This window comes from Phytophthora infestans, genomic scaffold (genome assembly GCF_000142945.1).
Source record: "Phytophthora infestans T30-4 supercont1.38 genomic scaffold, whole genome shotgun sequence".
Taxonomy (NCBI): Eukaryota; Oomycota; class Peronosporomycetes; order Peronosporales; family Peronosporaceae; genus Phytophthora; species Phytophthora infestans.
In genome coordinates, this window is record NW_003303721.1 from 501,575 (window position 1) to 638,694 (window position 137,120).

Here is a 137,120-nt window from a genome sequence, read left to right on the forward strand (position 1 = left end):
ACATTTCATTAAATATTTGTATGAGAAGCATAGGATTAAATAGGGTAGCCGAAAGGGCTCCCAGAAGATAACAGAGCAGAATTTTCCTAGTCCAAGACACGTGTACACTTTTTCGGTAAGTCCCTGCATAGGGCTGGATTATGCCTGCCGTCAATACTCGAGAGGCATAGCTTGTAGGGTATTGACTGGTAGCGCCAAGAGATTAGGTCGGTCCGGGTAGGACAAAGTCTCGCTACGCGCGAAAGAAAGTCCCGCATACTCAGCGGGCCGGTACGTCGGATAGCCCGGGTGCCGTAACACTTCTAGCTGAGCAGCCTCTGCGCTCGGTGACCTGTAAAAGCGCTCGCGCGCCGTCGTCCATCCTTTGGTGGAGGGCACAGGGTTGTGAGCGAGCTCAGCCGAACCAAACTCGGCGGAGCCTCGGAAGTGATCTGACTTGGTTAGTCGGAACCGAGTGGAAGCGAGCCACTCGTCTGTCCCGGAAGGGCCGGACCGCGAGGGGACCACCCTCTGCGCAGGCCATACAACCGCCGACCTAACTCGGCGATTCGCTGTGGTTTGTGTAAGGAATCCACATCTGACGGTATTTGTGTGTTCTACTACACCAGACGTCCATGAACACAGTCATCTTGATGTGCTCGTTGAGTGATTTTCCCACTAGGGACGCCGTGAGCTCTCGTATCTCTTGCACGTACTCGTGCAGCTCACGCCTCCCTTGTTTGCACGAGAGGAAGCGCGAGCGCTGGCGGTACTCGTAGTTCGCCGGGAGGAGCGCGGCTCGGAGCTGTTCGCAAAGCTGAGTCCAGGATGTGAAACATCCAGGGGATGTTGTCTCCCGTGTGTACACCCAACGCTTAGCACGGCCACTAAGGTTGGAGAGTGCAAAAGCAACACGAAGCTGCTCGGTCGAGATCAGAGCCGCGTCCATCGCGAGCTCTACTTCTCGGACCCAGAAGTGAAGGTTCTCGCTTTCCTTCCTTTCATACAGCTTAACCTTCAGTCGTATTGGCTTCGGGTGAGGCAGATTTGCTTCCGCCGCCGGATCCTGCAGCTTCTCCCGCGCATGCGCGATGAGCCCCTGCTCGTACGCGTCAAATGCATTGACGCGCTCGAGCTGCTCGGCCGGTGTTGACACCACCAGGCTCTGCAGGGCCTCCATCCCGAAGATGCCTGCCATCTTCCGAACCGACTCGAATTGAGAGTCGTTCACATGGGGAAGTCGTTCCTATCCATGGCAACGAACTTCGGAGAGGTTCAGGTAATCTACCCGCGGTGGCGTGGATTGACTACGAGTGCTACCAAATGTGACGGGTTCACACAGCACCTTGTGCTAGAGAAAGTTAGCTTCCGAGAGTTTACAAACTCTCAGTGAACGGCAGCTCACAGGCTCCCTCTTTATTAAAAGAGAGCGAAGTGACCTATTTAAGGTAGAATGTAAACTGAGTATATTTTTAGGTAGATAAAGCTTGGGTTTCATACAAGCTATAAGTCACCTATAGCAATGCAATGTCATCAACCAATGGTTGGCTTTGGACGACCTTGGTACCTTGTACCAAATATCCCGAAGTATGACGTATCATACTTTTGAAGTGTGACGTGTCACACTTCATGTAACCAGGAGTACACTTAGGGCTACGTACCCCGTTACAGTAGTTATGTGATCTTCTTCTATTACTATCCGGAGGTCTGATGATCACTCACCAAACGAACATTATTTCAAGTTAAGGACCTCTCGATAGTAATTTGACCTGTAGGTAAAGCTGCCACTCCAACCTCCTATACTACCACTGTTGTTCCGGTATTAATCGGCAATCACTGCCTCTCGTTTGGTATACCATTCCAAAGGGGAACGTCTATAGCTTTAATACTACTGTAGTATCACTTTGGGATGCAAGCAATGGGCGTCTTCTACACGCGCATTCCGTATTGCCATTCGTGACAACAAACCAAAGGAAAATGACATTCAGAGCGAGTTGGTGTACTTAAAAAAAAAGAAACAAGTTAAAATGAGTCAGCTTTGCATTTGCACTAAAACTCGACAAAGGGGTCGCTCTTGACGTTTTCCTCTTGCTGCGTCTTCGGCTGTCGCTTTTGCGGCTTTACGCCTTGTTCGCCTTCCCCTGTACGAACCCTCTGTACAGATTTTCTAGCGCGTCGAACTCCTTTTGTCTCTTTGCATTCCCTATCTTTGCGATCGCAGCACTAAATTCAGCCGGAGTTTTTCCGTTCTGGTACCATTCCGTGAATTGGGTCCTCATTGGTTTTGTATTGAAAGCTCGCAGCTCTACTTTTATGTCGTCCAGGGTCTTCGTGTCAAGCCAGTCAGTCAGTTGTTGATTGTACTTTTGGGCAGTTCTGGCATCGTTGAATGCTGCCAGAATTGGCATGTTCTTGATAATTTTGTCCTTTTCCGAGAGCTTAGCAACGATGGCTATCGCCGTAATGTCATCTTTCACCAGCTGTGCGAACAAGGCATTTTGGTTGCCGTGACTCTGCAGAGCTGCCACGGTGTCGTCTGCCTCTAATATGTTCTTGATCGTTGTCGGGCTAAGATTCCCAGCCCGCTCTTCGTCGACTGTTGTTCCCTTCATCGTTGTATCACCCATGTTGAATCTTCTTAGGTAGCGCTTCTCGATATTCTTCACCTGAGTACCACTAAATGTCGTCGCCTTGTATTCACTCACCAAGGCGCTCCTAGAATCACGAATTTTACACGCATGACCTATATCGGACACTGTGAAGGTAGAAATTGCTGGAGTGAGCTCCTTACTGCCAACTCGTGGCCTGTACGCATGCCAACAGCTCAAGTATTAGTTATGAGCGCAACCGATTACGGGAACATGTATGCCGTGTGTACAGCTTAACTATTATAAGGCGAATAATGCTGTCTAAACGTTAATTCGTCAGTTAAACCCTTCGATATCCTTTAAACAGCGCTGAAATCCTGGAGAAAATCTAACATGTCCGCAGAAAAGAGAGAATTTGAAAAGGGGTGGTGATTTTACTGCTTTTTTGTATGTGCATCAAAATTGGGCACGATACCGCCTATTGGTGGTGATTATACTGATTTTTTGTATGTGCATCAAAATTGGGCACGATACCGCCTACTCATTTGAAGAAACCCACCGCGTTTCATGGTGTATTACTTAGGCGAAGTTTTTCTTCTTTTGGACAATCGTTTGAAGTCGCTAAGGTAATCCTCATAAAGCAACCTCCTAATATCATCTTCTGCTGTGTTTTCCACGCGCAGCAGAGAGAAGACACTCTTTGGGTCCGTTTGGGCTTTTAGCCAACGCTCGAGCTGAGCATTCAATAGCTGCTCTGCCATGATTTTCGTGTGCGGGACTTCCCATGCCTTTAAAAGAGTCGTTAAGAGGTCATCCTCGTTGTAGCGCTGTCTCAACACTGCAATCGGGGTCATGTCTTCCTTCGGCCTCATGCTCTTGTAATAACTGGCGAAATTATGCCAAATATAGTAGAGTGGGTTCTCAAGCAGCGGAGTCTTTGCCTCACCAATCTTTAGCAGGGTAAAAACCTCCGCAGGGTCCAAACGAGCGAAATACCAGCTCCGCACCTGCTCTCCAAGCAATTGTTTCGAGACAGCCGACGTAGTTGGAGACCTTACGGCCATAAGAAGCATATTTGTCAGGACGAAGTCCGAATAGTATTGTCTTAGCACAGAGATCGTCGTGAGCTTCGTTCCGTAATGAATCTCGCGGAAATCGTCCGTGTATTTTACCCAAGCGGCGAATAGTGGATTCCCCAAAATCGAGTAGCCAATCTCGTCAAGTTTCAGCATCGTAAAAACGTCGGCCGGTTCTACAGTTTCTTTCAACCAAAGGGCTGTCATCTCGGCTTGGATTCGGATTGCAAGCTTCTCTGTTTGTGGGACATTCTTCGCCGCTATAAGCATGCTCACTAAATCTGAATCGTCGTAGCGAGAGTTCAGGAACAAGAGCAAAGTCGTCTCACTAGTCGGGTTCGCCTTTTTGAAGTCGTCCAAGTACTTCGCCCACGTGACAATTTGAGGTTGTTCAAAAAGTCTTAATTCTACATCGTCGAGCTTGAGAAGCGAAAAAACGTCCTCTGGGGTCTTCTTGTCAACCAGCCAACGTTGGATCTGTTCAGTCTGCATCCTCTTGGCAAGAGCTGCTGTAGTTGGAGCCTGTTTCGCTGCTTCGATGATTCTCGCTAAGCCTTCGTCCCCGAAGTGCCTCGTGAGTGTAGCAATCACTGTAGTTCTCTTTGCTGGATTCGCCTCGTTAAAAAGGTTCATATAGCTGATCCAATCATTCAATTGCGGATTGGCCAGAAGACCATCGGCAGCTTTGTCCAAGGTGAGGAGTTTGAAAACGTCGTCTGCAGATTTCCCATTTGTGAGCCAGGCATCAAGCTGCTGGCTAGCGGGCACTTTCAAAGAATTCGTGAGTGTTTCGACGGCGGAAGTGCCTACACCCCTCTCCTCCGCATTTTGGCCGTTGCTCTTGAGCTGGTGAGCCCTCAGAAGCCGGTTCGTTGGGACATTGTGTCTGAGCAGGGAGTTCAGCGGGAGTACAGTCGCCTTCAACACAGCGTCGGTATTCGCCAGGAGCGCGGTGGATACCAGTAAAATCAGCCATTGGTAGTGCATGGGGGAGGGCACCGCGCCGGGCTTCGACGGTGTTGTGGAGTGAAACGATCAAGCTTTGCGCCAAACGACCAGTTGCATTAGATGGGAAAAATAATCCGTATGCTGATCTAAAACGAGGCTTTGGCGCGTGAATATGATTACACTGAGCGTGTTCATCTTGAAACAGGTAGTGCACGGTTAATAGCCCCTGCAAGGATCACACTTGGTGTGCACAGAAGCTTATACAAAATGTCAAGGCACGTCACGCTCATGAAAAATGGAATGGGCTCTTATTATTCTAGCGCACCTATATCTTTGCCGAAAGTGACCAGTGTGGCATAAGTTTACCGAACTGTCGTTTTCGGCCCCGGTATGGCTTAATAACCTGCACAATCTAATGATTGGGCCACATGCATTGCGCAAATGAGTTGCCCATCTCCTTTGGACCAAATAACCTCAAGGAGGGATGAAACGCCGCACTTCCGCCACGATGTATCAGCTCAATCACTTCACCATACAACAGCTCATTTTAAATTTTGTCGCAAAAGGCCATGGCACGTCGCCCGTCCGCCTATTCTACGTTGAATCTCGCCAATAAGCAAACATTGTGCAGGAAGGCAGCCACAGAGCCATCATGGACACTGTCTCTGTTTTACAAAGGCGAGACGTATACCCCCGTCAATATTTATTCAGCGATGAAGTGGTGCTCAGAAGGTTGGCAAGACGTATCGACAATGACCATACGAAACTGTTGGAATCACTCTGGTATTGTGTCGAAGATGGAATTGAGATTTGTACTTAATTAAGGTAATACAAAGTAGTACATTTGGATTCCATCTGCTCCTCTATAAATATTCGCAGCTCGTAGACTCTATATGGTCCACCCCGCCGAATACGAGGTGCACAACTGTAATCCAATCTTCTCTCCTTCTGTTACGCAAATCCAAAGTCTGTTTCAGGCATTCCAGTATTAACCCTTAATAATAGAAATAAGTTAGAAATACTATGGTGCATACTTCAAGTAATCAAAAGACGAATTCACATATTCTTGCCGATTGCTTTAATTCATAAAAAGGAAGCTCGGCTGCGCCAATTTGGCTCAAAAGTCTCCTTCACCTTTAATTTTTAAAAAATAGAGACGCAAATTGGTGCGCACAAAGCACGGGTTTAGGGTCATGGAACATTCTCAGATACGGCTGACGATGAAACTGCGGGAAGGCTCAGATCGTGAAAATAAAACTCACCGGGAGGTTATAATCTCTAATCAAGCCATAGTGATGACGGCTGAGGCCTGTAGGGGCTCGTCGTCCCTGCCCGGGGGTCTGGGGTCTGAGGAAACAAACATTTACCTAGTCCTGATACTGCGTCGAGTGTGTGTCTTGAGCTTTTACTGTTTATTCTGTTTACTGTACATCCTGCTTGCCCTTTTTAACTACACCGACGCGCATGATGTCGCAAAAGTGACTGCCTCTATTCCACTACCAATCTCAGTAGGCTATCTTATTTTATTTTCCCTTGGGCCAAGGGTGAGATTATTAAAGTCACAGAGGGTACCATATTTTCTATAAAAGGGTATAAGGATATAAGGAGGGCGTTACATATTAATAGCATCAGCTTTCCTCATATCTTTCACGTGAGGAAATTCATACCAACTGACTAAAGTTTGTCCTGGTTTTGATTTCTGAAGCTTTTAAATGGCGAGCACGCTTCTTGAGGTTTTATCAAAAAGCGAGTACCTCCAGAAACATGGGGTTTCATATTATCTTCAATTGACCGGCTATCTACATGTAAGAAACACAGAATCATGTTCCGCGCTATAAGTGCTAGTGAATCAGTAATATTATATAAAAATTGAGAAATTTAATATTTCGCAGTATATTCTTAATCAGATTCTCACAGTTCGAATGTTTTTCATGGACAGGCAAACCTGTTCATTCGGCTTAGTAGTATTTGATGCACATGGCAAAATGCTCGTTTGGATAAACTGTACTTAACGTTAAATGAATCACACTTTGAGGCAACCAAAGCAAAACAAACCTGAATCACGATTGACCCAAACCCACTCACCTTAGAAAGGACCATTGTCCTCCCCTCCCATTTCCGATTTCAGTGTTTAAGAGAGCTCAAGGTTCTTCCGGTGATTAACCAAAAACGAGAAAGCTCCCCACCACCAACACAACAAGTGACGGCTTAAGACCATCGGACGATGGAGACCCATCGACCAGTGGGTAGAGTATTCAACCTTCCTGAACAGCAGCCATATACCAAGCTTAGGTTCTATGAACTTCATATACGTAGGATCATCCACACATACGTGGCTTTGTCTTCTCCTGTATTCTTTTAAATGCTGTCGTTTTCATTGAGGTTTTTTACACACTCCTACAAGAGAACCACTACTAACAGATGCGCCCGAATAAAAGCCCCCTACCGAATAGTGTCATGCGGGGTGCTATTAAATACATGCCTGCACTATTAAATACAAGCCCCTCCTGAATAGAGTCCTTATAAAAACTACCAAAGGTTCGTGTGGCTCCTGCTGGGCTTTTGCCACCGTATCAGCTGTCGAGTCGGCGCAGTGCATTGCAAGCGGGAAGGAGCTGTTTGATAGGTACTCGGAGCAGCAATTGGTGAGTTGCAACACGAAGAACTGGGGCTGCTATGGCGGCTCTCCGTTCTTCGCGTTTGACTAACTTGCTGACCATCCATTCTACAGAGAGAAACACCTTTCCGTCATTTCCAATAATGTCTCATCAAAGGCAGTCGGTTAGCATTGGGCGTATGCAAGAGGTGATTAAGATGTCGTTTCAAGGGCCTACTGTACATGGAAATTAACGCGTGGAAAGAGTCAGACCGAGTCGAATACACTCGCTTTGGTAACCCATGTATGCCAAGTGTTGACACCGTTTGCGATTGGGGCTCCGCGCGTTGCGAGACACGGATAAAGCAACAATCATGCGGAGCGTTGAAATAGCGGGCTTCTCGAGAGACCCCTCGTCGTGGTTTATATCCAAGCACGATGTGTACGGCGCAACATTTCGTGAAAAGTGGTCGAAGGAACCGCATATAAACGATGACGTCGATCTGTTAAATCTTTCAGAGTTAGATGATGCGTTAGACGATATTAACCTGGTACACGAATCATTTCAGCAAAGAATAAAGTCCTCACCCGTTTAAAGTCCTCTCTGTCACTTTCGGGCGGCACTATTAAATATAGTCCGGACTCTAATCGGGCGCGTCCGTTGTAGTAAAGTTCCAGCTCTAGCGGTAATGACTTTTAGTTCCAAAATCGAGGTCAACGGACAAATGCCCGCTTCGACGTTTAAAAGTGCTTCGCCAGAAATAAAAAAAGCCTGAAGCATAAAGACGTTGAGCAAATTGATAATCATTCAGTAGAGTTTTATAGTTCTCTGCTTTAGTAATTGACAATTCAGAGCCAATTCCTAGCCCGACTTCTTTTCTTTAAGCAGTTTAGCAAGAGCGTTGCGGTATTTGTTATAAAGCAGCTTCCGAACGTCATCTTTCCCTGCTCCGCTAACACTCAAAAGGTAGAAAACTCTCACTGAATCTGTCTCGGTCGCCACCCAACGATTTATCTGTGCATACAGTAGTTGCTCCGCATGATATCTGGTTTTTGGAACGTGCCATGCTCGGACGAATGCCGTTGTAAGACTTCGCTCGTCTTCGTAAATTTTCGTCAACGACGATAGCAGATCTCCACCGTCTTTCGGCTTCTTCCCTCTGTAGTAGTCGTTGAATCTCGCCCAAGAGACGAACAGTGGGTTTTCGAGCAGCGGAGTGTTGACGTCGTCAAGCTTTAGCAGCTCGAAAACCTTTTTGGGGGTAAGCTTGCTTTCGTACCAGTTCCTAATTTGCTGAATAAACAAATGTTGCGCGATCAATGACGATCTCGGGTTCTTGTCGGCCGCAACAATCATCTTTGCCAGGACATCGTCGGCATAGAATTTTTTCAGCACCGAGATCGGAGTCATCTTCGTTTTATGGTGAATCAGGCTGAAATCGTCCGTGTACCTTACCCAAGCAGTGAACAGCGGGCTCTCAAGGAGCGGGACCTTGGTCTCCTGAAGCTTCAGCAGATTGAACACATCGATCGGTTGTTTCTTGGTTTTTAGCCACAGAGCTGTCTGCTCGGCTTGAATTCGAATGGCAATCTTCTCCGTGCTCGGAACATTCTTCGCAGCAATAAGCATATGCACAAAAGCCTCTTCGTCCTTATAGAGAGGTTTCAGGAACGAGAATAAAGTTGTCTCACTGGTCGGGTTCACCTTGTTGTACTCGTCCACGAACTTGGCCCATGACACTATTTGAGGCTGGGTAAAGAGACTTTCCGCTGTGTCCTCCAGTTTTAACAACTTAAAAACACTATCCGGGGTCTCTTTGGCAAGCAACCAACGGTAGATCTGCTCCGTCTGCACCCGCTTCGCAAGACCCGCAGTAGCTCGAACTTGCTTCGCTGCTTCGATGATTTTCGCCAGCCCATCGTCTTTGTAATGACTTGTGAGCGTAGCGATCACAGTTGTTCTCTTTGTCGGGTTCGCCTTGTTATAGAGTTTCATGTAGCCGATCCAGTCGTTTAAGCGCGGGTTTGCTAGTAGATCATCGGCAGCTTTGTCAAGCATGAGTAGCTTAAAAACGTCGTCAGCGGACTCTCCTTTCTTGAGCGCGTCGTCGAGTTGCTGACTAACGGACGACTTCAGAGAGTTTGTCAGTGTTTCGATGGCTGAGGTACCTGGACTCGGACCCCTCTCTTCAGCATCCTCACCTTCCCCGTTGCTGACCGAGTCAGAGTCGCTCTTGCGCACTAAGATCCGGTTCGTTGTGATTGATTGAGCAAGAGGGAGTACTGCAGATTCCGTCGACCTCAAGGCACCATCGGTGCTTGCTAGCAGTGTCGAGGAAGCAAGCACTATTAATACATGTATTAACCATTGATAGTGCATCGACGCACACGCTGCGATTTTTGGACCGAGAGTTGCGAAGTGAGACTTGATTCAAGTGCGGGTAGCAGGCACCAGCGGTACTAATAAAAGTACTGTACGACCTATCAATTGGATGGGGAAAATCCATATGCTGCCTAAACCGAGCTTTGAACATCCAATACATATAGGCACTCGTTATTCAGCCAGACTGGGTAACAAGAGACAGTACAATTACACCAGAATACACCCGATTAGCATGCCCGAATATGCCAGACTCAGGAAGAGCCGGACACGGCATCAGCTGATGTGTCTTCAAGAGTATACGTATAACCGGAAGCTCGATGTCTGTCGGTTTCGAAACTTATATCTGCAAGACATTCACTGCGCTGGGGATATCTAACTCTCAAGACAAAGTGCAGGGTGAATAACCCGGAGGTAGTCATGCCATCGACACACACAAACAAAAGACCAAATCACTGAAAACTTGTTCAGCTAAACGCACATGCAGAGATACCGATAGCGTAGATACTGTAACTCCTTCCTACTTAGCGCACGCATAGTAGTAGCACCGGCAAATATCTCGAATGCCAACAGCATGTACATGCCACAATTGTAGCTATCGACCTGCACTCCAAGATCACTTTCGTACATTCGGACTCGGTACTTTCTTGGGCGAAGTCTGGTAGCATCGTCACCAATTTGTCAGCAAGGGGGCGAATCTTCACTCCGTAGCTGGAATTCATCGGGGCGTAGACTAATACGTCTTTACATGTCAGGTCAATCATGACAGAGCACCAGTGATTCTTGCCACCGATGATCGGAATCAAAATCTTCTCACCCGTAACACCTACAAACACGCCCTTCATCGTATAGATCGATAAATAGCCATTCATAACGTTCCCCGCGATGGACGTGTCGACTCCAATCGTGTCTACTCTTTCTGCAAACAGCTTCAGCACTAAAGTGTTAGCGGTACAATCACCCAAGGGCGACTTGCCAACGAGCTCCAGCGCTTCCGCCTATATTGAAGAAGATGGTATCAACGCTAGTAAACCCATTGTATCAGTAAATGTACGTTAACTGTACCTGCACGGACAGAAGTGGGATGGCCTTCAGCTTAGCAAGTATATCTGAATCTGGATCAACTTGGAAATGCTCGGGCATCTGTAGAGTGAAATCAATGGTCTCGATCCAGTTTATAGCTTTGTCTACGTGTTGTATGCTTTTCATCGCCCTGTGCCACTTTTTCATTACACCCAACGTCTCGGTAGTGTATGTTCCAACACCGATTACATCCACCGCAATTTCTTGTTCGCCTAGATTTACACCCTATGAATCTTTATGCTTCTTCTGCAGGGCTGAGACTTTGGTGCTGCACTTCTCAATGAAGTCTTTGCGAAATACACGGGTTATGGATTCCACAGGATAAATTTTCTTCGCCGGTGGTAAGCTCGCTCTCTCGTGGGCTACAGGAGCCCTGGGAGTTTTACTGAACTCATACAGCTTGAATCGCGATAGGGTAGCGGCAGATGTATCGTATGTAGGCACGCCTTCAACAGCATCTCGCACTGTAGCCAGGCTCATATTCGCCGCGTACAAGTCTGAGTCCTCCTGGACGATCGTGGCATTCTTTCTACGAGCAGCTTTCTTCGACTTTGCTGTTTGCTTTGGGCGCCCGCGGGATCTAGGAGGGCTCGCTACGTGAAATTCTTCATTCCCTACTTCTTGGAGAGTTGATGTCAACTCTCGGGTTTTCGATTCATAATGTTTGCCAAACTGAGTGCCAGACTCGCCAGACTGAGTGCCAGACTCTCCAGACTGGATGCCAGACTCGCCAGACTGGATGTCAGACTCCTCGACTTGGCTGTTCTCAATGGCTGAACTCGCTTCAGCTGGCTGGGTAGAAGGAGAAGAGTCTGATAGCTGAACGTTTTGGTTTTGACTGGATAAGGTGCCGAAGTCACAATGCTTGAACCGACGAGCAACATCCTTCAGATACTCCATCGCTTCTCGGTAGTGTGCCATTCCCAATCCAGACATCGAACCACAAATTTCACTAGCGATAGGCAGCGCTTCACGATACTTGCGGTTTGAGTCCCAAGGTCGATCATCCGTCGCCACAACCCGACGAATAGCGAAAGATTCCATAGACGTACAGTTGTCACTTGAGCTCTCGAACTCTATCGAGGACCTAACAGAAGACAATATCCACCGGCGATTGAGAAGTTGTGTCGGGATAACAGTTTCTTTGCCGAGTGCTCTTCTCAGAAAGAAAACATGACGACACGGCAGCAAACGCGTGCTCATAAAGAGGCACGAACAAGTCCAGTTCCGAAAAATTGTATGATGCACGGCCAAGTGCGTATACGTATTGGTCTTGTATCAGCTCGCACGCGTGTTCGCTGACAAGGTTAGCCACGAGAGTCATTTCTTGGTCGTATTCAACATGCTGAATGTTAACCTTCTTGTAGACTTCATCCATGAAACGTCGTTCTTGAAGCGTTTGATAGTACATGATAGACGCAATGCATTCGTCCACAGCCATGAACGAATTTACCCACTCTTTCAACTGCTTCCAGGATGCCCCCAATCTATTATTGGTGTTATTGCCGAGAGTGACGGTGTTTTGCCGCTTGTGTGCACACCATAACTTACGACAATTATCCCAGTTTCTGATGAAATAGGCAGCAAACGGGTGGGTGGTGGGTTCATTTGTCGCAGCAGCCACATCCGCGGGTTCAACGGAGTTTGGAGCCAGATTCTGCCCGACTGGAGCCGGATTCACCCCGACCGAAGAGGGGGTCGATCTGTCCTGCCCGATTGAATCTGAAGACTCCGACCTTGAATGACCAACCTCGCACACATGCAGCATGTACCGGAAATGCCCCATGTATTCCTTCTCCGTCTTCGCGTATACCAGGAGGTCCATGAGCCCTCGCAGCTGATTTCTCTCCCACGTGTTGCAGCCGTAATCCGATGATGAACTTTCCTTCCTCAAGTACTTTAATACGTGAAACTGGCAGAGTAGAATAGTCACGCCGGGGAATGCTGTCTTCAAAACAGAAAGCTCTTGTCGATGAGCACGCACTGTAGACGCGTTTAAGCCGGGTTATTCGTCTTAAATTCTTCCAGTGCAGTCAACAATGTTCTCCACTGCTCGTTGTGGAGTAGGGCATGCTGCACAAACTGGCCTTTTCCAAAAGTGTCGTGTGCCATGAAAGAGAAGACCTTGTACTTGGATCGATTGGTTCCATGCGTTGCGTCAATTAGAAGTACCTCCGGAAATTGAGTGAAGATCGATCGCATGTGTTTGGTTTGAAGCGTAATACAGGTTGCCAATTTCTAACATAATGAAACGGTTAAATAGGCAATAACGAAATTAAATTTGAAACATAAACGTCGTATATCATACCTTTTCTCCCACATCGTCGACAAAGATGCGCCCCACGTTGCCAGAAACATCACCAAATTCGGACATCCACTTCTTTAACCGCTTTGAATTAGAGGTTGGGGTCAATCCTTGCTCGCGAGCCTTCAATTTGCGAACCAAATTATGAACATCCTGTGGCTTCGGATTGCTATCGGAATTGTCCTTGATAAACTTGAGAATGCTTGTCTTTTTCGCGCCAGCCTTGCAGAGCTCGTCCACTGTCTCTAAAGCACTCTCATCGAGGGACACACGGTTGGACGAGTGGCTTTTGAAAGCGTACTCGTTCAATGTGTGGTTGTGCTCAAGGTGGCACTTCGTAATCATTAGAGCAAATGTATGGGTAGCTTTGTTGATCTCTTGAACGCACACATTGATCTGAAAACAACGAAATATTGCCAGCAGATATTAGCAAATTTGTCCGATCAAACCAGTCAATACCCAATCATACCAGACCATGCCAGATTGAATCTGGCTTCGCCTAATTGATCATGTATCTTGCACAGCACACCCGACATTATAATTTGCAGCAGCAACATACCTGGGCAGAGCATCCAGAAGCTCGACTCTCCTGACGAGGCCTCTTACTTGTGGCTTGCGATCGGAATTTGCCGTAATGCGTACACGCGTATGTTTTTGCGTACTGGTCCCACTCGTCGGGATTCTTACACGCCTTGGATCCCTGGGCATATATCCGAGCATTCCGTACTGGAACTGAGGTGTTCGTTCTGGTACGGTAGATCTAATATTGTATCGATAACATGCCAACCAATTAGCTTAGATAACACTGAATATAATTAAAAAAAACTTCTCAGCTGTACCTGGAACGACCGAGCTTGGTACTGCGCGAAGTATGCCTCGAATTCTTCCCACGACCTGAACTGCGTCTCCCCCGGAGGCGGAGCGATGACACAGACTGGTCCGGCTTCCTCGCTAGCGCTGCTCGTCCCTGTCGTTTCCACACGAGGTGGGCTTGGTGACGGCTCCCACTCACTCAAAGAGCCGCCGGATGCGGCGTCGTCACTGGTATCGTCGCTGGCGTCTGCCAGCAGGGGGAGCTTTGGAGCGCTGCGTGGGCGCGGCGGCATTTGGGTCCGTTGGCGCCACGAATTTGCTGGAGGGGGAGGATTTTTTGTGTGGGAGGGGTATACGCAGAGTATACGCTGTACCGAGTTCGGATATGGAAGATATTAGCAAATCCTAGCAAATCCGAAGATAACACAAGATTTGCTACGAGTGGGATGCTCCCAGTCTGGCAAAATACTCACTCTCATACATATATTGTGGTTTTCATCCATTTTGCCGCCCGATTTGCTGTGTTATCTCGGGGCCCGATTTAAATGAATTGGGCAGGGTAGTAGGGTAATAAGGCTTGAATTAGCTATATGTGACCCACTTAAGGTCTTAATGATGAGGGCGACGTCATCTCCAGACGACCTTACCACCCACAACTCAGCTTTACTTATTGAGGAAAAGATAAACACTAAACGTATGCATACCGTAGCGCGATTGCCGAGTGAAAGGGTGCTATAATTCTCCTATGGCGGTTAGACTGGAAGTGTTCTAGCAAATGAGACTGGGCAGATCACTTATGCCGTCCAAAGACGGCAATTCTTACTTCCCCTTTAATTCGAAGTGCCCATCGACATATCCGGCCCGAGATAGCAATCTTACCTTACCCCTACTTTCTATATCGACGGCGTTTAGCGAATCGGATCCGATATAGTGGATCTCGGATCATCCGCTTTGCCAAAATGGATGAAAACCACAATAATAGTGACTACAATACCGCCGGTATTGTAGTCACTATTTAGTACTGTACTTCGAAGTTTTTAATAATAATAAATGAGCTGTGAATATCCACGTGGATTAGCTCTCTTTTCTACACCAGATTTTACGAGGGGATGTTATTAAATTTAGACATTCCCATCTGTTTTAATAGTCATAGCGTTGTGGGCACACTCAGAAGCCAAAAAAATGGGACGTGAAGATTTAGTTTGATTAGAGTTATTAATTATACCAGTGAAGGTTATCTATGATTGGTGGAAAGCCGTGCCAGAAGGTTTGATGTTGTTCATTAAAATAAAACAAAAAAATCATAATATAAATACGCAATAAGTATCGGTGTAAGGCTCTTGCTGTGAAGTGATCATCACAGCGTCACCATCGAGCAGCTCCGTCTAGCTAGGAGCTATAGGCGCTGCAGATGCACCGCGCACAGGCTTCCTGTCATTCTACCTGTGCGTGCTGCTCGCCGATGAGGTCGAATACAGTGCATTTTCCACACGGCTTTTGTGAAGGTTTAATTTATTTGGTTGGCCAAACATGCTTACTTTCCAACCGTGATAATCCCTATTATCGGGTAGCGAAAGATAAAATCCGACACCGAGCCTGTGCTCGCGAGCATCACTGCTGTCTCGCAGAAAAGCTACCGGTGCAAGACAAAGATGGCATGAGCCTCAATGAGGTGATCCCGCTGTGTGAGCAAGTAAAGACAAAGCGGTAGCCTCTCGTCGGTCGTATCCGCCACGAAGTCAAGCGCCAAGCCGTCGTGGGGGGTCGAGCTGAACGGTGGTTGATCAGGTGCGCAATTTAGTAGAGATCATTATGTCAGAGAACAAGTGGAGAAAGGTGTGATCGAGATGCATAAGGTGAAGGGAGAAGACAATCCGGCTGATACCTTTACGAAACCTTTGGATAAAGTGCGTCTCGGGCGTCTACTAGCGAGCTGGCATTGGTGAAGCGTAGTGATCGAAGTTCTGACTTCGAGGGAGGCGTGTTGGAATTTCAATTCTTTCTGGAGATTGTGTTGCAGCCATGGACATGTTAGGAGACGACGACAACGAGACCCGGCTATCTGAGTTAAGCTTAACGGCGCTACGGAGTATAGTGAAACTGCAAGAAGCAACAAGATGCGGGTCCCATACATGTTGAGCGGTGAAGCCCGCTTAAGTAAGTGTTGGAGCTCAGAGCAGTAGGCAGAGCTAACAACAAATATTCACTTTCCATTTTTACTCAACTAGTGTTGATCTTCGGTCTACGGATCAAGTGCAGATTCTAACAGGGTTCTGAGCCCAAGCACAGGACTTCCAGCTGCAAGTGATTCAGGACGGCGGAACCTCTAAAGTACACTAGTGAGGGCGTTCCAAAGAACTGGAATGGGAATTTGTGACAAGACCACCGGGACCGACATGTGGAAAGCGTTGTATGTCATCTATGAGAGCAGGTCAAACAAGACGACAATGGCTCATAGAGCGGAAAGTATTAGACACGAGCTTGAGATGTTGAAGTTGCACCAAGGTGGAGATGTTAATGTACATCTGAGTAAGATGTTCAATCTGCGAACGGAGTTGTTGTCTCTGAACTATCAGTTTGATGATATTGCTAAGGTGGAGTTAATGCTGAATAGCTTACCTCATCACTTTGAGTTCGAGAGTCTGAAAAGTGGAGTTCGTTACAACTCGGCAGATGACATGGTAACCCCAGAGCGTGTTCGTGAATTGATACGCGTTGCTGACTCACGCCAGAAGATTTATCAGACCAAGAATGGAGACCGACACCGAAACCAGAAAAACGGTGGTAGCAGCAATGGTGATTATGCTAATAGTGGAAACAAGCCAAAATTCGGTGACCAGTCGTTTAACACTTCCAAGGACACAAAGATGAAGAAGCTGAGAAAGTGCTTCGTATGTGGCAGCACTGAGCATCTTAGAGCTGAGTGTCCGGAGTGGGTAAAGAGCAAGGGTGGTGATGGAGCTAAGGCGAGCGAGCTGAAGCGGAAACCACGTGCGAATATGGCTGTTCGTGTACGGCAAGATGTTTCAGTGGACACAGATAGTGATAGTAAATCGCTAAGAGTGATGACTAAAGATCTTGGTGCCTTATCTTTGGACGCAAGAATATCTTCTGAGAGTGGTGAAAATGTTCACAGCAGCTCTGAGGAGGATGAAGGATTCGATCCAGACCGGAGACGTACACCTGTTGCTTGGTGGACTAACGGTCTAGATCATGAGGAAGGAGAGATCGACACAAGCAGTGGTTGGTGGTATTTTGACACGGCGTCGAATGTTCACATCACTGAAAATCCGTGGTATTGCGTGAATTTTACCGAGGATTCGAGTCAATCTCAGCATGTACATGGTGTGACACCAGATCTGGCGTCGAGAATAGCTGGAGTAGGCACTGTGGAAATTATTACTGTGGTGGATGGAGAACCAGTAGGAGTCACTGTAAACGATGTCTTCTATGTGCCTGGAGCTACGCAAGGTATCCTATCTGTTGGATTAGCTGAGGAACAAGGTTTTGAGGTCGATTATATTCGCCAAGACCGAACTTATCGTGTACAACAGGAGGATAGGACCATTATCGCTGCTCAGCCACGTGAAGGAACATGGGGATTTGAGGTGATTCATCCTGCAACTGGTGATTATACTCGAAGTCCAACAGGATTGCTGTGTAATTTTACGGCAATGGACGGTGTTGGATCGTTAAAGGTCTGGCATGAGAGGTTGGGACATACGTGTCCACAGTACCTGAAGACTATGGTAGATAAGGGTCTTGTGCGAGGAATGATGCTGAAACAGAGATAATTGGGTGTCTGTGATGCATGCCATGTGGGTAAGCAGAAGAAAATGAAGCATCGGAAGAAGCTTGACCGGAAGCTGAAGGCACCGAACCAAGTTGTATATGCGGATCTGCTAATTCCTAGCAAGAAGAATGGAACTCGATATGAAGCAGTACTTGTCATTATAGACGAATACTCGAGATTCGTGACAATCCACTTGTTGACTAGCAAGTCGAGTGAAGTTGTAAACCGACATATTAAAGAGTATGTGTTTTGGTCTGAACGTCAAGCTGGTCGACAATTATCTGGAGCAGAACGAGTCAAGTACAGAGTTCGTCAAGTGTGGACTGATAAAGGAGGTGAATTCGTAAATGATGCGATGACGAATTGGTACAGTGCAAATGGAGTTGAACACGTAAAAGTTGGCCCGAAGAGCTCACAACTGAATCTGTGTGAACGAACTCATTAGTCTCTCGTGGAGATGATGAAGGCGTCTATGCATGAGGCTGGATTTCCGATTAGTCTGTGGCCAGAAGCGTTGAAGAACGCGGTGTATGCTAAGAACCGCGTGTACAACAAAGGCACAGAAGGTATCCCGTACCAAATGATGTTCGGCGTACAGCCTGACTTGCATCATATTCGGAAATTCGGGGCACTCGCACACGTTCACGTCCCAGTGACACCTGGAAGGAAGAAATATCACGATAATGCTCGACTGGGTTTTGTTCTTGGTTATGCTGAAGATGTCGTTGGGTGTAAAGTCTATTTTCCAGATAACCGGACAGCCAAGTTTGTAGCAGATCTAGGAGTCACTGAAGACGTAATGTATCGTGACAGACATGAAGCATCAGTAGATGAAGCAGACTTGGAATTATTACACTTTGAGCAGTTGAGTACAGCTGAAGAAAAGTGTGAGAGGGACTCTACTCTCTATGAGTCTACAGTTCAGCTCGAGAGTGATGTTACCGTCGCTTCAGTAAGTGTCGAGACCGTAGTCATGGAGACCGTCGATCTCGAGGGAGGCGAGGAATATGAAGCTCCTGCTGACACAGAACGTGGTGGAGTTACTATCGCTCCTGACGTCGGAAGTGTTGCGAGTGGAGGAACTACAGCAGCTCCTGAAGTTGCAGCTCCTGAGGTCGGAAGTGTTGCGACTGTTGAAGGCGTCACGGTTGCCTTGCCGAGTGAACCAACTGTAGCGAGTGGACAAACGGTGACTGGTATTAAGCCTGCAGATCGTGCGACTGATGAAGTTCCGATACAATGTGAAGAAACAACTCCTGGTAATAGTGATCTGCGCAGTGAGATTATTGTGAGCGTACTACCTGAAGAAAAGACCACACCAGAGTACGAATCTGAGGAACGAGAAGAAGCATCCGATGATGGGAGTGATTCAACTGCTGGAGTGTGTGGTTCTATGGTAGATAATGAAGACATTGCAGAAGAAGAAGCACTGGAATACATTGCAGAAATCGATGATGATGAGGATATTGTTACGGTTGCAAGTGTATGTGGAGAGTTGATTGGCAAACATCATCGCGATGAAACACCGTCAGAAGAAAGACGGGTGGAGGAGTGTGCTGAGAAACCACTGCCAAAACGAACTCGCACAGGATTACGCGAATACCACGAGCGTCGACGGCCCAACTATCTGGACGACTACGTGGTGAATGCATTGCAGAGTACGGCTCGAGTATTGGGCCAGAATGGAGCACCGATTCGTGCTAATAACATCCAGATCCCCAGAAATCACAGGGAAGCCATGAGGTCAAAGTATAAAGACTTTTGGCGTGAAGCTGATTTGAAGGAGATGGCTTCAATGAGAGCGAAAGAAGTTCTGATGGAGATTTCTGCTGAAGATGTTCCAGAGGAGGCCAAACCAATCAGGACAAGATGGGTTTATGATATCAAGTCGGACTATCAAGGCTACGTGATTCGCTTTAAGGCGAGACTGGTAGGAATGGGCAACTATCAACGACCTGGAATCGACTTCAGAGATACATTCTCACCGGTGGCACGAATGTCTTCGTTTCGATTGATGCTTGGATTGGCAGCAGCATTGAATCTGAAGCTGCATGGTGGAGATATCAATACGGCGTACCTGAATGCACAACTTGATATACGACAGTATGTGAAGTCAATCGATGGATTTTCGTGTGAAGTTGAGGGGCATATGTACGTGGTTATGAAGGCACTGTATGGACTTAGACAGTCCGGTCGTGAGTGGAATACCGAGCTGAATCAGTGGCTAATGAAGCGAGGTTTTCAGCGTTCATTGATCGAGCCGTGTTTGTATTACAAGCACGATGATGAGAAGATTATGCTTGTGTTGGTCTACGTAGATGGCATCTTGGTGGCGACCAAGGACGAGCAGAGAAAGGTGAAGTTGTTCATGGATTTGGACAAGGAATACGGAATCAAGGACCAGGGACTTTCGACTCAGTATCTTGGTGTTGAAGTGAACCAGACTAGTGATCATGTGACGATTAAGCAAAGCAAGTATACGCGTGAGACTCTGGAGAAATTTGGTTATGGAGAAGCACATGCAGTAGAAAATCCGATGGAAGTAAACGCTCGCTTCGCACCGTGTGGTGAAGGAGATGAGGAAGAGACTAGTTTTCCCTATCGCGAGGCGATTGGCATGCTGATGTATCTTGCAACGAGCACTAGACCGGACCTAGCGTTCGTGTTGAGTCAACTCAGTCGGTTCGTGGCTAAACCAACTGGCAAGCATGTAGGTGCATTGAAGCGTGTGTTTCGCTATCTCAGTGGCACTGTGGATTATGGTATCATGTATAAGCGACAGTCAAATGAATCCAAGACCATTATCCTGGAAGGATATTGTGACAGTGACTGGGCCAATGACCTAGAGACTCGAAAGAGCACTACAGGATTCGTGTTTACCTTGGCAGGTGGTGCTGTGTCGTGGAAGTCGAGACGCCAGTGTATTGTTGCATTGTCCACTGCTGAAGCAGAGTATGTGGCCGCTTGTGAAGCAGCCATGGAAGCAGCTGCAGAGAGCAACATACTTCAAGAAATACTTCCTCAACAAATGGTGGAACTGCGCATTGGAATTGACAATCAACCAGCATATATTATGGCTACAAATCCCACCTATAGCCGGCGCACTCGCCACATTGAGTTGAGATGGCATTATGTCAGAGAACAAGTGAAGAAAGGTGTGATCGAGATGCATAAGGTGAAGGGAGAAGACAATCCGGCTGATACCTTTACGAAACCTTTGGATAAAGTGCGTCTCAAATGTCTACTAGCCGGAGCTGGCATTGGTGAAGCGTAGTGATCGAAGTTCTGACTTCGAGGGAGGCGTGTTGGAATTTCAATTCCTTCTGAAGATTGTGTTGCAGCCATGGAAATGTTGGGAGACGACGACAACGAGACCTGGCTATCTGAGTTAAGCTTAACGGCGCTACGGAGTATAGTGAAACTGCAAGAAGCAACAAGATGCGGGTCCCATACATGTTGAGCGGTGAAGCCCGCTTAAGTAAGTGTTGGAGCTCAGAGCAGTAGGCAGAGCTAACAGCAAATATTCACTTTCCATTTTTACTCAACTAGTGTGAATCTTCGGCCTATGGATCAAGTGCAGATTCTAACAGAGATGAGAAATTAGAATGAAGATCAGGTGGTAGCACTAGAGTGAGCAGGGAACCCGATAAATATACTTATTGCCAATTATTGCTTATTGTTTCTCTCAATAATTTATTTACGAAAATGCTTCAGCAAAATATGTATTTACGAAGTTGGTGTACCACGATACAAATTGATTTTCCTGGACAACAACGACCAATAGTTAATGGCCGGTTTTGAGCCCCTCGACTTCTCCGAAATGCATATTCTAGCTCATTCTGCAACTTTCCAGGACACCCCAACAAAACCTACTCTCTTCTTTCACCACCGTGGATGCTTGCATTTAGGCGGCTTCGACCAGGCTTTGTAGTTTATTTCACTAATAATCTACGTTTGCAATGTCCCTGCCCCAATTATTTATTTGATGAGCTCTTAGGTTGCCGCGCGTAATGTATTTCTCGATGTCCTTTGAAATTGATATAAATTATATTTTCGGGTTCCCTGAGAGTGACTGCAGATCCGCTATCTACCCGCCCGACGCAGGATGGTAGCGATACGGAGCTAGGCATGTTTGTCGTGTATGTGCTTACGACAGTGGCCTTCATTGTAGAGGGGCTGCTCTGTCGATCGTGGCTTCCACTGCTCTGTATGTGATCGCGCTCTGCGTGACGCCGGATCGGATCCAGCGTCACGCCGAACGGTCCAGCCTGGATCATCTGGTATGGGTGATCCGACTTGAAGACGTGGCTACTATTCTCCTAACGTCGTGAGTGTGGACTGGGATCGCGGTTGGGGCGAACGGCCAGCTATAATACGATAGGTGGAGTACCGGTACTGTATATGCTGGAGTTACCTGCTTGTTCTTGCGCTTGGTTCAGAGTTGGGGGCTTATCTTCCTACTTGGTTGCATGTGTCATTACGTGAGGTTTGAGCAATAATGGTTAGCTGATAGCCCGTGCTGTAAATAAATTAGAATCGAAGCTATCATGTCTTACGTGGCCTGAGAAGTTCATGCTCTAAGCTTACAGTACAAGCAATGCAGGATAGGAACAGTTCGCGTATGATACATCAAAAGGTTTTAGATTTTTTTATTGCTAGCTACAGAACTGTAGTTGTTTCTCTAACGTTAAAAAAAATATGCATGCCACCGCAAATACTCACAAAAAGGTTCCACTAGTACTACTTGTACATGTACATAATAGCTATTAATAGTAGCGCTATATTTACAAACGAAACGCTCTTGTCATTAGCTCACAAAACTATTTAGCTGGGGTGACATCAGTGCTGTCTCTATGCTGGTGTATTTTTCAACTTAAGAGGCATTCAATGAGGCCCTCGTGGGGCAGTGTAAGTTAATGAAGCATATAGGAGTGAAAAAAGCCGAGAAAACAAACAGGTGGGAAATGACATGAATTACAGTACTGCACCCCGTTTTCGCGGGGGTGGACCATATATAATTTGCAAATAAATGAGATTTTAGCTTACAAACTAAAGTTCATTAGGATTTAGGCTCATTACATCCGGAAGTATATCAAAGTTCCAAGGGCGCGAAAACGGGGTGCAGTACTGTATGTTGCTAATGAAATTTAATCTGGCAATACAGAAAAGGTATTTAATAGCAAAAACATTTAGGCCGTGTTCGATTTAAGCTAAAACCAGCTGTAATTGGTATTAAAGAGCTGGAATGTCTCAACCAGCTTTATTCCGCTAAGAAACACAAAAAATGACATCCAGCAGGATAGCTCCAAACGACTGGTTTCAAAATTTAGCTCTGGGTTGAATTTTGAATCGTCCTGCTTTGTGCCTTCAAATCCAGCCTTTTTCTGATGGAACACGATCACTTATTTTATCTTTATTTTACTTAACAAAACGACTGTTCCACAGCTCTAGCTTATTTTCGAACAAGCTGGATTTGCCCCTGCAAACCGAACACGGCCTTAGCATTATTGAATAAATTGCTTAGGACCAAGCGTTATGTATTACATTACGCTTGGTCCCAAACAATTTATTCTAAAAGTTTAACGTTATCCTAGGATAATATAGATATAAATTTACTTCATTAAATGTACCACAAAATGTAAACTGAAGAGTTTATTATGTAGTGGAATCAACACTTTTGTTTAATTTATTGTTGTGAACATAGATTTCAATTTATCGAATGCAGTGAACTACTTCCATGACCACTTTGACTGCCAGCTCGCCACCCCTTTTCAACCGGCCATACTAATACCTTCAATCAGAGCCGTGAGTTGATATCATCAGATCTGTGCTGAATCAAGTATAGCTTCCTTTCCGTTGCGCTTTTAGCGCAATTCCACTGCGGGTCCGTTAGTCGTGCTCCTTTCATCAGCTACTACGTGTGTGAGTGAGTGGACTGTATGACTGGACTCCGCCACACAACTGCCGCCGTGTCACCACGGTGGAAAATCAGATTCCAGTATAAGATCTATTGGTTACGACGGGGTCCGATTGTCGACACCGTCTTGCGGTTCTTACTAAAAGTTCAATTTGCCTACTGCTTACCAGTTTGCTAGTGTATGCTTGTAAAGGTCTTAGCCCGCTACACTTGGTAGCACTTTGAAATCCGCTCAACGATAAAGACGAGTGACACGTCCCTGAGGGACACGTCAGGCCTGCCTAGTGTTTCCCGTGAGCCCGCCAAACTCCCTCGCATGGCGTCGATTGAGTTATCGAGACATTGTTAACCGTCGGATCGGAAGACCAGCAACATATGGTTGACCACGAGTCCACGGCACGTGATCTCCTTGGTCTTCATCAGCGAGTGCGGACTCTAACGCTGGTCAGAAACAAGAACGAAAAGGTCAAGTACGACTTTTAAGCCACCGTGGTGAGGTCGATGATAGTCTTCGTTTGAACCTGTGATTCGGTGCGGTGGGCAATGCCCTAAAGATCGTCAGCTGTCTACCGAGTCGCGCCCTCGCTTTCTTCTATCAAATCTGTCAGGGAAGGCAAGAATTGGGTGCTCGGCAAACTGGTTACCGACGCCGCCTGCTTCCCGATTACCGGTATGTAGAAGATGAAAGCCAGCTTGTGGCTCGCGTTCGATGGCTGCCTCAAAACGAGAGTGCCCAACGGTCCGCCTTCTTGAAGCTGGGCAGGGACGCATATCCATGACCTTGTACATTTAGCCAGCACGACATTCTTATTTTGTGCATCACGTTGCAGCCAGTGGACATGGCGACATAAGTCTACGTATTTGTTTCCAACATGAAAGCTGAGCACCAGAGTCTCTACTTGATGAGAAATACTCTGTCTACCGCGAAAGAGGTCTTCGCTACACGAAGTCTACATTGTGGAGGCGTCGCAAAAAGTCGAGGCTGCTCAGCCTCCGACGCCTGAGCCAAAACCGATGGAGATAGACTCCATTCGTCATTACGGTGGACTTCGTAGTGCGGCGTCATTCACTCGATACCCTCGCTCGGGCGACTCCCGTTCAACGGACGGTCCCGCTGCGGGCAGCCTGGACATCTCGCGACAGAGTCCGCCACTGAATCTTGGGCCTCATACGCTACTTCTTTGATATAACTAGCACACCACAGGACGATCTTGAATCTTGAAGAGTAGTAGGGAGAATAATCACGCGCCTTCTCCATCAGATTCGCGGTCATACAGGTAGCACCCAGTAGCTCCGTTCGGACGGAGGTATTCGTTCACACAAAGTAGATTCGCTTGCTGCAGGCAAGCAGGGCAGACGCAAGGTTGCGTGTGCAATCCTTACATCCTCCCACGGCGGACTTGACGCTGAGACTCGCGAAAGCTGCGCAGAAGTGCGCTCCAATGCATGACATGTTTAATGTCTCGTTCACGCTCCCAAGTGCTCTCGTCTTCGTCCAGATCCTTCCACTTGACCAGAAACTCTGATTGGCGGCTTCGAATACGTTCGTTTTAGTAGCACTTCTGGAATGTGGAGTCCCTCGTCTTCATTTCCAGCCGCAAAATGCACATGCGACACCTTGGGAAGCGGACGATCCGCAAATCGGTCCGGAGACGACACGTAGTGTCGGAGAGCGTCAACGTTGAATGAGTCGTGTAGACGACGCATGGTTTGGGGTAATTCAAGGCGAGCGACATTCTTGTTGATCATTTTGATAATGCGAAGGTGTGCCGCGCTCCAAGAATCTCAGAGAATGACGTCTACGTTAGGATCGAATCGCCCTTCTGGTTGAGAAAGGGGTTATGGTTTTTTGGCCCTACTAGCCCTTCTATGCCTCCATCACAGCTGTTTGCCACCACCTCCTGCAGTGACTCGAGATTGATATTAACAGTGCTCGGTCTCCATGTTGAAGGAGCGACGCGGCTTCTCTGTGCGCTGCTGGATTCGGGCGCGACGATCAACTTTCTTCGTGCCGACAGCTTGTCGGTTTTAGAAAGGGTTTGTTGGTGTTGCTGACAGATACACGCGCTTAACGAGAACCAGGCGGCATCGCTGTGGAGTACGGTCGCGGAGCTTGGTCGCCATCACGTCCACTATATATATATAAATATTTCATAAAATATTATAATAAGCGAAAGCTTACTTGTTCTCTGTAAACTAGCTACAGTAATATTCTATTTTAAAGCGTAATGCTCCGCATTATTATTTATTTATTTTATTTGCATAATTGTAAGTTATCATATCTGATCCGCCGATCTCACGATCGGGAAGTTCCTGCTCAGTCCTGGCGCGACCAAGGTTACAAGAGAAAGCTGTTCGCTGACATGGGTCTGCCTAAAAAAGGCGGCCGACCGCTGGTTGTGTGTCAGCACTGCCTAGCTGCTTACAGCGACACCACTTGAAATGAAAACCCACCGGAGCTTAAGGTCGTTATGGGACGTGACACCAGCTATACCAGTCATCTTAAAAGGTGCCATTTCAGCAAAGAGGCAACAGCGCGTGGCCAAGTCTCGCCCCAACCAGTTCAGCCAAGGACTCTAAATCACTTCTTGCAACTGAGCAGAGTGAATCCGTCTACAAGCTCCGTAGTATCAAGGTATATATCTAGGTCATCTATGGAGGACGTTTCCTCAACGAATTCAGCCAAACGAAGTTGATGCATTTGTCAATACTTAAGCCCAGTGTTCAGTAAGGAAGATCACGATGCGTTTGAGCGGCTGCTCATCCAGTTTCAGGCAGATAATTGCCTATTGGATCGTTTTGACGAGAAACAATTAGCCCGCAGGCTTTTTTTACAGGGCCTGTGCACGGGTACTTCCGAAGCGAAAAGCGATGGGGCGAATTCTGATAAGTATAGCAAAGTCGAGAAAGAATCTCAAGTTCAGGCACTCAACAACCGATTGGCATTCAGTGGTGGTCGATTGATTTTTTTATCGGATGTGTGGATGAATGTGGCTAAGTTGCATTTGCTTGGATGTATGTTTGCACGTTTTGGAACTGTTGTAACGGGGTCCCACGACTGTCGCAATTGCCGATCAAATGGAAAAAGTGATGCACGAGATCGAGACAAAGATTGAGTAAATATCGAAGCAATTGTGACCGATAATGCCGGTCAATGCGCGCGCGGCGTATTCTAGCTCTTCGTCATCCATGGATAGTGTACGTCCATTGCTTTGCCCATCTTATAAAACGACCTTGATAAGGTGGTGCTAAACGGGAGATAATTGAGTCCATTAGCATAAAGGAGCACGCACAATCGTTTTTTGGCTGACAATGCTTTCTGTATGCACATATATTTCGACGATCAATGGTCAAGATACATGAATAACATCGAAGCGTTGTGGTCATAGGTGAACGCTCACCTTTTCGCCTGCTGCTTCAGCAATTGCACGCCAAGGGGCTAATCCGTACTAACTAATTGTGAGCCATACATTGGCAAAGGTCTGTTTGTTACAAAACTATTCCCTCGTGGGGCGTACCATCGTCAGTGCTACCATTGACATCGGCGTAGTAGACCTTCTCCAGCATGAAATGCACTTGTGTTGGCTTAGTCGTCATTTTTCGTTTTGCTTTGACTCGACCCTGCATCGATTTTTGAATCTGTCGGTTGCGCCTGTAGTATCAGGGAGTTCAAGGTTAGATTTCACTTTTACTGGTTTCAGTAGCAACCGGTCCCTGTACACCAGATTTGTCAATTTGAAATTGTGCATGTACTAGCCTTACCAAAACATCTTCGATTAAAAATTAAAAAATGATGATATAGCTACCCATTTTGCGCCTGCACTACTGACATCCCACGAATAATGATTGTAAGCAAGGAACGGCTACACTTCGAGTGCAATCACGCTATGCTGTTGCGCATAACGGTGTACATATTCGCGTAATAGAAATACGTTTATCACTCATATGATGTAGAAAGCACCCATATTACTGGTATATTCTTCGTGTGTGCCAGGGTCGCCTTTTGCTAAGCTGGTCCCTAAAAGAAACGCGTCATCCCACTTGAAGCCATCGCGAGCTTCCTGCTCGCGGGCTATGAAGCGCTCCCCAGCCATTACCTTTGTTATCCAGACCAGTGCGGGACAGCTCACACTGCTGCGTCCGGTGCCAGTATCCCCTTCATAACAGGACACTAAGTCGCTACCCCGTCAACACGAGGGTTGTACGCCTAAGAGCGTCAAAGTTGCCCTGCGGATAGCTTTTCGAAAGATGAAGAGCATCTTGAGCAACTCTTGCGCTCGACTTGATTCCTACTCTTACAGCAAACGCGCCCAATGTCATGCTAGGGAGTAATGATATGGACCATGCCCCGTAAGGCACGCCGCCCCTTGTCGTAGCGCTCATTACACTAATCGCTTGACCAACGAGTCACATTGCGCGAGCCTGGGAATTTATGAAGGCTGGTCAGCACTTGATCATCAAGCTGATGGTACTGAGATGATCCAATAGGGTATCTGCGTTGGCCAAACGTCGTGGACATCAAGCAAAAGTCGGTAACTAGCGCATTAATAGTAGGAAGAGCTCTCAATTTTTCGGCCGAACGCCTGGTTGACGGAGAAACTGTCTCCAATCAGAAAGAGTCCAGTGTCCCATGCCTATTGAAAGTGGCGAAGGTGTTCGCGATGAGGTCAAACAAGCTTTGAGCTCCCATGTCCTCCTTATCTCTCGGTGAACAGAACGCAAGAAGTACAAAACATCTTCTGAGGCCTTGACTGCTCTCGTCGTAGCTGGGGCTTCGTTCTGCCGGTTGGGCAACGAAATGACGATATTAGAGGCATTCAGAAGCACCGTTCAATGAAATCACGTAGCTAAAAACCCGTAGCGTCGATACCGCGTTTTGCTACGTGTTTTGAAAATAGTATTGCTGCTTCAGAACTACCGTTCAAGTAAAAACACGTAATAGAAACACGTATCTAGCCAGAGTGAATGTTCACGTATCTAGCCAGAGTGAATGTTCAACTCACAATAGCAACTTCAACGTTGATACCCGAACTAAGGCACTCAAGCTAATGAAGAGGCCTCGGTCTGCTGACGACGACGATGAAGTTTTGCTACTCTGGTTGATGCGACCAGCGTCCCTGCCGTACCGAGAGCGCATCCTTGTCCCTGAGTTTCGCCTGAACATCCTTGCAATGTCTGACAAGGAAGCGAAAGACCAGTTTCGCTTCACTGTGGGGGAACTACATCTACTTGCGCGCCATCTGAAGCTTCCAAATATCATTCGTACACGGGAGGGAGTACGCACTAACTCCCTCGAGGCGCTGACCGTTTGCTTACGCCGTCTGGCATATTCACAGCGCTGGCTGGATATGGCTGGAATGTTTGGCAGGGCCCCGTCAGCCTTGTGCCACATTTTCTACTTTGTTGTCGAGTTCATCGACAAGAATTTAGGAAATATGATCTACTGGGACGAAGAGCGAATTATCAGCAACTTGGATCGATACTGTGCGGCGATATCTGCCAAGGAGCCATTGGGGATCGAAGGTGTTTGGGGCTTTATTGACGGCACTATTCGCCCAATTTGTCGGCCGAGCAAAGGTCAACAAGCTATGTACAATGGTCGCAAGAGAGTTCACGCACTCAAGTTCCAGACTGTTGTCACCCCGGATGGACTTATTTTGCATCTTTTTGGTCCCGTTGATGGCCGTCGCCATGATTTGTTCATGTTGAACGAGAGCGGATTCAAGGATGTACTCGAGAAGAACTCGAATTTCCACAACAAGCTGATCTATGGTGACCCAGCGTACGGATGTACAAACGTGTTCTGCTGTCCGTTTAAAGGCTGCCGTGTTGACGTCCCCCAACACGAACTGAATAAGGCGATGAGCGCTATTAGAGTGTCGGTTGAGTGGTCATATGGAGAAGTAACCAAATACTTTTCGTTCCTCGACTTCAAGCGCCATCAGCAAATTGCCACAACACCAACCGCCACCCTCTACAAGCTCGGAGTTCTATTCACAAACTGCATCACAATTGCTCGAGGAGGAAACAACAACTCAAAGTATTTTTCGTGCAAGCCACCAACATTCGACGAGTATTTTTGCTCTTATCAAAATGCAGACCAGTAGTTACTCCACGCGTAAGGAAATCCAACTAGTAATGACCAGGATCACAGCAATAGATCCACGTAAAAAAGCTGCGGCCTTACACCAGCGTTTGCGTAATGATATCCCCGGAGGTCTTCTGGGCATCAAGTTGAAGTTTCAGAAGAGCAAGCTCTTCTTTACGTAGCTCCATGTCAGCTCGCCGTAGCGCAACCTCTTCACTCCATTTTTTATCACTCCTATCAGCTTCAGCTTTGCGGAAATCAAACTCTTTCTTCCATCGCTGCTCTTCATTCTCCGCCTTTACTCGCTTAAAAGCGAGCTCTTGTTGCAGCAACTCGTGTTCATCCTTATGGCGCTTGCGCTGTCTCTCAATGAACTTGACTGTTGCTGCGTTGACTTGAGCAGTTGTGACACCACCACCAGATTTAGTAGAGTCTGTCGAAGACCGATTAACTGATTCTTCTTCATCTAACGATGATTCATCCGCACTCTCCTCACAGTCACTGCGTTCATCTTGCATTGTCTGGGCTCGCTGGCAACGGCGGTTTATAGCTTGGTGTCGAAGCCTTTCACCTGCGGATTCAAGCCGATCCGACTTATCTTGAACTGCTTTCTTCTTTTTCGTTTTTTCATCTTGAAGATCACGCATAGCATCATTGATGTCTTGAAGTAGTTGTTTATGCTCGGTGTACTCCTCCGCCACCCCCGACTTCCTCCGATATTGATTGTCTGTCGTTTTGAAATCCTTGAGGAGAAGAAAAAAACGTTCTTTGATAGTTCTCAAGCTCAACTCCTCGCCCAAATGCTCGTTAAAATTGTCTGCCACGTCTTGGTAACGAGCCGTGACGGATCCGTGCTTTGCGGCATAAGGCTGGACGCTCAAAATCTCCCTAAGCAATGCCAAGTCATCTCCAGTCGTAAAATGAAACTTTTTCGCCTGCTTGGACTCCTTCTTGTTGCTGTTGGGAGCGCTGGTCTTCTTTTTACCCTTGCTACTCTTCCGTGGGGTCTTTCCATGCGCTCTAGCGCCGCCAGTGAGTTGATTATCACTCGTAGAAGCAGCAGAAGAAGTCCACAAAGTGCGCGACTGCGTCGGCAAGCCAAGGGCAATCACGCAGTTGTGCGAGCACACTCGCACGGAGAGATCTCCTTCGTAGATGGCGTTAGAGCATATATGATGGACCTTCTTAGAGCAGGATGAACACTTGGTGACGTCTACGTCGTCCTCTTCCGTGAAAGCGCAGTCTGAGAACGAGCACTTGCCTCGCATTGGCAGGATCTGCAGCGCGGTCGTCTGCGTTGCTTTGGAATCTGAAGGACGGTAAGAGAGCCCTCAGCTACCGCTCGACGGAAGCCAAAAACACGTACGTTGCGCTGGAAATTTCAGCGTGGACCACACTACGTGGTTTTCAATACCGAATTTTTAAAATAACGGTGCTTCTGAATGCCTCTATTAAGTGACCCCCACGGGCAGAGGTTCCGAAAATGCTATTTTTATTGAGACTGGCAAAACAGCAATAAAATTAATTTTAAGTGCTTGGAGCACCACGGGTGCAAAAATTATTGGTGTTATTGCATGCAATATACAGTGGTCTGATACTCGTCTAGTTGGTGGGAGCCTCACCACGCACAACCTTCCGGACTGTGGCAGCGTTCCAGTAGGCTCAGTTCAGCGACCAACCATCAAAATGAGAGGACAAGAGCGCGGCAGATCGATCGTAGATTGCGGTTTAGCTGGACCGCTGGTCTGTAGGGCTTCATCAGCCCGGTTAAAGGTTATTGCCTGGAGAGACCGCAGAATAAATTATTCGATTTTGAAATGGGAGCTCGAAAATAAAATATTTTACTGCAAAATAAAAAATATATTTAATAAAAATAACATTTTCGGAACCCCTGCCCACGGCTCGTCTACCAGCCATAACTTATCACATGTTCGATATACTCAGAGCTGCAGCCAAAATCGACTCCATCTTGGCGCTCGTTCTGACAAGAGGACGCTCACAGAATCTGGTCGATCACACACCACTCAATCCATCGGACTGCATTACGGTCCGACAACGCTCGATTAGAGGCGAAACCTGTCTAATAGAGAACTGTAGTTTCTGGAGTTGGAGTAAGGAATATCTAAGCAAAATCCGGATTAGCAAAAAAAAAAGATTTCCGTGTGGATATTATTGAGAAGCTCCAATACAAAACTCCAGTGGAGTTATGAGGGCACCAAGGAGTCTATTTTTAGAGCAACGTTTTGTAAACTTATAACCTCGGATAGCTTCAAAAACTACAGTCTCTAATTCCTGTTGTGGTTGCCTTTACGTCCATCCCAGCGCTGGTTGAGGGCTACGGTCAGGGATGGCATATTTCCAGGGAAGGACCTGCTGGGAATTAAGTGGGAATTGAATGGGAATTGAACTTTTTGTACCGGTACCTTGGCAGTAGTCGCATAGATGCTGCGAAGTAGAGATGGTTTGTCTTGATGAAAGAAAGCAGGTTATCGGTACCGAATCGGTGAATACCGTTGGCCCAGAAATTCCCACTTTGGTAGCCGGGAATTGGACTGGTGACAAATTCGAAAACCCGCCGTTGCCAACCCAGCTACGGTACATGTCGTTTCCTCGAGTTGGAATTCATTTTTTGTGCTGAAGACCTTTAATCAATTATACATTCCTCTCTCTTATCTACACGAACCGACGAACTTGCCGTATGTTTACTCTTATTACCACAGAACCGGGATCCAAAACCCGCATACACCTCCTATAACCAATAATTACAAACTCGTGCCATTCTAACTTGAACAGTTTTGCCTTACAAAAAATTTTAAATTCCTGCAGCAATACATACCCTTTCCGATATCATCGTGTTGCCAAAAGCGCAGCTGCAATACCCCCATCGCCAAATGCTTCCCTGCGCAATCCCTCCAGTGTCAGACTCACAGAAAACCAGCCGCTCAGTTTTCGTTCACAGGACCGCGGACGCCACGGCGAGCGAGAGTTCAAGACAAAGTTGCCAGCCTCGCTGTAGCACGTGCCTAACATAACGGCTACAGCGAGTGGACCCATCGCATTGCGTCCGTCACGCAGATTACGTGCCTCGCTTTGGAGTGGTCATCAACACCCACACACGCCCATGATGTACTCGCCGGAATTGTCAATGGCACTGGCCCATCGTCAGCGTCGTCGCGTCAGTACCAGCGCCCGTAAGCGCTCTCTGACTGAAGGAGCGATGATCGGAGCCAGTAGCCGACCCAGTGGCAGTGGCCGCAGCCTCCGTTTGAGCGGCCGCAAGAGCAACGGCATGGAGAATGAAATGGAGGACGCACAAGTTCCACCGGCCATTAAATACCTGGAACAAGTGGCCCTCGAAATGTCAGTGACAAAGAAACATACCGACGTGCGATACGTCATGACGGTGCGGCATCAGGAGCTCAACGTGGCCTGGCGTCTGGCAAGGTCCTTCGACGAATGCCGCAAGTTGCAACAGCGATTGCTCAAGAAACTCCAGCACGGCCATTTCTGCGACGCCGATTGTCCATGGTTGTATGGATTTCTAAAGAGTTATTTCCCCAAGAAGATCGTCTTCACCTTCTCTAGCTCTCGCGTGGTCGAGCAGCGCAAACAAACACTCGAGAGGTTCTTCGCGGCACTGTACGGGTTCCTAACAGACCATAAGAATTTCAGTTGCTCCGTGGTTATGACAGTGTTCGCAGACGAACTGGTCGAGTTCATTTACGGCGATGCATTGCAGCAATACGGACTAGAAAACCCCATTAAGTCGGATATACAAGACACGATGAGGAGGAGTGAAGGCTACAGCTCCCACTGGGAAGCGCCCGAGTCGCCCCACAAGTTGCAGCTGCTTCATCGAGAACCCGAGCGACAGTTCAGCAGACAGTCGTCGCTCACCAATTCGATCCGTGGGTCCATGGCGGACGACGACATTGTGAACGATCTGAATTCTGGCGACTGTGGGATTTGCGGCTCCCTGTTGTGTGGTGTCGCCAATGGCAACGGCAGTTCGTCGGGTCTTACAGGCTCGAGTTTGTCGCTTTCAGATAACGACAGTAACAGGTCCATCAACAGCACGGGATCGAACAGTGGCGTCTTCACTCCTCCATGGCTGGGGAACCAGAAGAGTGCCAATAGCTTCAGTGGCTCTCGACGAAGTGCCAGTCGACGACGAGCTGCGACGTACTACTTGACGACGCTGAGTTGCGGCCACCAATTCCACGACGAGTGCATCGTGCCGAAACTCAACGAGTCGTTAAAATGCCCCACCTGTGGACGCATACAAAACAACAATTAAGTCGCCACTGCGGCACAGTATGAGCCACGTAGATACGGGACAACGGGCGTCGGCGAGTTTGTTCATTGCCGTATATTAGACCCCTGTTAGCAAATGTTTGCAGCTTTATTTTTTGCCACTTCTGGGTTGTTGATCTAAACCGACCATTTTTAGCAGCTCCCATGTCAGCAATTTATCGCTCAATTGGTGCTGTGGCGGTTGGACATATTTGATTGAATCTAACGACAAGTTCAAATTCTTCGAGCATTTCCAAAATCAGAATTAAAAAATTGACGAATGTCGTAATTCCAGAAAGAATGATAACAACATGTTTTTGTATTGGCCAAAGCTCTGTTAAATGGAATGCTGCTTGAATGAGAATAGAGCACTGTGTCTTGGCTTTCGTCGATCCGTGATGTTTGCTTGAGCACATCAAGCCACTTCGTCAACCACGCTTCGATATAGAAGTCCGTTGGCGGTTCGGTGGCGTAATTAGAAATAGTTTTCTCCTGAATTGCGAATTTCCTCGCAAATAGACCATTTTCATTTTATTCCTGCATCTGCAGAACAACCGCGATGGCGCTTTCATAAGTACAAAGTCACAAACGGTTCTGATGGACGGAGCTATCGCTTCCAGCAGAATTTGTGCAGGGGGAGGAGCAACCCGACACAGCTACTGTACCCCGTTACTAAAGTTTGGGACCTATAAACAGTCGTATGCATTCTTTCAACTTACTTGAAGTACTTCGAAGTATATCATTTGGAGGAAGTATATCATTTCTTCCGATGCAAATACCAAGTGGCGTCACCCCAAGCTTCCTGGGTGACAGTCAGTTGCCTCAAAACTGAGAAGTTTTGCGTATCTGGCAATTTGTGTGTTGCCGTGATGACAATCGCTCCGGGCTTGCAACTTAGTGCGAGCTTCCTCGCGAACGCGTACATTAACCGTTCGCCAAAGCACGTCGAGTTGAGGAAAACCAGATCCACATTGGCCGGCCAGTCCGCAGCGAGTGCGTCTCCTTGAGTGAACGAAATTCTCGTTCGCTTCTTCTGCATAGACAGCGCGAAATTCGGCTTGATAATTTTCTCCCAGCGTTGCAAAACCTCTTGGGAAATGCAGTGAAGACCTTCCAGCACTTCAATGCCGTAGCAAGCGTCAAAATCGTGCAATAAAGCTGCAGCGAAGACTGCTTTACCACTTCCCGACCCAATATCCAGGAAACTACCTCCAGGTTTGTTCAACACGTGGTGCCATCGTTTCAGCACGTCCAGCACGACTTTGAACGGCTCGAAGGCGATCTCGCCGTACACGAGACTCATGGAGATAAACTCGCGGTCGCGACGTTCCTCTCGCGAAGCTTTCTTCGATACTTGAAGCGGGTGTTCCAGATACAAAGTCTCAAATATGTGGGATAATGAGGCCATTGTCTCCTCGGACAGCGCTGAGACGACAACAGGTTGCTTCGAAATCATTGGTACCTGTTTGTCATCGTCGTTATCTTCGCGCTCTTCCGCTTGATCTTCAGGCTCTGATTCCTTCTTCATCGGAACACTTAAGTCGAACTTGGCATTGTTATGCTGCATTAACGCCATGCCCACCGCTTGACGCTTTAGAAATGATCTTTGACGTTGAGTCAGCGAACGGCCACCATAATAAGATCAAGTGAGCGGTTGAAACGACGCTTTATTTCCACGCAAGACTCGTCGAAGAACGAGATCTGTCGTGAGTTACTAAGCGCGCTTCAGCACTTGAGATGCCTAACGCACACGTTATGGACAGCCGAAGCTCACTACGTCAACTGCATCAGCAGCTTGGGGACTTAAGTCTAGCAGGCCACGCGATGGTAGGGTCACTACGGACGAATGGCTTAACCCTGAACATACAGGATAAGCGTGCCACTCCTCCTCTGCCTTCGCTCCCGCCGTGGGCTGGCACCAACCAGTCCTTACAGAAACGTCGTGATAGTCGTGAGGAGCACATCCAGGTAGAAGCACTTCCGAGTGTTTCGCAACCTGTAGGATGGAGGAAACCTCGACCCTACTTCATGCAACTGAAGCAACTCTCTACTAACGATCCCAACGTCGAGGAAAACCAAAAAGACCACGAAAACGAAGTGCCAGAAGATCACCAACCAACTGAAAACCAACAGGCCGAGTCTGTGCCTTATGACCCTAATCCGGGTCAACATACTGATATGATGAAAGTGACCTGTCGAGCAGATGAAGAGGACGAGGCGACGAGCAGTGGGAGTGGGAGTGAACCAAACCAGCAAGAACACAGAACCCCACTACGTCGATCGCCTCTACGAGGTCAGTTCATCCGTCCCTGGAAGATAATTCCTCCAGATGAAGGTACCAATGAAGACTGGTCGCCATCGTCATCCAATAAGTGGAAGGAGCGAGCCATTTTAGACCCTTTTGCAAGGCGTCGAACACGACTCAAGAGCATCCAACCTCGATCGAGAACGCAATCACCTCCTGAGTTACCCCCTCCAGGTCGAGTTTCCGAGCTTCCGAGGGTCCAATCGCCCATAAAACGCTCAAACGAGCTTAAATCTACTCCGAGAGTGTCCTCAGTATCAATCTCACCTCGTCCGAAAGCACCACCCACTCCACTTAACCCTCTACGCCTGTCCTCAGCTGATAAAATACGAGCTGGACTGCGTCCAAGCTCACCCCCACGCACTCTCCACTCCGCCCGAGACAGGCTATCGCGAGACAGCTTAACAGAAGAACAAAAACAGGATAAGCAGGAGTCCGAGAGGTTATCTCCACTAACCTGTCAAAGACAGGCTAAGGCGATTAACCGACCTCTAAAGCCGAAAAAGTCGACTATGAACGCTCTAAACGAGATCAAACGCAAACGAGAAGCTCGTCGTGCGCAACAGGCCGAAGAGAAGCGTCGAGTGGAAAAAGAACTGAAAGAACACGGCGATGACGCAGGTTATAAATTTCGACGGTTAATTCAACAATACCGCGACGCACTTCCTCCCACTCAACAGCAACAAGAAACGCTGCAGCAATTACCTTTGCTGTCATTAACCGCATCCATACAGCCTCCACCGACGCCAGCGACGCTAGTTAAAGCAGCAGAAGCCCCCCGACTCTCGGTCTTTATTCGTAAGCGTCCTCTAGCCAAGAAAGAACGCAAGAAAAAGGGCTACGACATCATCTCGTGTTTATTCGCTTCACAGGATGAAAGCGCCAACAAAACACGTCGAGAACTCGTGTGTCATGAACCGAAACTCCGCGTGGACTTGTCCGAGACGCTGGAGAACCATCAGTTCCGTTTTGACGGGGTTTTCGACGAATGGCAAGAGAACAGCAAGATCTACGACGCCACGGTTGGACCCATGGTACCGTATCTCGTCTCGGAAGCGACTGCCTCGAACGATACCACCAGCCTCACAGTGTTTGCGTACGGCCAAACTGGCTCGGGCAAGACGTACACTATGAAGTCCATTTATCGACAAGCTGCAGTGGATTTATTTCATCATCTTGATGAGCTAAAAGCAACTTCGAGTCGACGCAACTCGCGTATCACTGCGGGGGTGAGTTTCTATGAGATTTATATGAATAATGTCAACGACTTGCTCAATGGACGAGCACGTGTGCAGCTTATGGAGGACGGTGATGGCGCAGTACAGTTGCCCGGACTGAAAGAACTACCCGCTACCAATGCGGATGAACTGCTTGAGCTTGTTCAACGTGGAGAACAAGCACGAGCCACGAGCGCCAATGCTGTCCACGATGATTCTTCTCGCTCGCACGCTTTACTGCGGGTGACGTTGTATGCCGAAGACCATAACGCGGCCCTGGCAAGACTCTCCATGGTCGATCTGGCTGGTAGTGAGCGTGCAAGTGACACTCAGAGCGACAAGAAGAACACGAGAATGGAAGGAGCGGAGATCAACAAGAGCTTGTTGGCGCTTAAGGAATGCATCCGCGCGCTGGATCGAGGTGCAACTCACATTCCCTTCCGTCAAAGCAAACTTACGCAACTCCTCCGCGACAGCTTCCTTTCGCAAAACTCCAAGACGATCATGATCGCCACTATTTCACCTTGCTCAGAAAGCTGCAACCACACTCTCAACACGTTGCGCTACGCCGATAGGCTAAAGGAGATTGGTGCGGCCAGCTAATTATGCTAGTTCTCGTCATGTAAGAAAATATCACCTTTCAACAAAAAAAAGGATATACTCAAAATAGAAATTTTGGACATTCGAGTTATGTTCGATGCCTCAGCCACTAGAACAAGCGGTAGGTAATGGCGGCGATAAGAGCAAGAGCACTGCTCGAGGTCGGTTGCGCCCCCTTCCTTCGATTCCTTTGCAATGTTTGGTCCCAATCGAAGGCAAACTGTCCACGGTAAGTTTAATGTCTACGGTTATATTTGCAATAGTAATGTAAACTTTATGCTTTTGCAGGACGCCGATTTATCAGCTCGGAATGTCACTCATCGATCTCCCGAGTTGTTCAAAGAGATTGTCGCCAAGTCTTCGCAGATTTTGAAGAAAAAAGTATCCACTCCAAGTTACAATGCACTGGGTGCATTAGGCCTGCAGATGGGAAGCGGAGGTTCTGTATCAAGTGCTCAACATTCGGTGTCGACGCAGTTCAGTCGAGGCTACGCGTACTACCGTTTGCAGCAATATGCTCAAGCTGCTGAAGATTTCCTGGAGTGTTCACGCAGTGATCCGGATCATGCCGCGTCCGCACTGTACAACCGCGGCTGCGCGTTGTACAAATTGAGGCGACATGCTGAAGCAGTCAAGGACTTGAGCAAAGCACTGAAACTGGATTCGAAGAATCCGCTTTTTGTCGAAAGTCGAGCTCGAGTTCTCAAGGAAATGGGGAGATTCAAAGAAGCCATCTTCGACTACTCTTGGCTCGAAACACTTCGTCATCCGACGGCTTCACCGAATGATTCACACCAGAATCTCCTACTTGAGACTCCAGTAGAACCTCCCAATTCTTCAGCCGCGTTGGCGTATGAAGCCCAAGAAAGCAGTGCGAAAGCTTGGCTCGAACAGTTCTTAAACCAGAATCCAGGAAGAACACGTAGTCGAAGTGATGTGGCTGAAGCAGCACGGCTAGCTCGTTGTTGGGGATTTTTCCGCGGCATGCGACTGGCTATGGTCGAGCGATGTATGAGGGAGGCCACGTACTACCGCTTCGAGAATGACCAAATTGTCGTCGAACAAGGAAGGTTTTCGTCAAGTTTCCACGTTGTGCTGGATGATGTAGCGTCACTAGTGAAGACTATTACGTTCCAGGGTCCAAGTCTGCGCGAGCTTAACACACTGTACCAAGGTGATACAATTAGCCTTGAGCCGTCAAGCGCGACAAACGCTGACGGTCGACTTGTCATGCTTCGAAATCGAGCGCAACGACAGCAAATGCTGCGTCCTCGTATGGGCTCAATCAGCTCCCCACTACTGCCATCAATGCGTTCATTGAGTGGCTTTCAACTAAACGGGTTGGGCGCTGCAGCTCGGACAGCTCCGAACACGCTACGTCCGAAAGAACTGGCCACTTTTTCCTGTATGGGCGAGGTGAGCTGCATGCTGTTGGATGTGGATATTTACTTGAATATCCTACGGGAACACGAGGAACGAGTGCTGGAAGAGCGGCTGCAATTCCTGCATCGCTGTCACGCTTTCGGGACGTGTTCCGAAGAAATGCTGACAGCTCTTGCTGCAGTTTCCGGATCAACACTTGTCGATCCGAATAAAGACGCATTGAAAGCTGGCGAGGTGGTGAAGCAGCTCTATGTTATCAAGAAAGGGGTATGTCACGTGGTGAAGACGATCGCGTTTCCGAACTCTACGCATCGGACTTTGGTACCGTCCAGACTCGGAGGTAGCAAGTCCGAAGACGCGCTTACGTCTCGCTCGAGTGATGGTTCTTGGGTGCTGGACAACGGCTGGATGCTTACGAACCCTCGGCTTGTTAGCAATGCACAAGCGCTCGTTGCTGCAAAGCAGCAACGCTCGGAGGAAGTGACGGTCGCTGTGCTTGCGACTGGTCAACTTTTTGGAGAGCTGAGCGTCTTGCAGCCAGGGCAACACTCGCCCGTCACTGTTCGCACTCAGACGCTCGTCGAGTTGCTTGTCTTTGAAGAGGAAGACTTGAGTCAATTACGAGTGCAGTATATGAGTGGCACGATGAATTCGTTGCAGGAATCGCTGCTGTTTCATAACCCTCCGCAGCAGAAACTGACACAGCTTCGCTGCGATCTGACACACTGGACGCGTGAGAAGCGCAGTGTGCTGGAAGACCTTTTCCCTCCGGACTCGCCAGTGACAAAGTCCCCGAAAAAGAGTCCGAAGAACAAGAAAGCACCAAAGGCAAAGAAGACAGAGCTACCAGCTACGAAGGCTGCTGTAACCTCTCATCCTCGTCCTTTGACGTCACCGAGCAATAAACCAGCGAGGAAGAAGGAGCAAAACCCTCGTAGGAGCATGATTTACTAGAATTTCGATTGCACAAACGCAGTGTACGCTTTCTCTCAGTAATGCAAGTTGACAACATGGTAGAATTCAGGTCTCAAAGATTATATCAGTTGATCATTGAGAAAGCGTGACGAGATATGTAGTTGTACTACTGCTACATGCTGGAGGGTTCCCATCAACAAGAAAATCGTCCACAGTATCGGCCCGAGCACCGCGCCCCGAAGAGCATCGATGACCCCCCAGGCCTAATTGACGGATCTCAAACTTTAATTAATCATCGGGAACACCGTCGAGACAACCACTTTCTTCCAACTCTGCAAAAGTCACAATGAGCTTTTGACTGTCTTGAATGAGTTTGGGTGGAGCAGCGGCGCTGGACTTTTTACGACATTTTTACGGACACCCTTCAAGTTTTTACCAAAAACATTCGCGACACCGTTGTTAAGCTTGGACGACATAGTGCAAGGCCCCACGCGCATGCAGCGTTCGCGAGCGCTCGTTCACCGCGTTCCGAGCCAAACACCCGTACGATCTGCGCGCAGAAAGACCTGTGACGACTGCAGTTAAAATAAAGACTGGAGAGCAAGAAAGGGTCGAGACTGTGCCAGCCTCAAGTGTCGCTACCGCCAAGCAGGTTTCCACGATGCAGGTTACGACTTGTGCGCAGCTTAAGCCAAGCGAGCTGTGAAGCGTCCGAGAGGAGGCAAGCCACAGGTTAAGAGACAGCAAATGAAGCGTATTCGACGTCGCAGCAGCGGGAACACACCAAGTCGTTCGCCTCACTCGTCCCAGGACGACGAACCTGAGGTAACTTTGCTCGAAGCCGTGAGTTTGCTAGAAAAGCTGCTTGGAGCGTTCGATGAAGGTGCTAGAAGTTCATGTGCTCTAGCCTAGAACACATGCTCCTGACGCCTACAAACATCGTCGGTTGCCTTTGCAAAGGCAATCTCGAGATGGCTGGTATTGTTGACGTTGCCTCGGGTGTCGGCAAGATGATCGGGTCATTTCGCCTTCGGCTTCGTCGCTCTCAATGCAATCCGTCAGCCTCGTATCCGAGCTCGTCTTGGATGAACACGCCGCGGTTCAACGCGCGTTGGCTTCGCAGTTCCAGGCGTACGCAACAGCTCTAACAAGGAACCAGCTTAACGACATCATTCTCGCTCGTTGTCCGACGATGCCTGTTGTCCCAAGCGTCAGCTCTACATAGGCGGTCCTGGATGCTCTAAGCGAAGAATACGAACGCAGCGTGCTGTCCATGCGACTTGTGGAGTGTTACGGCTCCGCTGACACGCCCGTCGGAGGAGCTGTTCGTGGGGCTCCTCGAACACTTTGACGTGCGCGGTCTTCTTCTTCAGCTCTGGCTTGGCGAACAGAGCTGCGGCTTCGGGCCATCTACCGGGAATACCAGCGGTGTGAGCGGATCGCTCATGGCCAAGAACCGAGGGCTGCTGGAGCCGACGAAGAGTCCGACCCCGAACGTCACGGCGGTGATGGTCTCCACGATTACGGTGTCCAAGTCGACGACGATGGAGTTCTGGATGACAACGGCGACGCTCGTCGAAGGCGGGATCGGTCTGTTCAATTCAGAAACAGACCACAGCTTAGATGCCGACCACCAAGACGGTCGAGCCGCTGTTGTCGGTCAAAACGCAGAAGCTGTAGCAGGTCAAGATGACGGAAGGCTGGACAATAACAACGCAACGCGCAAGAGACCCCGCGATGCTAAATGGATTGAACAATGCTTCGCTTCAACGCCAATTAGGCTTCAATGCGCTAAGTTTTCGCCAAAGTTACCGAATCTTTGCACTAAAGTTGCCGAATCGGATGCCGAAGTTGCTAAAAGTTTCAATGAGACCTCTCATAACGCCTAATAAATCTAAAATATTTCTATCCACAGTCTTGCTAAGCGCGGCGGACTGAGCCTTACAAACTTTAAGTCAAAGAATCGAGCGGCCCGCACAGCCGCACACTCAAGTCAAAGTAGTCTAGCAGCATGATCTCCACCGCCGTCAAGGGCCTCGCCAAGCAGGGCAAGCGCTCCATGAGCACTATCCGCTACGCGGAGCTCGGCCACCCTCTCTCCGTCCTCAAGTACGTCGCGGCCATCGCGAGTGTCGTCTTGGCCAGGAGTTTGTATCGCTAATTAATCGTCATTTGTTGCCAGGACGGAGGCCGACGACAAGGAGGCGGCTCCGGCGCAGGGCCAAGTGGCGCTGAAGTTCCTGGCCGCGCCTATCAATGTGGCCGATCTTTCCCAGATCCAGGGCGCTTATGCTATCAAGCCCAAGCTCCCGGCCGTGGCCGGCAATGAGGGTGTGGCCATCGTTACGGCTGTGGGCTCCGGCGTCACCAACGTCAAGGTCAATGACCGCGTCATCCCCACGGGTGCCGGCTTCGGTGCGTGCTTTCCGCTTAAGTATAGTTTTTTTCAAGACAATTTAATAGTTTTTTAATGCACAGGTACATGGCGCAGCAAGGCGGTGGCCGACAGCGCCGATGTGATGAAAGTCTCGGACAAGATCAAGGTGGAGGACGCCGCCACGCTGGCCGTGAACCCGGCGACGGCCTACCGCATGCTGGCCGACTTCACGACGCTCAGCAAGGGCGACGTGGTGATCCAGAACGGCGCCAACAGCGCCGTGGGCCAGGCCGTCATCCAACTGGCCGCTCTGCGTGGCATTAAGACCATCAACATCATTCGCGACGACGGCGAGTATGATGAGACAGTGGAACACCTCAAGTCCCTTGGCGCCGACATCGTTTGCACGGCCGACTACGCTGGCTCGGCCAAGTTCAAGGAGCTCATCTCGGACCTGCCGGCCCCCAAGCTCGCGCTCAACTGCGTGGGCGGCAAGACCAGCTTAGAGATGGCCAAGGTGCTGGCCAAGAAGGGTGTGCACGTCACGTACGGCGGCATGGGCAAGGAGGCCGTGGCCGTGGGCACGGGCTCGCTCATCTTCCACGACATCACGCTTAAGGGTTTCTGGCTCAGCCAGTGGGTCAAGGACTCGACCGTCGAGGAGCGTGCTGCTATGCTCTCGGAGCTCGCAGGCCTGGTGGAGGCCGGCAAGCTGCGCACCTGGATTCAGACATATAAGTTCGAGGACTTTGACGACGCGCTGCAGGCCGCCGTCGCCCGCACAACGAAGCGCAAGGTCGTGCTGCTCATGGAGTAAGTAGACCTTGTTTTTAGTGTCGTACGTCGAGGACAGGGACGCTAGCTAGCTGATAGCGACTGCGGACATAAAAGACCAAGAGAGGGAAGCCCACAATCAACAGAGCAATGAATGGCCGACCTGAATACGAGTGAGAAATGGATAAAATGTGCACTCCCGCTGTCGGCCGTCAACAACGCATTGTCTTCGTTTAGCTTTTAGCTCCCGTCTAATGGTAGAGCAGGGTGAGGTGGTCGTCACCTGTAGTTGAAGCGGTCTTCTCCATGGCCAATCGCCGAGGCAGGCCGCGCTGCACTTCTTGACTATCAACTGTCACTTTGTCCTTCGTAAAGAGCTGCAGTGCTTGGCCCAAAGCGGCCACAGCCTCATAGGTGCCGGACAGGTCTCGGCCGGGCTTGTATCCCTTGGCCAGCAGCAGGTGGGAACGTGGCCACTGCTCCACCTTGATCAAATGCAGGAAGGCACTGAGCCACGGGTCCTTGACCTCCCAGGACGGATCGGCCAGTGACAGTTTAGCATCCTTCTCTACGTGGCCATTCAGGCCACTGTAGAACACGTTGAGGCCGCCTTCCTTGGCGTACGGCAAGTGCAGGGCCGCTAGGATCGTGAGCTCCTGGACATCGGCCTGACTAAGAGCGGAGACTAGAGCATCGGCCAGCTCCCACCGCTGTGAGGCCTGCAGCTCGGCAGTGTTTACTGTAATGGCCATCGCTTGGTTGCCTGGCCACTGGAAGATCTGCACGAAGGTGCTCAGTTCTGCAGTGAGCAGCGTTTCGACTGTCGCTTGGGGTACCGGAAGAGCTTGGGCGCCATCGAATTTAGCAAAGTGCAGGACATCTACACGGGAGAAAAAGGTATGAGCAGGGAGACCAAAAAGAGAGGATATTGATGCAGAAGGATGAAGAGAAGCACGCACGCTTGCCGGCCCGGGACAAGTCGTCGAAGGCGAGATATACCCGAGAAGCTAAGGATGGTGCCGGCATATTGACAACTTTTGTGAGCATACTGTACGTTTGTCCGTACCGGTAATCTTCCGGATAGTTTTATATTGATAAAATTGTAAATTCTTTTGCAAAACAAAATCATTTCTTGTAAGAAGCACAAATTTTGTTTAAAAGTACTTTTCCTGCCACATAAAAGTAAAACAACCGTAGAACCCAACTTTGTGTAGCAATTCATTCTTAATCATCTTGCTAACTAAGGTAGTGTCCACAGGTACTACATTTAGCACACCAGCAGCAATTTTTGTTATCTCAAGTCCTGATTTTCTCAAAACGCACAGAATGTGATTTCATCTTTCTAGCTTACGATGGTCTCACTGCTACGTCGAACACGAGCTCTTTACGATGTTACCATTCTAAGACAATTGACACATTAAAGGCTGTGAAGCTGTCAAATTAATGTTTTCATTTCTTAATAATCAGCCAGAACAGATCGCCTCTGCTGTCTTTTGGCACTGCGTTGGATCGATTCCAAAGGTAGCTGGCAGCCTAGTAAACTGAAAAGGGTTTTCGCCTTCGGTACTGGAGATTTTCAGCTTGTAAGAGCCATACGAACTACGCGTTCGGCACGCGTAAATTTCCGGGGCATCGTTGAGTTTCGCCTTACCCGCCAGAGCATCGTCTGAGCTTGACCCCGTAGGAGCAACAGCAAGTACGTACGAGCCTTTCTTAAGTGATGTAGTCTTATGAGGATCACGGAAACTGACCGAGCCACCAGCCATGAAATCATTTACGTTGCTGTCGTCGACAAAAAAAGTATTTGTTGAACTGTCCTTGGGAAAGAGATACATGACCGAATCCAGGTACGACGCCCGGCAGTCTCCATTCAGGTCCACGAACGTGTCGTCATCGGCGATCTCTGCTGAAACTACAGCGAAAGAAACGATGGTATCTTTTGTCAGAGTAAACTCCACTTTATCAATCGTAACGAAGCCCGAAGCCAGGATAATGGCCCCATCAAGCGTCAGACGTGGAGTTAAAGACAGCGCTGCTTCGTGGACTGGTGGGATGTACTCTGGGATTCGTTCAATGTTTTCGAAACTATTCGATCCATCGTCGATACCGTCAAATTCTGCCAGATTTATACCTTGTGTAGCCAAATCATCGACAATATCTTTCGCGGGAATCCCAGTATTTGCGCACATTTCGCCACAATGATGAAGTGCCACGACGCCATGATCCGAGAACGATATTACCGGGGACCCGGATGATCCAGTCTGCGTATCACCACTGTACGAATACCCCTCCGTCCCACAAGTACTAGCACTCAAACTCAGTAAAGCAACGTTGCTAGCGTAGTCATCTTCAACAGCAATGCGTTTATTCTTGCCCATCGGATGCTGAGGGATGTACAGCTGTTCTCCAACCACTCCGGAACGAGTCTTTAACCGTAGATACCCATAACTCTGAGCCGCCTCAACACCGCTTGTCGGTAGCTTCAGCAACGCGTAGTCAAGCTCCTTGCTGGCGTGTACCAGTTCAGTCGATATAGCCACCACACCACCTTCACATTCGCCCAATGCGCACGAGAAACTATCGCTACAAGACTTGTCCTCCGCCATAAACTCCACCCTGGTGCCGCTAGCTTTTTCATCAGTGGAGACACAATGATAATTGGTCATAATGTGACCTTGGTTACCAAGTAGCCAGCCCGTACAACTGGCCCATTCTCCGGATCCTTTCGGGATCTTCAGGCGCGCGACAGAGCGTGAAGCCAAATACGCCGTCCGTGTAGTGTTCTCAGCGTAGTAGCAGATAGCGTTCTTCGTATTATCCGCAGCGCAGATCGACGCACCGGTAGCGACAATGGGGTCCTTGGCATTCATGAGAACGTAATCGTACGAATCCACCACAAAGCCAAAGCATTTCGAGTCGCTGTCGGCTACACTGAAGACATTTCCAATGAAATCCGTCTCGTCGATGTCACTGGAGCCGACTTCGTCGCGGTAGAATTCGATCCGAAACTCTTTTGTGAGAACTGGAGGTGCTACCACGTTGCCGTAGTTTCGGCCACTGGGGTAGTTTGTGGAGAGGTTTAACGTTCGATCCGGGGTGTCAAAACCTTCAACTGCGCGAAGCACAACATAGACCCCATTTGGCATCCAGAGTTTACTAAAGCGAAGCCCCACATGGGCATATCCGCTGCCTTTTGTTAGTGTAAACGACCGGAATGGAGTCGCACTTCCTGGTGTCGCGCTGTCGAACGCGTGCTGAAATTCCGGACACCCCATTCCTAGATTGACCGACCGGGAGGTGGACTCAGCGTTAGGAGGTGCTAAGTCTATCATCTCAACTGTAGGATCATCCGTCTCCATAGGGGTGAAGGCGACACTGTGGTCATTGGACCTAAAGGTTGTTGGGTTGGTCGCGTAGGCCGTCATGAACAGAACCATGAGGAGGGAAGCACCCAGCACTCTGTATCGGTGTTGTCTACTTCTATCGTCGCTTGGGGGCTCGACATCTAGTCGATGCGGAACTCTTGCCACGTCGTCCATTTCTGCAGATGCAGCGGTGGTCTTTGTCTCTTTGAGAGCGAAAGCTCCACGACAAGACTTCGGAATTCATACTTTTTCTGGGTATATCAATAGGAGGACAAGAAAAGCACGAGGACCGTTGAACATTTTGAGTTTCTTAGCTACTAAGTGTCTCTTTGCGGCTCATGTTTTCCATATTTAACCCTGGTTTCTTCACTCGTAAAAATTGAACTAGTCGATTTGTTTTTCGCCAGTGAATTGTTTTAGAAGTCAATCTTTCGTGAAACATGTACACTTATCTAAATGAAGAGAATGTAAAAGTGCCTGAGTCATCTTATCGACTCTTGAGTCCTTTGAAAAAGTGAGAGCTCCATCCAAGTCCGACCCTGGACGTTGGACACCACTCCAAGTGTTTTTACGACGTTTATGGATACATGTTGGACAAGACTTGCAGTAGCATCGACAGCTGTGAGCGCGAACCATATCCAGCCTGCAATGGAAAAGAAGCAGAAGGACGAGTCTTCTACCGACTGAGCAATCGTTGGTCGGCGAATTCGTCAAATAAATCTCGGTATACAGTAGTTTGCAAGCGTTCAAACAATTCGAAGCACAGTCCAGCTGACCAAACGCAGTTTGCTGTGATACCAGAACTCGCTCAACACGGGATTGAATTGTTAGAAAGAACTGAACTTCCGCACGAAAGATAACCACGCGAAAGATTGAAGCGCTGTCGTCGTTTATAGCAATGGTGTTCTCCAGCGACACACGGAAAGATCCCCTTGAGTGCGTTGCCACGATGTCGTGTTTACAATCGACTACATGTATTAATAATCTATGGTAAAAAGTAAGCAAGCTTGCGGTGCCGGCATCAACAGGTCCGGCTGGCCTCAAATCGAGTTGATCGACCGACGTTTTTGTCAATTTGTCGGCGTCACACAGAGAGTTGGCATTTCCCATCGGGGGGAAAGCGTAGCAGCGTTTTTCACCATGTCGTCACCGACTCAAAACCACACGGTCTTGAATGGTATAAACAATTAAAGGATCAAGAACGACAGGCTTGGCAAACTCGCACCAGCAACACCGGCCAAAGACCTCCATCCCTCCATGTTCTAACGTTCTTCCGTGTAATTAAAGACAGCAGGGAAACCAGCTAACAGAGAGTTTATGTGGACTTATCAGTAATTCCTACCTCCTTCCGACGGGGATGGTTTGTGTCCTTGTGGCCCGGCCACATGCTTGCAGCAAGCCGACTCCGATCCACGTTGATAATCTCGAGCCTGAGCCTGCACTGCACGCTCTTCGACCAACGGACAGGACCGGCGTGCATTGGATTAGCGGAATCGTGGCGTGAGAACTTCCTCGACTATTATAGAAGACGTTGTCCAATCCACTTTGTTTTTTGCTGTCAGAACCGCAAGTATGGCAAGGGATCGATTCGTGCAGAACCGCTTCCCTAATTTCGAGCTGTCGGTGGCTGACAAAGCGGAGCTTCAGGCGCTCGTATCAACTTTCATCGAGGAGCATCTTCCGAACTACAGAGAATACCGTGCCGACAAGAGCCGACAGGTGGATACCAACCGCTGGAAACTCTTCAAGACCAAGGACAATGTACGTCTACACTTTGAACGGGACAGCAAGGACAAACACTCTTCTAAAAAGGAGGACGAAGCGTCGAACATGTCGGTTGTTCTGTGCGAGGGCTCCATTCCAGGCAAGCTGGAAGACGTCATGTTCGGAGTCATTAGTCCCACACTGGAGCTGATGCGTCTCAAGGCGTCGTACATCGACGACATCAGCAGCGCTTCCGTATTATCCACGATCGTCAAACCTACGCCGGAGGACCCACTACAGTCGCTTGTACTCAAGTGGATGCAGCTGGATCTACCGCTACGTTCGACGAGTTTGGTGAAGAACCGTGACTTTGTCTACATGGAGGCTACGGGTATTTTACGGATGAAGGACGGCGAACAGGTCGGTTACCACATCCAGCATTCCATCGGCCTGCCGCAAGCCCCGGAACTGCCCAATCTTGTGCGTGCCAACTGCCACTTGTGCGCGTTCTTCCGTCAGGACCGCGATCTCTCGGTTGAAGTTTACGCGACCGGGGCGTGCGATCCGGGAAGTCCGGTGCTCAAGTCACTGTTGGTGCACCCGGTCGCTTCGATGTTTTTAGCTTGCACGGGCTACGCGCACTGCGGCGAGATGAAGAAGCTGGCGTGGATCATGCAGCATCGCAACGCGCAGAAAAAGCAAATGGGCACCAAACGCAGTGACGACAAGTGTGTGAGCTGCTCGTCGTCCGTCAGCCACAGTCGCATTGGCAAGCTCAGTACCACCCGTGGGTCGTGCAAACTGTGCTTTAACGCTGTATGTCGCTCCTGTCGGGTACGCAAACTCCTTACCTTCATGGAGCCGGATCTCAAGTACGAGAAGCGCAAGGTGACGTTCTGCCCGGTTTGTATCAAGGATGCATTGGAAATTAGTGCTCTGCAAGTGGCCAGGGATCAGGCCTTGGCGCCAACGAGACTGGGAGGGTACCGGTCCAACAGCGAGTTCTCGGCCACGTCTTCCTCGGATGAATGAGGAACGTGTTCCAACGCTCCGAAATTTGGTTAGTTTAGTTAGTTAATTGCGCGTGAAATGGGTTATTGTTAAAACGTTGGTACGCGGTTATCATCTTGTTTCAGTAGAGTAAATTTAAAATTTGATTTTTTTCAAGGCACTCGTTATCTAGCCCGACTGGATGTGAAAGAGTCAGGCTACATTGCCCGACCCAACCCGACGGATGCCCGACTGACCCCGACTAGATAAAGGTCCAGTTGTGCAATCAAAAGAAACGCACTCCAAGTATACGTGTCCAGCGCGTATACTCGGATATTAAGACTCTGAATATGACGAAGAGCGCAAAGCATTCAATGTACTCAGCTCACAGCGGGTCCAACTTAGCACTCAAAAACGTTTTTCTAAAATAAAACGATTGCTCACTTGTTAGGCTTACACGCACATGCAGAGGTATCGATAGCGCAGCTACTGTAGTTCCTTTCTATTCAGGTAGCTAAGTCCGTCGGCCCCGGCAAACACTTCAAACGCCAGCAAGACATACATCCCGCAGCCAAAACTGTCGACCTTGTACTTAGACCGATTCGTTCCGTGGGTGGCGTCAATCAAAAGAACTTCAGGAAACTGCTCGAACAGAGTCCTCATATGATTCGTCTGCAGGGTGATGCAGGTCGCCACTTTCTGTATGCTCAAAACACGATAAACATAGAGTTAAGTTTTCACCTTTTCAATTCAACCCAAATTATTCACACCAGCTACCTTCGTATTTACATCGTCGAGGAAATTCCGACCAACATTACCAGGGCGGTCACCAAATTGCTTCATCCACTTCCTCAACCGCTTTTCACTAGTGCTCGGGCCATCTCGTAATTCCCGAGCCTTCAACTTACGAATAAGATTGTGGACATCCTGCGAAGTCGGGTTGCTGTCCGACTTTTCCGTAATGTACTTCATAATACTCGACTTCTTAGCACCAGCCTGTCGAAGTACATCCACTGTCTGTAAAGCATCCTCATTCAGCACAAGACGATTTGTTGGATGTGCTCTAAACGAATGGTCCGAAAGCCGATGATTGTGTTCCAGTCGGCATCTCGTTATCCTCACAGCGAAGATCATCTTCTCAGAATCCACCACCTGAACACAGGCATTTATCTACACATAATCAATCACAAAGAGAGTGTTAAGACCTCGTTCGGATTTCCATCCCGACCAGACCAGTCTCAATCCCGATCTAACGAACCCGACCAAGCCCAACCGAGCCCGATCGTTCACTTTACCTGGGCATTGCATCCTTTCATCCTAGACTCCTGCCGGGGTCTCTTGCTCGTGGTCTGGGACTTAAATTTCCCGGAATAGGTACAAAGGTCTTTGCGTATTGCACCCACTCGTCAGGAAGTTTTTCCGCCTTTGACTTGGTGCGGTCGATCCGTGCGTTGCGCTCTGCCACAGTGGTATTTGTCCTCACCCTGAAAATCTACAGATAAATTTATAGTGCATGTCAGCCAAAACGTGTTTACACAGCTATAGAAAACACGTGCCTGGAACGTCTATGCTTGGTATACCGCCAGATAATCTTCAAACACCTCCCAGGAGGGAAACTCAACCTTCGTAGGCGCCAAGGCGAGTACGCGGACGGAGCTACCACCTTCGCTTGTGCTGCTGGTGGATTCCGGCGGATCGGAGCAGCTCACTGGCTCCAACGGAATATGTGTCGTATCAAGATCACTCACGACGGGGGAAGGCGCCCAGACGTCATCAGGAGGCGCATCCGAACTATTACTCTCGCTCTCGTCGGGCTCCCACTCAGCTGAATGAGTAAGATGGCGCTTTTGCGCTGCGCGCGTGCGGAGATCCATGCTTGTCGCTCACGCTCTCCCCGTTAACGAATTGTGTGGCTCACGGCGCTATACGATGTATACTGTTGTACGGATGAACCAGCTCGGTAAGAGAAAGGGATGCGTAGGGGAAGGGCAATCCCAGTCGGGCAAGATACCCACTCTCTTTTTTCAAAATGCATAGTGAACCGAAACGATCATTCGTTCTTCTCAAAATTTCCTGGAAAAAGTACAAAATGCAGCCACTTAAGTACGATCTACTGGCGGAATTCACACAATATATTTTTGGAGAATACATGTATTACCAGTGTAACTTACAGAGTTATGACCGCTCAGTTATTATGTATCCTGACTCACGAGCACAGTTACCAGAAATACAAGCAGCAGGAGCAAAGTCTAGCTGAGCGGTATGTACACAGCGATAATTTGCATGTAAATTCTCAACGCGACGCGCCTCAGAGAGTACAGCAGTGCAACCGATTCAAAGTTGTCTACAGTGGTATAATAGTAAAACCACTAAAAACGGACACGAAAGAGTCCGACAGTTGGCTCAGGATGGCACGCTCGCCAGCTGCACAGTGCTCACCACAAAGAAGTACATCGGAGTCTCCAATTTGAAGAGACTGGAGCTGTGCAGACAAGTTCAGATTGCAAATACTGTACAGTACACTGTACATGCACTGTGACGGCGAGGTGGCAAGCCATCGATGTCGGCGCCAAGTATGGCTACGACGCACATCCACTCAGAACTTGAAACTTGCACGGGAAGCCGCGAGTCGATCACTCGCCAATGCATCCACCAGTAGCAGCAGCAGTTCAACTTCTACTAAGACTTTTGCGCAAACGTCTGAAGTCAATTGCGGTGGGAGAACGTCCTTGCTCAGAAGCGACGCTTGTGCACTTCGTAATCGTCCAGCATGCGCGTCGTGCAAGCTAAAGAAAACGCTGATCATGTCGTAGTTGGTACATTCAACCAAGCACAGGATGCTGAAATTCTGAGGATTTCGAAGCGGATGCTAATTTCGAATCGCTGGCACCGTCTGACTGAGCTCCGACCCGAACATCACGTACATGTGCGTAGTGCTCCGTCGTAGAGTAGGTTGGCAGCGAACTTAGCTACGTTGAGAAGTGCTAACTGATACAGCACAAGAACAGTAGTGTACACTTTTTGTTTCACGATCATGGATACAAAAATGTTTGTGGCGCGACCTAGCAAGAGTAAACAACAGTCCGCAGAGCAATGTTTCGACCCCAAGATGTCCTGCTGAGATTTGCCTTCATGAACATGTATCCACCCGCCACGCACCGAGGAAAAGTTGCTGCAGACCGAGCGCACGCATGCCAAGCAGAGCAGTGGCGTTGAGACCCAGTTGCTTTTGGGCAAGGATCTTATCATCTGAACCACTTGGGATCTGCTGCTCGAGTGATGATGTCCATGTGGTACCGATCTCGCTGGAAAAACGTGTCACGGCCGCCCGCATGGAGAGAAGGGAGAGGTAACTCGCCTGCCAGTTCACTCCAGCTTTAAACACGGACTTCCCGGATCAACCAGTCTGTCACAGACTCTGTGCGGTTTGACAAGCGTCGATGGCCAATGCTGCGAGTCCATTCGCCCCCCTCAACCTGGCACACCATGACGCCAACTACCTGAGGGAACTCGTCCACGCCTTCGTGCAACATCAAGTCGAGAGTTACGAGCGGTACCTGCATGACGATCACGAACGTCTCGACAATAAACGGTGGAAACAAATTCTCCAGCGGGACAACATGCGGGTATTTTCGGAGCTCGAGACCGCGAACCCCGCCGACGACCAAGGGTACGTCAACCAGCAGCAAGCGCCCGAGCTAGCGGATCTACCTGCTCTACTGGCCGTAGGACAGATGGAGGGCGCGTTGGACGACGCCATGTACGGTGTAATGACCCCCACAGTGACATCCATGCGTCTCAAGTACTTCTACACAGGAGATCAATTAGCTAACGGCGCAGTGCTGGCAACCATTGATAGCCCCTCGACTATAGACCCGTTCCAGTCACTCACTGTCAAGTGGGTCGAGGGCTACCAGTCTCCAATGCTGCGTCCTCTTGTTAGTAGCCGCGACTTCGTCTACATGGAGGCGACGGGTTTCACCAAGCTAAGCGACGGGGAACTGGTAGGGTACCACCTTCTCCACTCGGTCCACTTTCCTCAGACCCCCAAGACGCGCAATAATACGCGTGGTACGATGTCCATCTGCGGGTTGTACAGACAACGGAACCACAGTGCCGTGGATTTATACTGTCGCGCGTCTGTGAACTCGGGGGGACGCATACCTCGCTCTATGGGCGTAAAATACGCGGCCGTGTCACTCATCTCAGCGAGAAAAATGATCCGCTGCGCTCATCTCAAGAAGCTGACGTGGCTATTGAGAGTACGCGATACGAACACCATCATCCGAGGGGAGGCTAAGTGCATCGGCTGTGGCCAGAAACCTGGAATTTTCGCCACCGAGATCGGCTCATGCTCGCTTTGCAAGCGTGCGCTGTGCTCATCATGCAGATTGATGGTCGAGCTGGGCTTTGCCTCTTCAAATGGGAGCTTCTTCAAAAATAAAATGTGGTTCTGCTCGTACTGCGTGGAAGAAGCAGCTCGAACGAGTTCGCGTGCTGTCGCGTGTGGAGAATATACCGACTCGAGGATAGTGGAGAGAACGCCATGGAGCAGTGGACCGACCAACTCAAGCTCACCGTCTGGATCGGAACGCAGCGATGACTGGGGGTCACTGGACAAACGCTACCTCAATCTAATGCCCAGATAGTTATCAACCCAAACTAAGTTACTTTTTATTGAATGAATATCAATGAATCATGATGATCATCGAAAAAAGAGAAATATTGAAAGGGAGGCTCTGCAGTATCGAATCAAGGAATAAAATAGAACGGATATGCTGGAGGATAGGATGCCAACGGATAGCAGAACATTCGGATTCCTCCTGACTTGGAATTGTACAGAGAAGTTCTTGGCTCCAATTCGAGTCGCAAGAGCTCTAAAAAAATAGAGCTAGCGGCTTCGGTGCGTCTTGTCTCCTATTCATAGACAGCTGTGACGGTGGCGCGAACGAACTATGTTTGAAAGTGATCTTCAACGTCAACTCTCACTTGTCAACTTCCGGCGTCTCGATCGAGTACCAAAGTCCTCCTTGAGAAATGTACGATATTAGGGTCTCAACGACTCACCATCGGCTGGACCACGATTCTTCAGGCGATGGGAACCAACGGCGGTATCGTGCATTGGGTCTCACCGGTTTAATCGCGTTGCTATTGATGGCGACGTACGCTGCCAACCCAGTAGCGGACGATAGCAATCTACTCAGCGCGGATTTCACCCCCATGCAGATCGATCCTGCATCGGAAAGTACCGACAATTCTACTGAATCGAGACTGCATGCCGTGAATGTCGCAATGGGTTGTCCGGAATTTGAGACAGCATTCGACATGGCTACACCCGGAAGTTCCACTCCGTTCCGGTCGTTCACGTTGACCAAAGGTACCGGTTATGCTTACGTGGCACTACACCTCAGCAAGCTCTGGATGCCTCGTGGTGCCTCGGTGGTGCTTCGAGCAGTGGAAGGTTTCGACGCTCCGGATCGTACGCTCAACCTGTCCCTGAACTACCCTAGTGATAAGGTGCACGGCAACGTTCAGGCTCAGCCTCTTCTTGCAAAAGAGTTTCGCATCGAATTCTACCGCAACGCAGGTAGTCTTAACACTACGGACGACGATGCCGACGTCATCGCGAACTCCTTTAGTGTAACAAACAGTGACGCCACCTGCTACGGTTTCGTGGTGGACGCGTACTACTATGTGCTCATGGATAATGACAACCCGATCTCGGCCACAGACGAGAGTATCTGCGCTGCGGACAACACCAAAGAGGCTATTTGCTACTATGACGACACTAACACCCGGACGGCGTTCTTAGCGGCTCGATCCGTGGCTCGGTTGCTCATTCCGAAAGGCTTGGGAGCGTCTGCGGGCTGTACTGGTTGGCTGATTGGTAACGAAGGACACCTCATGACGAACCACCACTGCGTGTCCACCGACGACGAAGCGAGTAGCACAACGGTCGAGTTCATGGCTGAAGCTGATGTATGCAGCGACAGCGTCTCGTGTGCCTCATGGGGGGCGTGTCCAGGCGACCTTGTCTCAATGAGTGCTGAACTTATTCACGCTGACGAAGAGCTGGACTACGCCCTACTTAAAGTACCTGATGATGGAGCTGCTATCGCTCAAAAGTACGGTTATCTGAGACTTAAGACACGTGACGGTGTCGTGGGCGAGCAAGTATATATCCCACAACATCCGCTGTACAAAGGCAAACGGATTGCCATGGTCGACGACTACGCAAACAACGTGGCGTTGCTGAGTCTCAAGGCCAGTTCCTGCGGTGGTTCAGGCTACTCGTACAGCGGGGACACGCAGAGCGGATCATCCGGATCGCCCGTCATCTCCTTCGCAGACCACGGCGTTATCGCATTGCACCACTGCGGCGAGATGTGTGCTAATACGGGCGTCCCGGCCAGGCGTATCATAGCGGACTTGATACTAAACGGCATTGATGTAGCGGAGTTTGATGGCGTCGACGATGGGTCAAACGCTATGACCAACACGGAGTGTTTCCCAGCGTTTATCCCGCCTCCTCCTGAGGTCGCTCAACCACTGACACCGCGTCTAACCATGAACGGCGCTATCATCCTCGCGTCCAGCTACGTCAGTATTGATTCCGTGAAATTCACACTGAGCAGCGACGCAGACATCTCGTTCGACGTGCTATCAGTTGAGATCGCAGACAACGACACCTTCTACGATCTGAACGGCGACTGTCGCGCTTCGTACTTGGATGCGATGATATATCTCTTCGCAGAAGGAGACTCCGCAGCCGTCTTCACCGTGGACGACAGTCCAGGTGATGACGCGACCCAGGACGGATCTGTCAGCTACCGAGATCCGTATAAACGAACGTTCCTTAAGCAAGGATCCTACACTCTCGCCGTTGCACCAACAGGCGCAAGTGAGGAAGACGCTCGTATTGGCAAGACAAAGGCTGACTACCCGCCTGAGCTCTACACCTGCCGCGCGCGCGGCTCGTACGGGTCCTACAAGCTGCAGATCTCCAGTACAGTCGGTGACAACCCGTTCACGTTCACGAGCTTGCCGGCAACGGTAGGCATCAACCCAGCATCATGCAATAAACCAGCCGAAGCTATCTGCTCGAGTTATTAAGAAATCTCTCAATGACGTAGAAAAAATAGATATCACCTTGCTTCGCCCCCTACACTGCCATACTGGCTCGTCGTCTGCTTCGTGAACTTAAACTCTGGTAGAACTCTAAAAACTCCTCTCCTGACGCCAGCTCTTCACTAGCAATCGCCGCCGTGTCGGCTGCTCTAGCTCGATCTATACATCGTCCACAGAAGCGGAGATCTGGACGCACGAGACCTCCTTGAGGCTTCATAAAGGTCAGTCTGTGCTTCACTCGACAAGAAGAGCAGACGTATTTGTAGCAGAGTTTGCATTGGTCTCGATCCGAACGTTTGCCGTACGTATTCACCAGGTTGCCGGACGGGGTTCTGTGTACCGAACGCTTTTGACACGACGTGCATTTCTCCATCCCGTTCGCAGCCGCTGGAGTTTCCGAAGCTGGAATGGGAACACTGGGTCGAGTCGTAGCAGAGCTGGACGTTGTGCTGGTGGCATTGGACTGGGCAGTGGGAGAGTGGATCCTATTGGCTTCCACTACCGCCGCTACAGCGCTCTGCATGGCCCTCAGACGTCTTTTCTCCCGCGACGTCTTGGCCAGCCACGCCAGTTTCTTCTTCTGCGCACACTCTGCGATCTCCGTGACTGAAATGATCGCGTCCGCCACAGATCTCACTACCAGCGAGCGGATAATACTCCCACACGGGTTCAAGATAGCGCGTACATAGACATCCACAAGTCCTTCGCGCTCCTGTCTGTACACCGCCCCCACCGATAAGTTCGCGCGTACACGACCTTCTAACTCAGGGGTCTGCGGGAAATTCACGGAATGAAGTAAGTGGTACCCGACGCGTTCGCCCGTGTCCAGTTCTGCGAGTCCCGTGACTTCTAAATACACGAAATCCCGGTTTTTCACCACGGGTTTCAAGACATGTAGCTGTTCGTTCTCCATCCATTTGACTGTCAAAGAATGGAACGGATCGTTTGGAGACGGCTCCACTATGGTAGCTAGAACGGCCCCATCCGCCATATTGTCCCCTACATACGACGACTTGATCATCATGGTATCTATTGTTGAGTTCACGGCCCCGTACATGGCGTCGTCCAGCGTACCGGCAATGGTCCCGACGGCCAGAAGAAGCGGGAGATCCGCCAATGACGCGGCGGCAGCGGCCGTCACCTTCTCTCCCGCTGAGGGGCATGGACGCTGATGGCGGTACTCTCTCTCCAGCTCGTCTTGTGTAGCGCCACCGACTTTACGTCGCTCTTTGAGTGGCTGCTCCACGTACACGTGCACGCCCGCGCGTTGCTTGGTTAATTTCCACTGCCGCTCATCCAGTCGACGCTGGTCCTCGTACAGATATTTTTCATAGCTGTGCACACTGTCTTGGACGAATACTCGAGCGATCTCGCCTAGCTGGGACGCATCGTCCACTGAGAGCTGCAGCGGTTCGAACGGACTGGGACCCCACGTCGGCATGGTATCTTATTCCGAAAATTTGTCAACTGAATACGTCTAAAAGTCAAATTTGAGCGCTTGACAAGTTGTAGCTGTCAAAGCCGTTATAATAAAAGCACAAGGTGGCTAGTGGCTGGTTCTTCTTGTATGTGTGGTTCGTGGCGGGGCGGAATGCTGCGTGGGAGTCGGAAGTCGATACGGGGAACGCAGCACGTTGGTAACACCGACCAAGTATCGATCGTCCTCCGGGTTATCATAAACTCAAAGAGTTTGACTCGTTAAAAATAATCAGCCAATGTAGTACTAATATTGCAGTAGTACTACTTTCCTAGTAGTAGTGTTTAAGTACCGTAGTGTCCCCTTTCTTAATAAACTGGTGCTTTTTTATTTTACAGTTATAATTCTATTACTATTATTAAAGAAGCAAAGTTGAAGTTGGGGGGGGGACGGCAACTTTATATTTTACTTATCAACACACATTTTCCAACAGGATGAGAATTGTTATTCGAGTACGGTAGACCTTTACACGGTACGCTCCGAGTCAGAGGAGGACGCGAAGGAGTAGTCCGTACCGGAATGGAAGGCGTACTGCGAATTATTGCCCGCAATTTGTGCGCGGGCGGCGTCTGCTGTGTTAATTTCAAAAGCTTCCTTGATGCACGAGGGGCAGAACGACGTCTTGCGCTCCTCGAACGTCATTTCAAGCGTCACGAAGTTCAGACGCTTCTTGACACGGCACGTGCCGCATACGAGACGATGGCAGAGCTTGCAAGAGTCCCGAGAGCGGCCGAACTTGCCGAAGATCTTGGAGCTGATGGGGATACCGCAGCTCACGCACTCGCCCTCGTTGATAGGCGCGCCGCGCTGCTTGTCCAGCGCATAGCGGCGGTGTATGAGCCACGTGAGCTTCTTCATCTCACCGCAGTGTGCGAACTTTAACGCCGTGAAAAACTTCATAGCCGACGCCGTGACCAGGAACGATTCGACGCTGGAGCCGTTCGCGACGACGCCGGACGAGTACATCTCGACGCACTGGTCGTGCTCCTGGCGGTACAGGAAGAAGACGTTGACGCTGGCGCGAACGCGGTTCGGCAGCTCCGGCGTCTGCGGAAACCCGATCGAATACATCAACCGGTACCCGACGCGTTCGCCGTTGCCCAGTTGCGTGAAACCCGTAGCCTCCATGAACACAAAGTCGCGCTTGTTCGAGTGTAGCAGCAGGTCCAGTTCCTGCCATTTCAGCGCGAGCGTCGTCAACGGGTCCTCGATCGTAGGTTCCACGACGGTAGCCAGTACCGCTGCACCGGTGAGGTCGTCCACGTACGTCGCATTGAAGCACATGTCCTCCGACGTCGTGCTCACTGTGCCGAACACGACGTCGTCCAGCGTGCCCTGCATCTTGCCGATACACAGCGACACGGGCGTACCAGCCTGTTCCGACGCCTCGTTCATCATGTAGTGGCTCCCGTCCGTGGTCGTACGCACCTCCCGCTCTAGAAACAGTCGCAGGTTTTCTCTCGTCTTGAGCGGCTTCCAGCGACGCTCGTCCACGTTGTGGCCGCCTTCCTTGAGAAACGTCTCGTACGAGTACAGACATTCCGCGAGAAAGCCGCTGGCAGTCTTTTGCATCTGCACCTTGTCCCCCGCCGACAGTTCCATCGACGGGAACGGGTTCATCACGTAGCGCTTCCTACCTCCCATAACTAACGGGTTTGCAGCGTATGTGTGTGCTGCTGCTCTTCTTGCTGCGAGTGCAGATTTTTTTAAATGGTTGGGGTGTTCCTGCCTCTCTTGTCCGGATTGACGACTTAGGTCGCATCAAGACGACTGGCAGTCTCATCACACGGGCGCGCGCGAGTGCATAGCACGCACCGGCGACACCGAGAGGAAGACAGAAAGGGACAGGCGCTGGTGGATGGTGCGGCGTTGTGGCGATCCGTGTCGAGACGCCGAGCTGCAAGCAGAGGTGACAGGGTGCAAGTGTCGTGCAGCGTTTTTGGAGGCGGTGCCACTCCGCCGTCTGCAGCTCGAATAAAAGCTCCGCACACATGCTCTGATGACTTATCAGCAAAGAGAGGACAGACGAGCACTGACCATCGTGGCGCCAAGCACATGTACATGCACAGCGGATTGATATGATAACTCGGCTTTATCTCGCTTTTCTAAGCCCTTGCATTGCTTGCTTTTGTAGAGCTACAGGATACGATTGTTCCTATATACAAGTAGCAACGAGCATTGGCGTCGATTCGGCGACGCGGAAACCTTTGTCATTTTTGCCGAGAATGAGCCGGTGAGAGACTTCAAGGCGAGGCGCGTCTCCGACACGCTGGCGTACAGGTCGAGAGAAACGACAAGAGATCCGCAGGATTGGAAACAGCGACCACGCTTGACAGTCTGTCACTGGGGCATCAGCACTCCACCAAGGTTGATTTCTCGGGTCATTTCGAGTTACTCCAGCTGGCACCGATAGCAACCACCGAGATGCTGAAGAACTTCACAAAACTGACTGAATAAGTTCAATTGAGCCATATGGACGCAGCCAGCATTCGTGCGATGCCCGCCGCCACCCCGTTCGTTCAGGACGATCTTGTTGGATACGTACCCACCGAGGAATGATAGCCAGGGCGATGTATTACAGTGGATTTGGTGACTTGCACTGAGCAGCAAAGGTTGACGAAACTGCGTTGGTAACCAAAACTTGGTTGGCGTGCACTAAACCGAGGCGCACATTAAAAAAAAGACTCTTGGTCTAAGAGAGAACGGGCTAGCAAGCCCAGCCAACCTGCTCCGCCTTGATCCACCACGTAAAAAAGTCTCGGTCAAAAGATAGACGCACAGCTAATGTGGTTGCTAAAATCCAGATAACCGTACTTAACTCTTTGATCGATGTTAGATGGTTATGTGACTTCGTACTTAAGTGCGTATAAATGTCACCATATTCGGTTGTGTACCTACGACAAAGGCACAAAGCCACACATAGAGAATAAAATACCGAATATATTTCCAAAATTTCATCGTTTGTAGACATTATTGAGGCCATCCAAGTGTGTGAACGTGGTTGCGCAATCGTCAAATGTCGTGCGAATGTCGAAGGAATACGATGAAGTCTGCGTGTTGCCAGATTGTACACATGACTAAGCATTTTTTCGCAAGTGAGTCCGTGAGTCCGATGTGGAAGTAAGGAAATCAACGTGAGTCCGTGAGTCCGATGGGGAAGTAATGAGATCAACGGAGGCCCTAAAGACATTCTGATGTATAGCTTCATGTACCAGAAAGTGTTGAACATCGTAAAGAAACCCGGTTGATGCATGAACTGAATGAATTACGCAACTTTTGCAGTGTGCTAACGTCTCTCCTAAACATGCAGTGACTTCAGTAGATATCTCATCCTGTAGTACCGAAGGAGCGCCTTCGATGGCGACTTCGGGAGAACGACGTCACGCACAATGCTCTCAAAAAACAGGAGAACAAGAGGTCCGCAATTGTGTCCATCTGTCTGCTTCAGCCACACTTCTCGTTTCCAATCCATTTTGGCTACTATCTCTGGAAAGATTTTCTTGACAATGTCTTCACACGTTTCAAGTTGCTTTGGCTTCTGTTGGGGGTCAAATACTGTGATCCGGTTTGGTGTGGACTTGAAGTCAAAGACTGCACCGCACCAGTGGTTTCTGTTGATATGAATTGGCAGCAACACATGCGTGTTGTGCTCTTGGAATGGATCGGAGCCACTGATGACCTTCTCCTGCGTTTCAGGGTCATCCGTACCGGTAACGCCTGGCGAAATAATACCAACGTGTGCATGCTCTTCTTGGATCGTCGTCATTACGTGCATCATGCAGTCGTCGTTCAGCCATAGGTCTTCTCTTAGCAGCAGAACGGATTCATTCGAGACCATTCCGAACGGTGTCAAGCGTGAGATTGGCAAGACAATCTGCTGCAGCGCTGTGGTAGCCTTGGTCTTATCTAGTTCAACATACTCATTGAGACCTTCTGGAATATCCAGTCTGTTTAGCGACGTAGCTTCCATCCACTCAATTGTATCAGACACTGCCTCCAAAGACTTCATCGTGTGATGGTACTCCACCATTACTTGCACTTGGTCCTCGCTGATGAACCCGATCTTAGCGAGACGAACACCTACGGGTGACTTCGGGTCTGGTAGTGCCTCTCTGTACATTTCCAAAACATTTCTGCATTTATGCGTGAATTGCTCGGTGAACACGAACTTGACGCTGCTTAGGGCCTCACTGGGGGCTACCATCTTCGCTATTACTTGTTTCCTGGGGCCCAGCGTCTTTACCGATAATTTGGAGAGGAACTCGTATGCGGATTCGTAACTGTATGTCGACTTTAACACTGTGGCCACATTGCTTAGCGTGATAACCGGCGTCAACGTCCCTTGCACAAGCTGTTTGGCTTCCTTCAGAGAGTTCACCAATCGTTGCTTCTTCACTTGTTGTTTCTGGTTCTTTCGTATCTTGGGCCGACCGCGGTTTTTGGTGCTTTTCGAGAGGAAGAATGAGCATTCCTCACTTGAGCTGGAACTGGGATGTCCGCCATCTGAAAGCGCTCTCTTTGCTGGAGGTGCTACTTGTTTTGTCTCGTCATAGCTCGAATGTGATAGCCCCACAATACTCCGCTCGTCCCGCATCTCAGATTGATCGGGGAAACCTTGCGCAATACTCGTCACTTCGTCGGAGTGACTGGCGCCTCCAGAGTGACTGTTGCTATCCGTCACCTCTATCGTGTGACCCGTGTGACTTGAACAAGGTGACACACCACGTGAGTGACTTCGTGATTGAGCCACCATAGGCCCACCGCGACCCGAAGCATCCTCAGGTTCCTCAAGGCCCTCACGCTGTATCTCATCCTCGTTGTTGTAGATAGTGGCGTCGGCGATTGCAGTTGGAGGCTCACTGGTGTCATCGGAATTTGCTGCACCATCACGTATCTCAGAAATCTGCAAAAGAGGATTCAGTTGAGAGAGTCGATCTGGCCATACAGAAACGAAAGGTGCCTCTCCATCCGTTGCAATGGACTCAAAGCGCTTAAGACTTTCCAACATCTGGATAAACACGGGAGTTCCATTTCGGCTCATGATATCTGCAATTCGCGTCGCTACAGCGTGTGATGTTCGGAACTTGTTAGTCCCGTTGAGCACTTTGTGGCGTACCGCTGTCAAAGCGGAATCTCGCACCCGAAATGATCCACTCGTTGCTTCTCCGTCTTCTGCATCCTCATCTTCTTCAACGGGAATGTTCAGCGAGGATGACAGACTCCAACGAGGGTGGATGTGCTTGACTGGAATGGGGCTTTTTCCACAAAGTAAACGCCAGTATATAGCATGACGACAGGGAAGCAGCTCTGTCCTCATGAAAATACACGAACAGTGATACGTCTGTCAAGTCAGAATAACCATTCAATAAGTATTGATACCATTCACCCATTATGGACAAAACAATTTACGCACCCTAGTATCAAGATGGTACTTTCGACTCGTGTCAGCTGCTGACACCATCTCGATCATGTAAGATTGTAGTTCGCGCGTTGTATACGTAGTCTCGCGATCATTAGCAACGCGATACTGCTTTTCCACCAGCTCGTAGGCGTGCTGGCTAACCTCTTTTGATAGCTTCGTCAACTCAGCATCAGCTCCAGCGTAACGCATGTGTCCAACGTCTGTCATTTTCTTCGCATACTCCATCTCCGCAATAGACTGCAAGAACTGCAGAGTATCCACGCACTCATCGAGCGCCATCGTAGACTTCAGCACGTCCTTCAAGTGGCCCCATGCCGCCTCCAACCTAAGTCGTTATATAAGTCAACAGTTAGCAATTAGAACTTAAGACAGCACAAAAACGCCTCAGTACCTGTTGTTTGTCGTGTTTCCCAAATGAGGGACGTCTACACGACCAAATCCACTCCACATGTGTCTGCAATTGTGCCAATTCTCGTGGAAGTACTTCAGAAATGGGTGTGTTGAGTCCTCTAGAATATCTTCTTCGAGTGTAATTTGCTTTCCGTCAACCACGTAGTACAGATATCTACGACTCGTTTCGTACTCAAGTTCCGTCTAGGCGTCCACCATCATGTGAACGGCGTCCTCAACCTTATCCCGATCTTCAATATTATACTCCCTCTTTGCCATTTCTCCCCGAAGATACTTCACCACATGAAAGACACAGAGCAGAATTCTTGCTGCAGGAAAAGCCTTCTGCAGAAGCGCAATTTCTCCAAAGTCTTTGTCAACGATAATCACTCGAACTTGGTCCCAGGTTGAGTTAAATGATTTGAACGATTTCACTGCATCCCCCAAACAATCAGCACTTTCGTTCTCCATGAGTGCATGCTGCACGTATTGCCCCTGTACACAAGCAGCCACAACGAGGTACACAATTGTAGCAATGGCACACAATCACAGTAAAGTCACATAGAGGCACACAAATGTAGCGGGACACACGGGCACAGTAGAGTCACCCAAACCAACACAGAGGTACAATTAGAGTCACACAATCGACACAGCCACCAAGAGAGTACTTACATGGCCGAAGACATCGTGAATCATGAAACTGAAGAGCTTGTATCGAGCATCGTTGGTGTTGTGAGTGGCGTCCACCATCAACACCTGTGGGAACGCCTCAAAGAACCTTCGCATCTGGTGGGTTTGAAAAGTGATCGTCTGCGCTAGCTTCTCGTCATCCACATAAATGGTCGCCGTATTAAGCTTTCGAGAGCAGAAATCGCGCAAACCAGACTCCAGTCTTGTCTCGACGGTTGTAGCTCCACGCCGCGCCTCTTTCAGCTTCGCCACAATATTGTGCACATCACGCAGGGTAACATGCTTGCCTATTAACCAGGCATTAGAACCAAAACAAGCATAATAACAAGGATACAATCATGTAGCGTACCAGTTTTCATCCTCAGAAACTGCAGAATCAGCTTTTTCTTCGCCCCGGCAGCTTGAAGCTCATCCACGAAGTCAATCACGTCTTCGTCTGCAACGCGTCGATTTGAGGGGTGATTTCCATAAGATCCTAAGCTTAGTGAGTGGTTGTGCGCTGTCTCCTGGTGCGTAACCTTCACTTGAAAACCCTGAGCAGCATCCCAAATTACAACGACCGTCATCTGCGCTTGACATCCGGTAGACTTCACGACCGTCATCTGCGCTTGACATCCGGTAGACTTCACGAAGTAGTTATGCCTCTTGCCCTTCGAACGGCTGGGCCTTGACCGACTATGCGTGCACACCAACTTTCGGTAGTACTTGTCGAAAGCGTCTGATATAATGGTCTGCGGGGTGTCCTTACCACGGTCTCGGAGATCCGCGTTCCTCGCCGTGGCGCTTGTAGAGGTCCTCTTCTTGAATATCTGGTGGGTTTTGTGCTGATATGCGTCAAAATACTCGAAAAACGCACCCCAACTCCCGAACGTCTCCTCATCCATACGTGGGGCTCGGGCGACAACGGCGGCAGATGTGGGGACGTGGACCTCCGGGGATTTAGCTTCAGTGGTCTCGGCGTCGGGCTCGGATGCCGACGCGACGCTCGCCATGCTGCTTGTCCTGCTTTTCGCGCCTCTTTTGAAATGAAAGGCCCAGAATAAGTTGGGAGGGGTGAAAGGGGGGAGGGGGTGTTTTTCTACTTTTGATGCTGACTGATTTGTCGAGATTTTATCCGGTCAGGATTTTTTTTTCTTACCGACAATTATTGTGTGACTTTATCCACTTCCTAACTCTTTTAACTCTTTATCATGCTTGATTATTCCAAATCAGAGGTCACTTCAACTAGCCCAATAATTGACAATTACTGTCAATCCTTTTTGTGTTGTTTGTCTGCCTCTACTCGAAGGCGTAGTTGGGGTGCACTGTTAAATACCTCTGCTGGTTCTTAACGTCTTTCTCTTCAGGGGTCAATTTCTGGGTGTTTTCCTTCCCGTCCTTGTCCATCGTCTCGTCTTCTTCGTCCTCCATCTCCACCACCGACAAGATTTTATCTTGCAGCAACTTGTCAATGACCGAGCAGATCATTTGCTTCTCACGCGAGAGCTGCGCCTCCGACGTGATATCCTGCGAGGACAAGTACCACGTCACCAGCTCACCTTGCAGCACTCCAGTCGCGTCGTCCTCGTCCTCGTCTTCTTCCTTCTGTTCAGTCTGCGCTCGGATGGCGTCACGAGCGAGTTTGGCACTCAACGCTTCCTCTTCTTTCTCGCGGATAAACCGCCCGATAGCCTTCTGGATCCTCGCAAAGCGCTCAAAGGAGAGCGAAGACGACTTGGACTTGGAAGGCGTGTCGTTCGAAGCCGCGGACGCCCCATTCATCCCGTTGTGACCACCACCGTTGCCATCGTCGTCGTCATCGCCCTCGTCTCCACCGCCACCACCCCGACTGTGATCATCGTCGTCACCTTCAACAGCAGGCACAGGCAACTCGAGCTCTACATTCTGCGTATCCACATGGATGATCGACTTGCTGAGCAGTCGATACGCTTCTTGTACGTGCGAGACCAGCACGGTCTCGCTCAGATCGAGTCTCGCCAAGCCCTCGGACAATCGGATCATCGACTCCAGTTGTCGTACTGTAATACGGTACGCGATGTTGGTCTGTCCATTGCTCACCACGTCGTTCTCACGCAGACTTCGGTAACACGCCACCATCATGCGCTTGGCTTCCGGTGTGATCACGGGGTTCAACGTCCGTGCGAACTTGATGTACCGCTTGAGGTCTTCTTCACTGTACGCGCCATTCTCGGTCGCTTCGGTCTGCAGCTCAGTGGGCATGTGGATGTTGACGATATGTTCTGCAATCTTGAGGTCCGTCACTTCGTCGCCGTCGTCCAAAATGACGAAAAACAGGTCGAAGCGAGACATAATCGGCGCCGAGATGTTGACGTTGTACTTGAGCGTCTTGGTCTTGTCGTACCGACCATTGTACGGGTTCGCAGCGGCCAAGATACTCGTCCGAGCGTTCAACGTGGCTTGGATACCTGCTTTCGTAATCGAGATCGTCTGTTGCTCCATCGCTTCGTGGATAGCGACTTGGTCCATCGGATCCATCTTGTCAAACTCGTCAATACAGCAAATACCGTTATCTGCCAGCATCAGCGCACCGGCTTCGACGCAATAGTCGCCACTGTCTGCGTCTCGAGTCACCGAGGCCGTGAGACCCGCAGCGGAACTCACTTTGCCGGACGCGTAGATGGCTCGAGGCAGGAAGCCGACAATGTACTTTAAGAACTGCGACTTGGCTGTGGACGGGTCTCCCACGATACAAACGTTGATATCTCCACGCAGTTTAATGGCCTCCATCGTCTTCTTGTGGACACCACCGAAGAGCATGAGTAGAATACCCTTGCGGATCTCGTCGTGGCCATACACCGACGGACAGATCGACTTGGCCATCTTGAGATATCGATCGGGATCTTGCTGCATGTCTCGGATTGCAGCCAACTCCTCGTCACTGAATTCTTGTAGCGCAGCCTCGCCAGCGTCTTCTTCGGCGCCGTCTTCGTTGAACTCACTGCGGATCGAAATGCTATTGAAACGTTGCTCCATTGTCTGTACACTGCACGCCAGGAAGCACGTCTTGTATGTGAGTTCTCGAACACCCAGAGCCTTGAGACCACGCACGCCTTCGCCCTGCATTCCCTGTGTGCTGTTCTCTCCTCCACGTCGCTGACTATTGGTCCGCGTAGCCACCGCAGTCTCGCCACCAGCTTTCGCGAACTTGGACACATCCGGTACAACGATTAAAGTGCCGGTAAACACCACACGGTCGCCGGCTTTGGCCTGTTCGACGTTCTCGTGTCGCAGAATGACGTCGATGGATCGAGGCATACTCCCAGCCGGGATCTCGTCGCTATTCTCCTGTACTTTGACCCGCTGCCAGTCCACGAAGACGGATTTCTCAGTGTTAAGCTCCCATGCGAACGTGTTGACGCAGTACGGGTTCTGACACTTGGCGGGTTCGCTGTATCGGAATTGCTGTTCCACGCCGGTGGTGTCTCCGCCACAATCTCCACATGTGAAGGCCCCGAACAGAAGCTCTGGACGCACTTCGGACGTCCGTGTTACTGTACCGGAGAACGATAGCAATTCTCCGATGCTTCTGGTCCTGAGGTCCCGAATACTGCACGACAAATGTTAAATAAATATTAATTTCTATCCTAAAAATAATATTTTTAACGAGAAAATTCGTACTGTGATACATGTTGGAAGTTGTAGAAGTTGACGAAGAACTCGCGTTGCGTCTTGTTGGCGTCCTCGTTGACTGTGTACGCCGCGTCTTCGAGTCGAATGAACTCGAAGACACTGCGTCTTAAGTACGGTTCCCAGCGGTAATACTGGGCTTGTAGCGCCTGTGCAAGGTCAGGATCGAACTCCAGGACGTGCGAAAAGTCCACAAACAGCGATGATGTCTCTGTATTGCGCATAACCTCGGCCTGTTGGCTGTAATTGATCTTGGCAGGACCCATAACCTCGTCCGCGTCCTCTTGCTGCCCGTAGCCGCATAAAAACTGCAGGAAGCGCGTCTTCACAGCCTCAGCAGTAGAGTCGACTAGAAGATCGACGGGTGCGGCGCTGGCATTGAGCGTGGGGGCGCCGCCACGGCCGCGCTTGGCGCCCACGCCCGCCCCGCCATTGGAGCTACTTGCGGCTTGCATTGGTCGTTTTGGATTGGCAAAAAAGCGCGGGAGTTTAACTGTGCAACTTGATTTGATACGCTGCTAATTGTGCAACTTAGCTTGGAATTTGCTGATTGAGCAACTTAAATAAATATTACTGAAGTGATTTTTTTTAAATATCGATATTTAAAAAAAATGATCTTTGAAGGTCGCATGCCAAATCTCACACAGCATGCTGAGCGTGAACACGTCGCCAATGCAGGCTCCAGGGATCAGCACCACGGAGGAGAGGTTCCTTCAGGCTGAGCATTTCGTTACTGTCGTGCTCTCCCGACTGGAAAAAGACCCCATGTCGGTGTCTCCACGCCTCTGGGCCTTCCAACAGCAGCCTACAGCGAATCGACTGTGGGCCTTCAAGCAGCAAGCGCTGGTGGGCTCGTGCGATGTTTCCCGTGGCTCGAGGAAATACGAGGAGCTGAACCCGCAGAGAAACGCCACAGGGCTACTAGGCTTCCACTGCTGCCAATTTGTCGCTGGAGACGACTCGAAATTGTAGGACAAAGTGCGTCTTTTTGGCAGTATTTCAGTGTTCATGTTCGTGTTATGAATATACAGGAAAATGTGGCAGAAGCTCGGCGATATGTCGGCGGAGGAAGCTCAACGCGAATACATCCGCGTCGTAGAAGACGTGCTGCCTCAATGGCAGTCGCCTCCGAGTTGGGATGGAGCCTTATTGGTACAAGCTAGCTCTTCAAAAGTTCTAGAAAATACACTGGATTTAATGCCGTTTGGTGTGTTTCCAGCGCACCTGGACACCAGACGACTGTAGCGACCGCTGCTCTGTGTGTCACGAGGTCTTCACCTTCTTAAATCGCCGTCACCATGTAAGTTTCCAGTGGAATATCTCTTCACCGTCTCATGTGCTAATGAATTTTTCGTCATAAAGTGTCGCCGTTGTTTGAATCTCGTGTGTGCTGTGTGTTCTCCGCACACAGTTCCGCTTCGAGTGTTCTCGGAGCCTGTGGGCAAACGTCAACGAGTATGTGCGACTTGCTTCGATGAGATTGGCGAGGCTGCTCGTCGTGGTTCTTTTACCAGCACTAGCGAGCAAGTGCGTGAAGCTACTGTACCCATTCCAGTCGAGGAACAGGAGACAGACAATGGCGAGGCTTCGTCTGAGGCACTAACGTCGTCGCCCGCGATTCACTTGGGTACACTGGACTTCCTCCAGGGAGCGTACGGACAAGGCTCGAAAGTCTACAGAAAGACGTGGAGCTCCTTCTTCTTCGTCCTACTTGTACGTAAAGGCTCGTTGGGTATGTTTGCGTCCCAAGCCGAGCATCTGGCAGGCAGTGAACCTCCAGCTGCAGTATTTAAACTCAGTGGCTACACGCTGCGAATCAGGTCGCAACCCAAGCAACCGCATCAATTCCGCCTCACGCATAGTAGTAAAGGAGGCAGCCCCAAGAAGACGTTGCACTTTGCAGCTTCAAGTCTCGAGGAGATGAACGGCTGGATCGCTGCTTTGATCAAAGCTATCGCTGTGGCTGATGAGCTTGAACGTGTTGCCACAGAAGAACGTCTCCATAAACAGACCCAGAACGCCTAAGTAGGGAGGGGTATGAGGGGACAATATGACGACTTTGTTCTTCATATTCATCAGTGGCAATCATAGTACTATATACTTGGTAGTTCTACAACAAAAGCGGAGGCGTATTCTTTAGAGCCTGACGATCACACAAGAGGGCGAGCTGCCGACTTTGACTGGGGGCGGCGGTTGAGGTGGGGGTTTGGGCTGAGGTGGGTGGGGCTTGAACTACTCGACTCCTTCTTCATCTTCATCTCTTGTACAGGGAGGAGCCCAGCAGCCTTCGTAATGGTACACTTTGTGGCTGACTGAGGCTCCTCCAGAAGGAGGGCGAGGTAATTTAAATAAAAAACATCTCTGGGAACACCCGCGGCAAACGCTATGAGCAGTTGCAAAGAAGGAGGTACGGCTCGTTCTACCGTGTGGAGTATCAGACTCTCTCTCGCACTTTGCTTTACTCCTGCACAATCATACACCGCGAGAGCGGTGCGTTGACTGCGCATGAGAAGAACTCGATGGTTTGATTGCCTGCCGTCATCATGACTCTACCGGATGGAGTCTTGCCGAGCTCGTATTTGCTGAGCTTTACCGGCGTCGGGACGGTGGGGATCGTGGTCATGTCAGGGCTGGCAAGGCCCATAGTGTAATCATCGAGTTCGTCGAGTTCATCTGCGTAGAATGGACCCTCCTGGGAAGACGAGGAAGCCGTGGACGCGCCCGAGTTGTAGTACTCCTGCTGGTTGTAGTAAGTGGGACTGCTGGGAGATGAATAGTACTCGGCATAGCTGCGCTGTTGGTACGACGTAGACTTGACCGGCGATGAGTACCCGTCGTATGCGCTGTACTTGGTCGGGGACGAGTACTGCGGGTGGCTGTACTTGGAGGGCGACGACGTGTACTGCGTCTGGTGTCGGGAATACCGGGAGTTAGCGTACATTGTACTGGAGTTTTGTATGCTTCGGCTTGGTCTGCGCGTGGCTTTTTCGGGAATGGCAGGTGCAGTCGAGCGCTGGTGTCGGGTAATTTTACCGTTTTTTATTTTAAAAATCAAAAAAGGGAGGAAGAAAGGACGGTCTATTTCTGCTTTTCTTTGTTTTGTAATAAACACTTGCGTTTGTAAGAGCGTTAGGATGGACGCCTCATTCGAGAAAGCCAGTCCATGAATTTTATTTAAAATAGATTACCAACGAAGGCGTAACGGCTGATCGGCTTTGCAGCATCTGGCTCACTCGGCTCCCTCCCGTTGTCCTGTTGCAGCCAGCGTCGGAAGAGGATCCGCCGCTAACAAGCGAGACGCTTGCGATCTTCCAGCGACGTCGATGAAGCATGCACGAGCTCTGTTGTTGAGGTTATTGCCGTCGTTCAAGGTGTGTCGATTCTACTCGGTTGATGAAACGCGAACCCTAAAGGTCGCTGCTGCCCTGAGTTTTTGCGTAACCGCCGCTCCCTGCCTGCGGCTCTTATCTGTTGCCACTGCACCGAGAGCGCTTGCAGCTCCTGGGCGGCAAGGCAAGGCGAGGCTAAGCGGCACGGCTGCCGATCTGCGTAAAGGGCCCAAGGCAACGGATATCGAGCTTGAGCTCCGAGCCACGCGCTCCATGACGCGATAGCGCTGCTCCACCGCCATCTGATGGTCAATGGACCAATCAGACGGCTGGGATGAGCCACCTTCTGACACGAAGGATGGGCTGCCACTTACAAAACGCAAGTGAAAAGGGAGTGTCACGGCGAGATAGTCGCCAGCAAAGTTTGACCGGATTCCGTGCAGTTTAACTGCTGGACTTCAGTGCTCCGATCATCGCCGCGATAGCCGCGCCCAGGGAAAGTAACGAGAATGTTGGGCTAGAAAATGCATGGACCAATGGTCCAGGACCATTGACCGTGGTCATTTCACCTTCAGCGCTAGTAATACGTGTGCGGCAGCGGTCATGACTCATGTGCCATCAGCGCCGCATACTGGGGTCCAAACAACAGGGTATGTCTCAATCTCCAAGAGACACGCAACTTCAATTTGCTCGTCGTTTGCTTGCGCGAGCCAAGTTGTGGTGACGCTTGTCAAGACAGCAAATTAATGTACGATTACCGGACGGGGTATGTACGTGTACTGTACATGTACGAAAAATACTACCGGTAGTGCACCGATGGTATCCTACTAGGATTCCTAGGGAGGATCATTTCAATTTAAGGTCGAACGTGAGAGAAAGAGAGTGCAGGAACAGAGAGAGAGCAGAGCAGTCGGGTTCGGTGCTGTGCGAAAGCATGGAGCTTGAGTACACGTTACAAACCCGTTTAGTCTGTTCGACGCGAAATCGGGGTGCTGTTATAATACATAGCACTTCAACGTCCACCGCATCTGGCAAGAGAGGGCAAGGGTGACTTTGCGGTGTGGACAGCAAACGTACTGACAGAGCTTGTTTGTCAGCACTTCAACCAGCGTTACAATATCCACCGTGGATTCCATGTGAGGCTTCGTGGTGTGACCAGCGCTGACCCGTGGTCTTATTTTCTACTACGTAGTACTAATGTACTTCTACATGTACCATAGTTTTGGCATTGATCAATACTGTACTACGATTCTGCAATTAGTCCTACAGTACTGCACCCCGTTTTCGTGGGGGTGGACCATATAGGATTTGCAAATAAATCAGAATTTACCTAACAAATTACAGTTCATTTGGATTTAGGATCATCACATCCGGAAGTTTATCAAAGGTCCAAGGGCGCGAAAACGGGGTGCAGCACTGTATTATAAAGCCCTCACAGTGTGGGTGTGAGTCACACCAAACCTAACGCAATTTGCCAGCTTATGCACGGTGCAGCATTTTTGCCAATAAAATAGCTTGAAATAAAAAAGTCTAATTTTATTGGCTAACGATGTCATTTCCAGCTTTTTGCGTGCTTTCCTCGGTAACATAATCGATTTGGTCACTAACGGTTTTGACAGGTATTCCCTTTTGTCATCTATAGCCACACACTGAGCCATGGAAGCGAAGAGGAAGAGACTGGTTATGGGAAAGTAACGCTGCGGCGCGGTAGTGCCTACACGGTTCAAGACCTGAAGATAGCTCTTACTAGAGTACAACAAGGAGATGTACGTTGTCGTAGCGCGCATTACAAACATTCCTGTTAGGACGCTGTTTAGGAAAGCTAAGGACAGGAAAGAGGGCAAGTCTCTGGTGGGAGGCCGCCGTGGCACCAAACCAACTCTGCCGCCGGAGTTTGAGGCAGACTTAGTATAGTGGGTTGCTGATATGCAGCGGGTTGGTGTACCCGTTGGTCCTTCAGGTATTCCTACCAACGCCAACAAAGTATACCTTGCGATGCAGCCCATGTCAACTCAGCACACATCACCTCCAAAACCGCTTACGACGAGTTGGTACCGCTGCTTTATTGAAAGACACCCGATCCTGGCTCCACGAGTTGCTCAGCAGATTGCTCGCGTCCGCAACCGTGTTGAACCGGAGGCAGCACGTGGTCTATTCTGCGTGATGGCGCGTCTTGTTATCGAGCACAAACTCGACAAGAGTCGCGTCTATAATATGGACAAGGCATCTTTTATGCCGAAGTCATCGTCTCGGAAAGTGGTTGCCCTGAAAGGATCGTCTAGCGTGTGGACCCAAGAGCCGAAAGCACAAGTGAAGAAATTGGAATGATTTCAATTGCCAACACGTCTGTGACTGGCGCGCCGAAGGGTTTCAGCAACGCGGGCATCTTTAAATTGTGGCTAAAGATATTTGACGCTTACCTGACAAGGTGCAAAAAAGATGCTGCTCGCCAGACTTCCGTCGAATGCCACACATTTGAACCAGCCTCTTGACGTCGCTATCTTCAAGCCATTTAAAAATATAGCGAAGGCTGCTTTGCATGGCAAGTTGCTTGATGACTCGGCTCGTACGGTTTCAAAATCCGATGCAATTGATATTACGTGTGAAGCGTACCGGAATAGCATAAGGAAGAGTCCCAACAACGCTGTGAATGACTCCCGTACCGCCGGGCAGTTTCCACCATCATTGGTGAACATGCGATTGCGTCTCCGGCTTTTTGCGAGTGATGGAGCACGCGGAGGTGTTGGTAAGCTGCATGGCCTAAGCGAAGGCGCTCAATTCAAGTTGAAGTCAGATACAGTATTTTACTGTTGCCTCCGGCGCCCTGTGCTAAAGGAAAAAAAGACCACGCGTTACTGTGGACTTTGAAGGTCGACTTATATCAAAGGAAATGTTGCTTCAAGGCGAAATGTAGATGGTAGCCACCCCGTGCACGAAACTGATTAACTCTATTCTAGCCCTCATTTTTGACAATCAATCACGTTGCTCAAAAAGCATATTTTCTTAATTCAAAAATAGGCCTTTGGGTCGTCAGTGATTCCTCTATGCGCCCCAACAGTCAAATTAAGATCTGGGCCTCTCTCATATTGGCAATTGGTCTTTTTCAACGAGCCCAAAATCGCGCACTATACTGGCAACGCGCCGATGATCTACCAGCGTATGATTGACAACGCACTCTGGGGGTTCGTTCAACCTAAAGGAGGTTGGTTTGAATACTCGGAGAGAATGCGTTTAGCTGAAGAACAGGCCAAGGAACGTCGTGGGCCAAGCGCCGAGGGCTCGTTTCAAACGAAGTTCGCGGCAGACCGCGAAGCACCGGTAGAGACCGACCCTGTACTACAACTCGTCAACAGCCCCGTCGCTGACATGTTTACGAGCGGGGAACCAGACAAATCATCGCTGGTACCTGTATTTGGTCGACGGTCGTTTGTGGATGACATTTGCTTCGGTGGCGAGGATTTCGACAGCTGCCTGGCGACGCTGGACCGATTGCTGGCAAGATTTGCACAGTGTCGAATCAGCATTAGCTTCACCAAGAGCATCTTCTGCCAACCCAAGGTGGACTTTCTGTCGCATAAAATTTCGCCAGAAGGTATCAGAGCTGACCCCAAGAAGCTTGCGGCCATCACCGAGCTTTCGTTTCCAACGAGTAAGAAGGGCATGCAGTCGTTTCTTGGAGCGGTTAATTACTACAGTCGCTTCATTCAAGACTTCGCGGTCTACGGTGCAGCGCTGTACCAGCTCAAGGATGAAGACTTTGCCGTTGAAGGCGGCCTATCTGTGGCTGTCGTTCCTTCGAAAAATTGAAGACGAGTGTTTCACATTCACCCATCCTCAGGCATTTCGATCGGTCGAAAGCAGTTCACGTCATGCTCTTTGCGAATAAATGGGCGTTGAGCACTACGCTAATGCAAGAACATGAAGGCAAGTTACACCCCGTACGGTTCCTCGGTCGGGTGCTCAAGGAGGCCGAGATAAACTGCCATTCTGCTGAGAAGGAAGTTTTGGCGTTACTTCTGCTGTTGAAGATCTGTTACGTCCAGCTGGCAGGAAAGACGCTACATGTCTATACACGATTCTCGACGTTAGAGTGGGTGCATAAGTCGAAGTCTCTCTTCGGACGCGCGGTCCAGTTCGCAGTGCTGCTATCGCAGTGGCACCTGAAGGTGCAGCGCGTGAAGGAGAAGGATGTCGCCTTCGCACAGCTCCTCCAGTCAAGCATCACGAGCTTCGTCGACCTGGAAGACTCGCTCGCGCCGGTGGCACCTCCACACAAGGGTTCCCCGACTATTCGAATGGACCCCGCGTTGCTGTACGCCAAGCTTTCCCGTAATTACAGCGGATTCGTCATGTCTTTTGACGGATCAGCGAAGACAGAGAAGTACGGTGGCTACAAGAGTTGTTCATGGGTGCTGTGGAGCCTTCCTGAGTGGAAGGTAGTGATTGCTGCAAACGCTTACCTCTCGGCTACCACGGTGAATGAGGCAGAGTATACAGGTATGATAAACGGTGTCAAGGCTGCTATTGCGCACGGTGCCGAGGATTTAGTCATCGCGGGTGACTCAAGGCTCGCGATTCAACAATTACTAGGGGTGATCGCATGCAGGAAGGAAACTTTGCTAGCGCTGCTGAATACTCACAAGGAACTCACGGCCAAGCTTCGATCAGTAGAATATCTTCACGTTGTACGAGAATACAGCGCTGCCGCGGATTCGTTAGCCACTGAAGCGCTGGAATCGAAGGTCAGTCGGGTAATCTTGGCTGAACTCGCAAGTCGGAATTGGCATCGCTGAATCGCATCCAGGAAATGATCTACGAACCGGATGAAGACTCGGTAGATGTTTGGTCAAGTGGAACAGAGCGTCAAGTACATGTACTGTCAGGCGCAAATCTTCAAAGTGGAAAACTTGCGAAAATTTCGTGGTTGATCACAGCTCACCAAAGTGCGATTATGGTAATATGGCAGTGATGACTCGGCGACAGACGAAAGCCAAGAAACGCGTCAGGTTTGCAGATGAACACTCGGAGGATGTCTCAAAAGCTCAAGAACAGAATGAAGAACGACGAGAAACGTCCACCGAAGATTCAATCGGCGAAGATTTGCCAGACCATTCTCACAAGACTGTACCAGCGGCATTTCCCGATGCGGAAGATGTTGACCCGGTAGCGATACAGCGGGAACGACGCAGACGGATACAGGTGGCACAAGACGAGGAGCAGAAGTGGTTTAACATCAAGAAGGTGCTTCAGGGCCAAGCAGAAGATCTGAGTTACAAAGAAGCTCGAGATGCCTGGAAATACGCTGACCAGTTCGTGTTATCAGAAGACGGCGTGCTTCACTCTCTTGGATTCAATCGTCGGTACGACCACGGTTGGCAAGAGGAGACCAAGCTGCGGCTTGTGGTACCGACAACGATGATTCAAGAGGTCTTGCAGAACTGTCACGACTCGCTGGAAGGAGGACATCAAGGTGTGGTGAGAACGTTCCATCGCGTTAAGTCCGATTATTATTGGATCGGCTTGTACGCTGACGTGGAGAAGCATGTGAAATCATGTCTAGATTGCAGCTCGAGTAAAAGCCGTCCGCAGCTTCGTGGATACTCGCCTGGCAATGTATTAGCCGTACGACCGCTCCAGATCGTCTCGATGGATTTTGTGATCCCACTACCGAAATCTCGCAGGGGCAACACGGCGTTGCTCCTATTTCAGTGATCGTTTACGGGATTCGTTATTGCCAAGGCTATGTCAGATACGACTGCACTGAGTGTTGCCCAAGTGTTCGAAGAATGTGTGTACCGACGATTCGGAGCCCCATCATTAATAAGGCATGACCGCGACCCACGCTTCATGAGCGAGGTTTTCCAAGCATTTGCAGAGATGATGCAGTCAAGATCACGAGCGACTTTGAGCTATCGGCCACAGGCTAATGGACAGCAGGAACGCTCGGTGAAGTCGGTGATGGGTTACGTACGGGTGTACGCGGAAGACCCTCTACAGCAAGACTGGGACGAAATCGCGGAGAAGCTAGTATTTGCTATCAATACTTCTCAAGACACAAGGAGGAAGATAACGCCGTTCTACCTCGTTCATGGTTGGGATGCGCAGTCGACGTTGCGGGCAATGTCGTCATCACTCAAACGAGGACTCGGCAAGCAGTCTGACGCACTGGCGTGGCGGCGCGAGATCAATCGACAACATGAGGTCGCCCTCACTATGGCCAAAGATTATCAGGCTGTAGAAAAGGAGCGAAGGGCTAAAAAGCATAATGATGCTCTGAGTCGACTGGAAAAAGCTGCTGTACCTCAACCAAGTGGAAACGAACACTCGGCGGACCCCCTAGAAGCTTCAGAAGAGATGGAAGATCCTGCAAGAGCCCCACCGAGATCTCTTTTCGAGATTGGGAGCCGGGCGTGGTTGTACATGGAACGCGTCAAACCGGGCTTGACAAAGAAATTAGCTCATCGATGGCACGGACCTTTTCTGATCAAGCGCAAGGTGGAAGCGTTTGCGTACGAGCTGGAACTGCCTGACCGAAGTGGGTATCGCTTCTACCCAGTAGTGCATGTGTCGAGACTCAAGGCTGTCAACGAGTTCAGCAGTCGACCGAACACTCGGTTGGTACTAGACGCGACTAATGAAGCAAGACTCGACTTCGATGAGGAACTACTGCCTGAAGACAGCTGGGAATCAGATCAAGTTGCCGGCGAATATGAAGTCGAGGCCATCCTCGACGACAGAACGCCACTGACGACGAGCACGGAGCGTGCTGTACGCGAGTTCAAAGTCAAGTGGGTGGGCTATGAAGATACAACTTGGGAACCATCATCCAACTTATCATGTGGAGGTCTGCTGTACGACTATTTGCGAGTCAAGAAGAGCGAGAATCGGCTGCAGATGGCGCAAGTGGCGGACGAAGACTAGCGTGACTGGATCACGTGTGAACTGTCCACAGGGCGATGCAGCCTGTGGTAACAGACGAAAAACGTTACTGCAACAACAAATTGTATATGCATTTGAAGAACAACATGAACATGATTACGCTGTGGAAGTGGATTAAGAATAAGAAAACATGAATGCCGACCGCGGAGCGACCACTGAAAACGAAGTCACGCGGGACACCTCAACAGTTAGCTGAGATGCTGGAGAACGTCGTAGAACGTGCAGCGAGGATTCAAATCGATTCCAAGTGTCTGGCCGCGGTGGCCAAGAGTGTCAACGAAGTCGACTCACCACTCTCCTTCTCCTCTTCATCAGGAACCTGAGCCTCGACAGCTGGAGCTACAGCCGGACCCTGCGAATCCTCGGTACCAGCTTCAACAGAAGCAGCAGCCAGAGCGGGACGTGGAGTACCCGGTGGCGAGTCAAACAACGAGCGCCAGGTCGGAATAAGTTCGGTAGAATCCAGAGACGGGTCAACGACTACGCTTCGGTACACATTCACGAAACGCGTACCACGAGGATTGAAGAGCTCCGGATTACGCTGGCACGGGAAGTACGTAGTGTTGTACGGGTGCTGATGCGGTGCATTCATCCATCCAGTACGCCATGGCTGACGAAGCGTCGAGAGCCGGAACTTCGGAAAGCCAGTCAGATGTCCGAGGTGCGAATGACAAGTTTTCAATGGGGTACCACGGCTTCGACGGCTCCAAGAGCAACTCGGGACGAATGAACGACGCGCCAGAAGTACCAGAGGAAACCGAGTCACGACTCCACGCCATGTACTGCTCACGGTACTTGTTACGAAGACGATCGGCACGACGGTCGCGCTCACTGAAGAGCTTCTTCAACACAGCTCTCAGTTCCTTCAAGCGTTCCTTGTCGTGGCCAACCTTTTTAGCTTCTTCAGCGAGACCTCGTTCAATACCAGCTAACGGAAGCCAGTGGAGACGCTCCCACAATGCGAACCCGAGGTCACCTTGCTTACCGCCGTCACCCCGAAGGTTCGCCCAGATCATCTTGAGACGGGTCTCAATCGGAGCACGCTTGGAGATGGGGACGCTTGAATTGAAGTCGACAGAGTCAAAGAGACAAGCTTGAAGAGGATAGAGCTGCCGAAGTTGCTGGTACGGGTGAACAGGATGCGAGTAATCAAAGAACGCTTGGAGACCCTCCAACGCTGTACGCACGGTCACCTCACCAGCTGGTTTGGGGAGCGTTAAGCTTAAGAGTCGCTCGAAACACTTCTTGGCGCCTGCATCGGTAAACTCCATGTCCACATACGGAAGAACCCACGTGGCAGGGTGGACGAAGCCGGCCACCGTAGAGCGAGCACCAGACAACACTCGGTGAGGCAACGGCTTAACCGACGGTGCACCACCACGACGTGGCACCGAAGTGTAGGTTGCCGTAATCATGCATCCAGGTCCAGCATCGAGAGTCTAAATAGGCGGACGAGGAGACACTGAAACAGGAGGAGAAGATGCTGGTGCCAGGGGACTTGCTGGTGGCGAAGGAGGCGGATCGCCAGCGATGATTCGGGAAGTCATCATCGGTGAAGGATTAGGCTGAGGTGGAGTCGGAAGACGAGCTGGACCAAGATTGCTCCAATTTTCTCTCGGAATCTTCCATTATCTTCGTCATCGAGTGCGCATGAATGATCGGTAGGTGGCGAAACATCATCGCCACCACTGCTAGCATCAGGAGATTCATCCACCGAAAGTTCGTTGTCATCCACGTCATCTCCACGATCGTCATCAGCATGTCCATCGTCATCAATCTCCATAGAAACGTCGGGCGAAGACACGCTTGGTACATCAGCCGTGGGGACAGTCGGAGCCGACTTCGAAGACACAGAAGCTAGTGAAGCAGCTTCAACAGGGGCAGACCCTGCTGTAGAAACCACTCCCGAGACTTCAACTGCCTTGGACGTCGCGGCAGACGCCGAAGCAGACTTGCCTTGTGGGACAGTTTGGTCCGACTCTTCACCTTCGTCACTTGAGCCAAACATGAGCCGCATTTGCTCGGCCTCGCGCAGGGCTTCTTCAGCAGCACGTATGTCGGCTGGAGAAGGTGAAATCGTGGATGCTGGTGGCTTGGCCACATCGTGTGGACCCTGAGGCGGCGGCAAATGCGCGTCAGAAGAATTGGGAACATCGTCGTGATCCCCAGGGGTCACATCTTTACCCGAAGGTTCTGTAGCAGTTTCTTGAACCGAAGGGACGCTACTTGGGTCAGCAGTCCCCATGTCCACGTCACTCTGGTCGCCGCTGAGGTCGACTACGGCGGGAGTAGAAGAAGACGTTGAAGGAGGTGGCGTCCATGAGCTTGGAGAAGACGGTACAGACTGGGACCAAGTCTTCATATGACGTCGGGGCGACTTAGCAGGAGAATAAGGGTGAGATTTCTTGCGCTTCTTCTGGGCCGCCTTCTTCCACGCCTTCGGGCCGAACAGCGATCTACGAGCAGACTTGGGCGTTGAAGTATCGGCAGGTGGCGCATCACCGAGACCGGCAGCTGCCATCGAAGTACTGGCCTTGTCCGTTGGGATTGAAGCCTTGTCTTCGTCAGAGTCTTCCGACTCGTCGTCTGAATCCCCGCCACCTGGTCTAAGACGCTTATGGGACTTCCCATGGGCCACTTGGTGAGCGGCTTTGGCCAAAGCTGCAGGAAGGGCTTGAGGATCGTCCGAAGACGCGGTGGCAGACTGAATGCGACGCAAAGCGACTAACGTCTCCTGATCCAAGTCCAGCGCGTACAGGTCCAGCTCACCCGCAGTCAGACCTATCACGAAGGATTGTGAACGAACGTTAGTTGCTGAACACACGGTGGAAGGAGCGACATTAAGAGCGTACCTTCAACAGCCAGACGAAGTACCTCGGGATCCATCCCTGCCAGACTCACGTGTGCACGGAGGGTACGATTCGCTTGGAGGAGGCGAGTGTTACGGTCTTGCTGGTTTTCGAGGACCTTGAGCGTGTCGTTATCAGCGTACATGCCCTGGGCAAGCTTTACCAGAAGAAGGTGAAGCTTCCGAGTCTGCTCGGTATTCGCTCCAATAGAAGACTTGTACACCTCGCGTTCGCGAGCCAGCTTCTTTTGCAAAGTGCTGATGAAGACGTCCCGAGCTTGGACCTCGCAGTGAAGACGACTCAGATCCTCTGCGTGTCGCTCCATAGTGGCTTGAACACTTGCGAGCATGGCGTCGTTCTTGGCGTTCGACTCGCGGAGAATCTTGATGTTGTGATGTAAGGCTTCAATCTCAGCGTTGGTAGCCTTGAGGAACGTCTCCGCGTTCTCACGGGCCATGATGTGGGGCGCCACCGAACGTACGGCGGCAGCAGCCTCGGACTGAGCAAACCGCAACTGACGCTCCAAGTCGGCAACTTGTTCTGGTAAAGCCGACAGCGCGTCAGGAACAGGTTGTATCGCAGCGAGGACATCATCGAAACCAACGGCAGTCTCGAGGCGACGCTGAGTGTGTATGTCGCCGTGGAGAGGAGGCATAACGCTGATCTGCACTTGGTGACGAGTCATTGCAGTCAAATACGGGATTATCGAGATTATCATGTGATCGACCGATGCTTCCGTATTTTCAGCCAGCATGGCGCGCAGCGAATCTTCGGTGAGTGGTGGCGGACCACCAGCTGGGGCAGGAGGAGCAGCAGGAGCCATCTCCGCGGGTTCAGCGACGACGGGGAGTGCTGCAGGAGCTACCACAGGGAGTGAAGAGTCCGGGGCAGCGGGCGCCGGAACGTCGGTTGATGACGCTGCTGTCGGAGGAAGTGCAGCAGACTGAGGGGCGTTCGAACCCTCGGTCTTGCCCTCCTGAGAACCAAGTCGAGTAATACGAAGTGATGAGCAAAGTACCGATGATTCAGGAGAAGGATGGGCTTACGTACCTCCAGCTGCTCACGTTCGCGACGTCTACGAGGATTGAGACGCTGAAAAGCGTCGGACACGGCTCGATTCAGACGCTTGGACATACGGTGGCGAGATGGTGAATTGAAGAATGAAGAAATGTCACAACGGGCACCAGTACCGTGGCTTCCATTGCGACAGGGGCAGTTGTGGTGTAGTGATTTCTCCGTAGTTGCGGATTATCACCCGTCGACAAAGGCGTGACACCGCCCAAGTTGTTCAAGCGACGAACCCTCGGTCAGGTGATGTACGGAGACGCCAAGGTGCAAGGGACTCGACGGCGTCACCTCCGAACATTCAACGAGCATTGGATACGGGCATATGTCACTGAATCCAGGCTGTCCTTATTATTAATAATGGACTCGCCGGATTCGCATTCAGCGGACCATCTACGGTACGAACCCTCAGTGGCGGTTGGGATGAGTTCGCGGAAGACTCACCGACCCTTGGAAGGCACGTTCACCGTCTGGGACAGGGCGCGGACCGTTAAAGATGCTCATGCGACGGTGCAGACGACGCTTGGCATGCAAGAAGATCCATAACGGATCATTGTTCACTTGATATTTGTATACTTGATTAGGACTTTTATTAGGAATAGACCCGAAAGGGTAAGCTTAAATACAGAACAGAATTTCCACTCAAGCACACAGAGCGACGTCCGGCTTCAAGGTAAGCGTCAGGTCAAGCTTGTTTGAGTGTGTTATGCCTGTCGGTGAACTCGAAGCTCTGTAGCGAGGGTTCATCCGGCAAGGCCAAGAGACTGTGTATTTTGGCCGATTACTATCGGGAGGTTTTACGTGACGGCTTATTGTTGCCTATTTGCACGACTGGGAGTGCTTTAATTGCCTCCCTTTTTTTTCTTCCAGCCGAGTGTTGAACGCTCGGTGATCTCGTAAAAGGCTTACCCGTGCCTGGTACCCTTCCGCTGTTGGGACCACGAGGATTCAAAACACCTGCTAGCTTTGCTCATGCTAGTAGCGTGTTCTTATTTTTACTGGTTGGCCCATATAAGTAGTTTACAAGGTCCAGTTTGTCCCGGTGCAAGGGCAGAACTGGGGTCTTCAGGTCCGCCCGAACGATCGTTTACTATCCTAGTAGACGTATTGTTGTGGGAGCATCCTAACTACATTTGTAGCTAGAGTTCACGTGGGATTTCCAGCACCACAGTTAACTCAGTACCCTTCCTGGAAAAATACGGAAATATACGAGAAGATACTGAAAAATACAGTAAAAAACCTGATCCATATTATATACATGATTATAATGAAATATCATGGTAAAATCCTGCTTTTAACTGCGGACTGGACAAATCTAAAAGTCCTTTCGAGATCAAGATACTGACTGTCAAACACGTGAATGAAAGCCAACACTGGATGCGCTTGAAACACAAAGCTAGGTGTATTCATCAAGTTTAAGCTATTGTGTGTACCTTCAGCAAAACTTGAGTTGGTGGAACATCGTCTCCTGTTTGATCTTCAGTAGTGCTTGGTACAGCCATCTTGTCCTCCATCTCCTCACCTTGTGCAGTTTCGTGACATTGTTTCCTTTACAGGTAAGACCTGCATTGTCCTGTCGCAGTACTGCGTGAAGTACGCCTGCCACGCTGCCCAATCCGAACGCCAAATCAGCGGCACCTCCACGTGCACCGTTTCGTCAACGATCGCTCTATCAGATGCTTCTGTATCGTCCGCAGAGGCATCACTACCGACGGCCACGGTTTCTTCACCTCCCTCCACGTCTTCACTGCCGGTCCCGCCCCCACAATTGCTCGAAATATCTGATTCTTCACCACCAGTTATTTCCGTCTCCATTGCTGACAATCCCGGGCCACGACGCGGGAGCGAAGACACTCGCCTACCACCAGACGCGCCCGACACACGCGTTGATCCTCCTGCGCTCGCCTCACCGCTGCTGCTGCCGGCGCGGTCGCTTCCGGCGCTGCCGCCTCCGCCGCTTGAGACACATTTCATTCTCGACCGCGAAACCAAAATGAGAACCCATTTCTCCCTCGACCGGAAATAATAAAAGTTGGAATTAGAAGGGATGGAAAGTAATTTTAAATTACATAATCCTGGATGCATACAGGACTCAATCCTGTACACCACCATGATTATAATCCTGGCCAGTAACAGTTCCGAAAAACTAATGCTACCCAAAATCGTCGACGTGGAAGGAACCTTTGCATTCACAATTTCGGCTGCTATTAACAGCCAATTATAACACGTGAAACATATTTTTTTTTGTTCGAGGTATGGCAGCTCCGAAACAAACAGAGACTATTGCCACAAGGGGGGGGGGGTCATGAGACTTTAAATCTCCAAAAGGGGAGGACTTCGCGTGAATTTATCACCCTCCTAAACCCAAAGCCAGACCTTTCGGGACATTAGCCATTGGGCCGAGCGAAGTTTAGCCATGTTTGGTCACGGGTTTAAGCCCGCGTGCTTCGTACACGTATCTGAAACTACAGGCATGGATTTGTGCTGTTGAGCAAGTCGGCCTTCACCCCTTTTTCCCTATTTCGTACTTTAAAGGGAAAACCCGTCGGCTTACAAATCGCAAGTAACTCATTTTGGTAATAGTCACTCTCAAACAATTTGGACGATATGCTTGAAAACCAAATTAAGTGGGCCAGAGTGGTACCGGTACCGGTACATGTTTAAAATACCTCTAACCGATCCGAAAGCGCTTAGCCCCAACATATTTTGTCCTTGGAGAAAGGACCAAAATTTGGTCAGTGTTTGCCGCCTTCTGGGGAATTTTGTCCTTTTGAAGGACAAAAACAATCGTACTTAAGACGTTTTTGACACTCTGAAGGGAAACTTCAACCGCACTCTTGGCGCGCGCTAGTGCAGCTACAAGGCCCTTAACGTTACAAGGAGATGCTTGAGAGAGACTCATCTAGCAGCTCTTCGTCTGATAGCGACGAGAACACCGCTACTGAGGCAACGACATGGCGAGACGTGGAGAGCTGCGAAGTGCAGCTGCAAGTGAACGATGTTGAGCGCACGCTGCTGATCAAGTCTCGTACTGAAGCGGGCGCGGTTTTGGCGCGTCTTCGACGGCGCATGTTTGGATCGTCGTCGTCTGGGCGAGCTAGTGTCGGTGATCTAGTAAGTGCGTGGATGGGTGAATCCATACTATCTGCAATCAAGAACGTCGTGAATAGAAGCATGGAGCCGGAGTGGCATGTGTGCGTGAAAGAGTTGCTGCAGTTTGTGGAGGTGGAGCTTTGGCTGAGCTACTATGCCGTCACGCCGACATTCTTCTACCACCGAGACAATCGTAATTACTTTCCCCCGGCACAAAGCGCGATGCCGCAAACGCGATACATGGCAATATTGAATGCGTTGGGAGTGGAAAGAGCTCGTAGTGATGGTATGACAGAGCAATGGACCGCTCCGATGAGTCCTGATAGAGATATTTCTCATGTGGCTGGACTCATTAGACAGTTGTGTGGAGAAATCGGATTCGTAGAAGGCACATCAATTGCCTCGCTTGATGATGATATGATTCGCCTTCGGTCTAATTTGGTTGATGACGTGGGGCTGACACATGTTCGAAACCCAAAAAAGGGGTAAGCACATTATGCCGTGAATATATTGCGTCTTCATCAATGCTTAAATCGGTGATGTATACAGGTATGGACCCGTTCAGCATGGGATTGTTTCTCTTACAACGGGACTGTTTCTCGGAGGGCATGTTGCCACTCGTGGGGAGCAGACTGTAGACGTTGTGAAGCTTTTACAACGGTCTTTATGCGGTGCCGCTACTGAAAGCCGGATTAAACTCCCTGGTATAGTTCATGCATTGGACCGGGGTTATCAATCCATTGCAGTAAACCAGCACATCCATAACGTTGGTGGTAAAATAGTTGGCACACACAAGCGAACTGGTAACTTTCCGTTTACCTACGGAAAGAAAGCTGGTAAAGACCAACGAGAAATTGCAGAGAAGGGTGTAAAAACAGCGTATTGGGCGTCAAAAAAACTTCCTGCTGTAAAAGCGACAGATACTGCGGCGGGAACTGCGTATGCTCTAGCGTATCGATCCGGTCTTGGTAAAGTGGCCACATGCTATACTACAGATCGAGCTTTTGGACCGGGGCGCTGGTCATATATTTGCACCCCAACCAAAACGCAAAGTGTGTCAAATATTGACAACTTGTTTGAAGCTTTCGAATGTGGCATCTAGAAGCTAACGGAGACACAACGTACTCCGGACTGGTTTCTTATGCGAAAGTTTCGGATTACAGGCTCGACAGCTAGTCGAATTTTTCACCATATTGCTCGTTCTTCACCGGATCCACAACTAGTGCAAGACCCCGTAACTGATCCCCACGTGAAAACGGTGTTATTGCTGCTGTCAATTTAATGCTCTCGTGGCGTGTCTAATGGGGAAGTAGTTGCCCCTGTTCTCCTCTCTAGACAAGAGCTAGAAGCCAAAACATGTGAAGAATTGAAGTCGCTTTGTCGTGATGGTGGCCTCCCAATTACCGGCAGAAAAAAGGAGCTTGTTGAAACGCTTTGTAATGGGAATTTGACCGACACTACGGATCAAAACGCCTCTGGTGGGGAACTTTTGTCGTCTTGGTTCATGTCGCCAACGTCGTCAGCTGCGATGAAAATTGGCTCACACAATGAAGCAAGTATTTCAGATCACATTCAACAGTTTTTCGACAAACATTCTCGTTACCATGTCGAGCGACTGAAAGATTACGGTCTACTGTGCGGGTAAGTGGGTTGTCCCTGCTAACAATTGAATTTGTTACTGGATAAAGCTTTTGTTATTCTTCTAGACGTGAAGCTCCTCACGCTGCCTTTTCACCAGATGACATAGGATCGATTCTCTGCACTAATCGAGGCAGATTTTTTGCTGTGATGGAATATAAGACACGGGTGGTAGAGCGAACAAAAGAGAAAGAAAACGAGCTGGCGGAAAAGTTTGGAGTGTTTACCTCTGTAGAGGTGGCTGCAAGCTGGTACGGTACTACGACGTTCAAAGAATTGATACCAGATACAAGTCACAGATGTCAAATTCTCCATGGGATCGTTTGCAGTGGGCTTCGCGATGGCTTTATTGTTTATGCCTCACCGACAAAGATCATTCGTGTGGTTCATATTTCAGTTGGAGACGATATGTGTGGAACATACCATGAGGCGATGCTGGTAATTCGTGAAGCATACATGAGGTGGATCTACGATGAATCTGTGCCAATTCCATCGTTTTCCTCGCGCGACTTAGGTCACTGTATTGATTTCGATACCTTGGCACAGAATTCGGACTTGTGGAGAGCTCTCGTACGGATGGTAGATGAAAAAGGGTGTCCTTTGCCACCTGCAAAGCATATCCTACCATCGTTGGTTGCATACTGGAATCGGATTAAGGGAGGTATCGACGTTTATTCTCGGTATCTTAAAAACGCCAAGGCTTGCCATTTATCACTGCCGCCGACGGCGGCAATTTGGCTACGAATGCTCATGACACTCGTATATAATGCGTACAAGTCACACCAACTCTTTCAGGTAATGTGATCTTTACAATTCTTTTCTTGATTCCTTTTCATCATAGTGTATACACGACTAGGCGGAAGACCACCTGCGCGACAACACGCGGTGTTTGTCGTATACCTCGTACCAAAGCTACAAACACAATCTCTCCAGTTTTAAAGGTTTTTTGCCGTGATGCAGCTCTTTCCCTCGGAGCCCCTGCCACCTCCGACACAACGCGCGTTCTGCGATCGCTGGAAAATCTTCCGATAGATAATGAAAATGACACACATAAGCTGGGGTCGAGGCGAGGTTTTGCTTACAAAAAGAGAGATCACTACGACAGAGATCCGGAGTGGATAAATCGACGGCTATCAGGGCGATTGAAACACGACCACGTAAGGCTATTTGATCTGGAAACATTTTGATATATGTACGCTCTAACCCGTGGACTTCGTACCAGATATTAATTGAAGGTGAATCTACACAATTATACTGTGTTCTATGCTGCCAGCTGAAGCACGACCAAGAAAATGCCAGACATACTCGGAAAGGTTTTAAAACGCGGTATCAGTGCAGTGACTGTGGGGTTGCTCTGTGTCGTACCGAGCGCTGGGTCGGTCAACTGTCGTGCTACACCAGATTTCACACTGATCAAGAGTTATCAAAGCCGTGTGAAGCACCCGAGCAGCTTCTCCCGAGTACAAGACAAAACTCGCGGGTTAGAACCGCACCAAACCGTCAGCGGAACTCGCTGAATACCTCAAAGCAGCGTGCTCCGAGTGTGCGCTTGCAAAGCAAGAAGCGTAGGCGATCACTGAGCTTACAGGAGCAGGAATAAGTGCTCCTTAAACTTTGTCCTATGGAAAAGGACAAATTTTTGGCCTGGTATGTAGGACAAATCGTCGTTGCGTAGCTCTTCACGACGCCAACTTTCAGTCGGTATGCACGAAGCAAGATTTCAGTTGCTTTCATCACAAACGGGTTTATATTGCTGCTTAACGTGTTGGGTGGCCATGCCTAGCATCTAATTGCTGTTTTTTTATTTGCTTGTGGCAAGCAACAGAAGTGAGAATTGGTCCTATTTTTTGTCCTACCAAAAGGGGCTGTTGGGGTTAGCCCGCATCAACTTCGAGAAGTTGCTGGTTTTGAAGCATGACAGGTACGCTGACATGGTTGCGCAGGCTGTGCCAGATATTGCAATCAATATTGCACGCTCGGTGAGTATTGCATGCTATTAATACGCAGGGATCCTACAAAAATATTTACTGAAAATAAAAGAAAATAGCTGAAGAAAAAAATGGATCTTGTAAATTTCTTCTTCGGAATTTTCGCTGGATGCAGGCATCTATTCCATTTAAATTATATTTTGAGGCTACGTGATGGCTTACTCCAATACAAATTTGTTCTTTACAATGCCTTCCATCACTGCTAGAGGGTAATGAAAAAAAAGTATTGCAACCTGAACGACGCGCAGAACATGGCTACAAAGAGATGAGCTGCTACATGTGACAACTAGCAAAACGGTTTATTAAGCTACGCTGTGTCTTGTCGTTCGTTGCCGTTTCAATCGCCTAGTGCAGCTCGCTTTCTTCACCACTTTTTGCCTCTTTAGTGCGCGTCCTGGCTCCACTGGATCGTGTTGGGGTCGATGCCCTCCTGCACCATTTCCCACAGCGGGCTCATCTCACGCAGACGCGTCACGTGCTTGACACACAAGTCCACGGCGTAGTCGATCTCCGTCTCCGTTGTGAAGCGGCCAATGCCGAAGCGGATGGACGTGTGTGCCAAGTCCTCGCCCACGCCAATAGCACGCAGCACGTACGACGGCTCAAGCGACGCACTCGTGCACGCACTGCCCGAGGACACGGCAATGTTCTTGAGCGCCATCAGCAAACTCTCACCCTCCACATACGCGAAAGAAAGGTTAAGGTTACCCGGGTATCGTTTCTCAAGATCACCGTTAAGAACAACGTGTTCGATACGGTCCGTGATCCCGCGATAGAGCTTGTCAGACAGATAGCTCACCCAGCGGTGATCGTTCTCCATCTCGAGCGCAGCGACCTCACAGGCCTTACCGAAGCCCACAACCAATGGCGGCGCTAGAGTACCACTACGCAGACCACGTTCCTGTCCGCCACCCGAGATAATGGGTTCAAGGCGCACGCGTGGACGACGACGCACGTACATGGCGCCAACACCCTTAGGACCGTACACTTTGTGGCCTGACATGGACATTACGTCAATGTTCATGTCGTTCACGTCGATCGGCAACTTGCCCAGCATCTGAGCGGCATCTGTGTGGAAGAACACCTTACGCTCACGGCAAATCTGGCCAATCTCCTTGAGTGGCTGCAACACCCCGATCTCGTTATGCACGGCGATGATAGACACCAGCGCCGTGTCTGGACGAATCGCAGCCTTAAGTTGCTCCAAATCGATGAGGCCATTCGTGTCCACAGGCAGGTATGTGACGTCGAAGCCCTCGGTCTCCAGCACACGGCACGAGTCCAGCACGCACTTGTGCTCGATCTGAGTGGTGATGATGTGCTTCTTCTTGGCCTTTGTGAAGTGGGCGATACCCTTGAGGATAGCGTTGTTGCACTCCGTAGCGCCCGACGTAAAGATAATTTCCTTCGAGTTTGCGCCAATCAGATCGGCCACGCTGCCGCGAGCGTGCTCTACGGCCTTGTCGGCGTCCCAGCCGAACTCGTGCGTCGTCGAGTGCGGGTTGCCATACGCGTGGGTCATATATGGCAGCATGGCGTCCAGCACACGTGGGTCCATGGGCGACGTAGCCTGTACATCCAGATATGCGGGCTTAGCGCCTTTAACCGGTGCGTGCTCGCCGCGCACAGCGAATCCGGGGGAGAAGATTGTCTCCGAGTTGACATTCGCCAACACGCTGGCGGGCACCTCGTTCACAGGCGTGTAGCGCTTGTCTGTCGCGAAGGCGCGCACTGAAGTGGCTGCCTGGGCGCGCATGTGCAGGCCGCGCGCGGAGCTTGATAAGGTGCGCAGAACCTGCATCTCGGGTTATGATCTACTAACGCTTCGAGCAGCTTCTTCTGTGTGGAGGAAAAAGAGCGGCTTTTTTGCTTTTTTGAAAAAAGCGCTTAAGTGTTCTTAATAAAGCCAAGTTTAAACACAGGTTACGCTTTTTTTAAAAAGTGAAGCGAAACAATCATTCTTGTGCGCTCTGATTGGCTGGTTTTGTTAAACAAAGTTCTGATGTCTTTTCACTGCATTTCTGAAAACGCTTGTGTATTTACAATTGTTGTGCGGCCTTTGGATCATAGTCCAATGCCCACGCTGCAAATGCCTCGGCCGACGTGGACACGCGCCGGAGTAGCGTCTTGCGTCGCTCTGTGACTGCATAGACGCGGTTACCACCAACTGCCTGGGACGAGGAAGCAGAGCGTGAGTGGCCACGCTCCAAGTCACTCGGGAAGTAGTCGCTGTCCTGCTGGTCGTCGTTGTCGCCCTCCACTCGAGCATTGGCCACCGTATCCAGGTTATCCTTATTGTTCCTGTCACTCTTGCTGTGTTCATCTGGCATGAGGATCACAAAGTCCTCTTCTCGTGGCGTCTCGGGTTTATTCCTTGACGGTATCAGCGGTATGCGTCTCGTGTCTTGTCGTCTTAGTTGTGGGCCTGAAGGAGACAATGCTGAAGGTGCAGAGGTTGGCTCTGACGACGCGCCAACACTCTCAATGTTGTAGTCTTTCAGCACACGGAACGCGCGTTTACGTTGCAATTTCTCCTCTTCACGACGTTCAAGACGCTGCGCTGGAGTGTCGAAGACCCACATGGTCTCTCCGTCACTACTGTCGCTGCTCTGGCGCGTTGTAAAGGTCGATCTCGGACTGTGTTTGTCTGTATCTTCTTCATGCTCTGAGTCGTCTCCATGCTCGTGTTTGTCGTGGTGACGGCGCTTGGTGACAGAGCGCGCGAGAGCGTGGAAGACGTCGGAAATGCTCGAGTCGTAGTGTTTCTCGAACTCGTCCAGCTGAATTTTGCTATTTAGTGCCAAGATTTTCTTTTCCCGGAGATTGCACAACTGGTCTTCAGAGTCAAAAGAATCCTTGTAGGCCTCTTCTTCACTTGTTGCATCCGAGTGTCTACGCTTTTTGTCATTTTCGTTTTCTTCCGCGTCAGGGTGAACTGCTTGCGTTGTGCCATGGAACGATATGAAACTCGTGAAGCTGCGTCGAATAGGGTCATGTCGCAGCGCCTCTTGCCGTTTCTTTTCGCGGTACGCTCGAAGCTTTTCAACCTTGTCCATGTGTTTTTCCGCTCTGTCGACGATAACGTCCCAGCGTTCGCGCAGTTGCTCCGACGTGTACAATGCAAATTGCGGTTCGTAACTATTTTGTTTCGCGAGCAAAGTATCGAGAACCCGAATAAGTTCCCATTTGGGCCCGACATGTTGCACCGCAAGCACCAGCACTTCGTCGTTAAAGCAGTCGCAGTGCTTGATGCGCTCGGTACAATATGGACACAGATCCTTCCAGCCCCACGTCTTGATGATCGCGTACCACGCGAGGTCTTGCATAAGACCCATGAGCGACATCCGTGCAATTGCAGCTAATACGCCATAGTAAATGAACTGCTTGAGAAAAAGGCAACTGCGATAGGCCCAAATGTAGAAAATGGGTCCCTGTGCCAACGTGAGGAGAACCACCACGAATATTTGCAAAATAAACGCCAATCGGAAGGAAAAGCCACTCAGATCTCCACCCGCAGCCTTGGCACGGAAGTACTTGCGTCGTTGACGGAAAATGAGCTTGAAGAGCTCCTTAAATATTGCCTTGCCAGCTGCCGGCAACACAGAAACCATGATGGCATACAGCACGACGGACGTGAAGATCGTGATGTCTGCACCCCACGAATCGCGCAACATCACGATGATGAACAGCACGTAGAACGTGATGTAGAGTGAACATACCACAATTAACGCCCGTTCACCGCGGGAAAGCTGTTCGTTGCGGTATGGGCAAAACACCCACGTGAAGTAGTTTTCATGGCGCCACCACGTGTAAAAGGGTTCAAAAGGTCGACGAAACTTCTTCCAGCAACACGGACCACACAATCTCGTTTTTGGAACCTTGCGATCCCATGGCATAGGCTGCCAGTAGTCCACTTCGTCCTCGGGGACATTGAGCTCACGAGCGTAAATACGTTCAATGTTCTTTTGGAAACTCTCACAGTGGGTGATCATCTGGAACACTCGCAACCCAAAGAGTGTGATGATGACGTAGGGGAGAAATAATAGCAAATATGCTCCACCCACAATCCCCGACGAGCTACACGCCACCGGCATGGGATTTACCGAGATGTACGTGACGTTAAAGTGTTCCCACGCCGCCCTGTCACTAGGCTTGCCCTGCTTGTCCAGATCGAAAATTTTCTCATCGGAATCCACACTTGAAGGCAATTGCGAAGTTTGGCAATAGTCGCTTGTAGGGTCCCGTGCGAGATAACATGGTTGGATGACGAAATACATACTCTCCTCGATCCTGTTCTCAATATACGTACGCGGTAAGTAAGCATACGTTGTCCGCAGTGTCGACCCCTCTTGGATGTACTCAAAGGGTTCACCATTGACGTAGTGTTCGTACTCGTCTTCATCGAGAAGTAATGCGTTAAAGTACGAAGAATTGGGATTCGCATTGGCGTTGGGTCTCGGTGTCTCGATGGTGTATGTGAGATGGAAGTCGACCTCCTCTAGGAGGTGAAGATACGTGTAGTCTTGCGTAACCTGCACGTTCTGTTCTGTGAATGCATCCAAGTGTAGAACCTCGTTCAAATGAAGCGAGGAAAGCGAGAAGCCCAGCCACATGACGACACCCACGCCGATACCGAGCCACGCCCAGAACTGTACGCAACCTCGGCGTTTGCTGTATCTGGTCCCAATAAAATCCGTCCAAAAGTGTTTGTGCTCCGGTACAGCTGGCCGTTCGGGTATATACGCCGCCGCCACTTTACCTGCTTCGCTGTCATCCTCATCTTCCGCGTCGTTAATCTTGATATTGGGTTCGTGTCCGATAGACTTGCAGTAAGCCAGATAGGCTTCCAGCAACTCGGTGTCTAGTTTTTCATTTTGAATACTTTCCTCTTCATCACTCTCTTCGTGTTTCTCCTCCTCTTTGTCTCTATACAATGCCTCACTGACTCTGCTGTTGCGTCGAGTGGAACTTTGTCGGAATGTGTCAAAATGCACAGGCTCATTCTTGTCGGCTAGTCGCGTTAAGTCATCAAATAGCGCGCAATTCTCCTTCGTTAGTGACCGAAGGCGAGCTGCAGCGCCCTCTGTGTCTGAAGGGACGGATTCCGATGCGGCTCTGCGGCGGAACTCGGCGCTAGAGAGCGTTTCTGGCTCTGTCGCTGTGTCTCTGCGTCGTCTGCGCCGTCGACTCCCTCTGTCGCTACTGGCTATGGCTCCCAAGCTTCGTTGGCTCACTGCGTCGAACTCGTCGGCGCTTATGAATTGAGCGTCTCGCGGCCGGGAAGACGGGGGAGACGGCATCGATACAAAAGCGATTGGCGAATGGTCGTAACGAGGAACCGAGTGCCTTTGGGATTAGAGAGCTGACTCCCTCTATCGATGTTGATGTGGCAGTGTAGTAATCATAATCAATATAGCCAATCAACGAATTCTACTTAAGATTATACCAATAGAAACAGTGTATTCTGATAAATAATGCGTGCGAAATATTTTAATTTGTGTACCTACGAATGGACATTTTTAATGCCTTCAAGAGTGGAGCCTCCCGGGGTACTTTGTGCTCGTCGGGAGACGATGACCACAATTCCGCGTGGCTTCATGCTGACCACGATGTACTAAGTCTTAGTACATCATGTACTACATGTATTGTGGTTTTCATCCATTTTGGCAAACCGGAGGTCTCTTCTCCCGAGATAAGGGGTCCGAAATAGCGAGCAGCTCCGATATGGCAAGCACGATGGTGCAAAATGTGTTAGGCGAATAGGTGAAGAGAACGAATTCAGGCCAGTTAAGTAGAGAAGTCTTCATTTTGCCGTTTCAAAACGGTATAAGTGAGCGCCTTGCGGCCTCAGCCTCATCCTCAGCCTCAGCCCTCCCCCGGCATTGCAGTTCTTACAGCTGCCAAAAGACACGTTTGATAATTGCAAGTTCCTTTATGACCTTTGGCGATGACTTTCGCTGGCGTGCGGTGGCACTGATGCATGTCTACGACGTGCCAACTGTATACGTATCTGATCTATTCGGTCCTAAGCAGCGCACCCTTCGCCGATGGTACGCCCTGTTCCTCCAGAAAGGCATTGTCGATGAAAAGCAGCCTCGTCAGACCTGCACACGCTGGTCACCTGACGTACTTGCCGCTGTCGAAGCTTACGTACAAGTTCACCCCACGTTTTTTCATCGAAGAGCTACGTGAGCACATTGTCACGCATTTTCCAGCAATAACTACAGTCTCGACAGCGACAATTTGTCGCGTACTCAATTTTGATCTCAAGCTCAGCCGAAAGGTGTTGTTCAAGGCCGCACGAGAAGCCGTCCCTGCGGAAATTGAAGCCTACCGCGCCAAGCTTCTTCCACTTTTCTCTTTTGCAGAGCAGCTCGTATTTTGGGACGAGACTGCTAAAGACGGACGCCATTCTCAACGACGCTATGGGTGGTCGAAACGAAATACCCAAGCAATTGCGAAAATACCGTTTCGAAGAGGAACACAGCTATCAATTCTAGCCGCGCTTGATGTGCAAGAACTTTTTGCATGAAAGTGGACTGAAGGAACATTCACGCGAGAAAAGTTCCACGAGGCGTTAGTGGAGCATATTATTCCAACTTTGAACCCGTGGCCTCTTCCTCGCTCAATTGTTGTGATGGATAACGCCAAAATCCATGCCTACCCAGAGCTCCAAGAAGCCATACACCAGTGTGGAGCTAGACTAATATTTTTACCGCTCTATTGGCCACAGCTCAACCCGATAGAGCCGTGCTTTGGCCTTCTAAAACGTTGGCTTCAAAGGCGTGCTAATCTCGTTTTTCCATTGTATCCAGATCAGGTTCTGGAAGTCGCAATGTGAGCGTGTACGCGTCTCGAAGATAAAGGTTGCTTTGGCACTTTTCGTCACTGTGGTTACATGGCTACTGGAATAAGAGACCAAGTTTCTGACGATCTAATTCGAAGAAGTGCAGACGATGAGTAGCTTAATTTTGTAATGATGAATAATATTCGATAGATGCATCTCGTACTGCACTAAGCTCGCGTTTTCTTCTAGTTCATGGGCTCGTCATCGGCATGGTTCTCGTCGTTCATCATTCAATTGGCTGGCTGAGTGGGTGTGAATTCATGGTAGATACCGCGAGAGAATATATCGTGGTCTGGCAGTCGTAATGCACGCCGAAGTGACAGAATGTCGACCTCCAGAGGCATCCATAAACTATTGACCCTAATGCTCACAATTGCTGTATCCGGTATGGCCTGTTAATCGGCTTCATGCTGCTGCAGAGCCTCTCGCTGTCGGCCTAATTCCATTGCTTGTGTAGTTGTGATATCCTCAGGAACTTCAAATGGAGCCGACTCCGGTCTTCTTGCATGCACAACATCAAGATGGTGTAAAGTAATTGCTCCAAACTGCACTGCATTGGCTGTATCGTAAGATATCCTTTGTACTCGAGCATTGGTAATGCGACGCGCGGTAGCACGGTGATATTGCTCTGGTTGAGCTGCCCGCTTGACGTAGAGGAGCGCCTCAAAGCGAAAGTCTCCAATGTGGCGGAGATCATCGGTTGTGAGTAGTTTCCATCGGTATTGAAGTGTTGTCAAAAAGTTATCAGACGTCAGCTCGATATACTTGGCTTGAGCATCGTTCCTCGCACGCCGCGAGTAAACGGATGAGTTGTCTGGTAGTACGAGAGGCTTGTTCGATACTTCAGGAGACGCCACGAGCGCAGTATATTTTGCAATACACTTCAGCTTAAAAACAGCATAGCCTTCAGAAACTTCGAAATTGACATCACTCTTCCAGCCACCACGAGCGCGGCCAAGCGGTTCTCCCACTCGTATAGTCAGTATTGCATCAGCTCGACTTGGCAACGGCGCAGGGCCAACATCGGGCGGCCCGAGAGCATCGACTGCCCATGGAGCGGAGGACGACGTAGCCCCCGTAGACGCACCGGCACCAGGCACGATACTGCTGTCGCTCGATCCATCGAAACCGCTAGTCGACATGGCAGATAACTTTAAATATTCACCTGCTAGGCGATACGAATTCAAGTTGTCCATACAAATTATTACAGTGCTTGCTCATCCTCGGTAAAAGGCTTTACGCAGACCAATATGATGTCCGTAGTGTATGAGGGCCTTCGCTTTTTATCTAGGCATTAGACCAGAATCATAATTAGCACAGCGATCCTTCAAGCCTGCTACTCAATAGCCGACGACTTACAATGCAACTGCAACTTACCTATAAATTTACCGACAAGATTGATATACTTCCTTCGCATTCTGTGCGCCATTCTGAGCAGTACGAAGTCCGTCAGTTAGCATTGATCAAAAGCAGTAAAGGGACCGTACCTGTGCGTTAGCGTGCAGGCCTCGTGAGCACGGCGTCCCAAGCAGCTTCACGCGTATTTCCTTCTCCTGCGGCTGCCAACCCTCGATGTCCGTGGGCTCCTCGGGTCTTCTCTGGCCTTCGTCTTATCCAGCATTCTGTACAGGCTAGGTGTAGTTATGAATGTGCATTTCCCGCCAAGTAATGCGCTTATAGCTTATCGACGGCGTGCGCCACTGGTTACCTCGCTGCCTGCTCCGCTGCTTTGCTGTCTCCGTGGCCAGTGAGGATGTCACTCAGTTGGCCCTCCAAAATAATTCAACCTATCCCTATAAGAGGTCAGTTTACAAATCGGACCCCCTCAGAGATGCGTAGCTGAAACAGGCGGCAAAAAGGCTGAAACCACAATACACCTTATCACCTTAAAAATGGGGAATTCTTAGAATTTACATTTTGCCACATTATTGCCATTTTGAAGGTGAGAAGATGTACACGAACATCGTATGTGACACCTCCGTTGCCGTGAACGCCGATACTGTAGCCACTCACTGAACAAAGCCAATAACGGCAAATCCAGAGCAATATCCACTCGATGGTGGCAAATTGGCAGTTTGCCACTGGCAACCATCACGGGTGGCTCTACACGGTTCTGAAGGTGTACATGTAGTTAATTAATTAATTACGTGCGGTCTGTTACGTACCGTAACGCCAAGCGACCGATCTTCAGCTTACGCCAAATCTCGCTCCATCCCATCATCGATTCGGTACAAATACCTTTTTGTAGAAATGTGTCAACACCGAGCTAAGTTGTTCAGTACAAGTACATGTACAAGTCTCACGTGGCATATCATGGATGATCTCTTTTCTTCAGCCAGCTTTCAGTCATCTCATAATCTCTTTTTTAATGACCTCCTTGACAATACGTACAAGTAACATGCTAAATAACAAAAAATATGTACTGTACCCATTTACATGTGTACCTCAATAATGAGCTTATTCTACAGTATGACATGGCGTAATCGTGCATTAGTACGTAATCCGTGACTCTCATCAAGTGCCTTTCTCAACCGACTCTGATTGGCGGTTCTTGGAGTTCTTGTGTTCTTTTGAAAGGCTCTACAAGTCCATACAATTTTCAAATCAAAGAGCAACAAGATGGCAGAGGAAGACCATTCCTCAGAACCCTAAAACGCGTATGTCCACAGATTACGCGACCTTGTGTCATTCTCCAACATTAGCCGGGACGCCCACTATGACATCGCGCGGAAGGCCTCCACCATCGCCTGACGCGATCGCAGCAGCGAATGCAGCAGCGGCAACGTCTGCTCTGCCTGCGCCTTCAAATTCCGCGTCATTTGAGCCCTCAAGCTTTTTCCAGCGGTCTCTGGAAGCCCAGCACAGCTTCGCCGAGTCCGATGACTTGTGGAGCGAACGAAGCAACCCGAGTATCAGCAGCTACAACAGCAGCACGCGCGAACTGCATCGCCATGTCATTGCCAACACCTTTTTTGGACCCATGTCCAACGCTACGGGTGCGATCATCGAGACAGACGACGAGCAGGAGCCCACTAGTCAACGCAGCATTGGTAGTACCATGAGCAGTGACAGAGGCAACAGACGGAAACGAAGACGACAAGGCAGCGGAGAAGGGCTGCTCCGACGCGTATTTAGACACAGAACAGCGTCCGAGTCGGCCTTGACCAGCGCTACAGAAGAAGAAGACGGGGTAGCGCAAACACGGGAACAGAGGAGAAGTTTGAGACAGCAATTGTCGCTGCCCATCGACTCCCCGAATAGAGAGAACGAGACGCCCGTCGAAAAGGCGAGACGAAGAGAGAACCGCGTACTATTTGAGGAGCTAGTGCACTTGGCCAACACGCACCAACCGGTACAGTTTGACGCCTTTAAACAGAGGTCATTGAGGAAGAATGGCCGGTCAAGAAGCGGTAACAAGTCGCTGAGTGCTCAGCTTCGACGCTCAGGGTCAGCGGAGACACACGATGTGTCAGAATTCAGCTCATCGGATAGTGAGACGAGCGACGAAGAGATGGAAGACGAGTTGATCAACACAGAGCTGTTGGAGGCCTATATTGCCTATTCCAAGTCAATTGGGCACGAACCAAATATCCAGCTGACCCCAGCCATGATCCCTCTTGGACGTGATGACAAGCCTAGAGACAGTCACGTTGACAGAGACGACAGTGAGGATGAAGAGCCGCACATTGCCCCACGAGCGTCGTATATCCAGGAGCGACCTGTAGTCAAAGAGCACGAGCACGCGTGGACCGGATTTTTGGGTACAAGATACAGCAAGCGTCGAGGTTGTGTGCAGTTCTGGACGTGGCTGTTAATTGGAGTTGGCGTTCTGCTATGGCTGGGCATTTCACTTTCTTCCTTGCAACTTAACGAGGTGTTGCATCTGGACGCGTTCACCGTCCAGAACGTGCAAGTGACGCAGGATTACACGTTCCTGCACTTTTTAGAAGAAGTCGACTTCCACCTCACATACACGATAGAAACACCCAGTCCAGACACACGCAGCAACCCGAACTCTTCGTATTTTAACGCGCTGCTGCTTAACGAGTACGAGTACGAACACTACGTCGACGGTGAGCCGTATGAGTTCATCCCAGCAGGGTCGACACTGCGCACGACGTATGCGTATCTCGCGCACACGTATATCGACAATACGATCAAGGAGACCATGTACTTCGTCGTGCAGCCGTGTCGTCTCGAGCGTAACCCAACAGCAGACTATTGCCAACTCGGTCAACTGCCTTCGAGTGTGTATTCCAGTGAGAAGATCTACAATCTGGACCAGAAGAAGAAAATGGCCCAGAAAGAAGCGTGGGAAGCGTTCAACGTCACGTACATGTCGGTGAACCCCATGCCAGTGGCTTGCAGCTCGTCTGGATGGCTCGGTGGCGGCTACTTGTTGCTGTTTTTGCCCTACGTGATCATCACTCTGTTTGGCCTACGCGTGTTCCAGATGATTGTTCATTGCGAAAGTTGGCAGAAGAATATCGAGAGAATTTACTCGCGAGAGCTGAATGTGCCTGAGAACGAAGTGGACTATTGGCAGCCCATGCCCTGGGACCGTAAAGTGCCCAAGACGAAGCTCTGCGGACCGTGCTGTTGGACGAAATTCCGTCGGCCTTTCGAGCCGTTCTACACGTGGTGGCGCCATGAAAACTACTTCACGTGGATCTTTTGCCCATACCGCAACGAACGGCTTTCCCGCGGTGAACGGGCGTTAATTGTGGTATGTTCCCTCTACATCACGTTCTACGTGCTGTTCATCATCGTCATGCTGCGCGATTCGTGGGGTGCGAACCTCACCATCTTCACGTCCGTGGTGCTGTATGCCATCCTCATCTCCATCCTTCCGTCGGCTGGCAAGGCCATCTTCAAGGAGCTCTTCAAGCTCATTTTCCGCCAACGACGCAAATATTTCCGCGCCAAGGCCACAGGTGGCGGCGATCTGAGCGGCTTTTCCTTCCGATTGGCGTTTATCTTGCAGGTGTTGGTCGTGGTCCTGCTGACGTTAGCTCAGGCGCCGATCTTCTACATTTGGGCCTATCGCAGCTGCCTCTTCCTCAAGAAGTTCATGTGGTTCGGCGTCTTGGCTGCGATCATGCGGATGTCTCTGCTGGGCCTGGTGCTGGACTTTGCGTGGTATCTGATCATCAAGACGTGGGGCTGGAAGGACCTGTGTCCGTATTGCACCGAGCGGATCAAACACTGCGACTGCTTTAACGATGAGCTGCTGGTGCTTGCAGTGGAGCGTGTGGGGCCCAAATGGGAACTGATCCGAGTCTTGGATGGCCTTATAGCCAGGCAGCATCACTATGACCCCCAGTTTGAGCTCTATACAGCCGAGCAACTACGTGAACGGTGGGAAGTGCTGGTGGAGCGAGCAGAGAAGCACATGGACAAGATGGAGAAGCTCTGTGCGTATCAGGAGAAGAAGCGTCTCGAAGCGCTGCGTCACGACCGCGTACGTCGCAGTCTGACGAGCTTCTTGTCGTTCCATGGCACGCAGTCGGATCCGCCTGGATCGGGCAAACAGTTGGGGGGCGAAGACGACACGACGCAGCGGAGATCTTCGGACGTAGGCAGCACGAGTAGCAGCACTGAGGAGAACCGTGTTTGCGACTCGGTTGTGGATATCCACGTGTGTAGTCTGCGGGAGAAGAAGGTCTTGGAGCTCAACGACAAGATCAAGCTGGACACGTTTGAGAAGCACTACGACTCGAACATCTCGGAGGTTTTCCATGCACTCACGCACTCTGTGCAGAAGCTGCGACGTCATGGCAAGAGGAAGCGTCAGGCGAAGTCCAAGTCGACGAGTTCTGGTCTGGAACAGATTCCGGAAGAGGATCAGAGCGCGAAGGAGCATGAAGACTCGAGATCTCGCACGCAGATTGATAGCAAAAGCACCAATGGCGAGACGATGTGGGTGTTGGACACGCCGGCGCAGCGTCTCGAGCGACGGCAAGAAGAGAAATTGCAGCGGAAACGAGCGTTCCGAGTGCTGAATAATTACAAGATCGAGAGTGTGGATCATCTGGATTCAGAGCCTGGAAGAGCTCCAGCTGCTTCGATGTTGTCTCCAATTCTGTCGCGTCAAGGCTCCATGTCTGGTGCAGCGCCATTGTCCACGAGTCGAGTCAGTCAAGACACGAAGAAGAGACCGTTGCTGTCGACTCGCCATCGACCGAGCACACCTCGTAGTGAAGACCTGGTGGTTCTGGTGCCGGATGGACATCAAAGTAAGGAGAAGGACAAAGTGAACCTCGATGAGCTGGCCAGTGGCTGTGTGGAGGACTACAACGACGATGAAGACGACGAGTACCCGAGCGACTTGGAGCGTGGCGAGCGTCAACCTCTTTCCGGTGCGGACCAACCGCCATCAAGCTCAACTCGTGTGTATTCCGTCACGGAGCGGCCTCAGACTTTGCTCAGGCGTGTGTCTGCTTCAGCCTCCGCCTTTGCCGCCTGGGCACTCAACTACGACCCAAACGTAAAGTATTAGGACCTGGCTTCGATTTCCTAATTTAGAACAAGCTGCAAAACTTTCTACTGTCCATTTTCCCGCGGTTTCATCAGTGCAACCTTCCGCTCCATTGACATGTAGCCATTCCCACAACATGCAGATGCCCAAGTGCTGCTGCTTTATCCATCACACACACACACCTCAGATCGATTCGAACGTAGCCATTTAACCCGGTCGAGGACGGCTGCGTACTGTAGTCCATAGCTCTTGTTGTACACTCTTCTCATGCAACCAGTGTACTCGAATGACATGGATCACTATTTCACTATTGTGAGGATGTGTCTTGTTAAAGGTTTCGGTAAAATAATAGAGGCATTCAGAAGCACCGTTATTTTAAAAATTCGGTATTGAAAACCACGGAGTGTGGTCCACGCTGAAATTTTCAGCGCAACGTACGTGTTTTTGGCTTCCGTCGAGCGGTAGCTGAGGGCTCTCTTACCGTCCTTCAGATTCCAAAGCAACGCAGACGACCGCGCTGCAGATCCTGCCAATGCGAGGCAAATGCTCGTTCTCAGACTGCGCTTTCACGGAAGAGGACGACGTAGACGTCACCAAGTGTTCATCCTGCTCTAAGAAGGTCCATCATATATGCTCTAACGCCATCTACGAAGGAGATCTCTCCGTGCGAGTGTGCTCGCACAACTGCGTGATTGCCCTTGGCTTGCCGACGCAGTCGCGCACTTTGTGGACTTCTTCTGCTGCTTCTACGAGTGATAATCAACTCACTGGCGGCGCTAGAGCGCATGGAAAGACCCCACGGAAGAGTAGCAAGGGTAAAAAGAAGACCAGCGCTCCCAACAGCAACAAGAAGGAGTTCAATCAGGCGAAAAAGTTTCATTTTACGACTGGAGATGACTTGGCATTGCTTAGGGAGATTTTGAGCGTCCAGCCTTATGCCGCAAAGCACGGATCCGTCACGGCTCGTTACCAAGACGTGGCAGACAATTTTAACGAGCATTTGGGCGAGGAGTTGAGCTCGAGAACTATCAAAGAACGTTTTTTCTTCTCCTCAAGGATTTCAAAACGACAGACAATCAATATCGGAGGAAGTCGGGGGTGGCGGAGGAGTACACCGAGCATAAACAACTACTTCAAGACATCACTGATGCTATGCGTGATCTTCAAGATGAAAAAACGAAAAAGAAGAAAGCAGTTCAAGATAAGTCGGATAGGCTTGAATCCGCAGGTGAAAGGCTTCGACACCAAGCTATAAACCGCCGTTGCCAGCGAGCCCAGACAATGCAAGATGAACGCAGTGACTGTGAGGAGAGTGCGGATGAATCATCGTTAGATGAAGAAGAATCAGTTAATCGGTCTTCGACAGACTCTACTAAATCTGGTGGTGGTGTCACAACTGCTCAAGTCAACGCAGCAACAGTCAAGTTCATTGAGAGACAGCGCAAGCGCCATAAGGATGAACACGAGTTGCTGCAACAAGAGCTCGCTTTTAAGCGAGTAAAGGCGGAGAATGAAGAGCAGCGATGGAAGAAAGAGTTTGATTTCCGCAAAGCTGAAGCTGATAGGAGTGATAAAAAATGGAGTGAAGAGGTTGCGCTACGGCGAGCTGATATGGAGCTACGTAAAGAAGAGCTTGCTCTTCTGAAACTTCAACTTGATGCCCAGAAGACCTCCGGGGATATCATTACGCAAACGCTGGTGTAAGGCCGCAGCTTTTTTACGTGGATCTATTGCTGTGATCCTGGTCGTTACTAGTTGGATTTCCTTACGCGTGGAGTAACTACTGGTCTGCATTTTGATAAGAGCAAAAATACTCGTCGAATGTTGGTGGCTTGCACGAAAAATACTTTGAGTTGTTGTTTCCTCCTCGAGCAATTGTGATGCAGTTTGTGAATAGAACTTCGAGCTTGTAGAGGGTGGCGGTTGGTGTTGTTGCAATTTGCTGATGGCGCTTGAAGTCGAGGAACGAAAAGTATTTGGTTACTTCTCCATATGACCACTCAACCGACACTCTAATAGCGCTCATCGCCTTATTCAGTTCGTGTTGGGGGACGTCAACACGGCAGCCTTTAAACGGACAGCAGAACACGTTTGTACATCCGTACGCTGGGTCACCATAGATCAGCTTGTTGTGGAAATTCGAGTTCTTCTCGAGTACATCCTTGAATCCGCTCTCGTTCAACATGAACAAATCATGGCGACGGCCATCAACGGGACCAAAAAGATGCGAAATAAGTCCATCCGGGGTGACAACAGTCTGGAACTTGAGTGCGTGAACTCTTTTGTGACCATTGTACATAGCTTGTTGACCTTTGCTCGGCCGACAAATTGAGCGAATAGTGCCGTCAATAAAGCCCCAAACACCTTCGATCCCCAATGGCTCCTTGGCAGATATCGCCGCACAGTATCGATCCAAGTTGCTGATAATTCGCTCTTCGTCCCAGTAGATCATATCTCCTAAATTCTTGTCGATGAACTCGACAACAAAGTAGAAAATGTGGCACAAGGTCGACGGGGCCCTGCCAAACATTCCAGCCATATCCAGCCAGCGCTGTGGGTATGCCAGGCGGCGTAAGCAAACGGTCAGCGCCTCGAGGGAGTTAGTGCGTACTCCCTCCCGTGTACGAAGGATATTTGGAAGCTTCAGATGGCGCGCAAGTAGATGTAGTTCCCCCACAGTGAAGCGAAACTGGTCTTTCGCTTCCTTGTCAGACATTGCAAGGATGTTCAGGCGAAACTCAGGGACAAGGATGCGCTCTCGGTACGGCAGGGACGCTGGTCGCATCAACCAGAGTAGCAAAACTTCATCGTCGTCGTCAGCAGACCGGGGCCTCTTCATTAGCTTGAGTGCCTTAGTTCGGGTATCAACGTTGAAGTTGCTATTGTGAGTTGAACATTCACTCTGGCTAGATACGTGAACATTCACTCTGGCTAGATACGTGTTTCTATTACGTGTTTTTACTTGAACGGTAGTTCTGAAGCAGCAATACTATTTTCAAAACACGTAGCAAAACGCGGTATCGACGCTACGGGTTTTTAGCTACGTGATTTCATTGAACGGTGCTTCTGAATGCCTCTAATGGTACAATGGACGCCTTCCAAAACCTACATAAAACTGGTTTGATAGATGGGTTAGGTGGTATTAAACGCGATTAAAAAGCTGATAAAGCGGGGAATTTTTGGATTAACCAAAAAAATGGTCAGACCAAACAATTCTGTTTGGTCGTCGTTTTTTTTTCAAGAAAAATCGAACCGTTTAAAAGTGACCCTCTTGTGGAAACAGCATCAATGTACGTATGGTAAACTGTATCGGTCATCTTCAACGCCCTGAAGCTGCAACCGAGAAGTATCAAATTGTATGGTGGTAGATCTTAAAAAGCCATGGACGCGCGCGCGTGCGCGTGGTTTCGGCTCAGCGAATCCCCGCCTAAACGAGAAGTCTTCATTTTGGAATAACCTGGATGCTGCTCAAGTCGAGGCCGGCTTTATATCGACTTTCCTAGTGGTGATTTCTTTGACTTCCTTGTGTGGCTACCATATCAATTTGCTAACGTTATTCCCTCCACTCCTGATCGATAATACAGGATTTCTGAGCGGTGGATATGTACGCGAGGGCTAAACGCAAAGGATCTCCCACCGCTGGAGATCATGGCGATGGTCGCGAGAAAAAAAGGAATCCTGCCTAGCGCCCAAAAACATTTCAACGGGAGGCGGATTCAGCAGCGGCAGAGAACCAAAACGTTAGCATACCTGGCATCTTTATCGCTGGTACAATGCAAACGAAGAAAGCATCGCTGTCCGATTCTCGTGAAGATAACACTCGAGTAAGAGCGCCTGGCGTGAGCACGTCTCCCGCGGCAGTCAGGGTGGGTCAGGTGAGCTCGTCTAACTCGATGCAATAGGACGAGGGTTCTATCGCTTCCACCGTGGAAATGTGGCAGGACGACGGCTCCGACTCAGACGCGTCAGTGGTCCTCTCTTTGTCCTCTCCACTGAATGCGACACGGTTCCAGCCACCACGTGACGCTAAAGCGGCTGGTGAGCTTGACGTCAGTGTCGACTCGTATTTGGCCTTCTCCCAGAGTTATTGGTGCTCCCAATCATCTCAAGCGGCTTCACCATGTGACGCAAGGCCTGTCGCCTCGTTGGATAGTTCAGCCACGTGCAGCTCACCGGGTTTTGAGATCCTCCAGATGAAATACCCACCGAAAGACCCGAACTCGTGGGAACCGGCCAGCTGGCCCCGTGATGTTGAGCGCCTACATACACAGATCAAGCCGATCTATTGCAAGTTTCCTTCGGTTTCGATGGGTGGAATGTGCCGCTGCAAACAATCGTGTACTACGGCCTCTTGTGAGAACGCAAAGAATAACCGATTCTGTTGTCGCAACAACTGCTCGTTCGCTGGTATGTGTGGAAACGCACTAAAAGAGAGCAAACGAATCACTATTTGCAAGAGTCCTTATAAAGGAGGGCTCGGCTTAGTGGCCTCACGTGCAATACCGAGGGACACAATAATTGGTGAGTACTTTGGCAACATCGAGCTGTTCGGTCCTCCGCGTGCGAATGGGTATCCAAACAATGACTACATACTGCACTTGAAGACGCCTTCCGAGTCTGGAAAGCGATACGGGATCGATGCCAGCGTGGCTGGCGGTCTATTTCGACTCGCCAACCACGCCTGTAATCCCTGTGCTGCGTTTCACGAGGTACAAATCGGGCGCTATGTCACTGTTGCCGTTGTCACTGACAGAGACGTGTTCCCTGGAGACGAGATCACAGTCTCTTATGGTGATGCGCTTTGGTTTATTTGCCGCTGTGGCTGGGATGGCTGCCAACACAGAAGTATCCAGCATCTTCCTGACCTGTAGCCAAGTTCTCACCGTGATTTAGGTTTTTTAAGCTGTATTTCACTTGCAGATGTTAATACAAAGCTCAACATATATTTTTTTCAAATCTCAGTGTTTAAGGTTATATTAGTATCTATGAAGATGTGCTTGTCATTTCGCGATCTTCTGTGAAGGACACAAGGCATCGGAACGGCAATATGGCGGTACGTGCAAATCCACCAGGAATTTTTCTTTAGCGTAGTTGCTAACAAATACTGCTACAAACCGCTACACAGCGCGGCCGCAGAACAGGCTACAGCAACTACTCAGTGCGTGAGCAACTGTTGCTGTGTGCAATGTTGAGAAAATCGTTCCGATTGGAAGGAACGAGTGGGAGCGGACAACTATCCACTACAACTCACGTCGTGGAAGGAGCTCTCTCGAGAGAATTTAGAATCGCTGCGTCGCAAATTCAAAACCCTATATAACAAGCCGAAGCCGTCGGGCAACGGGGAGGTGAAACCTGCCCACAAGGCGATACTGTGGGCCATATGCATCCAGATGGAGATTGAAGAGAAGGTGGGGTCTCACACTACCTTTGACGGTGCTGATGAAGACGAGGACTCGGGAAACAGAGGTAATTCTGGCTCTAATAACGGCGCTGAGACTGGCACTGGTGCCTCAAGCTGTCTCCCTGGCTCGACCATCTACACTCCGCCTTCCTCGAACACTGGTGCAATGCCTGACCCAGACGGCGCCGGTGTTCGTCGTGATTCGAACAATGACGGTGATCCTGGATCGAGCATCGCAGGTCACGCAAGGCCGAGTTTCGTTTCTCCAGTTTCGCAACTCCACGGAGGCTTCTCCAAGATGAGCAATGACTGTCCATTTACAACTATAAACGACGGGGGATCAGGGCAAAACACTCCAGCGAGTGCGGACGAAGAGAACGAGGCTTCGCCTGCCACGCAAGAACAAGACGCTATTTCGCAACTGAGGCAGATATCACAGTCCCCTCGCATGGACTCGAGCTTTCTGGGCGTCGCCGTTACGAGCTCAGGCACGTTTGATGCTACGCTAACTGCTGCACTAGAGCTCTCCGACTCGGATGAGGCACTGGATGAAGAAGACAACGGCGTCTCCTATGCGGATGAGGTGAACGGCGAGGAAGTAGTCAGTGCGAATAGCAATCATGACATTTAAGCACACCTGAATCCTGGAGACTCAGACGGACACCCACCACGAAACGATGTTCCATCTAGTATTAAACTCCCTGGTGCGCCAAACACACAGGAGATATCAACACGCGTGGCAGGTAGACCGCGCAGGACGACGCCAACTCCGACACCGGTAACTTCTGTAGATGGGGCGATGCTATTCCGAGACTCAAATCGCGCCGTCGCTGACGCGCGCGAGAAAGCCCGCAACCCGAGGCTTTCCAGTGTCAGTAGCCGCCTTGGAGGCCACGACCTTGGCGTCGTCGGAGACAACATGCGTGAATTGAGCAAACGCTCGACCTTGTCCGACGATCTCGGATTCGACACATTCACTCAAGTTAAACGCTACAAGACTGCCAAGCGTATTGACTCGATAGGCCAGTAAATCAATAACATCAAAGCGGAGCACAACACTTCTGGCGCAAACGACATTACGAGCCTTCTTGTATTCTATCGTGAAGAGAGTGATCGAAAGGCAGAGACTGATGAACAGAGGCGTCACGAGGACAGAGCAGCCCGTGACGAAGCTCAGAAACGCGACAGAGAAAAGAGAGCGTGCGAGGCAAGAAGAACTTGACCGACTGCGCGAAGAGAGGGCGGTGCGGTTGGCACAAACCGAAAAGTGGCAGAATGACAAAGAAGAAAGACGCCGTCAGTTCGACGATCGCATGGAGCTTGAACGTGCAGAAGCTCGAGAATGCCATTCCAAAATGATGATGCCACTTGCCAAAAGTAGGTGAGCTCGAGGAAAGAGATGAAGAAGCTGATGAGAGAGATGAAGGATGAGATAAACAAGTGTGGGAAGCAACAACGCCTACTGTGTTTTAGAGCTTCTTTAACGAACGATCTTTAAGTACGTACTTCTTTTAATACGTATCTTATTTACTTCTGTTAAGCGCTATCCTCGCAGCCGTGAGCATGCGTAGTGCGGATCTGACTGATCCCCACAGTGCGTACCCTGTAGTTCGACAATCTAAAGAGATTGTCGAGGCGAATCGACCTATCTTCTTTGTCAGAAGGAAGGGGTAGATATAGGCGATGGTAGCAACTTTAGCAACGGAGCCCATTCCCCACTCTGCGGCCTGTCTAACGAGCGTAATCGCCAGAGACAACCTCTTCGCTACTGGCCGCACGGACGGCAATAGTTTGCGTAAGTCTCCTTCTTTCAGTGGAGTTAGAATTTTCCCAGTAATGGTTCCGCCGCTTGCCAAAGCGCTATCAGCCACAACCCCGTAGCGGGGATCAGGACATAAGCCATCATTGAGTAGGCACTCTCGAAATGCTAGACTCATGTCCCCATCATTCCAACCTCCCGGGTTGTTATGCTTAGCCCACATGATAAGGCCATCCGCAGAAAAACAAAGAATTCCAGTAACAAAAACGCCGTGTAATCAGCCATTATAATGAGCATTTTAAACGTCCGGGTTGGAAGGCTGCAACACCTGCAGGTACATCACAGATTCGGTATTAAACAGGATAGGTTAATTGGAAGCTGGAATTACTCACTTTAAAGTTTTTGTCATCTATAAACCCCCAAGAGTACCTCAAGAGCGGCTGTCTACGAGCTATGAGCTCGGCACACGCTTTCTGACGGTCTAAAGAGGGCCACGTTATACGAGCCAGCAGAAACCCACGAGAGCCCGCGCCAGAGCCCTTTCCGCTTCCTTTAAAATGCGACTGAGGGTTGACGGCGGAACTCCAAAAATCATACAAAGAGCATTACTCTGCATAGATCCAACATAAAAAGAGAGCAACAGCCCCAGCACTTAGTGAATCTTCTGGAGTTTACGCTGTCGGCCCCCTTTAGGGTAGTGCGTGGAAATAATGTAGAAGAGCGAAAAACTTTCCATGAGTAGCATGAAGGATCGACTATGGTCAAATACTCAAATTAGTCCAGCGATGGCATCCCAAGACGTTTTACGACTTACTGGCTCAGACTGGTCATATTGATGAGGTTGAGATCGTTACCGTGGTGCCACAGATTCATCCAATGCGCCCACACGGGTTGTGACAGACTCCCGACCGTCAGATAGTGGCGAACGCGCAACAGACGTTCCCTCTCAAAACGCAAGTACTCCAGATAGAGACGACGACGCAGGTCGCGAAGCGTAGCAGACATGCGCATTCTCGTAGCTACAAGTTCGGTAAGTGCCACCCACTCAGCGCTATCCGCCATGGCCTTCCCACTTCCTTGAAGATCCGATCACGTCCAAGTAACTTGTGATATGCCGTGCGGCCTTTCGTCCCTCCCGTCTTTTTAATGGTGGTTTTGGGGGTATATGTATCGGTTACATAATTAAAATACTCCTACCCGCGGAATAAAAGCTGCGTTTAAACGTGGAGCGATCAGACTTTTCGTGAGGGTTTTGCCAATACATACGAAAAACGACGGTGTTCAATGCCCACTCCTTGTCATGAAAAGATTATTTACAAAGCTTGGGAATATATTCTTGGCTTTGACCCATAGCCCATTATCGCTTCCAATAGGGGTGAAAAATCTCATATTACGTAGTAACAAGTCTAAGTTTAGGACAAAAAGGACGTGTTAGGACTTTTTATTCTCCCTAATTTTATTGAGAGCTTCAACTTGGGTGTGTCTCACACATTATTGTGGTCTACAACGTTGAATGTTTTTTCAAAACCCGGGTTTTGCTGTAATCGGAACCCACCACGGGTGCGAAGTCGGACGCAGGATACAAACCGAGATGGGATTACAGACTGGACCAAATCTGCTTATCTAGGTTGCCCTCACATTTCTATTACAACCACATTTCTATTCCAACGCTCTGTCAAAACTGATACAACAGAAAATTATAGCTATCAAGGTATAAAGTAGGGAGGAACCCCCAATGTGAGTGCGATCGGCGAGCCCGTGCTACCGATAGATAGAACCACAAGCACAAACCCGGATGGGATGCCTGGCGAGTTGTGAAAAACACAGTGTTTGAGTGGGTGGTCGGCGTTCACTCGCGCACAGCTGCCGTTTGATCATTCGACTTCATTCGCGAATCGGCCTCGGAGACAGCAAGCGCCTCGGATCGCTGCCTTTGACTGATGGCGTAGCTTCATCCCCCAAGGTTTTCCTCCCTTCGTATTACTGGACCTGTTTACCGGAAGTACTGGAGGTACCGGTACTCTGTCGTCTACCAGAAATATCGGTACACTGTCGTCCTAGCTCCGCGCTCGGTGAGTACTGTACATCGTGCCACACACACTTTACACACCCTAATTGTCCGTGTGGTTTTGTCACGTTTAGACTCAACATCGACCAACGACCTGAAGGCTATCTTTCTTCAGCAACCAGTCAGTTGGAGGGCTCCAACATCCTCAAGTCCTCCCAATTGCGTGTCGCCCAAGTAAACACTGCGGCCGACTGCTTGCTTCACATCAGTACCTGTGCCCTTTGATGTTCGATGGTCTTGCGTCTTCACTGGCCTGTCAACCACATCCACTATCACGCCGCTCAAAGTTCCCAAGCCTGTGGCGACTGTGCGACTCATCAATGAATTCGGTTTAACTTGCTGCCAGTCAACGTGATCGTGTGGCGTGGTCTACTGTGCTACAGTATGGCGAGTTCTTCCGAGCCCCATCCGCCATGACTCAAGAATCACAAGAGCCAGCGTCGGAGACTACGAAGCAATAATGACCAGCCTACTGAGTGCACTATGATACGTCCACTAGTGAGGCGTCCAACTTGCCAAGGCCGGTAGAGTATATGACGACGGCGATGCCATCGAGTGCGTTGCCCTTGTCTGTGTGAATCTACCTGCTACTACCAGTATGACTCGATGCTACGACTTGTTGTTCTAGACTGCACAGCCCCGAGATACAAGTCGGAGACCACGACACTGCTGGAGCGAAGATCACCATTAACCATCTGGCCCTCGCCCACAATGCCTGGTCAGTATCTCGTTGAAGTCCTCACGGGTCTGCAGCTGAACGGGTGCGGTCGTGGCCACACCGGACGACACTGTGCTCTGATTGTGACAAGTTCGTGTATTACCTCCTGGCGGTGGCGAACACGAAAGGACTGAGTAACGGCTCGAAAACCAGCGCGTTAATACATACGGGACCGTACGGTTGTGTCACGCACACGTTGAAGTCAACTTGTTCATGCTGCTGCCCATGTGGTGCTCCGCGTGTCGACGTAGCTGGAGAGGACGATGCTATCGACGCTACGAGCGAGTGGCACACCAAGTACGCCCTAACCTAAAGTCATACCGATATTGAGCCCTGTACTCTTCGTACGTGGATATATGCCTGAACGCTCGACGGCAACAACGTGGGCAGGCTGAACTCTGGCTAAGACCAACCAAGTACACGTTCTGTACATGGTCGTGCACGCTGTGATGGCACGCCGCTCTACGTTGCGGAGACACAAGAAGATGAGATCTGGAACGACGGCGTGGAGAGCTCGACGGCCCGAACACTGCATCTAGCCATCGCGCACACGAGGGAGATTTTGCCGGCTATTCACACAGAAGAAACAAAATTCTGCCCGTGGGCGGTCGTGCAAGAGGTGCCTCGGGCTGTGCGAGTGAGAAGGCATGCTCGCCGTTGTTGTCGGTGCACAAGAAGACGCTGGTGCACGAGCTGAGTTAACGGTTACGTAACAGAGAAGGCTGGATGCTGAACTCGCGCCAGTTGAAATCTGTCGGTATCTTGCGAGAGTCAACTCAGCGAAACGTGGTCGTCTCGCAGTATGCGGCTCGGTCGGGATATATATCTCTTCATGATTGTCCGATGCAAATCGGACGCAGGACGATTCGGAGAACATGTCTCTGAACAAAGCGTCCGGTGATTCATTGGTGATGAAGATCTGCCAAGCGCTAAAGAAGAGCCACGTGGGACAGCTCGTCCGCAGCACAATTTTTAAAACCGAAGAGCCAAAACCAGATGTCGAAATCAACTTTGCTCACTGTTGGGACGCTGAGGTGAGCTGAGGGACTCTGTGGGGGTCTGAGCACGCCAACGTCTGCCTAGATGACGGATCCTTACGTCTACTGTACTTGTGCTCACATGCACGTTCACTAGCTATCACGACGATACGCTGCGCTTTGACGAACGTCTCTGCGATTTCTTCCTCTGGGGAAGGCGATAACGTCCCGCTGCCGCTACAGACTTCTCTACACGGCTTCTTCTTCGACTGGTACTTGTATCAGTCCCTCGGGCTAGTCCGACGCCAGTTCCAAGGCAAAAGATGCGGCCTTTGTGCGTTCTCTACTCTCTTCGTTGCAGTTAAACGAGGTGTTGCATCTGGACGCGTTCACCGTCCAGAACGTGCAAGTGACGCAGGATTACACGCTCCTGCACGTTTTAGAAGAAGTCGGCTTTCCCCAATGCAGCTCTGACAATTTTACAGGTTTTTCAACGTTGAGCCCATGCTACACCGAGCGTAACCCGGATGTAATAATTATTCTGCCTTATGTTTCTTGTAAGAAGATCGGTCTTTCTAGCCGACTAGTGGAGCACATTCACGAGAGTATTATGTTGCCGAATGGGCTCGCAAGTACATTTCTCAGATAGAACGAAGGCGTCAAAATCGGTATTACCACTTGCTATCGTTATTTGCTTACGGGGTGCCTCGAAACCATGATCGCAACCCAACTTATATAGCGCCAACAGCCCCTATCTTGACGAGCTATCTCGTGAGAATAAAGTGCTCTCTCATGAATTACTTACGGACGCATGGTTGAAGTCCACTGAGCTGTACACTGTATGACTTGCTGTATGAAAAAGTGATGAGGCAAGTTGTGGTGAAGAAAGTTTTTAGAATGGACCATTCTGTCAACTTCTGCAAGCGTTTAAAAGTCTGTTGCGCACAAGGCCAGCACGAGAACTTTGTTGACGCTAAGATGTCGCTCTTGTTGCAAAATGAAATTGGTCAGATAGTGGGTCGTCGTTTGGCGCGTTCGGAGAATCACGAGGAGAAATTAGTTCTTGATGTAAAGACTGAGTTTGCACCGGATGGTGATCGTTTTGCTGTTAGTGATAATGCTACCGCTGTTCGAAAGCTCATTGAAAAGAGCTACGGTGACTCAGTGTGTGTCAAACGGGATCCGTTTCATGTGATTACTCGGTTTAGCGAGAAAGTGAAATCGAATTTTATTCGTAAGCTCTTGTGCAAGCAGTTGAAGACAGCAATGTACGATGTAAACCGGGAGCTGAGAACGCCGATTGATATGGAGTCCACCTTACGGGATGCATTTTCCAACATTGGTGTGAACGAGCTGCCGTGTACGGAGATCGAGTGGAAAGGATGTATTGAGTGTAATGTCGGTTAGACAGCTAGAGGAGATCTCCACGTTAGCTCAAATGTGTATTCGGAAGGCGGTCCTCCTGTGTGGATAGCTTCAACAACCCAGCTGGAAGAATTTCATTCTGGATTAAAGAAGCTGCTAGCGCGAGATGTTCGGGGTGAAATTAAGCGGCGCATTCTCGATGTACACGTTGTTCAGCCTAATCTCACGGTAGGATTACGATCCGGCAGGAATCCAGAGCTTGGTCAGGTAGATCTAATTTCCGCATGTCGCTCAGTCCTGTTCCTCAGCCGTAATGGCATAGGACTACTCGCAGCTTTTGCTGACCAGGAATTCAGGAATCGACTCATGTCCGCCCCCGTTAGACCCCACAGTATCGATCTGCTTCTCCACTGGACTTCTCGCTCAGGACGTGGCAAATTATTTACCAAAGCGCACGTGTACATCCTGACGTCTTTAAAGTAAATTTTGCACAGTCAAGAAGGCAAGCCGCTTCTATCAAAGAGCTCCTGATGAAAAACGCAACGGCACTTCAAACCGCTACAGTTGATCGGCGTGTATTCATGCATTCACTTCGTCTAAATGACAGCGCAGGCGAAGGAGCAATCGGGTTTTCCACAGAAGAATTTGAGTTACTAAGGTAGCTTCGAAGAGAGCAAAAGTGTCCTGGTCGTGCTTGGACCGATTCAGGTCCTGTCACAACTATCATGTATAATCTAATAGTGTCGACCAATAGTAACTCGGAGCTGAAACTACGACGCCGCAGAATTCGAACATTAGAATTTTCTCTAGAGATCGTGCGGCCGCCGATAGAACGGGTCTAATCAAAGCCCGCATCATCGGCAACTGTGTGTTAGCTCCGCAGTCAAACTGAAGAAGCCAACACAGATCAGCTGTTCACCAACGAACAAAGTCAGCAAATTGACCTCTTCACAGCAATCCGCATCGCCAAGAATATCTCTAAGCCGAAGCTGATAAGATTGGTATGCATGCTTCTCGATTTTGCAGCCTGTGTCTGCGACGGAATTCGTCCTTTCACTGAGAAAGAAGTGCGAACACGCTGGGAAGCAACAAAAAATCGAGTGGAGCTGGAAAACGCTGAAAACCAATTTGAACTTATTGCACGTTGTAGCAAACGACACTGCACGTAACTAGGCTGAGCCAGTACATCCACATCCATCTTCCTTAGAAGCCGATGTCGCTTAATCCGATACCATGGTCCTGCGTTGCCACCATCTACCACTTTAACATGTCCATCATACGAGTCGTCAACGGCCGAGGAAGGAGTAGCCTCTGACCAGCTTGAAATATCACTTGCAACGCGTCCTCCCTATGTCTGGATAACAGAAGAGCACGTCGAAAAACTGCGAAAGCTGTCGGTGATCTTACACGGTGTCCGAAGAAAAATGGTCCCATGTCTTGAGTGGCTTCCGGCAAGCACCACACGGGGGCCACCATGAATGAGAACACACTTAAGATGCGCTTAAGAATTTGTAACCAGAGCTCAAAGACGCCCCTACCTCACACCGAGCCGCCACCATCCGTTGTAGAGGTAGAGCAGCCAAAGAAATGGAAAAGAACTGCGTGTGGTGCTTGCAGGAAACCTCTCAAGACATGGGTCCATTTTCCTCGGACACCGTGTAAGCTCACCGACAGCTTTTGCAGTTTTTCGACGTGCTTTTCTGTTATCCAGACAGAGGGAGCACGTGTTGCAAGTGATATTTCAAGCTGGTCAGAGGCTACTCCCTCCTCGGCCGTTGACGACTCGTATGATGGACATGTTGAAGTGGTAGATGGTGGCAAAGCAGGACCATGACGCGCTATGGTATCGGATTGAGCGACATCGGCTACTAAGGAAGATGGATGTGGATGTACTGGCTCGGCCTACCGTCTTACCCCACATATAATACATATGTGCTGTAAATGAATACAACACTGCTTGTGTGTTATTTTCTTTTAGAAAGCCTATGTGTTGTACAACGAACAAATTGTTTGACTTTGAAGAAACAAGTTTGTGGGTCCTGGAATCTGGCTTGGTCGCTTAGGCTTGACCCTCCTACGCGATCGCCGTGGGCTCAAACCCGCCTGCGTGCAGTTCACATGATGTTGTGATTAGTAAAGGGTCTTTTCTTTCTGTTGTGGCTGCGTTGTATACGAGGTTTTATATTATAAATTCTATTATTGTTTTTTTCTTCTTTTTATCAGAATCGTTTGCACAAATGCATTTCATGTAATCACGTGTATTATACTATCTATCCATCTACTTTCACTGCGAAATATGATCCAGAGCGAACCAAGCACAGCGTTTTCAGAGGATTTTCAACCGTGTACGAGAATTTGGACATCAGCCTATTGTTCTTGCCAACAGTACTTACCTCAATGTCCCAGCTGTGCATATGTGCAGCAGCATAGATCTCCAGTTCACCTGGTTCCTCCGCCCCGTTTCGAATTCTATCCAAGTAGTGGTCATCAAAAACACCTTCCATATCTTTAAGTGTCTTCATGTACATCATGTGTTGCTCTGTGCAGTACAAAAGATGTGTCCCAATGCCGTGTAGAAGGCAGCAGAATAAGCTGGACGTACTGTCGTCCGGAAAATACCAGGTTGGTGCTGCTATATTTAGTTGCTCCCTGTCGTCAGCGGCAACAAGGTCGCTGTACTGCTGGTTCCAACGATCCATGTCTACATCTGCAGCAAATAAATCACGCAGAGGTGCATGGAGTACCTTCACGTTGAAGTCTTCTTTGCGAGCAAGGCCACAGAGCGCGAACGCTCTCACGATGCTAGAAGCATCTCTTGTAGCAATCCAGTCCAGCGTCCACTGCGCCACCATGTCATATAACAGGGACCTTCGGGTTGCCGGCCTTGGTCTGGAGCTTCCACCAACGCCTACCCTAAATAGATATCATACCGACCTCTGTAGTACTCTTGATAGCTACGGTTGACTGCCACGTCGAGCGGTTGTAGAAGATTCGTCAGATTTGGTGGTACGATAAGTACAAAAACGTTGTACGCTTCAAGTTTCTTGGAATCAGCGAGCTTCACGTGGCACGCGTAAGGGTCGATGAGGTATAGCACGGGATCGCGGTAAAGCTGCGTCTCTCTTCGACCGCACACCACCTTGCAGGCATGTTGCAAGAGAATTTAGGTACTCCACATTTCAGTATGGTTAACGTCGACCATAACACCAGGAGGACATGTAGGCTTGTTTTTTTTAGCTTTGAAAATGAGAAGATGAGGAGTCAACATCTTTCCATCTCCAGTAATCGTAAAGGTGGTCGTAAAGCGACGATGACTTGACCTTCCTTTTCGAAGCAGAACCTCACGGGAGCCTCGACTCGTTATTGTTGACTTTGGCTCCGTCTCGAAGTACCGCGGAGCCTGGTCCATATTTATGATATTCTTGCTCTGAATACTGTGCTTTTCGATGAGATGCTGAGCCTGTTCAATGAAATCGCGGCAAATCTGTGATGCATTCGCGGGAAGTGATCTTGAAGTTGTCTGACGACGTGAGACGAGGTTTCTACGACGCTTGAACCTGGTTAGCTGCCTCAGAGTCCGCTGCGTTATCTTCATTCAACGCCCGATATATGCTCTTAGCTTGTAGACGAATGTATGACGCGTAGGCCTATAGCATTACGAGCCGTTACCCAGTCAAAAAGCCGCTCTTCCATATCTGAGTGGGCAGGTTTACGGCCGCCTCCTCTTAGCCGCAGCTTTCGAGAAACACGTGTAGCCACTTGACGGTCCTTGAGGGTGGCTATGCGTTTTTCTTCGACGTGATGCCACCCGCGAATTGTCTCAACCGCCACGCTGTGCTTCTTGCTAAGAGCAGCAAAGCCGTGACCTTTCACGCCTTTCCGATAGCTTGCTAGAACAGCGAGTTTCTCGTGATACTATAGCTACGTCGCTCGGTACGCATGGCTGTGTAAATTATAAAATAAGAGATTTAAAGCCAAGTAACAGCAGCACCGACAAGTTTGTTCATCAGGGTGGTTGGTTGGGAGCTCTCTAGAATATTCATTGGTTCGTACAGCCTTGTGTTTCAAGTAGGTTTCAGCCACATGTGCTCTAATTAGGTAGGTGGTCAAATTGAGATTTGAAGCTCGATGTCGAGCGAATCCCGTATTTTATTTAGAACACATATGCCTTATATACGGGGTAAGACGGTATTTACGTGGAGTGTCGTTTGCTACAACATGCAATAAGTTCAAATTGGTTTTCAGCGTTTTCCAGCTCCACTCGATTTTTTGTTGCTTCCCAGCGTGTTCGCACTTCTTTCTCAGTGAAAGGACGAATTCCGTCGCAGACACAGGCTGCAAAATCGAGAAGCATGCATACCAATCTTATCCGCTTCGGCTTAGAGATATTCTTGGCGATGCGGATTGCTGTGAAGAGGTCAATTTGCTGACTTTGTTCGTTGGTGAACAGCTGATCTGTTTTGGCTTCTTCAGTTTGACTGCGGAGCTAACACACAGTTGCCGATGATGCGGGCTTTGATTAGACCCGTTCTATCGGCGGCCGCACGATCTCTAGAGAAAATTCTAATGTTCGAATTCTGCGGCGTCGTAGTTTCAGCTCCGAGTTACTATTGGTCGACACTATTAGATTATACATGATAGTTGTGACAGGACCTGAATCGGTCCAAGCACGACCAGGACACTTTTGCTCTCTTCGAAGCTACCTTAGTAACTCAAATTCTTCTGTGGAAAACCCGATTGCTCCTTCGCCTGCGCTGTCATTTAGACGAAGTGAATGCATGAATACACGCCGATCAACTGTAGCGGTTTGAAGTGCCGTTGCGTTTTTCATCAGGAGCTCTTTGATAGAAGCGGCTTGCCTTCTTGACTGTGCAAAATTTACTTTAAAGACGTCAGGATGTACACGTGCGCTTTGGTAAATAATTTGCCACGTCCTGAGCGAGAAGTCCAGTGGAGAAGCAGATCGATACTGTGGGGTCTAACGGGGGCGGACATGAGTCGATTCCTGAATTCCTGGTCAGCAAAAGCTGCGAGTAGTCCTATGCCATTACGGCTGAGGAACAGGACTGAGCGACATGCGGAAATTAGATCTACCTGACCAAGCTCTGGATTCCTGCCGGATCGTAATCCTACCGTGAGATTAGGCTGAACAACGTGTACATCGAGAATGCGCCGCTTAATTTCACCCCGAACATCTCGCGCTAGCAGCTTCTTTAATCCAGAATGAAATCCTTCCAGCTGGGTTGTTGATGCTATCCACACAGGAGGACCGCCTTCCGAATACACATTTGAGCTAACGTGGAGATCTCCTCTAGCTGTCTAACCGACATTACACTCAATACATCCTTTCCACTCGATCTCCGTACACGGCAGCTCGTTCACACCAATGTTGGAAAATACATCCCGTAAGGTGGACTCCATATCAATCGGCGTTCTCAGCTCCCGGTTTACATCGTACATTGCTGTCTTCAACTGCTTGCACAAGAGCTTACGAATAGATTTCGATTTCACTTTCTCGCTAAACCGAGTAATCACATGAAACGGATCCCGTTTGACACACACTGAGTCACCGTAGCTCTTTTCAATGAGCTTTCGAACAGCGGTAGCATTATCACTAACAGCAAAACGATCACCATCCGGTGCAAACTCAGTCTTTACATCAAGAACTAATTTCTCCTCGTGATTCTCCGAACGCGCCAAACGACGACCCACTATCTGACCAATTTCATTTTGCAACAAGAGCGACATCTTAGCGTCAACAAAGTTCTCGTGCTGGCCTTGTGCGCAACAGACTTTTAAACGCTTGCAGAAGTTGACAGAATGGTCCATTCTAAAAACTTTCTTCACCACAAGTTGCCTCATCACTTTTTCATACAGCGAGTCATACAGCTCAGTGGACTTCAACCATGCGTCCGTAAGTAATTCATGAGAGAGCACTTTATTCTCACGAGATAGCTCGTCAAGATAGGGGCTGTTGGCGCTATATAAGTTGGGTTGCGATCATGGTTTCGAGGCACCCCGTAAGCAAATAACGATAGCAAGTGGTAATACCGATTTTGACGCCTTCGTTCTATCTGAGAAATGTACTTGCGAGCCCATTCGGCAACATAATACTCTCGTGAATGTGCTCCACTAGTCGGCTAGAAAGACCGATCGTCTTACAAGAAACATAAGGCAGATTAATTATTACATCCGAGTTACGCTCGGTGTAGCATGGGCTCAACGTTGAAAAAGCTGTAAAATTGTTAGAGCTGCATTAATAATTGACGTATTGTAAGTTGTTCATGAATTCCACATCCTCTACAGCCCGTTGCTCGTATTTTTTCACCCGAGGTGCGGATGTACAACCAGAAACGACACAAAATGGTTTCCCGCTGGGTTTCAAAGTTCTAGGAGTCCAAATGAGTACAGGCTGAGAGAATAGAGAAACCAGACTTGTTTCTGAGAATTTATGTCCAGGGGAGCTAATCTGATGTGGAAACATATTCTTTTCCATCGCGTGCTTCACTAATCGACCCCGCTCCTCTGAAGGAATGCCGCCCACGTGGCTAGCGGCAATGTCGGCTTGTACTGCGTCTCCTATGCGTCTTTTGCTTAGTGTGGCGTTTTGGAAACCGGACTTAGCTGGACAGCCGTCGGAGAAACGGGAGCCTGGCAGCCCCCATATCTCCAATAAACCCGGCCGGCAGAAACTGGTCTTGTTGGTCAAGCCGGTCTTGGTGGTCTAACCGGTCTCGGGAAAACTTCCGGTGTTACCAACCAGAGGTCTGATCAAATTGCGATTCTATAAAGAATAGGGTGTTGCAAAAAATGTTTATTATTGGTAGTTGACCTTGAGAATACAATATGGTATTGGACATTATTGACAATAAGTATGGCAGAGGGCTCCCTGGTAGGACCCGTCTAATCGTTTCGATATGACATAACCAGTCAGACCCGATGACATCATTTTCGTTGTCCACCACACCATATCCACGCCAACAGGAGACCGGTATCTATGAGAGTGTCTGATAAGCTACGATACGCAAGACACAGCCCAAACTTCACTTCATTTTCGTACAACGATGGACCTAAACATGCAAACTGCTGGCTACTTCTACACGTCGCTTGGTCAAGAGCAGTTTCCCGCAACGAGCGGAAACGAGCTGGAGGGATAGGGTACTCTAATCTCAAGTCGCATCTGGACGCGAAGCATGCGGGGTATCACACTTCGTTCGAGAGCAGTTCGGGTCGCTCACTACAATCATACGGCTTCGTATCTGAAGAACCTATTCATCTGTTCCTGTGGATTCAGTTGGTTATCATGAGGAACATGACAATCCACTTATTTGAGACGCTCTCACAAGAGCCATGAGCAAGTTATTGTGAAGGCTGTGAAGAAGTATCTCGAAGGACTGGCAATTAAAGATGGTCACAAGCTTGAGAAGGAATTGGAACGCACTTCGGCCACATGTTTGATGGATGGTCACACGCTGGAGTGCACTATGTCGCGCTTTTTGCGGTTTACGAAGCAGATGGTAAGCTTCGCGTGCCTCTCCTGGGTCTGTCCCCTCTGGCAGATGGGTCTCAAACAGCAGACGCACATGTAAAACTGTTTGAAAACACATATCCTCGACGTTTATGACAAGACAAGGAAAATGGTGGGCGACAGCTGCAACACCAACCAGTCAGTCACGAACAAGTTGGGCGTTCAACTTGTTGGGTGTAGAGCAATAAGAAGCCTACACTTCGCAGCTTCTAAGAAGCCGAGGAATGAAGCGCAACGCGACGCCAGGCATGACACGGTACATGCCTTTGATGAATACGATACCGCCAACTTCCAACATCGTTGAGCGGTTATTTTCCCAGTGCAAACTAGTGTTGACACCGCAGCGCCGCTCCATGCACCCCGCCAACTTTGAGCAGCTGGGGTTCCTTCGTGCTAGCTGCGATATGTGGGACGTAAGTGCTGTAGCGGATGTGACTTAAGAACAAAGTGAATAAATAATCTGCTTGATTTGTTCTAATATCAATTAATACACCTTTTGATATTTGTGGACTCTGTTATTCTTAAATTAATTCTAAATGGAGCGATTTGCATTGAGTATTTAAAACATAACAATGTAATATGGTCTGTTGGCTACGTATTAAGCTTTCACTTGAGCTAAGCAACTAAGTATCGGCAGAGTAGTACATGTAGCGATTTGCATAACACCATTTCCCATGCTCTACCATATATCGTGTCTAATCTCACATATAAATACAAAAATTTGGATACAGTGCCTTTATTTGGCTGAAATAAAAGCACAAAATTATTGATTGTTACCGTATTCCTATGTGACTGCCGATTCACTCATTAGTGACAATTGAAATAGCCAATCTGCACTCTAAATTATATAATGTTGCAGTTTAAGTGCTTACTGACAGCTTACAAAGCCAAGATTGAACCTGATCAATTTACCGATGGTATATTTTTTGTTTAGCGATAGGCATCATTCACTTTAAGAACATGGCTGTCGTTAATCACAGAAGGAATACGGTACATCATTCCGATGAGTCATTAAAAAAATATTCTGACAAGATGCCCAGGCAAGAAAACTATTATTGACTCGTCATCTTGTCGGGATAATCACCTCACATCATGAAGGTGTTGTGTCGTCCTCTAGATAAGAGCTGTAGGCCCAGTCTCTGACATAGTGCACCCGTTATAATAAGCAGCAAACTCATTTCTAAACTTGCCGGCAATGCCACGTAAAAGCAAACGAAACACGCTGCTCCACGCACTTGCTAACGCCAAACGACAAAAGAAGATGAATAAAACGAGTCTACCTGACAACCTGGAGCAAATTTTAAGGAGCTAGAGAAGGAAGCAGCTGAATTGCCCTGGTGTCGGCCATTCTTGGAGGCTCTCCAGGATAACACGGACCCCGAAGATGAAACTTCAGAATTCGAAGATGGCCCCGACTTATGTGTTGCAGATATTAATAGAATATACGCTCAGAAAACTAATCAAGATGGGCAAGACTACTATTTAGTTTCTAGGGTGGGGTTTCAAGAAGTAACCTGGCAGCCGTCTTCAGACCTAACACAGAGCATGAAAACGACTTTTAATGATAAGGAGCTTTTCGTGGCTTGGCCAGCTGACTATCGGGCCAGTATACTCACAGGGATCATGGCTGGTGCAAAAGTACACGGTAGGGCAAGACGTAGTTATATATTGCTCCAGTATATTTAAAAACCGGCAATTATTATTTTTGGAAGTGCTCATATTGGAATTTTTCCTTACGGGAAAGCTTTGCCACTAATACAAAACAGAAATGCATTTTCAGACCTCTGTTACCAAGCAACCCAGTAGGCGTCGTTATGAAAGAAACAGGGTGTTGGTCATGCTCAATGAGGTAGCGCGCTGCGGTGGATATTAGATATCCGAACAAAAATGAATACATTTCCCGACCTGCAAAACGCAAAAGAGTGAATCATTAACTATTTTGGTAATCTATCCGTCAATTATTCCGATTTTATCCAGAATATCGTTTCCAGCAACCTAAGCTCTCCAGATCCATACCAAAATTTATCGGACCAGATGACCTAATCGGACATGTACCAAACGTATGGTACAGAATAATAATAACCCTAAAAATATAAAATCTAAAGCTTAGATGTTGTGAGCCACAAAGGTAAAACTTATCATAAAAAGAGTCCGGCGTGCGGACGGATGGCGGCGGGTGGGGCGGCAGCAGAGAAGACGGCGGCGAGCGAGCGTGAACCGGGCGCAAGGGTGGCGGTGACCAAGTGTGGTGACGGCGACGACAGTGGAAGGGTGGCGGGTGATCAACACCGGAGACAGCAGCGATAGCGGAAGCGAGTGGATGGCAGTGAAGAGCTGGAAGGTCGACGCGGCGCGGTGACGATGACCAAGATAGACGTGCTCGGCGCGTTGCTCAGCAGAGCTACGGTGTGGACGGAGCTCTGGTGCATCGGTGTGGAAGCTCACGGTTGGGACATGGGTACGTCAATGAGCGGGACGTGGGGGAGTAGGATGCGACTGCCAAGGACAAGAAGGATGCGTGCGGAGCAGCGTGGCGTTGCTCCAGCCGGAAGTGTTGCATATAGGATAAACATCAGCTTTCTTAGCCGGTGCTAGGTGGCCATAGGCCGGAACAGGAGCCGGATGCTGGTGCATGAGGATAAGGCAAGGTGGAGCGACAGGAGGTGTTTATGTGTACAGGATAATACTGTGGAAATAACAAAATACAATTCATGTACCGGTGCTTGTACGAAGTGTGGTGTAGTAGAGCACACAAATACCGTCAGATGTGGATTCCTTACACAAACCAAACCTAAATTGCCGAGTTAGGTCGGCGCTTGCATGGCCTGCGCAGAGGGTAGCCACCCCCCGGTTCGGCCCAGTCGGGACAGACGAGTGGCTCGCTTTCATTGAGTTCCGACTAACCAAGTCAGAGCACTTCCGAGACTCCGCCGAGTTTGACTCGACCGAGCTCGTCCACAAACCCTGTGCCCTCCACCAAAGGATGGACGACAGCGCGCGAGCGCTTTTACAGGTCACCGAGCGCAGAGGCTGCTCAGCTAGAAGTGTCACGGCACCCGGGCTATCCGACGTACCGGCTCGCTAAGTTCGCGGGGCTTTCTTCCGCGCGTAGCGAGACTTTTGTCCTACCCGGACCGACCTAATCTCTTGGCGCTACCAGTCAATACCCTACAAGCTATGCCTCTCGAGTATCAACGGCAAGTATAACCCAGCCCTATGCAGGGACTTACCGGAAGAGTGTACTCGTGTCTTGGACTAGGAAAATTCTGCTATGTTATCTTCTGGGAGCCTTTTCGGCTCCCTCTATTTAATCATATGCTTCTCATACAAATATCTAGTGAAATGTAGTCGTTTCGGATCTCTACGAGCTCAGGCGACCGTTGAACTCAGCGGCTATCCGGATAGCATCATCCGGACAGATCGCAGAGTACTTAACTTGATCCTTGATTTCTAAACTCTGGGTTATCAGACCGAGCCGATTCTTGATCTAAAGTAGGCTGACGTATGGCCGAATCTGGAAATCCCTACACCACAGAAGTCTGCACTGAAGTACAGCTCCAGCGGCGGTACTGATATGCGGAGGCTGTTGCATGTATTAATACACGTAGTACGTATTAATATAATTACTTAATAATACCGTATTTCGCATGTAGACCGATACACCCCATGTTATGAGGGATAGGTCCCCTTCAAAAATGATGTCAAAAATCTAATTAAACAAAATCTCTATTTTTGGACAGCTGTCTCTTCGATCAAAAAACAAAATTGTTATTTTTAGACACTTGTCTCTTCAATGATGTCCTGAACGGCGAAGTCATCACTTTCATCTACCGGTTGCCCTTCTAGTAGCGAGAGTTTCTCGAGTTGGGCCACCAACTGACTCGGTGCAATGCAGCTCGCACTCGGCTCCAGCTTACTTCGCTTAAACCCATTAGAAATTGTAGTAGCAGGAAGTGATTTCCACGCATGCTAAATCCAGTCAGATACCAGGATCCTGCTGGGTCCTGGTATATTGTGCCAGCAGCTCATCGACATCCGCTGGCTGCGAGACAGCGGTCGCGCTCTTCGGCATTTTCATTAGCACTACGTTGATTGCTTTTGTACGATGCGACGGCTAGATTACGATAGAAGTGAGAAATGGTGGCTTGCATAGCTCCCGTCGTCTTTAACATCACACGAACCGCGAGCTTCTTGTCAACTGATTCAGCATTGAGCTTGTATTGCTGCGCGTGGCGGCCACGTCCTCCTCGTCGGGGTCTTCCTTTTGGCTTGACACGAACCATTCGCTTGTAGTGAGATTTCTGAAATTTGATAGTCATTATTTCATTTTAGTGTCGTGTATCGCTCGACATGCGATTTCCTGGGATCTCAGTTCTAATCAATGATTCGCTGCTGGGTGGGTGTATCGCACTAGTAGCGGTATCGGTCTACATGCGAAATACGGTATAACGCCGATCCGCCACTTTGTCGTCAGCCCTCGCCGTAGAGCTGGTGTTGCCAGCCTGGTGACTTTATTTGCTTTCTACAAATTGCAGCTAATTAACAGATATTAGAAAGCGCTAATTTAGTAGAATGTATCGATATGATTGCACCGGTCGGATAAATTGAAAATATGCGTGAGATTCTATTTGTAGGAGGAGACACATATTTTCCGTGCCCCTCGGACCTGATACGTCCGATGTGGCGCTTAGACGACCTACCTAACCCTTCTTGCATTTATAGACATATTACTTGGATATGATTAATTGTTCAAACAAATAATATATGATTGGCCATTAATGATGATAACGTTACTAAACTTAAGAGAGGTCGGATAAGTGATGATATTCATCCATATCAGTAATCAGTTTTAGTATTTAACTTTCGGGTCGTAGCCCATACACCACCCAGCGAATGTGGTAGCTGACGCTGACACTCGCCGAAGGAGGCTCTTCCGTTTCTCGGTCACAGTGTACGCATGATGCGCATGTTGGATTTGGACCGTGCGGCTGGAGCAGCTGCGGTTCAAGGCGGTAGAAAAGACCGGTTCGGCCGCCGACTATACGGACACACAGGAGAGGTGGCACGGGTGGCTGCCACAGGAAGATGGTTAACAGAGCAAATATCACTTCTACATTCTCACAGTATAACCTCTGTCTAACAGGTTATGAGCCCAATGGTTCATACTGTTGCCACGGACGAAGTCCAAGGCAAGCCGGAAGCAGAGCCTAGTCGCGAAAGGGCAGGCAGCCAGTACGGCGAAGATGATGAAGTCAAGAAGGCGGACGACGAACCGAAAGGGACGCAGGACAAGCTACTAGACCTACTCAAGGACCTCGCAGTGCGCATGGGACGCCTGGAGGAGTCGCAGGAGCGACAGGAGGAGAAAGAGCGCAAGGGTCGAGAGAGCAGCGTTTTCGGGTCGTCGCTGGGCCTGGGCAGAGCCATGGACAGGCAGGCTCTGGACCAGACGCCACCGCGGCGCACGTCGCCTGCCGTCTCGCCGGCCACGTACTTCGGGATGAAGCAACGTGAGTACCGAGATGCAGCAGCGAACGTCGAGATGGCTCAGGCGCCACAGCCGGCACTGCCGCAGCACTATGTGCCGCCGCAAGCGTATCGAGCGCCACCGCCATCGTCGCCAGGACCAGGACCAGGATTTGCTGGGGTACCTGACACCCGGCAGAGGAAGCTGGGGATCCGGCCGTTCGACGGAAAGGAGCTGTACCATGGGCTAGGGAGCGGTTTCCTGGCGTGGGGCAAGCGCTTTGTGCGCCAGATACAGTTCGCCGAGCGTGCTAGTAGGTTCCAGTGGGCCGAGGACGTCAAGGTTGACATCCTCGGTCACCATCTTAGCGGAATGGCCGAGAGGTACTACAACCAGCAGGTTGAAGGCTGGTGGGAAGAACAGCCAACGCTCGAGCATGCGATGCAGCGGATGCTGCACACCTTCGCCACGAAGATCACACCCGCGCAGAGCATGAAGATGTTCACGGCATTGAAGAGCTCCAAGAGAAGCTGGACAGAGCACTACCTATACCTCGTGGCAGTTAGCGAGGCGTGCGGCGGTGCGGACAACCTGGTCCTAGACAACATCGTGCACTACGCGGATCCAAACATGCGAGTGTCGATGCTGTCCAGGCTGAACATGGCACGCACGGAATACCTGCGCCAAGCGGAAGAGCTGGCGCACTTCGCCCAGTCGACGGAGATCGAGCTGCGAGGCAAGCAACTGGGGCGAGACGTGGTCAACGATGTGCACGAGGACGAGAAGGACGACCGCAAGTGCTACAAGTGTGGTAAATCTGGCCACTTGCGGGTGGCCTGTCCGAACAAGAAGAAGAGGTGGGGCGAAGGCACGGACGCTGACTTCGTGCTCACGGTCGAGGAGTCGGCCACAGAGACGGAGGACTGGATCCTGGACAGTGGATCCAGCCGTCATCTGGTGAATGATCCGGAGCTGCTGGAAGACGCGGAAGACTACGAAAGTTAATGCGTGGCAGCGGACGGAGGAGCGCTAAAAGTAACTAAGCACGGGAGCGTAATGCTCGTAGCCACGGCGATGGGGAAGATGACCAAAGGCGGCTGCTGAACGTGCAGTACGCGGAAAACTTGGAAAGGAACATCATATCGTACGGGTTGTTGGAGGCGAAGGGGTACGGACTCGCGTACCGAGGGAAGCACCGCGTGGTAGCCGGCATCAACGGCGGGCCGGCGGTGTTTGACGTCGAGAAGACAAACAACGTTCTCACCGTGCGTGCAATGGAGTCCAGAGGCACGGGGTGGAAGGGCAACGTGTTGATGTCGGTGTTGGTGGAAGGTGAGGCGGATGTCGGCAGGGACGTGCATACCGGGCCGCTCATGCATTTCCACGTTAGGTTAGAGCATCTGAACTACGACACGATCATTAAGATGGCCAAGGACCCGGCATCCGGGATTGCACTCACGGACGAGGTGAGGGCGAACTGCTTGGCTTGTGCCCAGGGCAAACAGACCAAGAAGAAGCGGTCGCGCAAGGACACCGGGGCTAACTCGCCCATTGACGTGATCGGAGGAGTCATCTGCTCCGACCTAAAGGGGCCGATGACTCCGAGAGATCGACTAGGGAACCGATACATGGTCAACTTTGTTGATCATCGCACCAACTACTGCAGGGTCTCCTCGGCAGAGACTAAGGACGTCGCGGCACAGAAGTTTAAGCATTTCATGGCGTACTTTGAGCGGCAGTTCAACTGCCGTATACACGTGTTGAGGACGGACGGTGGTGGGGAATACAAGACCCTGGATCTCTTCTGCAAGGATACCGGAATCAGGCGGCAGATTAGCGAGCCGCGAAACCAGGCTAGTAACGGCAAGGCGGAACGAATGCACCGCACCGTTATGAATATGGTGCGGAGCATGGTGTTCGCCTGTGGCCTTCCGCTTAGTTTCTGGGGATACGTTGCGGAATATGCAGCCTATATCCTAAACAGGAGCCCGACGAAGGCTAACCCGGGATCGAAGTCGCCACTGCAGATGCTCACGAAGAACACACCGGATTTGAGTGACATCGTGGTTTTCGGGTCGCCCTGTACGGTGAACGTGGACGCAAAAACCATTTCCCTGGGTGAGAGGGGCAAGGCGGGCATGATCGTGGGAAAGAGCGACGAGATTAAAGGCTACCGGGTGTATCTCCCGAAGGATAAGGTAGTCGTAGTGACGCAGCATGTGAGCAACGTCGAGACGTTGTCAGACGTGCAGAACGAACAATTGAAGCGCGTGCATCTGGAGGACTCCGAGGAGTCGGAGGGCACGGGCGCTTTGGAGACAGACACTTCGAGGACAAAGACGAAGGAAAAGGCGAAGCGTCGCGAAAAGAAATCTCGCTGGACGCGGGATAGGCATCAGACGCGCTCGGCTACGCGGAAGCCCGCTGAGGCGGTGGCGAGTGGAGGCGCTGATGAGGATCGGGTGGAACAGACCGCGGACGTGGTGAACAGCGTGCGGGAACCCGACCCGAAGAACTACCGACAGGCAAAGAGGAGCAAGCTCTGGAGGAAGTGGCTGGTTGCCATCGCAGAGGAGCTCAAAGCGCTGGAGGAGAACGGCGTGTGGGTCGTGGTGGTGCCACCGATCGGCAGCCACGTACTGCACACTAAGTGGGTATTCAAGATCAAGACTGATGCAGACGGAGCCATAGAAAGGTTCAAGGCCAGGCTCGTTGCGTGCGGCAACGAGCAGATCTTTGGCGTGGACTTCGGGCTCACGTTCGTGGTGGTCATGGAACTGAGCACGGTGAAGGTCATCCTGGTTTTTGCTCGTCGCTGGGGCGTGCCGGCGAGGCACGGGGACATCCCCAATGCGTACGTGAAGGCCGACAAGGAGCAGCATCTCGAGATCTACCTGGAGATCCCACAGGGAATGGTGATCGGAGATGAGGTAATGCGCAGGCTCGGAGTGAGCGTCAAAGGTAAGCTGGCGCTGCGCTTGAGGAAGTCGCTGTACGGCCTACGCCAAGCAGGCAGGCTGTGGAGTCAGCTCCTGCACGCGAAGCTGGAGGAGGCGGGGTTCACACGGTGCGTGACGGACATGTGCCTATACTACAAGCGAGAGGACGGCGAGATGACGCTCGTGGGCGTGTACGTGGATGGTCTCCTGGTCACCGCGTCCAAGCCGAGTCTGGTGGACGATTTCTTCTGCTCCATGAGCGTGTTGTCCGTGAAAGACTTGGGCGAGGTGAGAAAATTCTAAGGGATGCGCGTGGAGCTGGACAGCAGCGAGGGGTACTCGCTGGACCAGCAGGCGATGATCGAGGAGCTGCTGGAGCAGCATGGGCTGGCAAACGCGAACAGTGTGCGGGTTCCTGTTGGTGAGGAGCACAACAAAGCGGAGGTAGACGAGCCGCAGTTGTTGACCAAGGTGGGTGCGCCGGGTGAGCCAACGATCCGCCGTTTCCAGTCGCTCGTGGGAAGTTTGCTTTGGATAGCACGGTGCACGAGACCCGACATTAGTTTCGCTGTGCATAAGGCCACGAGGAGGACACACCAGCCGACCACGAGTGACTGGAAGCTGGCCAAGAGGGTCGCAAGGTACTTGAAGGGGACGAAGAGCGTCAAGCTGATCATGCAGGCGCCGACGAGGAAGGACGACGTGATGGCTTTGGAGAGCTGGAGCGACGCAGACTTCGCCGCCGACAAGAGCGACAGGAAGTCGGTGACTGGAGGAGTCGTGACGATGGACGGGGCTGTGGTGCAGTGGATCTGCAAGAAGCAGACCGGCGTGTCGCTCTATACGATGGAGGCCGAGTTCACGTCAGCGTCGCAGGTGGGGCGCGAGCTGCTGGGACTTCGGGAGCTGGTGCGTGAGCTGGGTTTCCGGGTAGTGGAGCCAGTGCCCATGAGGATGGACAACCAGGCGGCGATTAAGGAGCTAGAACTCGAGGAGAGCATGGCGAGTGCGAAGCACGTGGACATACGCGTGAAGTTCATCTGTGATTTTGCAAGGAAAGGGATAGTGAAGCCCGAGTACGTGGAGTCACGCCTGATGATGGCGGATCTTCTTACGAAGGCGTTACCGGCGCCGAGGATCGCGGAACTGCGGGAGATCTTCAAGCTGAAGTGACGAGTTCTGCCGAGAGTGCGACGACCGAGGAGGAGTGTTGGATTTGGACCGTGCGGCTGGAGCAGCTGCGGTTCAAGGCGGTAGAAAAGACCGGTTCGGCCGCCGACTATACGGACACACAGGAGAGGTGGCACGGGTGGCTGTCACAGGAAGATGGTTAACAGAGCAAATATCACTTCTACATTCTCACAGTATAACCTCTGTCTAACAGCGCAGCGGATGCAGAGTAACTACCGCACTCCAAGTCGCTCGGATACTCGCTGTGGCCATCGTCTACGTGAGCAGACACCGGTACCAAACCGCCAAGGTCATCACCGTTCGCGGTATACTTATCATGTGCCGACAGTAGCGGCGTCCCCTTCGTATCCTGGTGCGGTTCCTTCTTTGACGATACATTAAACTCGTTTTCCGAGCCTCAAGACATCATTGGACTCACATTTTCGATTGTTTAGTCGTTCAAGACGCGAACTATTCGTTTGCGTTGCAGTTTCTCCTCCTCACGACGCTGCAAACGCTGTTCTGGTGTATCGAACACCCACATGGTTTCTCCATCCGAAGTTTGGTGCGTTGTGAGCGGAGATCTTGCGCTCCGTTCATCTTGTAAACCAGGTTCTTCCCTTCGACTCCTTTGCTTCTCTTGACGACGGTGTTTCATGACAGAGCGGGTAAGTGCATGGAATACATCGGAGATGTTCGAGTCGTAGTGTTTCTCGAACGTATCCAGCTTAATCCTGCTGTTCAACTCCAAGATTTTCTTCTCGCGAGTAATGCAAAGTTGAATGTTAGACTCATACGATTCATCCCAAGTTTCTGCGGAGCTGTCTTCTGTGTTCTCTACGTCCGAAGAACGCGGCTGGTTCGTTGACCCTCGACGTGATAGTAAAATCGAAAAATTGTGGCGAATTCGACCACGACGCAAAGTTTCTTGTTTCTTTTTCTCTTGATATGCACCGAGTCTCTCGACTTTTTCCATGTGTTTCTCTGCCCGCTCGACGATGACACTTCAGCGTTCACGTAGCTGATCAGCGATGTATGGTGCAAACTGCGGGTTGAAATTGTTTTGCTTGGCCATGAGACCGTCAAGCACTCGAATCAGTTCCCACTTTGGCCCTACTCGCTCTACAGCTAGAACAAGTAATTCATCGTTAAAGCAATCGCAATGCACGATACGCTCCGTGCAAAGAGGGCACAGATCCTTCCAGCCCCACGTCTGAAGGATGAGATACCACGCAAAATCCAGAGCGACCCCCATGAGCGACATTCTCAAAATTGCAGATAGCACACCATAGTAGATAAATTTCGTGAGAAAGAGACAGCTCCGTTTGGCCCAGATGTAGAAAATCGGAGCTTGTGCCAGTGTGAGAAGAAGCACCACCAGCACTTGCAACAGGAATGCCAATCGAAATGAAAACCCCGTCAGGTCTCCACCCGCTGCCTTGGCGCGGAAATATTTGCGTCGCTGTCGAAATATCAGTTTAAACAGTTCTTTGAATATTGCCTTCCCAGCCGATGGTAAAATTGACGTTAGAACAGCGTACATTACCACCGACGTCAAAATCGTGATACTTGACCCATACGAATCGCGCAACATGACGATGATAAACAACACGTAAAACGTCACATACAGTGATCACACCACAATGAGCGCCCTTTCGCCACGCGACAGTCGCTCGTTTCGGTATGGACAAAAGACCCACGTAAAGTAATTCTCGTGTCGCCACCAGGTGTAGAAAGGCTCAAATGGCCGACGAAACTTTTTCCAGCAACACGGTCCACATAATCGAGTTTTGGGTACCTTGCGGTCCCAGGGCATGGGTTGCCAGTAGTCCACTTCGTTCTCCGGAACGTCGAGCTCACGTGAATAAACACGCTCGATGTTTTTCTGAAAGTGGCTACGTACACAGTAATTAAAAGGGGCACTTTTAGCCTAGAGTGGGACTCGTACAGTGGGCCGGTGTATCCCCTATCCGCGCAGATGGGCCAGGGCCCCGTCTGACTGTGAAAACCAGTGGCTGTGTCGGATCCCCCCATTTGCTCCATTTTCCTCCCTAGCGATGTCGCGCCGAACAACCCACCGCCGCGCCCGCAGGCTCCCAGAAAGCTCCGAGGACAGCGAAGACACCTCGGCACGCAGTGAGACCTCAGGATACGACTCGTCAGCCAGTGAGCGAGATGAGGATGACTCGGGAAGTTCGGAGGATGCTTCGTCACGTGCGTCAAAGAAGCGGAAGAAGCGAAGGTCCCGTCCGCGGAAACACAGGAACAAGAGACAAAAGAAGAGGTATTCGCGGCGCAAGTCAAGACGATCGAGACGGCACTCTTTATATATGGCTTCAGACGTAGAATCTGAAGTTACTGCTGAGAAATCGGAATCTGCTGCCTCCGTCAGCACGCATCTTGGCGAGGACAACTCGCCAGACGTCCCTTCCCAAGAAAGTGTACGGGCTCCCGAGCTGGACGTTAAACTATTTGCGAGTTGGGGAGAGCTGGAAAGCTATTTGAGCAGCTACAGCAGACGAACGTACCAGGTTTGTCATATTTACATATCAGACAGCGCCACAGGCTCAGAATTTGAGCCAATTCGAGAGTATAACTAACGTCTTTTCGTACTGTGTAGCTGTACTCCGTGCGTACTGCGACTCCGGTTAAGACGCGGAACGACAGGATCAAAAAGAACCAAACATCGTGCAAAAGGATTCCCGAGGAATGGGAATTATACAACAAAACGTTCGTGTGTACACACCACGGCAGTCCACGGCGCAGCAGAAGTGCTGGAAAGCGTCCCAAGCAGCACTCGAGGAAGATTGGTTGTCCAGCTCAGGTGGCATTTGTTCTGTTTCATGCCGACGCCGAGGATTGTAACTCTGAAACGGTGCTTGTGGTGCCTAGATTAATGCCTGTGTTAGGGATACAGGAGACTGGGAAATTTTTATTACGAAGCAGATCACTTCGCATAACCATGATCTCAGCCCAGAGTCGTACGAGGCGTACCACGAGGCTCGACAAGTCTCTGACGAAGAAGTACTGTCAACTGTGCGTACACTCCATCGAGCCGGGGCTGATAGAAAGAGGATCCTCGAATACATTACTGAGAATACTACCGTTGAACCGACGATGAAAGACGTCCACAACCTGGTTGCTAAGCTGAAGCGAGAGTCTCACAATCTGCCATCTCTGGAGGGGCGTATTAAATCCATTTTTGAGGATTTTTCTACCAAGCCCGGGAATGTCGCTCGGGTCTTTTCAAACGAGGAGGTGAGAATGAGGTTAAATTTCTAATTACGCTTAGCTGTTAATGGTTTGGGATCTGTGTCTTTGCAGGAAATAGTCGAGTGCATATGCATTAAGTCCGCACACATGCGGCAAATGTTTGGACACTTTCCGGAGGTGCTGATGATAGACGCCACACACGACACCAACTCATCAAACTATAAGTTGTTCAGTTTTATGATTCACGACGCTATGGGGAAGGGATAACATGTTCAGGTACAAAATCAAACGAATTCTCTATAATTGCGACCCAGTCTTAAACTGTGCACAGTTTTGAATTATTCACTGATACTTTTAATTGCCTATACACAGCACAGCTTACTGCAAAACGAGAGAAAGGAAACGTTGCGATTGGCGTGTGTTCAGTTCAAGGAGACATGTCCGTCATATGATTCGCTAGCTGTCATTATCGTGGATAAGGACTTCACAGAGCTGGCTGTTCTGGAAGAGGAGTTTCCTGGCGTTCGTATTCTGCTGTGCCACTTTCACGTTGTTAAGTATATACAAGAGGAGGTCGCCAAAGACAAGTACAACCTGGACGCGTACACGAAAAAGGAAATGAAACGATTGATACAGCTGCTGGTTAGTACACGGTCGGAAAGGAACTACGACGATGTGATCTTAACGATGAAAGTAGTATTGCGATCTGAAGCTAAAGTGCGTCTAAGGTTCGACTATTTCGATCGGAATTGGACGAACTGCAAGAATCAGTGGAGCTCTATCTATCGTGGGAACGTCCCGCACATGGGAATTCGTACCAACAATCGACTTGAGTCCAGCTGGCAGAAGCTGAAAGCACTTCGTCTCTGTCTTGTTTTGGCAAACTGTGAAGGAGAAAATGTGGCTGCGGGTTGTTAACAAAATTGGCGTGAACATGAATGCGCAATACGATGCAGAGATGAATGCTTTGTCAAACACTGTTTCGGATCACGCTGTACAACTGATTAAGCAACAGTACGACTTTGCTCTTCTATCCGCGACTAAATATCGCTATTATCCCATGGGCCCCTACATCATGATGCAGTACGCTGCTGATACTGAGGAGGACATTCAGGAAGAGTACATGATGAATCCACACGCGTGGACTTGCTCGTGTATTTTTCGCGTGACGAGGCTTCTTCCGTGTCGCCATATCATATACTATCGAAAGACAATTGGCTGCACCGATATCGTTCCTGAAAGCATTCTTCATCCGCGTTGGGTGGTTAAAAACTACAAACAGCTGAGAAAAGAAACGGCTGAACCGGTGGAGCTCCCTTACGAAGACAGAAAAATACCCAACCCATCGTGTGGACGTGCCAAGTCGCAGAACGAAAAGTTCAACGAGCTGCTACATATAGGCAAGCAGGTTGCTGACGTTGGAGCTACTTGGGGCACCACAGCGCACGAAAAATTGAAGCAGGAATTGCTGAAGGTTTTTGATGCTGTTCGGATCGGCCAGTGTCCTCGTGTGACGTCAACCAGCCACCATCATGATAATACTGAGTTGGTGTCCATCGAAGATAATAGTTTTGATTCGACACCTGGATCACAGTTTGAAAACGTAGTACAGTCTGAGACTGTACTCGGCCACATCAACATGTTTGAAGCCACTACTCGCGATTTGTCAAACCAAGACATCGAATTGCAGCAGCGCGAAGAGGAGGACGTCGTGTGCGTAGACCTGAACGAGCGCGCTGAATCCCGGCGTGATGAAGAATCTCATTCCGAATCTCGGAGTGCTACACAGTCGGATACACGTGCACAACCCAAGACCGTACAATCCTCTACACAGGCGGTTACGTCTACAAGTGAGCACGCTGAGGCTCCGTTGGATCCCGAAGAACCTTAGCCGCCTCCAGCCCCTTGGATGATTGCACCTTCCAAGAAAAGAGCAGGACAAGCTAAATCTGCCATAAAAGCTCGCAAGGAAGCCAGCAGAGAATGTCTCAATCAGACGTCCATGTTGGTCGAAGCAGTGGCGGGTGGACTATTACCTTCAATGG

At 49.9% G+C, this 137,120-nt stretch overlaps 27 protein-coding genes across 27 annotated transcripts; 12 read left to right on the forward strand and 15 right to left on the reverse strand.

The window, feature by feature from the left end:
• Positions 1-3,142: 3,142 nt before the first annotated feature.
• On the reverse strand, positions 3,143-4,630 carry PITG_15038 (secreted RxLR effector peptide protein, putative; the record flags this gene model as incomplete). Its single annotated transcript, XM_002898167.1, has 1 exon — positions 3,143-4,630. The coding sequence occupies one exon, from the start codon at positions 4,628-4,630 to the stop codon at positions 3,143-3,145; it is 1,488 nt and encodes a 495-aa protein (XP_002898213.1).
• Positions 4,631-8,049: 3,419 nt separating this feature from the next.
• Positions 8,050-9,567, reverse strand: PITG_15039 (secreted RxLR effector peptide protein, putative; the record flags this gene model as incomplete). The annotated part of the gene is made up of 1 exon (XM_002898168.1): positions 8,050-9,567. One exon carries the CDS (start codon positions 9,565-9,567, stop codon positions 8,050-8,052), a length of 1,518 nt encoding a protein of 505 aa, XP_002898214.1.
• An 817-nt stretch (positions 9,568-10,384) lies between these two features.
• PITG_23336 (uncharacterized protein) lies at positions 10,385-14,061 on the reverse strand (the record flags this gene model as incomplete). Its single annotated transcript, XM_002898169.1, has 8 exons — positions 10,385-10,565; positions 10,633-10,710; positions 11,269-11,737; positions 11,940-12,137; positions 12,423-12,598; positions 12,959-13,351; positions 13,515-13,715; positions 13,795-14,061. Coding segments are annotated over 8 exons (1,963 nt in total), but the record flags the coding sequence as incomplete, so codon positions are not given.
• An 18,626-nt stretch (positions 14,062-32,687) lies between these two features.
• On the forward strand, positions 32,688-33,863 carry PITG_15040 (uncharacterized protein; the record flags this gene model as incomplete). Its single annotated transcript, XM_002898170.1, has 2 exons — positions 32,688-33,577; positions 33,641-33,863. 2 exons carry the CDS (start codon positions 32,688-32,690, stop codon positions 33,861-33,863), a joined length of 1,113 nt encoding a protein of 370 aa, XP_002898216.1.
• Positions 33,864-34,616: 753 nt separating this feature from the next.
• On the reverse strand, positions 34,617-35,267 carry PITG_15041 (uncharacterized protein; the record flags this gene model as incomplete). The annotated part of the gene is made up of 1 exon (XM_002898171.1): positions 34,617-35,267. The coding sequence occupies one exon, from the start codon at positions 35,265-35,267 to the stop codon at positions 34,617-34,619; it is 651 nt and encodes a 216-aa protein (XP_002898217.1).
• Positions 35,268-36,676: 1,409 nt separating this feature from the next.
• On the forward strand, positions 36,677-37,984 carry PITG_15042 (sporangia-induced kinesin-like protein; the record flags this gene model as incomplete). The annotated part of the gene is made up of 1 exon (XM_002898172.1): positions 36,677-37,984. The coding sequence occupies one exon, from the start codon at positions 36,677-36,679 to the stop codon at positions 37,982-37,984; it is 1,308 nt and encodes a 435-aa protein (XP_002898218.1).
• A 94-nt stretch (positions 37,985-38,078) lies between these two features.
• On the forward strand, positions 38,079-40,318 carry PITG_15043 (uncharacterized protein; the record flags this gene model as incomplete). The annotated part of the gene is made up of 5 exons (XM_002898173.1): positions 38,079-38,210; positions 38,270-38,362; positions 38,408-38,744; positions 38,823-39,640; positions 39,713-40,318. The coding sequence occupies 5 exons, from the start codon at positions 38,079-38,081 to the stop codon at positions 40,316-40,318; spliced, it is 1,986 nt and encodes a 661-aa protein (XP_002898219.1).
• Positions 40,319-41,026: 708 nt separating this feature from the next.
• On the forward strand, positions 41,027-42,023 carry PITG_15044 (uncharacterized protein; the record flags this gene model as incomplete). The annotated part of the gene is made up of 3 exons (XM_002898174.1): positions 41,027-41,104; positions 41,653-41,962; positions 42,007-42,023. 3 exons carry the CDS (start codon positions 41,027-41,029, stop codon positions 42,021-42,023), a joined length of 405 nt encoding a protein of 134 aa, XP_002898220.1.
• Positions 42,024-42,236: 213 nt separating this feature from the next.
• PITG_15045 (trans-2-enoyl-CoA reductase, putative) lies at positions 42,237-43,545 on the forward strand (the record flags this gene model as incomplete). Its single annotated transcript, XM_002898175.1, has 3 exons — positions 42,237-42,388; positions 42,462-42,694; positions 42,758-43,545. 3 exons carry the CDS (start codon positions 42,291-42,293, stop codon positions 43,471-43,473), a joined length of 1,047 nt encoding a protein of 348 aa, XP_002898221.1.
• Positions 43,546-43,681: 136 nt separating this feature from the next.
• PITG_15046 (uncharacterized protein) lies at positions 43,682-44,456 on the reverse strand (the record flags this gene model as incomplete). Its single annotated transcript, XM_002898176.1, has 2 exons — positions 43,682-44,310; positions 44,390-44,456. 2 exons carry the CDS (start codon positions 44,454-44,456, stop codon positions 43,682-43,684), a joined length of 696 nt encoding a protein of 231 aa, XP_002898222.1.
• A 437-nt stretch (positions 44,457-44,893) lies between these two features.
• PITG_15047 (uncharacterized protein) lies at positions 44,894-46,969 on the reverse strand (the record flags this gene model as incomplete). Its single annotated transcript, XM_002898177.1, has 1 exon — positions 44,894-46,969. One exon carries the CDS (start codon positions 46,967-46,969, stop codon positions 44,894-44,896), a length of 2,076 nt encoding a protein of 691 aa, XP_002898223.1.
• A 1,398-nt stretch (positions 46,970-48,367) lies between these two features.
• On the forward strand, positions 48,368-49,531 carry PITG_15048 (uncharacterized protein; the record flags this gene model as incomplete). The annotated part of the gene is made up of 2 exons (XM_002898178.1): positions 48,368-48,556; positions 48,608-49,531. The coding sequence occupies 2 exons, from the start codon at positions 48,368-48,370 to the stop codon at positions 49,529-49,531; spliced, it is 1,113 nt and encodes a 370-aa protein (XP_002898224.1).
• A 3,398-nt stretch (positions 49,532-52,929) lies between these two features.
• PITG_15049 (uncharacterized protein) lies at positions 52,930-54,138 on the forward strand (the record flags this gene model as incomplete). The annotated part of the gene is made up of 1 exon (XM_002898179.1): positions 52,930-54,138. The coding sequence occupies one exon, from the start codon at positions 52,930-52,932 to the stop codon at positions 54,136-54,138; it is 1,209 nt and encodes a 402-aa protein (XP_002898225.1).
• Positions 54,139-54,643: 505 nt separating this feature from the next.
• PITG_15050 (uncharacterized protein) lies at positions 54,644-56,602 on the forward strand (the record flags this gene model as incomplete). Its single annotated transcript, XM_002898180.1, has 1 exon — positions 54,644-56,602. One exon carries the CDS (start codon positions 54,644-54,646, stop codon positions 56,600-56,602), a length of 1,959 nt encoding a protein of 652 aa, XP_002898226.1.
• A 32-nt stretch (positions 56,603-56,634) lies between these two features.
• PITG_15051 (uncharacterized protein) lies at positions 56,635-58,058 on the reverse strand (the record flags this gene model as incomplete). The annotated part of the gene is made up of 2 exons (XM_002898181.1): positions 56,635-56,642; positions 56,690-58,058. 2 exons carry the CDS (start codon positions 58,056-58,058, stop codon positions 56,635-56,637), a joined length of 1,377 nt encoding a protein of 458 aa, XP_002898227.1.
• Positions 58,059-58,559: 501 nt separating this feature from the next.
• PITG_15052 (uncharacterized protein) lies at positions 58,560-59,795 on the reverse strand (the record flags this gene model as incomplete). The annotated part of the gene is made up of 1 exon (XM_002898182.1): positions 58,560-59,795. One exon carries the CDS (start codon positions 59,736-59,738, stop codon positions 58,560-58,562), a length of 1,179 nt encoding a protein of 392 aa, XP_002898228.1.
• A 6,079-nt stretch (positions 59,796-65,874) lies between these two features.
• On the reverse strand, positions 65,875-68,699 carry PITG_15053 (DNA replication licensing factor MCM6, putative; the record flags this gene model as incomplete). The annotated part of the gene is made up of 4 exons (XM_002898183.1): positions 65,875-65,952; positions 66,013-66,309; positions 66,451-68,164; positions 68,236-68,699. 4 exons carry the CDS (start codon positions 68,697-68,699, stop codon positions 65,875-65,877), a joined length of 2,553 nt encoding a protein of 850 aa, XP_002898229.1.
• Positions 68,700-68,892: 193 nt separating this feature from the next.
• Positions 68,893-70,335, forward strand: PITG_15054 (uncharacterized protein; the record flags this gene model as incomplete). The annotated part of the gene is made up of 5 exons (XM_002898184.1): positions 68,893-69,212; positions 69,276-69,396; positions 69,464-69,544; positions 69,607-70,224; positions 70,324-70,335. The coding sequence occupies 5 exons, from the start codon at positions 68,893-68,895 to the stop codon at positions 70,333-70,335; spliced, it is 1,152 nt and encodes a 383-aa protein (XP_002898230.1).
• Positions 70,283-71,227, reverse strand: PITG_15055 (uncharacterized protein; the record flags this gene model as incomplete). Its single annotated transcript, XM_002898185.1, has 1 exon — positions 70,283-71,227. One exon carries the CDS (start codon positions 71,183-71,185, stop codon positions 70,703-70,705), a length of 483 nt encoding a protein of 160 aa, XP_002898231.1.
• A 1,280-nt stretch (positions 71,228-72,507) lies between these two features.
• Positions 72,508-73,901, forward strand: PITG_15056 (uncharacterized protein; the record flags this gene model as incomplete). The annotated part of the gene is made up of 3 exons (XM_002898186.1): positions 72,508-72,518; positions 73,216-73,280; positions 73,534-73,901. The coding sequence occupies 3 exons, from the start codon at positions 72,508-72,510 to the stop codon at positions 73,899-73,901; spliced, it is 444 nt and encodes a 147-aa protein (XP_002898232.1).
• Positions 73,902-89,393: 15,492 nt separating this feature from the next.
• PITG_15057 (cysteine desulfurase 1, mitochondrial precursor) lies at positions 89,394-90,975 on the reverse strand (the record flags this gene model as incomplete). Its single annotated transcript, XM_002898187.1, has 1 exon — positions 89,394-90,975. One exon carries the CDS (start codon positions 90,944-90,946, stop codon positions 89,528-89,530), a length of 1,419 nt encoding a protein of 472 aa, XP_002898233.1.
• Positions 90,976-91,184: 209 nt separating this feature from the next.
• On the reverse strand, positions 91,185-95,557 carry PITG_15058 (uncharacterized protein; the record flags this gene model as incomplete). Its single annotated transcript, XM_002898188.1, has 3 exons — positions 91,185-94,092; positions 94,653-94,745; positions 95,400-95,557. 3 exons carry the CDS (start codon positions 95,555-95,557, stop codon positions 91,185-91,187), a joined length of 3,159 nt encoding a protein of 1,052 aa, XP_002898234.1.
• Positions 95,558-97,275: 1,718 nt separating this feature from the next.
• On the reverse strand, positions 97,276-98,213 carry PITG_15059 (uncharacterized protein; the record flags this gene model as incomplete). Its single annotated transcript, XM_002898189.1, has 5 exons — positions 97,276-97,279; positions 97,382-97,422; positions 97,480-97,601; positions 98,006-98,095; positions 98,189-98,213. 5 exons carry the CDS (start codon positions 98,211-98,213, stop codon positions 97,276-97,278), a joined length of 282 nt encoding a protein of 93 aa, XP_002898235.1.
• Positions 98,214-98,651: 438 nt separating this feature from the next.
• On the forward strand, positions 98,652-102,491 carry PITG_15060 (uncharacterized protein; the record flags this gene model as incomplete). Its single annotated transcript, XM_002898190.1, has 1 exon — positions 98,652-102,491. The coding sequence occupies one exon, from the start codon at positions 98,652-98,654 to the stop codon at positions 102,489-102,491; it is 3,840 nt and encodes a 1,279-aa protein (XP_002898236.1).
• A 3,360-nt stretch (positions 102,492-105,851) lies between these two features.
• Positions 105,852-109,752, forward strand: PITG_15062 (uncharacterized protein; the record flags this gene model as incomplete). The annotated part of the gene is made up of 8 exons (XM_002898191.1): positions 105,852-105,865; positions 106,055-106,238; positions 106,373-107,179; positions 107,684-108,476; positions 108,593-108,614; positions 108,742-108,878; positions 109,027-109,252; positions 109,623-109,752. 8 exons carry the CDS (start codon positions 105,852-105,854, stop codon positions 109,750-109,752), a joined length of 2,313 nt encoding a protein of 770 aa, XP_002898237.1.
• Positions 109,753-110,282: 530 nt separating this feature from the next.
• PITG_15063 (uncharacterized protein) lies at positions 110,283-110,692 on the reverse strand (the record flags this gene model as incomplete). Its single annotated transcript, XM_002898192.1, has 2 exons — positions 110,283-110,385; positions 110,445-110,692. The coding sequence occupies 2 exons, from the start codon at positions 110,690-110,692 to the stop codon at positions 110,283-110,285; spliced, it is 351 nt and encodes a 116-aa protein (XP_002898238.1).
• Positions 110,693-132,313: 21,621 nt separating this feature from the next.
• On the reverse strand, positions 132,314-133,678 carry PITG_15065 (uncharacterized protein; the record flags this gene model as incomplete). The annotated part of the gene is made up of 6 exons (XM_002898193.1): positions 132,314-132,411; positions 132,508-132,866; positions 132,909-133,075; positions 133,148-133,296; positions 133,347-133,363; positions 133,500-133,678. 6 exons carry the CDS (start codon positions 133,676-133,678, stop codon positions 132,314-132,316), a joined length of 969 nt encoding a protein of 322 aa, XP_002898239.1.
• Between the last annotated feature and the right edge of the window lie 3,442 nt (positions 133,679-137,120).